We start from the raw sequence: 144,179 nt of genomic DNA on the forward strand, positions 1-144,179 counted from the left end.
AAAACCTAAAAAACCAAAAGATTACAACCCTAAATTGAAAGTCAACTAGTTATGACATTCTGGCTTGAGGGGTCCAAACAACCTCATATTTACCTGCAAAAATGGACATATAGTCCTGTGTGGAAGTGGTGTTCATACATTTATAAATCATCATATGAAAGTTATGCTCAAAGGATGCCAGGAAGTCATTTTTACATTCAAAGCGAAATCTCACAACTAATACAAGGCAGTTTCTTTATTAGGATCCTGTTGGCCTCATGTTCTGGATTACTAATCTCTAAGGTTAATTGTAACTTGCATATGGTCTTTTTAGACTGTGAATTTTGTCTCGAGTGGATCCTCTGATGTAATCTCAGGGCTGACGACTGCATAAATGCGTACCAAATTTTAAACAGTAGTGTAATTTCCATTAGTATGAACATATTGCTGAGTTATTCAACATGCAAAGAAAAATCAGAAATTTTTTATCAGACCTGCAGGTCAAGAGACTTGAATAATCTACTCGACCTAACTGTAATGCGCTTCACCCATAAATTTGTCTCACACTGTGTGAGCCTAGGCAAATATTTTATTTTACAGAGTTGGCTTTTTCTTCATTATGATATACAAGAGTGCCTTTAAATAAGCAAGTTCAGCATGTCTGCTGTACAAAAAAACCCTCTTGATTGATTTGATAAACTAACCTTTTGTTCAACGTATAATAAAATTCTTGCCCACATATAGGATACATATGATCCCTGACTTGACTCTTAGCTCACTAATAGCACTGTCATCAGGGCGGGAGCAGGAAACTCTTTCTGTTCATATTTAAAATCTCTCACTGTTCATAAATATATTACTAGAGTATGTGTTGGTAGCACACTGTGAGTTACAGACAGACATTTTCCATTGAAATTGCCACAAACCTTCCCACTGTCATAGTTTTACTGCTAAAATGATAGAGTACAAAGTATAATGTGTGGAAATCTGCTATCAATTTGTTTTATCGTTTACACATCATCAAGTATTCTGATTTGTTTTAATTCTATTGAAATCTGTTTCATCTCACTTGGGAATTAAGAAAGTGTTGTCCTAACTACTGAAATATATTTTGAAATATACAGTTCACTTACACGCTATTTAAATCTTGACACACAAACACCTAAGCAGCAGTCTGTCAGAAATTACATGCACATCCAAATTAATCTTTTTGTCAGTTGATAACTATCACAATGATTGATAGTATGTTTCTTATATAATTTACTTTCTACTTAACCTACAGTGCTCTCAAACCTAACTTCCTCCTCTGCTTGTCGAAGGAAAAACCAACCCGTAGAGAGACCCACAAGGATATCCCACTAAGGTCACACAGTAATCACACATCAGTTGAGGCACATTATAGGCGTTCGTCTTTTAAACATATCATATGGTATCAGAGTCATAGCAAATTTATAAGTCCACAAACAAGTCGAAAATATTTTTTAGTTAATTATCATTTGTTTATTATTCCTTTCTTGGATTGTCCAAATTTCAATATTGCACATAACAGCCGACACGTGTTTCGTCCATCCGGACTTTTTCAAGGCTCAATGGAGAGTAGAATCTCTCTCCATAAGTGAAAACAGATATGGACGACCACTTCTTGTTCACACTGGTCAGTAGTGGCATTAGACGATCATTATTTCAAGTCAGAATTCTCTTTATAATCCTCGAGCATTCAAAACTCGAGTGGACACGGTCTGGTAGACATCCCAGTCAACAGGTGCTATAATACCAGAGCTCCTGGTTAACTTTCCAATGGCTTGAGAAGGTCCCCTATCAACCTTGGTAATGTCGACCCCCAAGTATAATTTTAGAGTTGTCCCATCCTGGTCTTTTTTAGAAAGTAGTCCCCAAAACGAGGTTTGTCTTTCAAATCTTGATTTAAACCGAAGGTCGTGATAAACCTATTACCGGCATCCGTAGATTCGTCCTAACTTCCGTAGTGGCACCGACCAATGGTCGGTGCCACATTCGAGTTTTGAATGCTCGAGGATTATAAAGAGAATTCTGACTTGAAATAATGATCGTCTAATGCCACTACTGACCAGTGTGAACAAGAAGTGGTCGTCCATATCTGTTTTCACTTATGGAGAGAGATTCTACTCTCCATTGAGCCTTGAAAAAGTCCGGATGGACGAAACACGTGTCGGCTGTTATGTGCAATATTGAAATTTGGACAATCCAAGAAAGGAATAATAAACAAATGATAATTAACTAAAAAATATTTTCGACTTGTTTGTGGACTTATAAATTTGCTATGACTCTGATACCATATGATATGTTTAAAAGACGAACGCCTATAATGTGCCTCAACTGATGTGTGATTACGCTATTTAAATGTTGTGTGTCCAGCTAAACTGTTAGACGGCTAACTTTACAATATCGTTTAACTTTGCAGGTAGCTAGAGAAAGAAAAGTAAATACCAATCTCCAGGATAAAATAAGCAGCAATTTGTAAAAAGACATAAGCTGACATTTGACTTCTGTACACACTGCAAATGTAATAAGATAAAAACATGATTTAAATGGATCTTTATGGCTCATTCACTTTCTGAATGAACAGAACACCTGTTCTTTGCCAGACTAAGTTCTCTTGCCAGATCTAGTCAGTGGGCCCTAAAAATGTCCTGATAAAATCTGACTAGCCATAACAAGTAGATTTCAAGAGGCCTGATAAAGATATCCTCCTACTGAAGCTTCTCTTGCAATCTGTACACCAGAATGGTTTCTCTCCAGTATGAACATTCCAATGTCTGTAAAGCACCAGCAAACACTCTTCTTGCAATGAATGCACTGGTATTTTTTCCCCAGTATGTATTCTCAAATGTGTATAAAGACTTGAGCATCAACTGAAGCTCTTCTTGCTCAGCCAACACTGGTACGGTTTGTACCTTTATGGCTCAACGGATGCACGTACAGTTGTCAGCTTCTAATGGCATTTTTCTAGCACTCTGTACATTAGGAGATCGGACTGGAGCTTTTGTCACACTGGGTACACTTCATGGTTTATCCCCAGTGTGGACACTCTGATGTTTTAGTAGTGCTGACCTCCTGGTGAACCTTTTTTGGCACTCGGTACATGAATATGGTTTTTCCCCAGAATGAACCCTCAGATGTGAATATAGGTGACCCCATTGACTGAAGCTTTTCTTACACATTTTACATTGGTATGGCTTCTCTCCAGTATGGATCCTTTCATGCGTTAACAAATCCTGTCGACAAATAAAGCTTTTCTGGCACTCTGTGCATTGGTAATATTTCTCTCCAGTATGGATTCTCTGATGTTGTATCAGAGTTGACTTCCAAGTGAAGCATTTCTGGCACTCTGAACACGAATATAGTTTTTCCCCAGTATGGATCCTCTGATGTGAATATAGAGTATACCTATGACTAAAGCTTTTTTCACACATTTCGCATTGATATGGCTTCTCTCCAGTATGGATTCTTTCATGTTGTAACAAATTCCGTCGCCTACTGAAGCTTTTCTGACACTCGGTGCACTCATATAATCTCTTACAAGTATGGCTATCCTGATGCTTCAACAGATGTGAGTTTTTAGTAAAATTTTTCCCACAGTCTGTACACTGATACGGTTTCTTTCCAGTATGGATCATCTGATGCAAGTAGAGTTGCGAGTTTCGACAGAAGCTTTCCTGGCACTCTGTACATTGATATGGTTTCTCCCCAGTATGGATCATCTTATGCCTGTATAGTTGTGAGTTTCGACAGAAGCTTTTTGGGCACTCTGTACATTGGTACAGTTTCTCCCCAGTATGAATCTTCTGATGCGATTGGAGATTAGACCTACCACTGAAACTTTTGTCACACTCACTGCATTGGTATGGTTTCTCCCCAGAATGGATTCTCTGATGTTTTATTAGAGAGGACTTCCAAGTGAATCTTTTCTGGCACTCTCTACATTGGTACAGTTTCTCCCCAGTATGAACCTTCTGATGTGACTGGAGATTAGATTTCATACTGAAGCTTTTGTAACATTCACTACATTGGTATGGTTTCTCCCCAGTATGTATTCTCTGATGTGTTATCAGAGATGCCTTACAAGTGAAGTTTTTCTGGCACTGTGAACAAGAATATGGCTTTTCTCCAGTATGGCTCCTCTGATGCGTATATAGATTACCCCTTTCAGTGAAGCATTTCTCGCACACAGTACATTTGTATGGTTTCTCCCCAGTATGAATCTTCTGATGTGATTGGAGAATAGATTTCAGAATGAAGCTTTTGTCACACTCACTACATTTGTATGGTTTCTCCCCAGTATGGATTCTTTGATGTTTTATTAGAGATGACTTCCAAAGGAATCTTTTCTGGCACTGTGTACATGAATATGGCTTTTCTCCAGTATGGCTCCTCTGATGCGAGTACAGATAACCCCTTCGACTGAAGGTCTTCTCACACAATGTACATTGGTATGGTTTCTTCCCATCATGAATTATCTGATGCTTCACCAAATTGGAATTTTGAATGAAGCTATTCCCAAAGTCTGTGTATTGGTATGGAATCTCACCAGTGTGGAATATTTGAGGATTAAAGAAAAATGGTGTGTAAGCGAACATTTTCACACACTAAACACTAGCACAATCCCTTAAGGGCATGGAAACTTTTGTGCCTGAATATATTTAAACTGTGATTGAAATTCTCTGCAGCTCATAGGAATCTCCTAACCAGGCTAGATTTTCTGATATAATAAAACCATTATCAGCGATGGTTTTCCTCACACTTCATATACTGATACGAGTATCTAAAGATACTTCTTTAACATGTGAACTCATTCAAGCTGGCAGTAAAGGTTGTCTGGCACTCTGTGTACGGTCATGGGAGTTTTCCATAACAGAATCCATATTCAAGTGTTTCTTCACATTGCTTGCCGTGGTACGATTCATTTTTTACTACTGTTGCTGTTGAGGGCATGTTGCAGTATTAGCTGATCATATTGTGCTGGTGGTCTGTTCATCTGCACCCTTTGAGGCTATGAAAGAGAAGAAAAGTAATTGTGAAAAGGTCTGGTGTTCACTTATGCACAAAAATATTCAAGGCTGAAATTTCTTTAAAAGAGTGTATGAGTGCGCATATCTGTATAGTTCAGAAGTGCAGAGATTTGTGTTACTTTTTGCCTTCTGGTATGGAAAAAGATGAGTGCAATATGCATATCTTTTGATGTACCAGGTCACATATGTAGAATGCAAAAGGTGGAACTTCTATAGAATGCAAGGTCATTGTTTCAGGTTAGTTTGTTCAAGCTGTTTGTCGCCATTTTCCTGTATATGAATGGTAGATTATGGATGTGTTGGAACAAGGGAGACCAGCAGACTGAAGAGCAAGGCGGGGCGTGTACTGTATTGGATGTGGCTGTGAGTTCTAAATGCTTGCTTCAACTTTAATTCTTAAAACAACATTTTATCGTTTTCAAGTACAAAATACTGTCATCATAGATACAAAAAGAGTAGCATTATACTTCTGTCTCATACCTTCTTGCAAGCAAAAGACCTTAAATCGCAGTAGCATTCTAATTTCAATCTTTTTGTTGTTGTTACTTAAAACAAGAGCACAAAAAAAAGAACATTCAGTTGGGCATGCCGATGAAACTATTGCCCCAAAGTTCACACCCAAAGTCCCGTTACTAGCCTCGACCACTCATTTATAAAGTTCTAAGTTTGTCATACCTCAGTCTCCCGAGTTTTTAGCTATCCCAAATAAAAGTGTAGTTGACTGTGCCAACAGCTTTCATCCACTGAGGGCAGGTCATGCCTTTGTAGTCTTTGTTTACGTATGACAGAGTTGGGTTCCACAGAATTGCAGAGATTGGTCTACGAGGTGGTATGCAATTGTTTCATGCCCCAGTAGATCCCATAGCTTATGTGGCCGTAGCTTGTAAATTGGTGAGGTGGTCTTCCTCCGAAGGGATAAAATGGTATGTTTGGATGCCAACAGGAGATGGGAAGTTCGCTTGCCTGCTGTGGAGTGAAATGGGTATATTCCATCCCAAGGTCTGCTTAGTAGGCAAAACTGGGGTGGTCTAATTGTAGTCTGCACATGGATTTGTGACATTGCTAGAAAAATCCTGTTCTAATAATATCCCAGTCCGGGACAGGTCCACAAAATGTGTAATAGGAAACCCACATCACCACATTCCCTCCAGCAAGTGTTAGAGTGCACATGGCTGGCAGTATGGAGCCAAGCGAGAGTAAGAGACCATCAAACTGAATTTTATAGGCTCTCTCTCTTCCCTGAGCAAGCCTAGCAAAATTATTAGTATGTAGGAATATTTTGTGTCACTGTTTGGTGTCAAGAACTATACTGAGGTCTTTTTCCCCATTGTGGTCAAAAGGGGGAATTTGTGTGTGTGTGTGTTGTAAAGTTTATAAGCTAAGGGGCTTTCACCGCCAGAGTGTCACTTTTTCTTATGCTCCGGCAGCGCTAACTTCGCAACCATATCTATGAGGCCACACACGGCCACTTTGCGTGGCTTCGCATGAACACTTGGGTATGGAGAAACAAAAAGCAGGGCAAATCGCTGCCTAGCCTTACTCTGCGCCAGGGAGGAATTCCATGGACATTGCGGTGGGTTTTCCCACGCAAGACCCATGGATTTTGACGCTGCCCCAGATTTACTTTTTCACGTAAACCTAGGGTAGAGCCAAAACCTTACGCCCCCCCAAAGCAGGCGTAACGAGGAGAAAAATTTGTATTTCTACTTGTTTCCTCTTTCCATGTGTGCTGCATTCTGCAGTATACATGGAAAGAAGAAAACATCTCTCTGGATTGTTTTAGTGCAGGATGGTGCCACTTCCTACACAAAAACAATCCTGCATGCAATGCAGACATTCTTGCACCATAGTGCAATGTTGCTAGGCAGCAAACTGTGCACCAGTGTGGGAGAAAGGACAGGACTGAATCATATTTCATATATACGGTGCATCCCTGCCCTTTCACACTGGCGTAGGGCAGTGCAACAAGAAGAATAGGGCGCTGTCCTACGCCTATTCCACATAAATGAGGCCCTAAGTGTTTAGTAGACAAGAGATGTTGAAGAATTTTTTGGGTGGGCATGAGCAGCCTAATTCTACTTAACACCATTCTGGACCATCCACTGCAGGAAATATATGCTCCTCAGATGACCTCAGTGTGCCTATGAAGTGAAAATGTCAGAGCTAAAATGATCCCTTCGGCCTTGAAGTCTGAAAGGCATATAAGTATGGGTTACCAATTATGGTGGCTGGGACAGGGGAAGGTAGGTAGGCCCTTTCTATGCATGAGTCTCAAACTCTTAGGGTGCCACTAGTTACTGGAGAGACATGAAGGAGTGGGTCTCTCCTGCTTTTGGGAAAGCATGGTACCCTCCAGGGGTCTAGCGGCTAGGGCTGTACCACAAAATACTATTGTTTATCTGTTTCTCCGTTCAGCAGTTCAATCATGTAGCCTAACTGGGAGGCTCAGAAGTAAAATAGTAAGTAAGGAGCCCCCTGTCCTCTATCCTCCAGGTGCCTGATGCAGCTCTTGGTAGAGTTTCAACCTCCTAACCTCTGGCCCACTCAAACAGAGCTTGTGCAAGCTGACTTAGTTGTAAGGTATTTTCCATTCTTAGGGGGAAGAGCAAGACCTCAAAGACACAGCTTTTGCTACAGTAGCATCATCTTTCAAGCAACTTGATGTCCTACCCACAAAAGTTAGGGATTTGTACAGGCCCTCAGGGTGGATATGGTCTGGTGCAATGGTAGCCAGAAGTTAGTCTTAGCACCGAATAACATACTGGATCAACATCATTGTGTTTTGCACTTCAAGGTCTCGGCCAGGGTACTCTCCCAACCAGCACCAACTCTTAAGATGTGGTCATATTGATCAGTAAGGCCTGCCATAACATGGAATTCCTCAAGTAGGTGAATGTGGGCTTGAAGTGACTGCCGGAGTTCAGTAACAGTGAGTGTATCATATGCAAGGGCAGACCGGTTAAAGGTGTCTTGACCTAATGAGATGTTGCTGACTTGAAGATGTTCTCTGATATTCAGCAGGAGGAGCTCCACTGAGAGGTCAAAGAGACGAGAGAGAGATGGCACCCCCGGTGAGTGCCTTATTTATTTGTAGGTAGGCGGAGGATTGACCTTTTACCCCGAACGTTGGCCAGGAGTTGCAGTAGAGGTTATAATCCACCCTATCTCCCTACCGGTCACCTATTTATGTGATGCATGCCATAACTCCTATCGCGTGCGAGCTTGGAGAGAAGGATATTAGCCTGTGTACGGAGCCTAAAAGATATTGGATTCTTAATGGGGGGGGGGGGGGGGAGGAGGGTAACTACCCACCTCAAGAAATAATCACATGAGGAGGAGCCAAGATGGCGACCGGGACGGCAGCGTAGGCTCCCGGCTCCGTGAACCTCCGCATCCCGCACAGATATCCTGCATGAGATCCTTAGCCTGCGCTATATGCCCGTGTTGGTGAATGAGAGCGGCAACCGATCGTGTGACTCCGAAGTTTCTGGCGGCGGTATCGCCGGAGAAATGTCCATTTGAAGTTTGCGGCCTGTGCAACCCTGGAACCGGGACCTCGAGTGGATAACATGGCCGGGCGGCAGTTCAACAACAGCGGCCTTTGGTGACTGGGTGGAGTCGGACTAACCGGAGCGGTGCGAATATCGGCCTACATTTCGCCGTGGTCGTTCCTACCACTAAGCGTAGCGGAACGAGTGCATGCCCGAGGTGGCTAATCCAAGATTCCCCGGTGATTGCCTCAGCCTTCGCCGGTGAGCTGCCCGGCCGCCGCCCGTAACTCGCCCTGATTCTTGCGGCCTGCTCCCGGATTTTCGCGGGCGCAGGTCCGTGGTGGGGATGACTGTTGCCTGTGACCACACACCGGATATATTTTTTGCCTGCCCCCGAAACCCTGATTCCAGTGACATGGAACCTGAGGCGCTTGTCCCTGAGTCCTGGTCCCAATCTGGGTTGGACCTACCCGGCGGCCATCTTGACAGGACGAAGTCTACCATCCTGTACACTGGGTCGCAGCACGATTGGAAGTGTGCGACTATGAGGAGCGTAGCGGAGCGAGCGCCGAGAGCTGTGCTGGGGTATGGTGATCTTCTCGAGGCTCTCGGTGCCCTTCATTCCACCTTGGTTCACGGCGCCTGGGTATTGGGGAGTAAGCTTGATGGGGTGGCATCAGCATCGGAACAGTTGCTGCCTGCCTGTCCCCAGGTACACGGGGACTTCCTACACTGCACACAGGAGGACAGGGTCGTGGCCGCCCCTGTGGATAGTGACCAGCTGGAAACTCCGGACAGTATACTAACGTGTGATCGGTTGGCTGTGGGTCTGGTCTGTTCCGGAGGTCTTGGACCTGAGTGGGGGGTGGTGGCCTTGTCCCGTGCGCGGCCTCCGGCGACCCAGGCAATTTTCAAGCAACGGTCGCCTGCTCTGGCTGATTTCGCCTTCTTGGACCTTGTGTGCAGTGCAGATCCTGGGGCAGCACTGGGAAAGACGACTCTCCATACTACTGACTGTGTTGGTATTCAGAGACTTCCACCCTACCTGTGTGTGTCGCTTCCTGTTCTTTTTTGGACGCTCCTCTTCTTTGTAACATTGGACATGGCACTGGGTCGATGGGTATGCATGGGTAGATTCGCAAAGAGTGGCCAAGGATAAGGCTGATCCTTCAGAGGTGGTCATCTAATAGGCGGGCGGGCTCAGGGGTTGCGTGCTCTCACGGCATAACTGTTAGTGTAATAGGCGCATAATGCTCCCCATTCTTCTTTGACATGGTCGATTCTGTGTTGCTTATTGTTTGCTTTGGGGGAAAACATATTGTGCGGGAGGGAGAAGCCGGGGGCATGTTTTGAAGGCCCTCATCCAGTTTATTAATATTCTCTCTACCCCCCCCGTCTGGTGGGGTTTCTTTTCTTACTCCTCTTTCTCTGTTTCTTCTATATTTCGGGTCTGGTTCCGGGGCGACAGGCACACTGCTGGGGGGGGGGGCCGTACTCATCTGCAGAGGTGCAGGGTGGGGGCTTGGGGGAGGGGATCCTTTAGTCTTTAACCCTTTTTTTCCATGGCCTCCTTTTTCTTCTCTTATTCTTCTTTGTCTTTCTTTTCTGGGATCAGCATGGTAGAACTCCTTCGTTGTTAATCGCTGCGTTTTCATGTGTGCCACAATTTCCGTGGTGTTTTCTGGGTTTTAGGGCAGGGGACTGCAGGCGCAAATGGCCGTGATATTCCTCCACATCCTGACCTTCCTGTTTCAGCGCCATTGACTAGATAAATTGCTGTTTATTGTTGACGTTTATTATTCAGCCTGCCATTTCTTGCTGCTGGGAAACTGTTTGGCACCTGATCCTTCCATCCTCCCTTATTATAAAATGAAAACCTTTTGTATCCTGGTCTCCTACTTGGGCTGTTCAGTGGCCGAGAGTATAATAGCATGGAGATTCTGCTCCCCGAGGTGCTGCCTGTGATAAATATTGATTTCTGTTACTCTGACTGCTTAGCGGCCGGCCCCTGGGGTTGTAGGCCCATACTTGTTATTGGTTGAAATGTCAATAAAGGTTTTTCAAAAACAAAAAAAAAAAAAAAGAAATAATCACAACCCTTGTCAGGTGAAACTTAAAAGTCACCAAATTAACCCGAGCTCAAACGCCGAATAGTTCTGGCAGAGAGCAGACGGGCGCAACTTAGGGCAATGTGTAAAGTATTTATGAAGTATAAAAACAGTAACCACGTCAAATCTTCTAGCAAAGAAAATACCAAACAAACTTGGAAAAATAGTGTCACACTTAATAAACACAGTGAATACAAAATCCACTGAGGGAAGGCAGAGATATATATTTTTTTAATTTTAAGTAGAAAGACCACCAAGAAGCAAAAAACGCCAATGATTGTCAATGCCAGGTCCACTGGAATTATGCGATTATGTGGCTGTGGCAATTTTAGCATGGTTATAGATTAGCAACATTTGCCACATAATCCATCATACCCTCCATAAAACCTGCAGATTGAATTAGAAATGTTTTTGTTTTTGCTAAAAACAGTTGAAAAGTAACTAAAAACGCAAGGATGCATGTTGCTGCGCAGTGGAAGGCCTTTGCCATGCATGACTGGTCTCCTTTCTGATCCTTATTGCTATATTTGAGTGTTCAACTAGTACTAATGATGTGCAACCAATGCCCAGACAGCAAAGACAGTTTAAAAACGGCAAAAAAATAAAGTTATACTATCACAAAATGTGGCACATTATGCCGCATAATATACTCAACCATGCCGGCTAATTTGGTCCTCCCTACTGCACAATACCAGTGACTTTGGTCAATGGTCATGGCAGACCACGGACTACCATAGGACCGCTTTGAGGCTGATCACGAATGAGCTCGGCCAGATACACGAACCATGTTCATGCTGGTTAAAGATTTTACCTTTTGACTTAGTCTTTTAAGTGCCAACCAACCACAGGGGTACACTTCAAGGCCTCCAGGACATCAGCGGAGGCACTTAAAGGCTCTTGGGGTGTCAGGCAGAGGCCAACAGGAGGGTCCCATCCAGGTCCAGTTGCCACTGGTCAGTTGAGTACTTCCATGAAAAGGCTCTTTCAGCGTGTTATTCCCATGTACCTGTTATAACGTTTGTATGATTTAGAGACATTAGGTAAATGCCTTGATATATTGGATATGTTCACACCAACTGATGATAGCAGCCAAACGACTATCATCCTGGAAGCCTCCAGAACCACCATCCTAGGATGACAGATTTCCTCAAGGGACAGATGACATATCTGTATTCCAAACCCAACACAACACACATCTCTTCCCACGACAACATAGGGAAATTATTTTACAGCAAATGAATTACAAATCGAAAACAACACTACTGAAATACAAAAACATATCAAGTAAATTCACAAATATGATAGAACAATACATGTGTAACTGTCAAGAAATACAAAAATAATGAAATAAGAATTGTTAATAAAAAGGGAAAACAATGTAAATTGAAACAAAAACTCATATACTGTCATTACACCAATTAGCATAAAAATACTGCTATTATCACACTGAAATATAACTATGATACTATATAATCCTGCTACCACTAGGGTCTGGTAGTAGATCTCATGGTATGTCTGGGAATATAACATGCTGTGAAACTCCACTCTCATAAGTACAAGTACTAAGACTCTCCACCGAATTAGTTCTGGCATTGTGGCTGTCCGTATTTGCATCATTCCATTTCACCAGCCTAGACATACTCCACACATCACCATTGTCCAGCTTAACAACATTCTTCAAGACAGTCCTAATTCTGAAAGGACCCATGTAATTTGATTTACCCTTCCAAACAAATCCTGGCCTTTTCACAAGTACTTTTTCACCCACCAGCCACAGCTGAGATTTGGTGCAGTTTCTCTGATATTATTTTTTCTTGTAATTATTTTGATACCTACTTCTCAACAACACGCCCTCTCTTTTGAGTTCACTCATATCCACTTCTCCATCCAAACACTTCGACTTCCATACCAGATTCAATTTTGTGTTACCAACCCTACTCCTCATCAAAAAGGTGACTTAGACGTTACTAGACTGGGAGTGTTAAGATGAGCCCACCATACTTCATTCAAAACCTCAGACAAAGGCCTTCTCATTTATACTGCTTCCTGTAAACATGATTTCACCACTCGATTCATGAACTCAGCAAGATCGTTCACTTGTGGCGAATACAACGCTGTCTTAAGATGAACTACAGAGAAGTCTCTAAAAAATTCTTGCATTTACTGTGATGTTAACTGGTCACCATTGTGCATAACAATTTCTTGTGGCACACCTTCACGAACAAACTCCTCCTTCAAGAAGTTAATCACTACTCTGGTGTCAAGTGAACAGACACACTTGTTTCCTACCCATTTGGACACGTAATCTACCCACAATATTACATATCTTTCACTAGGAGGGAAAAGATGGAAATGACCAATAAAATCCAATTCTTCCTCCACGTTCCGCCGAAATCTCTACTCGAGACAACAGAGCACTACACTCTGTTTTACTTTTGTCACTCCTGGCACACGAAACACAATCTTCAACTACACCCTCAATGTGCTGATCTAGCCCTGGCCACTGATACAACTCGCTCACTCTTGCTGTGGTAAGATTCCTCCCCAAGTGTCCCTCATGCACCAAGTTCACTATTATTTTCCCTGGGTAGAATCAATCGTGTGCATCTGAAAAATTCACTTCCATTCCAACTCAACACTTTCCTTATATTCGTACACATAGCTCCCCTAGCTGCGGGGAGGGGAGTGCGGGCTTCCTACATATGGTGTGGCACTGCAGGGAGGTTTAGAGGTTCTGGAAGAAAGTGGTACTTAACCTACAGAGGACAAGGAATATAAATTTGACACTCAGACTGGCATGTTGCCTCCTCTGGAACATACGCCTCACGAAAAGGAGAAAGGTAGCATACAAGTTCCTGCAACTGGCGCCGGTTCTGGCCAAGTGCCGGGTTACCATTACGTGGGTGGGCCAAAGAGCCCCCGACCATTGGCATAGCTAATAGGGGAATGGGCATTAGCAGAAGAATTACTGTAGAAAAGTAGGATCAGCTTCTATGGTTATCCCCCCCCCCTTTTTTCCTGGTGCTAAGCTGTTACTGACTAGTCTGACTGGGATCTTGCTAATCAGGACTCCAGTCTATCTGCTTTCTCCCTTAAATTGTTATGACAGGTACTTATGTACATCCCAGATTGGATACGGGGGAACCCTCATAAGTCCCTAGTATACGGTACTAAGGGCATAGGTACCCCAGAGGTCCCCCATGGGCTGAAGCATGCATTATGCCACCCATGGGAGACCATTCAAAATGGAACTACAGGCCTGCTATTGCAGCCTGTGTAAGCTGGCGCAAGCACCACTTATTAAAGATATAGGTTTCCTATATCTGGGGTCACTGAACTTAAAACCTATACGTCACCCTTATAGCATGCCTTTGCAATCCTAAAGGCAGGGGGCTTGGTTCTAAGTGAGAGGGTGCCCCTGCATGAGCAGGACACCCCTACAGCCTACGGAGTCCATTCTCCTGGGTTGTCAGTGAAGCAGCCATATACCGTATTAAAGGGGCACCGCGTAATTACGCGATGACCATCTCGAAACTGGCTGCAACGAATCCTATCATGTTTGGTATCAAACATGTTGGAATCACCTCCCAGGCAGGATTTAGTGTATTGGGACCTGGTGGGTGCGCTTGCCAGCGGCACTAAGTCTGCATGAGCGGCACATTTGGTGTCCCTGTGCATAGCCCAGTTCAAACCAGGAGCTTTGGCGCGAAACTGGACAAAGAACATGGGAGTAACCTCCCCCCTGTGCAGACCCTGAATCTTCCCAACTCTTTCCCCAAGGTACTTAAGGTACCAGTGTAGCTCCCTAGACTCGGCGTGGGATAAGATTCAGATCAGACACCACTTCTTCTTCTTCTACCGTCTGGGCACTCTGGACTTCTCTAGACTTGTTTGGGCCTGACTTAGTCTCCCTTCCAGTCTGCTGCATCGTCTGTGCCTGTGCATCAAAAAGGAACCTTCCAAGGCCTGTGAAGCATCAAGGATCCTTCAAGGAATCTCCCTTGGAGTGAAGGGGTCACTTTCCTGCATTCGTGGGCACTGCAACTAGGTCGACCGGTCTGCTGATCCTGAGCTCCTCCGCACTCTGAAAGGTTCTGCAACACAGGTGGTGGTTTTCCACAGCTCCCAAGGCCTGCCCTGCCCTCTCACCACGTTTAAGACCAGTATCCCTCTTGGGGGTTGCAATAACCAAACCCCTGTGCACCGCGTCAACTTGCAGTTGCAAAATCTTGTTGACTTCCTTCCAAGAAGATCTTCGGGCTCCAAGTAGCCCCAACCTTGAGCATCTATTGTGACCAAAATCTTCGGCCACACCGGATCGTGTCCTGCTTCTTCTGGTGAGCTGCTTGAAGCCCTCTTGTGATGCCAGTGCCTCCAGCCTGTGGGTCCATTTGACAGTCACCTTTGCTTCTCTTGGGCTCCCCTGATTACTCGGGCCTGCCCTGACTCTCCTGCTTGTGGTGAGTCCCCTGGACCTTGTCGCCGATCACAGTTGAAGACACCACCTTAACCAGGAAAGGCCTCCACTCAGGGGCCCCCACCAACCCTTGCCCCCCACACATCTACCACAGAGCCGCCATCGCACCCGAACTACAATGCACCATCAACACCACCCTATAAACAGGCACCTTCCCAGACGACTGGATACGCGCAGAAGTCAGGCCCCTGATCAAGAAGCCGACAGCGGACCCCACCGAACTCAAGAACTACCGATCCATCTCGCTCCTCCCCTACGCAGCCAAAGTCACAGAGAAAACAGTCAATAAGGAAGGACACGATTCATCGAAGATAATGCCATCCTCAACCCGTCCCAATCTGGATTCCGAAGCAACCACAGCCCTGAAACCGCCCTACTCGCCCCCACAGATGACATCCGCACCCTCCTGGACCAAGGCCACTCTGCAGCCCTCATCCTACTCGACCTATCAGCAGCCTTCGACCCAGTCTCCTACCGCACATTCGTCGTCAGACTACACGATGCCGGCATACAAGGAACAGCCCTAGACTGGATCCGATCATTCCTCACGGAAAGAAGCCAAAGAATTAGACCGCCACCCTTCCACTCCGATCCCACGTAAATCACCTGCGGAGTACCACAGGGATCATCGCTGAGCCTGACGCTCTTCAACATCTACATGGCTCCCCTCACAGCCATCGTCCGACAACACGGCCTCAACATCATCTCCTACGCCGATGACACCCAGCTCATCCTCTCCCTCACAAAAGACCCCACCACACCTAGACTCAATTTCCAGAATTTAATGCAGGAAGTCGCCACCTGGATGACCAACAGTTGCCTCAAACTCAACACCAAAAAGACAGAAGTCCTCAAACTCGGAAGTTCCCCTTCAGCATGGGACAACACCTAGTGGCCGACAGCCCTCGGAAGCCCACCGACCCCCTCGGACTACGCCAAAATCCTCGGCATCGTACTCGACTCATCCCTCACCATGAACCGACAGATCAACGCTGTCACCTCCAGATGCTTCAACGCCCTCCGCATCCTCCGCAAGATCTTCAAATGGATCGCTCCGGAGTCACTCACACACTCATCACCAGCAGACTGGACTATGGAAACACACTATACGCCGGCATGAACAAGTCCCTACTCTGAAAACCCCAGACGTTACAGAATACCGCCGCCCGACTTGTCCTCGGCATCCCCCGGCACAAACACATCAGCCAACACCTCCAGACGCTTCACTGGCTCCCCGTGGAGAAAAGAGTCACCTTCAAGATCCACACCCACACCTACAAATGCCTGCACAACACCGGACCCAAATACCTCAACGACAGAATCAACTTCCATGTACCCAAAAGAAACCTCCGATCTTCCAACCCCGCATTGGCCGAAACCCCACGCATCCGCAGAGCCAGACAGGTGGAAGATCTTTCTCTCACATCACGGCCAAAACCTGGAATGAGCTCCCGGCAGACATCAGACTCGCCCCCTCCCTGAACTCCATCAGGAAGGCACTCAAGACCTGGCTCTTCGGCTAACGGAGCTGGGTGAGTAGCGCGCCTAATAAACACCTGATTAATTGATTGATTGCGTGGCTCCTTCTTCAGCTCATGCGTTGTTTGCATTTGCCAAGGCTTGTTGGTGCGCCCGTCAGATACCGATCCCTCAGCACTCAACATCCTTCGTGGGACAGCTCATGCATGGCTCCTGGTCTTCCTCAGCATCACCTGGTCCTCACAGCTGCAGAGTCAAGGCCCTTGTCAACTCTCCTGTAACACCCGACATCGGAGGGCTTTCGTCTTCCAAGTTTCCTGGTCACTCCTGAGTGACATAGACACTTTCCCCTCTGCTTGCAGGTACCTCTCATCTAGAATCCACCTTCGTATTCCACCAGACACTTTCTCCTTCTTCAGCAGCGGCACTTTCCTGAAGTCCTCCATTGGGTTCGATGGCAGGTTCCGACACCACATCACAAGTATGCACACAGCTTCCCTGGTGTAGGTAACATGGGTACTAGGGTATCCACGGGTGGGGTGGCTCTCCAACCTTCTGTCTTCCACAGGGTTTCTTCAGGATCCGTTGGGAAGGGTCCTTAATCTTTAAAAATCCAACGGTGACTTACACGTAGACGGGGTCGTATTCCAACACTGCACAGACTATCCATGGAGATCCTAGTCACTCACCTTGGGTGGTTCCTTGGGTCCCCAGCACTGCTAAGTCCTCTCGACATTGTCTTGATCTAAGTCGTGGTTCTTATACCACTTTCTTAGTATATGGTTTGGTCCCCAACTGGGGCCCATCGTGTATTTTGTGGTATTTACTGTGTTTCTTTGCTGAAGAATTGAGTGCATTGTGCATATCTCCGGGTAGGAGGAGAGTGTTATATAAGAAATACATATTTTTATAAATACTTTGTGTGGTTATTTTTCACTTAATCTATACTACAAGATTGCATTCTGGTAAAACAAGCTGCTTTACACTCCTTCTGGACTAAGCCTGAAGCCTGCTCTCCACAGCTACCACTTTGAGAGCTTTCTAAGGTTGTCTAAGACCTCTTAAATCACCATAAGGGTTGTCTGGACTAGTGCAGTGTGTCCACTTACATAAGTGTACATCATTTAACAGACCAGCTTCTCACATTGGTGTGCAGCGGTTGGGATTCAAGCCTACATTGTTTTACCAGATAAACCTTTGCGTTGATTAATTGAAAAACCATCACTAATACTAGGTACCTGTAATACAAGCTTAGAATAAGCTTAGGGTTGTGTAGTTAAGGGTATAGCACACCCTTTGTCCAACCTCAGAGAGTTTAGCTCCCACAAGGTTAGGTAGTTGCAACACCACACCACACTTAGGATGTCTTCCAAAGGAGATGCCAGAGGCTCTCTGACTACTAGATACAGTGAACTTTTGTTCCAAGAACTGAAAGCACGGTGTGCCTCTAGAAAGTTGAAGACAGGGAAAGGAGCCAACACTCCTAGAGGCGTTACTGTTAGATGACCTCAGGAAAACTAGAGAGTCAGATAAACAGGAAAGAGTGGACGGGGCAGGGAATGAAGATAGGCCAGGAGGGGAGCCCCTCTTTGACCTAGAATCTAACCCTGACCAGGTGGAGCCTGATGACTCCCACCCAGACAATTCAGACCATTCAGAGGAGAACACAGGTGCCTTTGATCCTCCTGGGAAGGTGCAGAGTAGACCAAGGTCTAGATCCTTCTCTGCAGAATCCAATTCCTCAGGGCAATCAGCAGGGACATCCATTTCTAGTAAGAGGAGGAACTCTTTACTTGATAGAGAGTATCAACTTCTTGAGCTTGAGAAATCTAGGCTTAGGCTCAGGCAAGAGCAGTTGGCCCTTGACAGAGTCCCTAGAAGTCCAGGGAGCAAGGAAGAAATTGGGACTAGGACTAGAGTCCCATGGTGGCAGCAACAGTGTCCCTAGAGTTAATGAACATTCCTTTAAACATAGGAACCTGAACAAGAGTGTCCCTCCGTACCATGTTGAGGAGGACATCCACAAATGGATAACAGCTTCAGAAAGGGCCTGTAAAGTTCAGAGGGTCCCTCAAGAGACGTGGGCAGCTATCTTGTGGCTCTCCGTTGCAGACAAAGGTAGACATAAGCTGTGTCACTGTTAGAGAAGAGGAAGCTGATAATTACATAGTTTTGAAAAGTGCTCTCATTGATGGGTTTGGCTTAACCACAGAACAATACAGGATTAAGTGCAGAGACACCCAGAAATCACAAATCCAGGACTGGGTAGATTTTGTGGATAGTGCTATTAAGGCTCTTAAAGGTTGGTTGCTTGGCAGAAAAGTGCATGACTACCAAGGATTGTATAGTTTGATTATGACGGAGCAGGTCCTCAATAATTGTGAGAACCAGCTTTTGCATCAGTACTTGGTGGACTCAGGTCTGACTTCTCCCCACAAATTGGGAAAGAAGGCAGATAATTGGGTCAGAACCAGGGTTAAGCAGAAAAATCAAATCAATAGTGGTGACCAGAAGAAACAGGATTCTTCAAAATCGCACGATAAGGATAATGACAAGAGCAAAGACAAGAAAGAGTCTTCTCGAGGGACCCAAAAACCTGCAGAAGAAACCTTGGTGTTACTTTTGTAAGGTGAAAACCCATTTGACAAAAGAAGCTGACTGTCCAAAAGCCAAGGAAACACTCCTACTACCACTGCGCCTAAGGCAACTGCGCCCCCTAGCACAGGTACAAGTGGTTGTACAGGAAACAAGGGATTAGCGGGGTTAACCTTGGGTTCTGAGATGGGTTCTGACTTAGTCAGATATCCAGCTCAGGCTGTGTTGGTCTGTGATGGTGGCATAGATAGATCTTACCACCTTACTTATCAGTCCCAGTAACTTGGGCAAGTATAGAAAACAGCATTTGATTCATGGAAAATAGGCTATGGCCTACAGGGACACAGGGGACAGTGTCACTATGGTGACAGAGAAACTTGTGTCTTTTGACCAAATCATACTTGGACAAATGTACTGTAGGAGAGTAGGATCTGCTTCACATGGGTACCCCCACTTTTTGCTGGTGTTTCATTGTTTTTCGACCTTAGTCTGGCTGTGGCCCTGCTAATCAGGACCTCAGCCTAGCTGCTTCCTCTCTAAAATGGTTTCCATGTACATTAGGTACATCTCTAATTGGATTCTGGAGTCCCTTATACGTCCCTAGTATATGGTATACTATGTACCCAGGGCATAGGTACCTCAGAGGCCTACCAGGGGCTGCAGCATGTATTATGCCACCCCTGGGAAGCACTCCAAAATGACACCACAGGTCTGCCACTGCAGCCTCGGTAGGGTGGTGCATGCACCCCTTACTGTGGTATAGGCTACCTATATCACTACCATTGCACACACATATAGAACCTATAAGTCACTCCTATGGCAGGTCTTAAAAATCCTAAAGGCAGAGTGCCTGGTTTTTATGTGAGAGGGTGCCCCTGCATGAACAAAGCCCCTCTGCAGCATTCGGAGTACCTCCTCTGATGCTGTTTGTGGTACAGCCTGACCATATACTCTTAAGTGCATTATAACCTCGCGGTAAATGATAACTTTGGGCTGGCTGCACGGAAACATGTCGTGTTTGGTGTCAAACACTTTGGAATACTACCCCCCCCCACCCCCGCCAGTCCTGGCAGCGGGGGTAGCATTCCACCCTTCTAGAGGGAGAGACATGTTCACACTGGTCTGCCCGGTAAAGCCTTTCGAAAGCCCTAGCATCACAAAATGGATGCCACTGCCATAGACACAGGTCTGCCCTCCTGCTGCTGGTCGAAACTCCAGCAGGGGAGGCCTGGATAATAGGTTTCCTGTCACAGGGAGGTGTAACCGCCTCCCCAGACAGGCAGATGTGTATTGGGGTTGGGCTGGAGCACTCTCTGGTGCTTTGAAGTCCTGCACTAGGGGCACATTTGGTGTCCCTGTGCATAGTCCAGTTCAAATCGGTTTCAGGGGCTACCTACCCCTGCTCTGGTGTGAAACTGGACAAAGGAAATGGGTGTAACCACCCCTCTTTCCAAACCCTCCCATAGGTGGGTCCCTAGAGTATGTCCAACTCCCAAACTTAGTATAAGTATGGGAACCCAGTCCTTGAGACTTTAGATTACCCTGGACGAAACTCTGCATCATATATCCTGGACCTTCGACTTTTTATTTCGACTAGAAGACTGAAGAAATCTTCCTTGGAGTCAAGGAGTGACTCCCCTGCTTGGCAGGCACCAAAGAAACAACTGTCCGGTCTGCAACTCTGAAGCTCCCGCCGAACGCCAAAGTCTTTGCATCACCAGAGGTGGATTTCCAGACTTCCCCGAGGCTACCCTGAGTCCACAGCAAAGCCGAGGGCCGCGGCTATCGTGAGTGACGTTGAACCGTGACCCCTGGACAGCACTAACTTTTGCCGGTACATCATCTTCCTGGTCTTCCTCGAAGTTGTGCTTTGGGCTCCGAGTAGCCCCGGTCTTGAGCACCAACTGCACCGAAGATCTCTGGCCTCCACTCCATGAGTGACCCGTGGGCCAGTTTCCAGTGCGACCGCTCGAGGCTCCTTCGCGATCGCTAGCCCATTGGCTAATGGGTCCCCACGAAGTTAACTTCTTTTCTGCTTGGGCTTCCCTGGTTGCTCCAGATGTGCCCTGACTTACCCTCGCTGGGTGAGTCCCCCAGAACTTGATGGTCTGCACCGACGTCTTTCTTCTATTTCCACTTGACTTGCCGTTGCCAAGGCTTGTTGGGTCCATTCTGGTCACCGACACAGCAGCACTCGACAGACTTCGTGGGACAGCTCCTGGTCATCGTCAACGCCTCCTAGACCTCGTGGCTGAAGAGTCAAGACACCCGTCTACTCACCTGAAGCACCCGATATCTGTGGGCATTGGACTATCATGCCCCTGGTCACTGGAAAGTGACCCTGACTCTCTCCCCTCTACTTTCAGGTTCCTTTCATCTTCGATCCAGAAATTGGATCTCTTTGGACACTTATCCTCTTCACGGCAGCAGCACTTCTTTGTCAGCTTCCATTGAAAACAACGCCGCGATCCGACACCAAAAGACACCTATGCACCCGGCTTCCCTGGGTGAGGTAACACGAGTACTCCGGTGCTCCTGTGGGTGTTGGCCCTAGACACCTCTAAGTCCAAAAGGGTTTGTTTGTAGTTGTCCTCTAAGCGTCCTTAACTTGTAATTTTCCAACCACGACTTTTTCCATAGAAGTCAACGGCGATTCGAGCCTGTGTTCTAACACTGCATGCGTCCCCCGTGGGTCCCTTACGTCACTACCTTGGGTGGTTCCTTGGGGCCCAAGCACTTCTAAAGGCTCTAGACCTTGTGTCTAGTTCAGTCGTGGTTCTTATACCACTTTATTGGTATATGGTTTGGTATGCCCCTAGGGCTCAAACGTGTATTTGTGCTTTTACTGTCGAATTCTGACTTGTAACTTTAGTACTTCGAACTCTAGCCTCATAAAGGGACCAGAGGGGTGTTTTATCTTTAATACATTTATTTTGAATATACCTGGTATGGTTGTCCTTTCATTTGGTCATTCAAGAGATTATAGACTGGTAAAACAAGCTGCTTTACATTCCTTCAAGACTTAGCCTGAAGGCTGCTCTCCATAGCTACCACTAGGATAGCTTTCAATAAAGGTTGTCTTTAACCTATCACCATAAGGGGTTGTTTGGACTGGTACAGGGTGCCCACTTTAATTAGTGGACAACATATACCAGGCCAACTTCTCACATTGGTGGCAGCGGTGGGATTCCATATTGCTATTGTTTTACCAGATAATCTCAATTGAATTGATCAACTGAAAACCACTAAGGGTACCTTGGGTACATATACTATCAAGCTTAGTATACAGTAAGTTCTCCTGAACTCAGAGTTGTGTGTAAAGGGCTTAGCACACACTTTCTACAACTCAAAAGAGTTTAGTAGGCCACACTAGTGTAGGTAGTGCAATACACCACACCACACTAGTAATGTCTAATCAGCCAGGAACCAGTGGGTCCCTGGCTGAAGCCAGTGGGCTTCTCCCCTATAAGTATGAGGATCTCACCTTTGTTCAGCTTAGGGTCTTATGTACTATTAGGAAGCTGAAGACAGGCAAAAGCCCAACCACCCAGCATCTCTTGGAGATACTCAGGCTGGATAATCTCTCAGGGCCTAGTGGGCCTGAAGGGGTAGGCAGAGTGGGTGGGGCAGCAGTTGAGGGTGGACCTAGGGGCGGAACTCCCCCTGGCCCAACCTCTGCTGCTGACCAGACTGATGACAATGATCAGGATCTGGACAACCCAGCTCCACTGGATGAGGATGATGAGGAAGAGCACAATGCTCCCCTCTTTGTCCCTCCAGGAAACGTTGAAAGTAGAGTTAGAAGGGATAGATCTCTCTCAAGGGAGTCTGTCCATGCTACCTCATCTATAGGGACCTTTATTTCTTCTCACAGAGGGAGTGAAACCTCCCAGGAGAGGAGAGAGAGAGACTGCTGAAGTATGAGCAAGCTCAGCTTCACCTCAGAAAGCAGCAGATGGCCCTAGATAAGGAAGCCCTAGAGCTCTACAGAGCTAGAAAAAAGGAGGGACTAGAGTCCCTTGGTGGCAGCAACTTACCGAGGGATAGGGAGAGGTTTTATGACCATAGAAACCTGAGTAAGATTGTCCCTCCCTACCAGAGTGGGGATGACATCCACTAGCGGATAACTGCCTTGGAGAGGGCCTGTAAAGTACAGAGGGTCCCCCAAGGGCAGTGGGCAGCAATCTTATGGCTCTCCTTTGCACACAAAGGTAGAGATAAGCTCCTCACTGTAAGAGAAGAGGATGCTGATGATTACCAGGTCTTGAAAAGTGCACTGATAGATGGGTTTGGCCTAACCACTGAACAATACAGGTTAAAGTTCAGGGATACCCAAAAAGCACAAAATCAAGACTGGGTGGGCTTTGTTGACTGTTGTGCTAAGGCTCTGGAAGGTTGGTTATTGGGCAGTAAGGTGTGTGACTTCACAGGATTGTACAATCTGATAATCAGGGAGCAGATTCTTAATAACTGTCAAAATCATCTGCTGCAACAGTACCTGGTAGACTCTGATCTGACCTCTCCCCAAGAATTGGGAAAGAAGGCAGACAAATGGGTCAGAACCAGGGTGAGGCAGAAGGTACAGAACCAAGGTGGTGACCCTAAGAAGCAAGATTCTAAGAACTCTGACAAGGGTGGGGAGAAGGGTAAAGACCAGAAGTCTTCACAAGGGCCCCAAAAATCTTCTTCAGGTGGGGATTCACAGTCTAACAAAGGGAAAGGCCAGGAGAAACCTTGGTGCAAAGCCGGTAAGCAAAAGACACACTGGACCAGTGATTGCACCAAGTCCAAAGAGAATACTCCAGCCACCACCAATGCCCCTAAGGCACCTGCTCCCCCTAGTGCAGTTACAAATGGTGGTGGGAATACACAATAATAATAATAATAATACTGATATTTGTAGAGCGCGAACAGCTACCTCACGAGGAGGTGTCCCGGCGCTAAGTAAGCAAGTCAGCGGAGCAGGAAACACGGGGAATTGCTTAGGTTTGCTGCAAGAAGAGCCAGGTCTTTAGAAGCTTCTTAAAGCTAGATTCTGTCGTAGCGGATTGAATGGCAGAGGGCCGGGCGTTCCAAAGTTTCGCCGTGCCGGCAGAAAAGGACCTGCCCCCAAGTCTAGCTTTTTTTGCTCGTGGAACCTGTAGCTGAAGCAGGGAGTTGGAACGCAAGCGCCTCTCCTGATGGTAGCGAGGGAGTCTAATTTTTAAGTAATTGGGGCACGTCCCTTTTAGTGCTCTAAACGCCAGGGTGAGAACTTTATATTTTATTCTGCTTGCCACTGGGAGCCAGTGCAGAGCGCGCAGATGCGGAGAGACATGCTGTCTAAAAGGAATATGCTTTATCAGTCTCGCAGCCGCATTCTGCACGATCTGAAGGCGTTGCACCAGATATTTAGGTAGGCCAAGATAAAGGCCATTTGCGTAGTCCAATCTGGATGTAATTGTCGCATGGACTACCATTTTGCGACACTCTTCTGGAAGAAAAGAAAGAAACCTACGCAGATTTCTGAGTTTATGGAGACATCCAGTAGTGACCTGCTGTATGTGAGAGGAAAAAGAGAGATTCTCATCCCATTTTACTCCCAGATTCTTTGCATAGGGTCCGGGGGAAGGTGGTGGGCCCATTTCAGGAGGCCACCACAGGTCCGAAGGAGGATGAGTATTTTTTCCAAAGAATATTACCTCCGTTTTACTTGCGTTCAGTTTTAGTTTATTTGCATTCATCCAGCAAGCCACATCTCGAAGGCAGCCCCTCATTTTGCTAAAGGCTGCTTCCGAGACCTCCAGGAAGGGGAAGACTAATTGTGTATCGTCTGCATACGAAATCGCCTTGAACCCCCAGTTGACAATCAGGGTGAAAAGTGGGGCTAGATAAACATTAAAGAGAAGAGGGCTGAGTGCCGACCCCTGAGGGACGCCGCACCAGAGACGTTTAGGCTTAGAGGAGAAGGTGCCCAATGCCTCTTTCTGAGAGCGATCTGTAAGATAGGAATGGAGCCAGCTCAGTGCCTTATCTTCCAGACCTATGTCCTCCAATCGTAGCAGCAGTCTACCGTGATCCACCGTATCAAATGCGGCTGATAGATCCAGGAGCACCAGCATAGCTGATGCTCCTGAGTCTAAGGACCACCTGATCGACTCGGCTACCTCAATAAGAGCGGTCTCGGTGCTAAAACCGGACCTGAAGCCTGACTGTGGTTCATGTAGAATGCCTTTATCCTCAATAAAGCTGTTCAGTTGTCGTTGTATCAGCTTTTCAAGCATTTTACCTGGGGCTGCTAGTAAGGAGATAGGGCGGAGATTGCTCAGATCATCTGGAGCACCATTGGGCTTCTTTTTCAGAGGAAGGAGTGTGGCATGTTTCCAGCACTCAGGAAACGTACCTGTTTCAATGGACGTATTCCATATATGTAGGAGTGGTACCGCAATAGCGTCTGACATCATTTTCCAGAGCTTAGGCAGGCAGGGGTCATTCGGGGCCCCAGATTTGCATTTTTGTAATTCCTTCAATACTTCATGAAGGGGAATAGGAAGAAATTGAGCTAAGGATAGGGAGGGCGTCACATTTTTAATCAAGTCTGCCATAATTGTGGGCTCAGGACTCGTGAAGGTGTTATAGACTTTCATAATTTTATTGTCAAAGAAGTCCGAGATGTCTTCACAAAGTCTTGCCGACGGGGTAACTTCAGTCTCAATGGCCCTAGGTTTAAAAAATGAATGAACAATCTTGAAGACTTCTTTGCTTGATTGCTCCGCTAGCTGAATGGAATTCACAATGAATAGTTTTTTTGCTTTTTTTATAGATTGATGGAGACCGTGTAGAGCTTTTTTATAGCGAGTTTTTGCTAAATCGCAATAATTTACTCGCCAAAGGCGCTCCAGCCTTTTGCAATTGCTTTTTTCCGCCATCAGCTCTGTGGAGAACCAAGGGGCGGAAGGGGATTCTCTGCGAGACATGGCAATTTGTGCAGGTGCAATGGATTCTACTGTATTTCATATCCAGCAATTCAATGCCACTGCATCAGAGTTCACATCTAAAGTCAGGGCTAATGGGACAGCTGCGAGGGCAGGGCAAAGGGTATCGACTGATATATTATCCCAGTTTCTACGCACGTAAGAGCGTTTTCCCCTTGTCTGGCAGTGAGATGGAAAGGAAATTGAAAAAGGAATGAGAAAGTGATCCGTCCATAACAATGGCTACGGAGTCTTAGTTGTTGTATCCAATATGTTGGAGAAAATTAAATCCAGCGTATGGCCTGTCCGGTGCGTAGGTCCAGAAACAATTTGAGTAAGGTTGGCAGCTTGCAACGTAGTGATAAGTAGATTGGCCTGGGAACAGTCCGGTCGATCCGCGTGGACATTGAAATCGCCTACTATAATATAGTGTGGGTGAGCGAGAGAGCTTTGGACTAACACATCCATAAGTTCACAAGTGTTTGTCGGGGAGCAATCCGGGGGTCTATAGATAATCAGGCCGGCTAACGATAGTTGAGGATTGAATTGAAGGCAGAAGTGTAGCCCCTCTATGCCAGAGATAGTGGTAGGTGTGGAGGACGCCAATATGTATTTTTCCTTAAAGATAATAGCCACTCCGTCACCCCTTCTGTCCTCCTCTCTGTTCGAGAAGCTAATTTTAAAACCCGGAGGGAAAGCAAGAGGAATAGTTGCCAAATTGTCTTCATTTAGCCATGTTTCTGTGAGGAATAAGGCGTCCCACTCAGAGTCTTCCATTAGCAGCCAGATATCATGAGCATGCTTAGGGAGGGATCTGCAATTCAATAGTCGAGCCCTAAAAAAGTAGTAGAGGGGTTGGCCACACATCTGCTATTTGTGGTTGGGTGAACATTTTTTATAGTCAAGCCATCATAGAAAGTTTTGCAACAGAGCAAACATGATGGCGGAAGGTCACAATTGGTTAAGTCAAACCTGGACGCCTGACAGGGTTTAACTGTGTTCAGTGCCATTAATTCTGACCTAGACCTGACTATCCTCTTAGTATCTAAACAATCACCGGCAGCGTGGCTGGCGCTGGTCGCAGTCTGGTCGCGGACGGGCGCAGACGGGCTTGCCTTAGGCGCGCAAACGGCGCACCCGCTGCGCGCGCCCGCTGCGCGTCCGGAAAAGGCACATTTATATAGTGTGAGGGGGGGTGTGGCCTGAGTGCGGTGGGCGTGGCCTAAGTGTTCTACGGTAATGGCGGCAAAGGAAAGTAGTTTCTCTCGTCAGCGCTAAGGTCCGCTGCGTAGGAGTACACGGGGCGAGTGGTAGGAAGGTTTAAGAATTTACACAATTATCACAGCAATAGTTTAAAAATAGTTTAAAACAACCAAACAGCGTTTCTCCCGGCTTCCGCCTCAGGAGGTTGACAGTGCTCTCTAATCGCGCCCGCAGTCAGCGCGCCTTAAAAGCTGGATGTGGGGAGCGTGGCCTGAGTGCGGTGGGCGTGGCCTAAGTGTTCTACGGTAATGGCGGCAAAGGAAAGTAGTTTCTCTCGTCAGCGCTAAGGTCTGCTGCGTAGGAGTACACGGGGCGAGTGGTAGATAGGTTTAAAAATTTACACAATAATCACAGCAATAGTTTAAAAATAGTTTAAAACAACCAAGCAGCGTTTCTCCCGGCTTCCGCATCAGGAGGTTGACAGTGCTCTCAGCCAAGCCAAGGGTTTAGTAGGGTTGACCCTGGGTACTGAATTGGGCTCTGGCCTAGTCAGAGAAACCACTCAAGCTGTTCTTGTCTGTGATGGGGGCATGGATATGACCCCCTCTGTGAGTCCCAGTAACTTGGGCAAGTAAAGGCAACAGCCTTTAATCAATAGAGTACAGGCTTTGGCATTCAGGGACACAGGAGCAAGTGTCACTATGGTGACAAAAGATCTTGTGGAACCTGGGCAGATTATACTTGGTGAAATGTACCAAGTGACCAATGCTAGCAACGTCAGAACAGACCATTCTCTGGCAGTTGTTAACTTCTCCCGGGGAGGGGTAACTGGCCTTAAGAAGGTTGTGGTAAGTGCAAACCTACCAGTCGAATGCTTGCTTGGCAATGATCTAGAGACTTCAGCTTGGGCAGAAGTAGAGCTCAGGACTCATGCAGAAATGCTGTGCATCCCTGCAGATGTGTTTGCTGTGACCAGGTCACAGGCCAAAATGTCTAAAACTGAACAGGCCTTGGATTCTGGAACAATGGACCATGTGCCACCCCAGAGGAGGAGCAGAAGTGTTAAGGCAGAGCCGTCCCCCCTGACACAGAAGGAGGATCAGTCTCTTGAGGGAGATGATCACAGTCCTGAAGAAGGAACTGTCCCAGAGGAGCTTGAGCCTGATCAAGTTGAGTTCTTGGGGACAGGGGGCCCTTCCAGGGCAGATCTTAGCCAGAAGCAGCATGGCTGCCCCTCTCTTGAACCCCTCAGACAGCAAGCTGCTGCTGAGGCTGCTGGGAATGCTAGTGGTCCCCATAAGGTGTATTGGAATGATGGACTCCTGTATTCAGAGTGTAGAGACCCAAAGCCTGGTGCCACCAGGAGGTTGGTTATACCTCTGAAGTTCAGGGGCTTCCTATTGACCCTAGCCCATGATATTCCTTTAGCAGGTCACCTGGGCCAGAACAAGACTTGGGACAGGCTTGTCCCTCACTTTCACTGGCCCCACATGTCTGAAGACACAAAGGAGTTTTGTCGCTCCTGTGAAACCTGCCAAGCCAGTGGCAAAGCAGGTGGCACTACAAAGGCCCCCCTGATACCACTACCTGTGGTGGGGGTGCCCTTTGAAAGGGTAGGGATTGACATTGTTGGTCCCATGGATCCATAAACAGCATCTGGACACAGATTTATCCTGGTGGTAGTGGATCATGCTACCAGGTACCCAGAAGCTATTCCACTTAGGACTATTACAGCATCTGTGGTGGCAAGAGCCCTGTTGGGAAATTTCTCAAGAGTGGGGTTTCCTAAGGAGGTAGTATCAGACAGAGGGAGAAATTTTATGTCTGGTTACTTAAGAGCCATGTGGAAGGAGTGTGGAGTGACTTACAAGTTCACCTCACCCTATAACCCACAATGCAATGGTTTGGTTGAAAGGTTCAACAAAACCTTAAAGGGCATGATTAAAGGGCTCCCAGAAAAGCTCAGGCGAAGATGGGACATTCTCTTGCCCTGCCTTTTGTTTGCATACAGGGAGGTGCCACAAAAGGGGGTTGGCTACAGCCCCTTTGAACTTTTGTTTGGTCACCCTATCAGGGGTCCATTGTGTTTGGTGAATGAAGGATAGGAGTTACCTCTCAAGCCCCCAAAGCAAGACATAGTGGACTACATACTTGGTCTCCGCTTCAGGATGGCTGAGTACATGAAAAGGCAACTAAAAACCTTGAGGCTAGCCAGGAACTGCAAAAAGCCTGGCATGACCAAAATGCTGTACTGACTGTTTACCAGCCAGGACAGAATGTGTGGGTGTTGGAGCCTGTGGCCCCAGCAGCTCTCCAAGACAAGTGGAGTGGACCCCACACTATTGTTGAACAGAAGGGAGAGGTTACTTACTTAGTAGAACTATGAACTCCCAGGAGTCCCCACAGGGTTCTCCATGTCAACAGGCTAAAGCCATATGTAGACAGGGCTGACATGGGCTTGCTCATGGCTACTGATGAGGGACAGGAGGAAGAGAGTGACCCACTCCCTGACCTCCTCTCACAGAACCCTGATGATGGATCACTTGATGGTGTGGCCTTGGCAGGCAGCCTCACTGCCCAGCAGCAAACTGATTGCAGACAGGTGCTCAATCAGTTTAGAAACATGTTTTCTCTGACTCCAAGTCATACTACCTGGTGAACTCATGAAGTGGACACCGGAGACAGTCTGCCTATTAAAAATAAGATTTATAGGCAACCTGACCATGTCAGGGACTGTATCAGGACAGAAGTCCAGAAAATGTTGGATCTGGGAATTATTGAACCCTCAGATAGCCCTTGAGCTAGTCCAGTGGTCCTTGTGCCAAATCCTCACTCCAGTGGTGGGAAAAGAGAGATGAGGTTTTGTGTGGACTACAGGGGTCTCAATGCAGTCACTAGGACTGATGCCCATCCAATTCCAAGGGCAGATGAGCTTATAGATACTTTGGCTTAAGCCAAGTACCTTAGCACATTTTACTTGACAGCTGGCTACTGGCAGATCAGACTAGCTGATGATGCAAAGCCAAAAACAGCATTTTCGACCCCAAATGGGCATTACCAATTTGTGGTGATGCCCTTTGGTTTGAAGAATGCACCTGCCACTTTCCAAAGGTTGGTGAATACAGTTCTCACAGGTCTGGAAGCCTACAGTGCAGCTTATCTAGACGATATAGCTGCCTTTAGCTCCACCTGGGAGGATCACCTGGTCCACCTAAGGAATGTTTTGGAGGCCCTGCAAAAGGCAGGCCTCTCTATCAAGGCCACCAAGTGCCAGATAGGGAAGAGTAAGGTTGTGTACCTGGGCCACCTTGTAGGTGGAGTCCAGGTTCAACCACTGCAGAGCAAAATCCAGACCACAATGGAATGGGTTGCTCCAACTACCCAGGCTCAGCTCTGATCTTTCTTGGGCCTGACTGGGTATTACAGAAGATTTGTAAAAGGATATGGGTCCATAGGGACTCCCTTGAATGATTTCACATCAAAGGAAATGCCCAAGAAAGTTCAGTGGACAGTTAGCTGTCAGGAGGCATTTGATGACCATGAGCAGGCCATGTGCACTGCTCCCATTCTGCAGAGTCCTGACTACTCTAAAACATTCATTGTCCAAACAGATGCATCTGAGTTGGGGGTAAGGGCTGTGTTGTTACAACTTAATGCAGAAGGCCAGTATCAACCAGTAGCTTTATCAGCAGAAGGTGGACCCCCAGAGAGAAACATAGGTCAGCTATAAAGAGGGAGGCCTTTGCTGTGATCTGGGCCCTGAAGAAGTTGAGGCAATACTTGTTTGGCACTCACTTCGTGAAGGAATCTCCCTTGGAGTGAAGGAGTCACTCCCCTGCATTCGCAGGCACCGCAACTAAGTCGATTGGTCTGCTGATCCTGAGCTCCTCCGGACTCCGAAAGGTTCTGCAACACAGATGGGGGTTTTCACAGCTCCCTAGGCCTGACCTGCTCTCTCACCAAGTTTGAGGCCAGTATATCTTTTATACGCTTTGTGTGCATCCTTTAGATTAGCTCTCACTATTTCAGGTGACCATTTACTTTGCAATTGTTGAAACATCCATGCACAGTTGTCCTTCACAAACGGTTCTCGCCCCTTTAAGATTTTAAAAGGCATATATCTTGTTATAGCGGGTGTTATTCTATACGTCTTGACCAGCTTACAAAGCAATTTTCCCACTTCTTGCCAGCATTAGTGGCAGCATGGATACTGCCCATAACCACCCAGTTAAATCGTTCCGAGGGGGATGGTACACTACTGTTTTTTTCTTTTCTTTAACACCATTTCTTCAATGGAAGTTTGTCAACTTTTCCACTATAAATTGTGGCTTGGCACTCAAAAGTTACTTGGGAATTCCTTCCTTTAAGGTCTTCCCAAGGAAGGAAACTATACATACTGCATCGACCATTCGCATACTTCTATCTCAGGCTATTTCGCACAAGTGGTCTGAACACTACCCAGGACTTATCAGCACTGGCACAATGTTCAAATTTCCTCACATATTTCTCCATTTCTGAGTCATCATCATAGGCTTTATTTCGATATAAAAAATATCTTAAAAAGCAGTACATTTGGCACAGAACAATAGAACAATAAAAATCGCCAATACATTACCATACAATTCATTATAAAAATATTCCCAATAAATTAGATAAAATCATTTAAGAACAAATTAAACAAGATAGGAACGCCTAGATGATCTTATGCGCCAGGCCCAACCCAGGAACTTGGCTATGCCACAGGCATAAAGTGGGCGTGGATCATTTTTTAAGACGCGTAAGGCCTCCTTAAAATGCCTTGTCCCAAGATCTCTGCATAGTGGTTTTAACCATCTACTACGGGGAAGAGCGTAGGCCGGACATTCAAAAAACAGGTGCGGGATTGACTCTATCCTGTGCTCACAAAATGGGCACATGGAGGTAGTATGGGTCAAGTGCTTCCACCTAGAGGTAAGATCCCCGACAGGGAGTAGGCCTATCCTAAACTGAAAATACAGTGCCCTATCACAACGTTTTGTAACGATGTCCAGGTATGATTCACAAAAGGGTATATCTTTTATTCATAGGAAGTCCAAGGAGGTTCTACACAATTTAGAGTTACTAGATCTGCTATCATTTCTGAGTCTATTCCTGGCCACCAACAAGAAGTTTTAACTCTCTGTTTGCATTTTACTATACTTAAGTGTCCTTCATACATTACTCCTAGAATTCTTTGTCAGAGCCTGTGAGGTGGTACTACTATGTCACCTCCGAACAGTAAGTTCCCAAAATCTCTTTCACTCATCACTTTAAATGCATTTTTTGGGGAAACCATGCAAAACATATTCCATCACCATTCCCAGATCATGGTCTTCTTAAGTCTGACTCCCATTCATTCTCTGATATGGCATTGGTTTAATAATTAACACTAGCCACACTATATTCATCTTATTCATTAGTTGCCCCTTCCTTCCTTTGTAACGGGAATCTACTTGGATAATCTGCTACTTTGTTCTTCCTGCTAGGCTAATATTCTACCGCATACACATAGTCAAGAAGTTGCAGTGACATTCAGGCTATGCGAGGGGTAACTTTGGCAGAACCATCTGTGGTTAGGACTTAAGGGTTTGAGATCAGTGCGTAAGTTACATTTCGCACCACAGAGAAACTGCCAACATTTCTCTTCTGCCCACACACAAGCTAACATCTCCCTTTCTATGACAGAATACTTTTCTTCAAGCACTTTCAGAGAACGAGATGCAAAACCCACTGTTCTTTCTGCCCCACTACTGGTAATTTCAGAAAGAAGAGTACCAAGCCCCTTTCCACTGGCATCAGTGGTCAGTACAGTACAGCCATTAGGATCATACTCTTGCAAGGGAATGGCTGTGCAAATACACCTTCTCAATTTTCATGCATTCATTTTGCAACACTTCATGCCACTCAAAACATTGACGGGTTTTTAAAGATTTGCCTCAAACTGCAGTTTTTTTCCAGCAAAATTCTTCACAAACTTTTGAGTAAAATTTTGACAGTCATAGAAATTACCTTACTTCCTCTTTGCACATTGGAGGAGGTGCATCTTTCATGGATTCTAAAATCTTACTTTTGGGAAAGATCCCCCTTTCGCTAACTTCATGACCCAAGTAGGTCACACACTGTCTGCAAAATTTGCATTTCTCTGATTCAGCAGTCAACCCATAGGTTTTCAATTTCTCCAGGACTTTTGAGAAAATTTCTATCATGTCCTCTCCTGCTCTTTCCCATAATTAAGATGTCGTCCTGAAAGTAGGCAACTTCAGAAATGTCCCTCAACAGTTTGTGCATCAGTGGCTGAAATACAGTAGCGGCTGATGCCAGCCCAAGGGCATTCAGACAAACCTTTAGCACTCAAAATGATTAATATAAGTGGTACGGTTCCTACTCTCTGGGTGAAGAATTGAATGGTCTGGCAGCACACTGTAGTACTGTGTCTCAATGTAGAATTTGTCAAAAGTCTCCTGATGTAAAGGTCTGTGTGTTAATTTCCTCAGCTGGTTTCTGCTTAGTAATGCACTGCGGAAAGGTGTATGCGCATTGTACATAGAGGGCGCGTATGTACACAGCCGGTCAATAGATTGCGCATCACTTCTTAACAAGTCAGTCTCTGCCACTTGACACGCCGTGAACAGTGTGCACGTTACCGTTATCTTCTGCAGAACGTGACATGCTGTGAATTGTGTGCACGCCACCTCTTACTGAACTGCACAAATATTTCTCCCCCAAAGATGGCTGTAGTATATTGCGTAGCTGCTTGACGCTGCATTGAAAGCTATATTAGCAAGGCCACACCATTTTTCTGCTTCTTCCAAGATGGCTGCCTGGAATGATGTCAGCGCAAACTATACATGAGTGGAGGTCGTACTGACATGCCACACGTAACTTCAGGCTAGCGCAAATAGGGGTCTCACATGCCTCACATGATGCTACATCTCGTGCACTATCCAACTGCCACTTGCTCTCCTCAATGCTTCTAAAACTCCAAAATTACCGGGTTAAGCACCGAAAGACTTGCTACGCCACTCAACCTAGAGGAATACCACACTCAAGTAGAAGCACCCAGAAGACTACCATCCATGCGATGGTCGCAAAAATGGCACAGGCAGGGTCTCCTGTACTTGTCCACTACAAGTTGCCAATTTGTAATCTAGACAACTCAAGGCAGGAGAGGTTAAATTGACATTTATTGGGAGAGCATGCATGGTGCCTTCCTTGCTCAGCGCTCAGCTAACAGTTACCTGTAACTAGGATCAGTTGAAGAGCAAGGTTTTCAATAAGTGGCGCTGCTGTCCTGATATGCTGGGGAAGTCGTTCCTGGATTTGGCTGTCAAGCAAAAGAAAGCCCTACCTTCTGTCTTGCTTCTATGGATATGGGGGGTGTGGGTGAGCGCAGGTGATGCAGAGCGGAGCTTCCTGGTTGGTTGGTAGTAGTGTAGACGGGGATTGAGGTACGTAGGACCCTGGTTGTGAATTGCCTTGTAGGCATGGGTAAGCATCCTGAACTAGCAGTGTTTCTGAATAGGGAGTCCGCGTAGGTTTTGAAGGTGAGGAATGATGTGCCTGCAGCGAGGAAGGTTGCGTACTAGGATGGCAGTGGTGTTTTCTGGTGTCAGGAGGGAACCATTTGATGATTTTTCTGAGCATGTGTAGAATGTGAAAGCGGGCGGATGTGACTGCATTGATTTGATGTCTCATTGTGAGGTTGGTGTCCAGGGTGATGCCCGGGTTTCTGGTGTTGTCAGAGGGGGTGAGACCTAGTTCTGTGGGCCACCAGGTGGAGTCCCACCAGGAGTTGTTGCCGAATATCAGCACTTCCGTATTGGCAGCGTTGAGTTTGAGGTAGTTATCTCTCATCCAGTTGGCCACATTTGAGAGGCACATTTTGAAATTATTTTTGGTGGTGTTGGTGTTTTCTGAGAGAAATAGGATGAGTTGGGTGTCATCTGCGTAAAAGATGATGCGGAGTCGATAGGTCCGAATGATGCTTGTTAGAGGAGTCATGTATACGTTGGAGAGAGTGGGGCTGAGTAATGAACCTTGTGGGACTCCGCAGATGAGGTCCTCAGGTTCTGAGGTGAACAGATGGAGCTTGACCCATTGCATTCTTCCAATCAGGAAGGAGACCAACCCCCTTGAGAGCGTGTGCTTGGATTCCGGTTTCGTGAAGTCTGGAAATGAGTGTGCTGTGGGAGACAGTGTCAAAGGCAGCAGAGAGGTCCAGGAGGATAAGTGCAGCAGTGTTGCCACACTCTAGAATGCTGCAAATGTTGTCTGAAGCTACAATGAGGGCTGTATCGGTGCTGCAGAAACCAGACTGCAAGTTGTTGAGGATATTGTGGTGCTCAAGGTAGTTGGAGAGCTGATGGTTGATGGCCTTTTCTATAACTTTGGTTGGGAAAGGGGAACAGGGAGATGAATAAGTAGTTGCTGAGGACTTCGTGGTCTTTGGATGGATTCTTAAGTAGCGGGATTACTTTTTTGTGTTTCCAAACAACTGGGGAAGTGGCTTAAGCGATGGAGGTGTTGATGACTGTTTTGAGTGCTGTGCTTATCGTGGGCATACTAAAGTTGCAGAAGCGGTGAGGACATGGGTCCGTGGAGGCATCCGAAGGGATGGATGCCATCATAGCTACTGTGTTTTTGTTGGTCAGCGAGGCCCATTCCGTGAGTGGGGTGACCATTGTGGAAGAGGTCGGAGGTGGGATTGGGTGTGGTTGAGTGTCAAAGTTACTGGGGATTTTAAATATCTTGTTGTGGAAGAAGTCAGAGAATTGGTTGCAGAGTCCTTGTGAAGGGGTGGTGGAGGTGGAGGTGGCTGCCGGACGGGAATTCCTTAGGGATGGTGAAGATTTCTTTGTATTTGTTGTTGCTAGCTCCAATCCTCTAGGTCATAGCTTTCTTCTTGGTCTCTCAGTTTGTGGTATAGCCCTTGAGTGAAGTCTTGTAGGCCTTCCTGGAGGTGGGTTCATGTGAGGTTCTTCATTTTATTTTTAACTGTTTGCATCGCCTCTTGGACTCTAAGTGCACCGATGTACCAGCTCACTTGTTTGTTTGTCCTCTTTGGGTTGGTGTTATTGTGGGGTGTGAGGATGTTGGCGCTGTTGGAGATCCAGTTATTGAAACAGTCTTGTGTTTCTGTGGGTGTCCTCGGAGAAGAACGGGAAGTAGATCTAGAGAGTGTTGAGCCATGTGGTCACATTCTTCCAGCTGCTGCTAGGGTCTTCGTCGGTGTGGTCTTCATCGAGATGTGGAAGTGTATGATGAAGTGGTCCGACCAAGTGAACAGGGAGACGTGGCTGACCGTGATTTTGTCACTGGAGGTAAAGATGGGGTCAAGGGTGTGTCGGGCAATGTGCGTGGGCCCTTTCACAAGCTGAGTGAGTCCGATGTTTTGTAGGCTGTCTAGTAGGTCTGTGGTGTTTGAGTATGAGGGGTCATCAAGATGGAAGTTGAGGTTGCCTAGGAGTAAGATGCCTTTATAGTTTATGGCAAAGGTGGTGACTAGGTTGGTGAGGAGGTTGCTAAAGTTGCTCCGGGATCCCAGGGGTTGGTATGTTAGGATCCCCCTGATGGTGGATTTGCCATCTGTCTGCCATGCTATACTGAACAATACCACACAACATTGTTTTTAAACATATGCTAGAAGGCACCTAGTCTTCATCATGCTCACAAACCAAGGTAGTTGGCCAACAACAAATTTTCGTTCAAAACAAGAAAAACTATTTTTTTTAAAGCTATCTTGCAGGCTAAAGTAACATTCTTCTCAAACGAAATCATAAACTCTGGAAATAAGTCAAAAGTCATTTCTGAAACTGTCAGAGAGCTATCTAATCCAGATCGAGTAACATTATCGGCTACCAGCACACAAAAATTATGCGATGACCTAAATATATTCTTTATGGATAAAATAAGGAGATAAAAGATACTATCCCAGACAGAACGTTAGAGTTAATGACTACACCGGAAAATAGAAATCCTTTTTCTCTTATCAGTCAAGACGTTCTCATGGAATTAGTGACAAAATTCAAATCTGGATTTCCAAAAGATGCATGTCTGCAACGAGATCCAAAAATTCATTTTCTCCGCCTTTCCAAAAGTTGCCCTTTCCCTTCTGAGTCAATCCTAAACTCAGAGCTGTGTCCCCCAATCCTTTGAAGAAGCTGTGATAATCCCACTTCACAAAAACCTATGTGAGGACCCTCCGTTGCTAAAACTACAGACCCATCTCCATTTTTCCCTACCTATCAAAATTTCAAAAATCTTAGAGGCACATGTTGTGCATTGCTTATACTCCTTCTTGCAGGATTCTAAATTTCTGGAACCCCCCTCTTAGGAGGATTCCGCCCCATTCACTCTACTGTATCAGTCATTTTATTGGTGGTTGATGACTTGAGAGAACAAACGGATGGAGGAAGTATTCAGGCATTGGTACTACTTGCCCTCTACGAGGCCTTTGGCATGGTGGATCATGTAATTTTGGTCGACTGAATCGAGGCCACAGGCATACAAGGGGTCACCCTCGATTGGATGGAATCCTTTCTCAAAGATCGAACTCAGTCATTTCGCCTCTCCCCTTACTGCTGAGCTAAAGTTCATATGAGTTGTGTAGTACCACAGGGTTCATCCTTATCCCCACATTTATTCAATCTTTATATGCACCTGCTGGTATATACCCTCCAGCAAAAGAAGACAAAAATCTCCAACTACGCTGATGACATGCAGCTAACCTTGACCATCGACGATACGTCAGAATCAAGGGAAGCCTTCCAAAAGAGCATACTATGCATAAGAGACTGGCTGAATGATAATAAACTAAGGGCCTGATTCACAGAACTAACTTAAGACAAAATCCTAAACTTACTACTCATGGTATTCACAGAATGCACTTACGACTGTCCTAAGTTTACGTCCGCACTCAGGCTGGAATTTCCGCACCCGGAGAGTAAGTTCCGCACTCAACGGACTGTCTTCATATTATCTACAAATCTCTATATAACAAAAGCCTAAAGTTTATATCCTCAAGAATCCAGAGATATACCCCGAAACACAGTCTTAGTTCAGCACACGTGAACCTTTTAACAGTTCTGAGATTTAAGCAGAAAAGGTTGGGTGAAGCAAGATTCTCAGTGCTAGGTCCCCATATTTTGAACTCACTCCCAGTTGAAATTAGATTAGAAGCTAAGTATATGAGCTTCAGGAAGCGGTTGAAAACCTGGCTGTTCACACAAGCCTACTGTTAATAATCTGAGCAGATGTTGCTTTCTTCATCTTAGCGCCAAGAAACCTATGGTGACCATGCGCACTATAAGTTTGTTACAACATAACATAACTGCCAAATCAACGGCACTACCACACGACTCACCAACATGCAACCTAGAACAACAATTTGCAATGCAATAGGTCTCGCATTTGCGAGAGCTTAAGCTATTGGCATTGTAAATGACAATGTCTTTTATTTATCTGTTTTGCTTATTAACACATAAATAAAAGGCATTGTCATTTACAATCTCTTGTAAATGCGAGACCTATTCAAAGAAGCGGCTGCCATTGTCCCAGCTGCTCGGAAAGTGAAAGCACGAATGGCGCGCTGAATGTTGTAGGAATGCAAAAAGAACAGATGATGGACGGAATGCTGTATCAATTGAACATTCACCCCCAGTCACAGATCTGGGTTAAATCCATCTTTTCTTTGCACGCCACGCCATTCCAGTTTAGACCTAGCCATGCGCAACCAGTCTTGATCCGGTTCCCCATGGGAACAGTCCAGCTCGAACTGCCAGGCCAGGTCCTCCCTGGACCAGAAGCAAGTATCCTAGGACCGGTTTCACCACTCATCAGCCAGGAGAGCTTGAATCTGGTGTTGTAGCGAGCACAGGACCCATGTCTGGGCATACCCTTCCCACTTAGGGTGACAAATGCAAAAAAAAACGGATGATGGACAGAATGCTGAATCAATCGAACATTCACCCCCAGTCACAGATCTGGGTTAAGTCCATCATTGTTTTTTGCACGCCACACTATTCCAGTTTAAACCTAGCCATTTCCATATCAGTCTGACACTGTTCCAGGAAAGCATGTTGTGCCTGCAGTAGGAGAAACTCATTAAAGAAAATAGTACTTACAGACTAAAAAAGACCAACTGTGTAACAGCTGAAGTAAAAGGGACAGTCCTCATGGGCGGTTACAAATGAAGACAAGACAGTACTAAGGAGGGACTAACAAGCCCATTAACGAATCAGAAGCCAGCATTTATGAAGGACAACGACACAAGAAAATGACAAACGTTGGCGGAGAGGGGGCAGGGCTTCTATTCAATACGCCAATACAGCATGCAGCAGTGCATGTGCTGCCCAGGCTCGCCCTAAAAATGTATGTAAATTTAGCCTAAACACAGCACACATTAACATGGACCATAAGACAATGACCTGTATTGCATATATAAACAAGCATTTGCAATGCAATAGGTCTCGCATTTACGCGAGTTTAAGCTATTGGCATTGTAAATGACAATGCCTTTTGTTTATGTTTTAAAAAACTAAATATAAATAAAAGGCATTGTCATTTACATTGCCAATAGCTCAAACTCGCGTAAATTCGAGACCTATTTCATTGCAAATGCTTGTGCCCTAAGCAGGCTGGTAATGCAGAGACATGCCCTGCAGGTCCAAGCAAATGCAAGACCTTTTGCATTGCAAATGCTTGTTTTGGAATTTTCTCGTTTTTTTTGCTTTCTCTGTAAACTGATGCCGTGACTTGGTACTCTTTACTTTTGGCCCTTATTTCAACCCTGCACAGGTAGTGGCATGGGCCCTCTTACACCTGTGTCAGGGAGAGAGAGAGCACGAAGTACCCTACTACTGCGGAGTCTGTCACACAGGGTAGTAACTGCAGAGAAGCAGTGCAAAGGAAAGTAACAGGGTGAGACAGTGAGGGAGATATGATGGAGGAATAGAAGGAGATGAAGACAGAGAGGGGGAGAGGTGTGCCAGGTGGTAATGGGAAATGATAGGTGGGATAAAGGAGAGAGTGGGCATAACAAAATGCAGGGTGTGCGAGACAGGAAGGATGAGGACAAAGAGAAGGGCTGAGTGAGACGTGGGTGCAACAGTAAGAGATATGGGAAGGGGATACACATCTGGGAGGGAGGGAAGATGAGGGGCAGGAATGTTAAGAGATTAAAGAAACGTTGATGGAGAAACAGGAGAAGAGTGAGAACGGTAGAATGGGAGGGGTCGAGGGAGACAGAAGGACCATAGAGAGGGGAGATGAGGGAGACGTGATTCATTCAACGTGACAGGGTTTTCGGTCATGAATATGTTTTACTTTGTCAGTTAATTGGCTCAGGCAAACATATGAAAACGTCACCAGGGAAGGTAAAATAGACAGAGAGAATTACTTATTAATATAATTCTCTGTGCCTATTTTTCCTTTCCTGGTGACGTTTTCATACTTTTTCTCCTGAACCAATTAACTAAGTAGGTAAAATACATCAAATAACAGATGAATGACTGTAGAATGGGGAAGTTACTGGTAGATTAATGCTCTTGACATGCTTTGCAAAGTTTTTATGTTGGGAGCAATTGTCTCCTAAAAGCCCGGACGGCCCCTTTGAAAAGAATCCTCTGAAGCCATCTGCTTAGTGTCATGAAAGCGCACTTCGTCAGTGAACTACCCGATGACTCTGCATGCATGGGGCAGGGAGCAAATGAAAACAAGCATTGGCCGTGAAAGTGACACGACCGCGCGAATAACAAGCCGAGGTGACAAGGGCTGGGCGAGAAGGGAGGGGGGAATGCCAGCATCAAAGGAGCCTGAAGCTGACGAAAAGGGAGGGGGAGAAGGGAGGAGGGAGTGCGAGCAGCAGCTGTGCACATGCACGCCATCGTGCACTCAAGCTTTAGGCCTGCCAAATCATGTGGGTAGCACTTTTGAAAGCCCACTTACAAAATGTCTCAAAGAGACAGCTTGCGCTGTCTCAGCGAGACCTAAAAAGCACTACTCTTTGGCCAAGCAGTGAACAACAGCAAAAAGCGTTCTTCGGCCAACCCACCCATGCAAAAAACACCACAAACATCTAATATCCAACTCAATATACTTTTACACTACCCACACAATTTCAACCCCTAACAGTGAAAAAACTATCTCCTCACCACAAACAGTCAACCACTAGCAAAACAAAACAGGTACTATCAAATAATGATTTATTTAATTCAATTTATGGCCTTCCCTGATATGTACAAAAGGGTACCAGGAGGGGCATGGCACTATTATGCCATAACAATGGCGTTTAGTGTTATACAAAAGTGAATATCATATTTGATAAAGCATACTGATGCCACTAGTGTGGCCCTGAAGCGCTATTGCCTTGCCCCCAGAAGAAGTACTTCTGAAGCATGCATTTGTAAATGGAAAGAATGTGGACAGTCATGATATGTATGTAGAGTTGGTTGACCAAAACTAAACTCTATGCTTTCTTTACACCAATAAGTGGACAAAAAGGTAAACCATATTACAAATACTAACAAGCATTTACAATGCAACGGTCTCGGCATTGTTAAAGTTAGAGCTATTGGCATTGCTCATGACATTATTTTTGTTTATGTTTTTGTTTTTAAAACATTTAACCTCTTCAGTGCCCCGCCCTTTCCACGCCCTGTGCCGGGCGTTTCATTAGCGGGCGGGGTTCATGACGAGATAGTCTCGTCATGGGCACAGCGCAACCGCGCTCCATGACGAGACTATCTCGTCATGGGCACTGAAGGGGTTAACCCCTTCGGTGCCACGCCCTTTCCCCCTCCTGTGCCGGGCGTTTCCTTAGTGGGTGGCGTCATGGGCACAGCGTGACCGTGCTCCATGACGAGACTATCTCGTCATGGGCACAGAAGAGGTTAAAGAAACGACATTGTTATTTACAATGTCAATAGCTTAATCACTCTCAAATTAGTATGGACACTCCCTTGAACTAAAAATGTGCAGAAAGAGCCCATTTTGGAACTGCCCAAGACCCGAATGTGTATTTGTCCGAAGACATATGGTTTGGATTTGGTAGCAAACATCTGATGCCAATATGCAGTCCGAGTTCAAAACGTACAACTGGCAGGCAGTGGCGGGCATTTGTGAAATCACTCTGCTTTTATGCGTCGGATTGAGCAGCCATGAATCCGATGACTACATCCGAATGCTTGATAATATGCCCCCTCTTTTTTTGGTAAAACGCGCGATAATTCTCTCTTTGCAGATTTTTCGTGTATACACAAACCTGCATATGCACAGACACGCACCCCAACGGTACGTACACGTCACATGTCACAAATGTCACAACCCGGGAGTGCTCCCAAACTGCTAACTGCAGGATTTGTGCACCTGCTCTCTGGGCATTTTGCGGTTTCTTTGCCCTCCACGGAAGACCCTAAGTGATGGCTGGTAGATTGTTCGACTTCCAAATTGATTTGAGACCTAAGGCGGTCTGACAGCCTTCACCAACTCACACGCAACTCACACACAACTCACACACAACTCACGTAACCAAGTACTTCAGCTATTGACGGACCATAGAAAACTAAAGTCATTGAGAAATCTAGCAGAACTCAGTAGGAAATGTCAGATTATGCAGTATAACCTGCAGTTCTAAGGACACTGAATAAGTAAATGCGAGAGGGAAGGAATATAAGAGAAAACACCCAATTTACTGGGAATTCTTGGGTGCGTAAATTTCATGTGCATTCGTGTGGGGATAACGGGACAGAAGGGCTTACTTAACATGTCAGCAGGGCCACTGAAGTACACAACATAGATGATCAAATTATGCTACAGGTTTGACTGACATGAAGCAAGAGAATGCACATTATGCTAAATTTCCTGTGACTGTATTTGGCAACTTTTTTTCCATTTTAACACAGAACAGGGCTGTCTAACCAAATGCTTGGCCCCCTTAGTAGCAGCTTAACACCCGAACACAACAATCCGCAATAGAAAGGTGAACACTTAACCTTCGCAAACACTCCCACTCCTCCACTGCATATAAATATATTTTTAGTAACTTGCCATCTACGAAATGCAGAAACAAATTTTTGATATAGAAACATTTTTTGTTAAAATCTGAAAGTTATGCTGCAGATGTGGCTAGTGTGATAAATCTTTAATCATGTGGAAAGCACTGCAGAATCACAACTTCTCCTGCATTACCCAATGCACACTTTCGAATGAGACATTAACCTGAAGCCTACCCAAGCATGGAATCGGCCCCACCATCGCCACAGCTCTCGTTTCCGAGTCTCCTGCGTGAGGTGGTCTTCCACAGGCCAGGTATTTCCTGTAAATCATGGCCATGAATTTATAATGGAAGAAAAAAGGACAAGCATAGAGAAGCACATCTAAAAACCTGAATGGAGACAGCAGGAGGTAGTCACACAAACCTAAGGAATGCAAGTCTTCTGAATTGTACTTTAGCAAACAAGACTTCAGGGTGTGAGGTGTATCGCTCTCAGCCTTCATCTGGAACCTTTAGAAATGTCTCTAGGAGAGGGCAAGGGGTACATTTACCCCATTTCACCCATCCAGTGAGTGGAGCTTTGGAAAGGCTTAAAAAGTGAAGGGGGGTTCTAGAAGGGGCATCACCTAACAAATATATCTTAGGAATGCTTTCCAAGAGGAAAGCATATGTAATAAAGAGTGTGGCCTTAAAGGAATACAATTCATCCTATCAGCATTTTGGTGCCGCTCAGAGGGCCCTGACTCGGAGCCTCTGCAGCCCTTGCAGGATACCCGCACTGGTGATTCTCATGATGGAGATCCCGCCACTAGGTCGGAGATCCTGCTATGACTGCGGAAGCTTTGTGAATTGGACTCCCGATTTTTCCGATACTGTAACAAAATATATATCACAATAATACACGCATCTAAAATAAGTCAGACCTATTGGTTTTGCCAATGCTTGTTCACAGAATCAGTCAAATGAACAATTTACTTTGCTGTAAATAATTCGAGTTGAAAAGGTTTCAATTCTAAAAGTATGAATTAAAGATGACTAAGGTCTGTTCAGGGCAGAGACCGGAGGAATATTGAAATCTCTCCTGTTTTTGCCTCTGTAGCCTCTCCGAGATGCATTCCTTTTCTCCCCATATCTTTCTGAAATCCTCCATCTGCACATTTCACACCTCCTCTTTCCTCTTCATCATTTTCGTTCATTCCTGCATGCACTTCCTTGCATCGCCTCTTCACCCTCCCAACACACACACTAAGCACCCATTTGGCTGTAAGCAGTACGTTTCCATTTACTTATCCACTGTAAATGGATAGACAGCTGTGTACCTCCTTTACCCACTTCGGCTTACAATCTCATTTCCAATTGGCACTTGATGACCATTGCACTGTGCGAGCTGCAGAGTGGCCTAGGACCAAGAGCTTGTATTCTGAACACCGTTAGGCCCCACTGACCGGCATTGAGAGAAAATCGAACTTCGCTTTGCTTCAGAGATCTCAAACGAGGCATTACACACCCATCAACAACCTGGGTCACAGTAGTATATAGCCTATACGACTGACACCTAAAGCCCACCCAGTTAGCATTATATAGCGCTGTAAAGCGCTCTGACACCTTCGGGTAATGTTCGCGCTATATAAAATCTCATTAAATAAAATGAATAAAAAGTATACTAAATACTATTAGAGTGTAATTGCTGCGTGAAAAGAAAAATACAAAAAAAAACGTGAAAAAGCAACACTTGGGGAAAGTAAATTAAGTTAAACAAAATATAAATATGAGCTCTCACTGACATGGGTTGTCTTAGTGGACTGTACAGCCATTTTTCAGAAACTGATACAGGTTTTCTCTGTAAAGCTAAAGGCAGAACATAGGCCACGTTTCGCGCCAGCTTTGAACTACTGCTGGTCCAGGACACGAAGGGACCCGCCCCTCTTGAAGACTTGGGGCTGAAAACTATGTGTGGCTTGCAAAGTCGTGTTTTACTCCTGGACAGAGCTATAGGAAGGCAATTCATGTGACGGAGCAGTGGGCTTCACTCGAAAGGTGTCCGACAAGCGACAACAACCTGTGACATGTACTACAACATCATTAGTCCCCAACCTTCCCCGCGCTCTAACCCATAAACCGTCTGGGGTTCTCGTTTACAGCATCCCCTGGACAGCAAATATTGTAATGCCAGTACCCTGCACCCTATCACACGGGACTGGCTTTAGGTCGTAAAACTGACCCCCCAAATCCGCGGCCCCTGAATTCATTCACCTATGTTACCCCCTCAACACCTGTTAGCCCCGCCCACAATGGTTACCCGCTTCCTTACAGCGTTAAGGTCCTCCGCGTTTATTGGTCGGTCAAACAGACAGAATATGCCACCCTTGCGGATTTTCACGCCGTTCTTTTTGTAGCCTTCGGTACGTCTGCATCGGCCAATCGCGGCGCTGAGTATTAGCGCTGATTCCCATTGGACGGCCGACCGGAGCAGTAAGCGTCTCTGGAAAATATCGTTTTCCGAACATTTTCTTCTAGGAAGAGAGATGTGCCAGAGGTCCAGCAAAGCTAATGACTGACAGAGCCACTCGGGCGCCTCTTGGGGTGAAAAAGTTGTTGCCGTGTTTCACGAATGGACAGCGGTAGTTTAAGCATCCACAGCACTGCTACCAGACAGTTGAAGGAGGGACAGTTCAAGGTTAGTTCCCCAAAATGAATAGGTGCAGAAAATGTCACGGGGGTTCACTCCAGCAATCCAGGTAGCAAGAACATACGGAGACACCACCGCCTTTCTCTGAGGTCAAGCAGAAATGCCTCGGAGAAACGCAGCGGCGTTTTCGGATTCGGGGGCGTGTTTTTCTTTCTCTCCTCTTGCCATTGGCTGGAATGTTTACATTCCAGAGGAGAGAAAGAATCGAAAAAACACGCCCATGAATCCGAAAGAGACGGGGCTTGTTTGGAGAGACAAAGCTCTTCTCCAATGGCTGCCCAGCATTTAAGAGGCCAGCCAATGGAGAAGAGGAGAGAAGAGGGGCGGGTTCAAGCCCCACTACTCCAAGTCTTTAAATCTCGCGAGCGAGACTGCGCAAGCGCAGCCTTCGCTAGCCGAGACCTAAAAAGAGCATCAGAGGAAGCCTTTCTTCAAAATATGATACCCATTTAAAACATCATCATTACAAATGTGATATTAGCTTTCTCTTTATGCAATAATATGTAAAACATATGTTAATGCATAATGAACAAATACCTTTACCGCCCCTTTCACCATACACCTCTGTAATCTCACTTTATAAACATTCACTCACATATCCCTCTTGTTCCCTCTGTTTATAATAACACTCAGGATCCTAAGGAATACTGGCATCATCATCATCAAAAACGTTATTACGATCACCAGGATCCTAAAAAGTACACAGCACAAGTAAAAAGAACACTAGCATAACCTACCAGTTCTATAACTTTTTACAAGTGATATTAGAACATATTACTACAGTACCAAACAATTTTATAGTCTACAGTGTATACTTGACATGTAAAGTCAACAAACAGATGCAGCATCTACAGAATTTTAAGAAATTCATCATACCTAAAGTTGTGACACCTAAATAAAAATTGATATATTATATCTAAAAAGACATAATATGTGATACCTATAATTTATTTGTGGACTAACTGATGAGTGGATATACACTGTAGGTTGTAATATTGTTAATTGCTGTAGTCTTTACAGAGATTCTTGATTATCAAAGACGACGGCTGTGCAGGTGAAAAAGGGAACAGTGTACAATCAGGATGTGGAATGACTTGGTAGTGAATAATGAGCGCAGTGGTTGACAGGCACTGGTGAATGAAGGACTTAGGAAAGAGGCTCAAGCCAGTTACAGGCAAAAAGAGCAAGGATATCTGTGAGGGAGCTGGCAACAGAGATGTTAACAATTCTCTTTTTACACTTGTGAGTAAATTAGAGCTATTCATGGGTAGCTGCTGGGTTCGTGTTAAATACCTTCAGAGATATGGGATGAGCTGCGTCGACGAGCTAAGTTGGACCATCTCTGTGCCAGATCGGTGCCACTGCGCGGGAACCCCATGTGGCCCCCGCTGCAGCACATGAAAACTGGGGAACCCGCGGCATCACGCGGCCTTCGGACGGGGGGGGGACCTCTTCCCGGGCGACACTTTCATCACGCTGGAACAATTGTGCGGTGCAGAGGCACCAACGATGCTTGATACACTGCTCTATTATCAGCTGCGACATACATGTCAGAAGCTATTTCCTACATTTCCGGCGCCGCCGCCGGACTTGCTGGCCTTAGAGAATGTGCTCAAGGTGGAGTCGGGGCGTAAACTTGTGTCCCGATTGTACAGCTGCATGCAAAGCACTTGTCCGGTTGTGGTTCCGGCGGCGCGCTGCATGTGGGATACGGAATTGGGCACCAAACTCACTGATGACCACTGGGATATGTGCTGTAGACTGCTTGAGACCCTTTTCCCTAATTATCGTCTCCGACTGATACATTTTAAATACATACACATGATCTACCGCACGCCTAGTCGGCTACATCGCATGGGCTTGCGGGATGCAGACAACTGCTGGCGCTGTGACGCACGCGGAGCTACGTTTTTACATATGGCATGGGAATGTCCCACATTGGCCTCATTCTGGGTAAGGGTGATGGAGCTGGTGAATGCAATTACCGACCTACAGATCCCCTGCACTCCACAGACTACATAAGTAGGGATTTTACACATGGTCAAGCCTAAACACCGTAAACTGCCGGCCATGCTAATCCTGCTCGCCAAACGACAGGTTGCGATGCACTGGGGAGTTGTCACATCGCCTCACATTAGGGAGTGGATTAAAAGCGTGGTGCACTGCCAGACGCAACTCGCACTATACGGGGAGCTCTTACCAGCGCGCTCGCGGCCGAAGGACATATGGGAACCATTCACACACTGGTTGACTCACACTACGGTTCAAGCGATATGAAACAGTGCTTCTTATTGATGGGGGCCGGAGGGGGCCGAGGACCAGTTACTTACTGAGGTGCTGAGGTCATCGACTGTGCTGTGGGAACAATGCGGGCTGGGTGTGGGCGGGGCTGGGAGGACCGTGCGGGACTTACTGTGAAATGACGAGTTGGCACCCTGGTGTGATATTGATACTGTTGTTTTGGTGGGGAGCTGTGCTGTCAATCTCATGTTATACTTACACTGCAGTGAGTTGTGTTTGTCTTGTTGTTGAAAATGCAAATAAAAAGAATATAAAAAAAAAAAAATACCTTCAGAGATATCACACAGATGAAGAAAGAGAACAAGTAATAGGAAACAGCATGTGGAGAGTAACACAAACAGAGGCAGCGCCCCATTGCACTCTTAAAGCAATTCAGAAGTACTGCTGAAGTAAAAAATAAAATCACAGGTAGCACAAGAAGCAGAATAAAGAGATACCAAGTAAAGAATCCAAATGTAGCACCCTGATGCAAAGTGGAGCATTTGATAGATAGTGACTATTTTCTGTATAATGTACATTGTGTGTCCTACCAGTGATACTAATCAGAGCACCGAGGATCAGAACACACCACTTGACCAAAAATCTGTCTAGAATAAGTTCATAATAGTTGGTGCAGATGTGCCAATTAGGAGTCTATAAGTTAAGTGTAGAGGAGCACTGTTGTGTGAGTGCCCATGTCATGCACGTAGAAGCAGAGAGTTAATTAATTTAATTATAACTCGTGCGCTACGGACCCAACTCATGGCCCATAAATTACCCAGAAAATGTGACCAGTAATGCTAAAAAGAACCTAAAGCACAGAACCTTAAAACAGCACCCAGAAACACTTATAGTAGACATCTACCACAGTGCGACTAATGGCGAGACAAAAACTAACTTCATCTTTTACACAAATCGCCCAACTAAGTGGAAAAACACCTTCCTTCTTCACTTTCAAGTCACCAAGTCAGTAAATATTCCCTATGGCAAAACAATCTCCACAACCGTCACCCCTACCTTTAAAGGGGAACTCACAATTTCCATCTTCAGAACAGGAAACATTCTCATACAGACCACGGACCCGCACCTCACCACTTTTGATCGGCACTTCCCAACATTACTGTCCTCTCTAACTCTTCAGGACCATCAAATCCAATCTCCCCTATACCCCCCACCCTGACAAAAAAACCTGAACAGACCCAATCTCCCTCCCCGGACGACCCACGCGACAACTCATGGACATCCACCATCACTAATTATAATCTCACTACTCCTATCATCACACTCCGCCGTCAAACACCCACTACAATGGCTCCAACCAATACCACCAGGTCCAACAAACGCACAGTTAAGAAACACCACAAGGTGGATCCGGAGCTAGGCAGATCAGACTCAAACGACAATCTTTCCGTTACCAAACTCACTACAGACATCCCCCCTTGACTTCAGGAGACCCGACACTACCCTCGCAAACTATCCTCAACTCCACTACTGCCCCTACTCCACCAGCCCAAACCATCTCCATATCCATACCCCTCAAACCACGGCACACTCGCCTTCCCCTGACCCACCGCCACATGCCCAAACAGCCCCCACTTCCAATCCCACCGACAATCCCCTGGACACGGACTTCCTCCTAACCATTGCTCACTCCCCTCCCTTGGACCCAAAACCCACACCTCCTCCTAACCTCTTGACCAGAAACAACGACCCGACTCCTCACGTCAAATCTATCCCCACTCTTAATCCCAATGATGCCACTCAATCCCACAACCCAATACCCTCTCATTCCACTGACCCTAGTCATACATTGCCCCAGATGAAGACATTATGCCCTTTCAGTGCACTTACCCAGCTACTGACCCGAATGGAGCAGAAAATAGACTCCCTAGGGGCAGATATCCTACACCTACAACAAGACCTCCCCAACCGGATTAAGCCACCTTGCTCACATACTCTGGGTAGCTACACACCTTCCCCCATACAGCCTCTTTCATGGCCCCACTTAGTACACCATGGCCCACCAACCCTAGGGGAATCAGGCTCATCGACCTAGCCGAACTCTCTGCCCTATCTCAGAACGAGAAGCAGAGATCAACGACTTGTACCTCGCAATAAGCCAGAACACGGCCCCTTTTGCAATCCCGGTTATAGTGAGCACAAATAGAATCCCTAGACCTGCCCTCGTGCCCAGACCCCCTGCTCTATACACTTCTATACATACCGCACACACCAACACTGAGGCCCCCGTCCTCTATCGTGCATGCTCCTCAACTGTAGATCAGCAGTATAACATGCCATAGATATTGCTGAAGTTATACTCGCGGAAGAAATAGACATCGCATTCCTCACAAAATCCTGGCTCAATGACCATTCTACCCCAATCCTAGACCTTCTCACCCCTCCAGGATACAACATCATCAGACACGACAGACCGATCAAAACAGGTGGCGGCCTAGCTATCATTCACAAAGAAGGAATACAGCTTACCAGATTAAAATCCACAGAATACCGGACTCTTGAGTACCTAGGTGTTGAACTTACAGTCAAAGGCACCACACCCATGAAATTACACACCATCTACAATCCTCCTGGTGAACGTACCATCTTCACTGAAGAACTAATTGACCTAATAACTCACTTCTCCCTAACAGACACGGAAGACGTGTTCCTGGGTGACTTCAATATCCACTGGAACAACCCAGAAGGCACCACAGCCCAGAACCTCTCCAACTTGCTTGAAATTACCAACCTCAAACAACTCTGCAATGAACAAACACACATCAAAGGAGCAACACTGGATGCGATCATCACCAAAAATGAGCTGGTCTCCCTGGGATCGATTTCTCTCATTGACTGGTCTGACCATCATCTCATACTGTTTAATATTGACTCACATGTCAGAAACCAACCAATACGATCTGACAAACCAAAGCACTGGACCAGGAACATCAAAGGAGTCCCTATAACCGAATTGGAATCTAGGATTCATGCCTACCTACAACCCCAGCATTCCACTATGACGGCCGATGACCTCACAGCCCACTTTAATTCCACAATGACAGAGTATGTTAGATCAAGTAGCGCCACTCAAACTCAAAAATTTGAGATCTACCAAATCTAAATCCTGGTTCAACGTAGATCCTGATAACGAAAGACGACAACTCAATCGGAAAGGGCTTGGAGACTAAACCCTTCGACTCTCCACCTAGCGCAACTTAGGTCAACCCGGCTGGCATATAAAAAACACATTTTTAGAGAAAAGGCCATGTTCTTCTGCAGCCAACTAGACCAGGCAAAGAAACATTGTTAAAAGGCAAACAAACGGCACACCCCCACAAGAAATAATAGCCACCAAGGATCGATGAGAAGAAAACGCGAGCTTCTTCACAGATAAAGTCACAAAAATTGAGCAATCCTTCATCCAAACCTCAAATCTTCCCTCCCTCGCAACCTGACCCCCTTTAACCACTCCTGACCAAACAGATCGAAATCATACCACGGACAACCAGGCCCGCTTCCAACTGAAAAATTGCGCTAATTGGTCGAACTTCGAACTCAAGTCAGAAATCGAAGTCTTCAATATAAGTGCCAGCTTAAAGCCTACTTCCCACACTATGGACCCCCTCCCATCCAAAATAGTAAAAAAAACTCAACCACATCATTGCCCCTTTCTGGACAAAAATCATCAATGCCTCTCTCACATCAGGTTGTGTCCCAGACTCCCTACAACTAGGACAAATCACCCCTATACTCAAGAAACCAGGAGCCGACCCCAACGAGCTCAACAACCTCAGACCTATCTCCAACCTTCAGTTCCTAACTAAATAGAGAAGTGATTTCTCCAACAACTCAACAAACATATTGATGACTTCAACCTCCTTGACTCCTTTCAATCGGGTTTCAGGAAAGGCTGTAGCACTGAAACTGCGATGCTCAATATTTCAGATGATATTCACAGAGCCTTAGATGAAGGTGAGGCCTGTCTCCTCATCCTTATTGACTTATCAGTGGCATTCGACACAACAAACCATCCAGCTCTACTTGAGACTCTGAAGAGGCGCTCAGGCATTAATGGCACAGTACTAGAATGGTTTGGTTTGGTTCACTTCCTTTCTTCAGCACCGCTCGCAACAAAAAAATCAACTCCTGCCTCTCAGTACCAACATGAGTCAAACTTGAAGTCCCGCAAGGATCGATCCTCTCACCTTCCCTCTTCAATCTCTTCATGGAACCCCTTGCAATTATTATGAAACAAGCAGGGGTTCAATACCACCTTTATGCAGATGACACACAAATATACTACAAAATCAAATCACCCAGTGATGTCCAACACCTCAATGTCCCGCTAACAAAGATCCAAACCTGGTTAAACGCAAACCACTTAAAGCTGAACCCGAACAAAACTGAACTAATACTGTTCTCTCCGAAAAATAACCACTGACCTATTCAAGACTGCCTTAAGAATCTTGATGCTCTAAACTGCTCCCTCGTCCTATCCGACTTGGTAAAGTCACTAGGCATTACCCTGGATAAGAACCTGTCTATGAAAGACCACATCAAGAACTCTGCAAAAGGTGCGCTTTACTCTCTAAAACACCTCAAGAAAATTAAACCTTTCATTCCCCAGGATGATCTCAAGACAATTGTACAATCCCTAGTCCTTTCTAAACTGGACTACGGGAACGCCATCGTAACAGGTTCACCAAAAACCTACCTAGCCCCACTAAGGTCAGTCCTTAACATGGCAGCTTGACTCATAACTGGTGTGAAAAGATTTGAACACATCACACCTACCCTCAACTCACTAAACTGGCTTCCCATGGAAAGGAAGATGTATTTACAAACTGGCTTGCATCACACACAAGGCCCTTCACGCCCAATCCCCCAACTACCTAAAGAGCAAACTGGTAAAAGCAGGAAAATCCAGAACTCTGTGAAGCACCAACTCACTTCTTCTCATCCCCCCGAACCTGAAAAGGAAAACGACCCAATGCCGATCCTTCTCTGGTAACGTTCCCAGGATGTGGAACGCACTCCCTATTGACATCAGATGCAACCCCTCCTCCTCTTGCTTCAACAAGCATTGGCATAGCCAATAGGTCTCGCCTTTGGGACCTTAAAAGTGTTTAGCCATGCAATAGTTGCATAACTAAATACTTATAAGGGACCAAAAGCGACACCTATTGGCTATGCCAAGCGGCCGTGCGGCCGCGAAAGTGATCGCGATCAAACATCAAAGCAGTCGTGCGGCCGCGAAAAAGTGAAAGTAATACCGGTCAAGCGCGGCGCACATGCACTGTAGCTCTAGGCTGGCCTGGTAGCACTTTTTGGAGCCCTCTCAAAAAGTCTCACCAGAATAGCGCATGCGCTGGGTCAGGCGGAACCTAAAAAGGACCTGTAACTCCAGCTTATTAACCAACACGTTACTGACCAAGTCAACCAACCTAGGCATCAATAACCTAATGGACTCCCCTCTCACTCTGACCTTCAAGGATGATGGTTATCTGACTGTTTCAACCAACTGCGTTTTCTCCCCTTCACTGTACACATACGTATGATGTCTTTGCTTATATCTTTATGCATCCTCATGTCCTGCGATGTAGTGCAATTTTTCTTTTCCTTTGTGTATGTGTTATGTATGTCCATTACCGTATGTAAAGCGCTCTGATACCCACGGGTCTAGCTAGCGATATGTAAAACTTTATAAATAAATAAATAAGAATTCAGAGGAGGAGTAAGGTTAAGTGTAAAAGGAAGACCGAGGCCACAGGGTTAAGGTAGGGGGTAGCAGGCTGCGGGGACATCGGGGGAGCACTGAGGCTGCAGGAGGTCTTATGAGCACTAAGGATGCAGGGGCTGAGAGGAGCAGGGGGGGGGGGGGTGCAGATGAGGACTAAGGCTGCAAGGAGCTCAGAGGGGTACGGCTCATGCGGGCACTAATAATTCAAAGGCCAAAAGGATCACAGGGTCTAAGGCTACTGGGAGTTCACAAGACCATTCAAGCTGGATTTATCAGTGCAGCTGGAGCACTCGAAAGCATGCTGCGGGGAGAGTGAGATTAACGGAGCATAGAGGCAGAATGGGAACAGGGAGGTAAAGGGGATTAAGAAACCTTGCTGATGTTTTATACGGAATGAAAGAGTACAACAGAAGCTGTTGGAAAGTGGTAAAGACAGGAGGGAGGTCAGAGGCTGAAAGACGAGACCGATACTTACAGAGCCAGCGGCTGCGAAGTTAGTCTTCAGCTTCGTCGTGTGTCTGAAGCAGCCGAAACGAAGCAGAGACGTGTATATACAAGGAGGATGCTTTTGTAAACAAATAAAAGTGACTGTTTTAAGATGGCAGCGTGCTCGGATAAAACTGACTTCTCTTCCAAGGCGGCCATCTTGGAAAGGTGTAGGTCACGCGAAAAGGAGAGGGCGACGCAGCAAACTGATCCATAATACTCCACTTTCTCGTGGCAATGTAGAGTCCTTGTATGATTCTAATCATTACTAAAATACTGTGATTTGCAGAAGGCAATACGGTCTTTAATCTCCAGTACCCGTTAATGGGATAGTTAATGAAGCCAGTTCATAATATTTACATACATGCCTAGATTTGGATAAAGAGGAGGCGATTTTGAAAACAATACAGGGATATGTATTTTCTCTATTGCTATGCACCGAAGTGGGTGCAATATTAGGCTGGGTTGAGGTCAAACAAATCAATTTCCGCTTAAAAAGCAGGAAACTGCTGCCTGTGGGTATTGGCAAGTATAGTTAGTTGCTTATTATGCATGAAGCAGTAAAAAGCAACCGCCTTGGTGACCTAGGTATATATTTAAACATTTTACTATGATTGGGATTGCAGAAATAGTCTTTTTTGATCAATAAACAGTCTATGATGACTTCTCATGCCGGTGTGCAGGGAAATCGGAAATGCTTCATTCTGTTATCTCATTTTAGAATTGCCGAACATAAGAGGGAGGAAATAGCAACAGGCACTTGTAGTGGCAAGAAAGAGGTGCGCGAGACGTAGTTGCTTGCTGGAACAAACTTTCTTTTGTAGTGCTCAATACGATGGCCCACGAGGAGCAGGCGGGGAGACAACCGCACGTCAGAATTGTCGCGCTCTTCTCCCCATCCGCCGCCCCCTGACGTCACGGCCGACCACGATGTCCGATTGGCCATGACGTCAGGAGGCAGGGCAAACAGGGAGGAAAGACTACGTGCTTCTCTCCAACACTAGTACGTTAACCTCACGTACGACATCTCCCTTCTTAACAAAATGAACAAGTAAAACACATTTTCATCTCATAACAAAATCATCCAATCTCTTGGGTGCTCTGATATGCCGTGTCGGCCTGCTAGGGGTAACATACAGGGTTTGTCCCACCCCGCCAGCACCAGTACCACTTTGGCCCGGGCTCCCCATACTGCGACTGTCACACCTCGCTTGTTTGGAGCTAGTACCAATCCGCCCCTCAGCACCTCCCGTGCCATGCCATGTGCTCCCACTCGTGTCTGCACTTCCGCGTCCGACCCAACCTTGTGCAGGGGAATTACCCCCATCCTCATCATCGCACACACTTCCGCCAGTGACCTCATTATCCTGCCATTCAAGCACACTGCCATCGCTCTCGGTCTCACGCATGTGACTACCTCTCATGATGATTTCCTCTTGCCCAGCTTTGAGCTTGACTATGTCGTCCTTGCTACGCCATCCCCCACCTTCCAGACACACTGCCCCTCTAGTCGCTCCGTGTACACGTACAGGGGTTTGAAATACAGATTCTCCCTTCATCACTTTGTTTGGCTTCTTCACCAGTACCCAATCTCCCTGCGCAATTTCCTTCGTTTTGGCTCTGTTAACCATGTCAGCATACAGTTTATTGCTCTCTTGCTTAGCCACTATTCGCTCCTTGACTCTCAACCCCTCTTCCTGTATATCCTCAGTTCCATCCCTCATGTCATACCACTTGTTGAATTTGGGGGTAAGCTCACTCATGCACCTTCTCCCTCTCATCAAATAGAACGGCGTGTGTCCTGTGACTTCATTAGGCGTGTTATGAAAAGTGTGCACCTTATCTGCCAAAAACGCCTTCACGTTCATGTGAGACGCGACAGCCTGTTGGACACCCTCTTTGAGGAACCTGCTCATCCGCTCGACCTGCCCGTTGCTCTTCGGACTGTACAGTGGAGTCTTCTCCTGCTTGATTCCCAACTTGGCCAGGAATTCCGTCATCTGCCTGGACACCAACTGGGTACCATTGTCGGAAACCATGATCTTCGGCTGCCCCTCCATCGCGAAGATTTTCTTCAGCACCTTGATCACCCATTCAGTGGTAACCTCCCTAACAAACTTGTAGTAGATCCACTTGGAGAAGTAGTCCGTGAGAACAATGAGATGTCTGCAGTAGTCCGGTAGTATGGTAAATGGGCCTGCGAAATCTATGGCAATCTTGCACCACGGGCCGACCGGAATGTCCACCATCTGCAGCTCCCCCTTTGCCGTTTTCCAATGTTTGCCGGCTCTCAAGCACGGCCCGCATCTATCAATGAAGCTGCAGACGTCGCTGCACATCCCCGGCCACCAGTAGTATTGTTTGAGGAGATTTTTGGTGGCAGTACTCCCCGGGTGGCCCCTGTGAGCTATCCTGATTAGCTTGTCCCTCAGACCTTCCGGGGGCACAAACAGTTCATGCCTCTTCAGGAAGCCATCTTCAATCGTAAGTTCAGCGCTTATCTGCTGGAAACATCTGAGTGCCCCGTGCAAGTTCCGGACCGGAGGCCAATGAGTCGTCATGTGGTTCACCACCCTTCGAATGGTCATGTCCTTCTCCTGGGCAGCCAGCCATTCTTCCTCAGAGATAGATCCCTCGCAAATGGCCGTCGCGTCCACCATTGCCACCACACACTCCGTGTCGTCCAGGGAACCATCTTCCTCGCCGGCCATTGGCAAGCGTGATAGGCAATCCGCCCTGCTGTTGAGGCCACCCTTGATGTGTCTGATTTTAAAGTGGTACTCTTGCAGTTTGGACAGTAAGCGCAGAAGTCTCGAGCTGGCTTTTCCATTACCGCGGCCTTCACCGTCCATCATATAAATCAACGGTTTGTGATCCGTGACTAGTTCGAACTCCTTGCCCCACAGATAGTTCTTCAGTTTTTCTACTGCCCAGACGCATGCAAGCGTTTCCCGCTCGATGGTGCTGTAATGTTTCTCGGCGTCGCTCAGCGACTGGGATATGAACGGTGTTCTCCTTCTTCCCTTGGAATTGGCAAAACACTGCGCCGATACCCTTGGCGCTGGCATCGACCGTGATGACGTTCCGGTGGTCCTTGTTGTAGGGTCGTAACACAGGAGCCGCAACAATGGCCTGCTTGACAGATTCGAAGGCAGCGCGTTGTTCCTGCGCCCATACATACTTCTCGTTCTTCCGCAGCAGTTTCTTTAGAGGCTCCACCGTGGTTGCATAACCCTGCATGAACTTCGAGTAATACTCACTGAGCCCCAGGAACGACCGTAAGGCGTCTTTATCTCCGGGACTGGGGGCATCTCGTATGGCCTTCACTAGGTCCTCCTTGGGCACAATACCATCCGGGGTCAGAACGTGCCCCAGGTAGTCTATCCTGCTCTCCATGAACTTGCACATGTCTTTGGAGACCGTCCTCCCTTTCTCCCGCAAAATCTCCAGCACCGTGCCCAGCAGCTCCAGGTGCCCCTTCTCATCCTCCGTGTGGATCAGGATGTCATCCTGGAATGCCTCGACACCCTCCATGTCGCAGAAGAGCAGGTCCATCAACTTCTGGAAGACACCCGACGCCGATGCAAGGCCGAAAGGGAGACGGACGTACCTGTACGCTACGAACGGGGTGATGAAGGTGGTCAGTCTCTTGGATTCCTCTGTGAGACACACCTGGTGGTATGCTGATTTCAAATCTATCAGAGTGAAGAACCTGGACCCTGACGTGGACGACAACATTTCTTGGATGTTGGGTAGCGGATGGCAGTTCACCAGGATATTTTTGTTCAAGGACCGCAGGTCCACACACAGCCGAATGTCCCCTGTCCTCTTCTTTTTGGACACCACAATCGCGGACACCCATTCTGATGCGCCTGCTTCCTCTATCACTCCTTCCTGTTTCAACTTATCGAGGACAACCTTCAGCTCCCCTCTGACGGAGAGAGGGACTGTTCTGACCTTATGCTTTATCGGCACTGCCCCTTCTTTCAACTATATGGCGTGTACAAATCCTCTCACACGCCCAACCTCATTTTAAAAAACGGACTCAAAATCGCCAATGACCTCAGCCAATCCCCCATGCACTTCGCCTGGCTGGATGTAGTTGACCCAGTCATCCCGCAGAACTATGGGATCGTCAGCCCCAGGGACTAGCATCACACCTAGCTTCGCCAGGTCCTTCCACCCCACAAGGCTCCTCCCTTTCTCAGCCACATAGATCTTCGTCATCACAGTGCGCCCTCGAAAGGTGAGTGTATCGCAGAAGAACCCTTTCATCACTATATCTTGTTCCCCAAAGGCCTTGGGATTCACATCCGTCTCACGCAATCGCACACCCTGCCATTTCACATCAAACGTGGTGTCACATATCAGGGTTATCGGGGAACCGGAATCAGCCGTAAACTGCAGCTCTACGGCACCAATCATGACGGAGCCAATAGGCCCCTTCACTCTGCCGTCCTCGGCATCAATGGACAACACTATGTCCGCACTCGCCTCCGCATCGCTATCGCTCACCGAGCTCACTTTCACCCCCCCCCCGTTCTCCTTGTTTTGCACACAGCTGCAAAGTGGCCTACCTTCCTGCACTTTGTGCAGCTCTTGGTCAGAGCCGGGCAAGCCCTGCTGTCCGCCAAGTGGTCCCGTGCCCCACATCTAAAGCAAGCGAACGGCTTCCTGCCTCCCCCTCTATCGCTCGCTGCCTTGTCAGGAGTCTTAGACGCACTTTTAAGTTTGTCCTGAACGTAGCACACGGTCGAAGCTTGGCTCGTGCAGGCAAGCTCCCTAGTGGACACCATGGATCGTTCTATGGCCTTCGCAATGGCCACCACATCCTTCAGGGAAGGGTTCCTACAGGACAGCAACCTCTCCTGCACCTTCTTAGAATGGCAGTAGAACACCACCTGATCTCTGATGTAAGTATCGGTCATCTCCGCAAATTCACAGTCTTGAGCCAAAACGCGTAAGCAGGCAATGTACTCCTCAATAGTCTCTCCTTCCTCCTGTCTCCGCAATGCAAACTTGTGGCGCCCCACCATGATGTTACCTTCCTCGGAATACTGCAGTTCAAGCCGCTTAACCGCCTCCTGATACACATTCAAAGGAGCGGGAGCCCCAGGGGGGTCCACGAACACTGGCAAGCTGTCGAAAACTTCTTGGCCGGCCTTCCCCAGCAGTCCGAATAAGAGTGCCTTCTTGCGCTCGGGGCTATACCCCTCACCGTCTATGGAAACAATATAGTTCTCAAACGCGCGTAGCCACCCCTTCCATTTCATGCACGGCTTACCAGGAGACTCGAGGAACAGGGGAGGCACGCAGATGTTAACAGGTTGCGCCATCGTTGGAGAACAGGCACTGCAGCAGGGGGGCTACGACGGCAAGGTCAGCCACTGTCCAGGCGTGTCCAGGCTGCGCAAACGGGAACCCCAGCACGAAGAACCGGGCCACGCCAGCAGATGCACCTGCAGGTAAGGCCCTACTCCCACCGGAGCACGCGCGCTGGGACAGGGATGTCCGGTCCTCACAGCACACCGCCTGGGCTCACGTGGTAGCAGGGTCCAGACACTCCAGACCCCTCAGCAAGCAGCAGACAGCAACGCAGGAGCTCGTCGATAGACCAACAGCACCCAGCATGCAGCAGGACGGAAGAACGACTTCAGCAGGAGTCCCCAAGGGAGTGCAAGGGGACGAGCAGGAGGTCGCACCGCAGTGACAGAGGAGCGCGAGGCGCTCAGAACACCGGAACTCACTCGTGGGCCGCACCGCAATGATTAACCCTCGTCACCATTTGTAGTGGCAAGAAAGAGGGGCGCGAGACGTAGTTGCTTGCTGGAACAAACTTTATTTTGTAGTGCTCAATACAATGGCCCACGAGGAGCAGGCGGGGAGACAACCGCCCGTCAGGATTGTCGCGCTCTTCTCCCGATCCGCCGCCCCCTGACGTCACGGCCGACCACGATGTCCGATTGGCCATGACGTCAGGAGGCAGGGCAAACAGGGAGGAAAGACTACGTGCTTCTCTCCAACACTAGTACGTTAACCTCACGTACGACAGCACTCCTCTTTAAAGAGTCGTTTAGTTGAATTGCTTCTAGTAAACAATGAGTTTAAATATAAGTGCTGATCGAATTGATAAATGATTTACTATAAAGCAATGAAACATCCAATAAACAGGTGACACACAACTATTTTTAAAAAAATATCTTTATTGCATTTTATCTTTTCTGATACATACAAAACAAATATTGATACATATATCACTTATAGCAAAAGTAATGTTGCTATGTTGCCGTGTACATAAAGCCGGGTATTTCCATCATACAGTCATAGCGAGTTCTGCATCTACAGCACAGGATTTGGTGTATATGTGTAAATTAACATTGGCATCGACTGCCTATGTACACTGCCATCTCTAATTGTAGAGCAAGATGTGTCTTCCATGTGCGCATTTCCCTAACAGTGGTCGTCAACGTGCAGAAACATCGATTTTCGTAGAGATACTCTGTACATACTCATCTCATCTGTGAAATTCAACTCACAATGTTTCATAGGCAAAACATGTATACATCATTACGAGTTGCTAGATATCCTCACTTTTAACATTTGAACCACAACTGGAAAAAACTAAGAGAAATCAAAAGAAAGAGAGATATCAAATATCAGAGAGGATATGAAGTCTTCTAATAAAGTGCAGTTCGAGTTTAGTTGTGACTAAGCTGGTGTGTTCGTAGTGAATGTGAGCCATTTTTCCTATTCTATATACGGTTATATGGATGCTAGGGCAACTTGTGACTTAGGTCGTGTCCATGAAATGTCACTAAGGCGTGTGGGGTCATTACCCAACCCGATAATTGTGACCGGGGCCTCCTGAGTTTGCAGCGTACCCGTTGCGCTGAGCGTCATTTTAGGCATTATCCCCTGTCTGTAGCGTAGAGGGTGCATGCAGTAAAGCATTTGGATGCGCAAGAGCTTTGAGGATATCATCCCAGAATTGTGCTCTGGGGTACTTTCGCAACCCTGCCGTTTCTTCCCTGTGAATGATAGTGCTTTCCGCCTGTGCCCACACCTCTAGGGATTTTATCCAGTTGAGCTCCTCCGGGGGATCCTTATGCTTCCACCTCTTAGTGATCAGTCTTTTTTGCGGTTATTAGGCCTAGATCGTGAAATCTAGAGCTTACTTTATTGGCTTTAGTTTGTTTATAAAACCCCAGGATACAGACCTCCCATGTGTTAGATACCTCAGTGTTGGTGCAATTCGTGAGTGTCTCTGTTATCGTGCGCCAGTAGGGCAGGAGCAGGGGGCAAGACCACAGCATGTGTAGGAAGTCAGCGCCTAGAAGCTGGCATCTCGGTCAATCAGAGGTGTTGATGTTAAAATATTTGTTCATCTTATCCGGTGAGAGGTACGCTCTATGTAATATGTACGTTTGTATAAGCTTAAATCGTGAATTGCGTGGTATGTGTGTGGCGCTGGCTAAGACATGTTCACACTCCTTGTCGGTCCAGGGTCAGCCTCTATCCTCAGCCCAACGTGCACGTAGTCCCTGTGGTGGTTGCGATACGTGGATAAGCAGGGCCTGTACTAGCCAGTGGATCACATGCGACCCCTCCCCCATGACATGCAAATACTGCAATATCTGATGTGTTGGCGGCTCATTCGTCAAATCTCCCCATACTAGCGTCAGCGTCCATATGATTGCTGCATGAAGAAGGAACTGACCCACCAGTATACCATTGTCTGCCGTCAGGGCCGCAAAAGGTTGAAGAGCACCGTCCCCGTATAGGTCTCCTAGTGTCTCCGCTCCTGCCTCAGTCCAGGAAGTCAGTGCTACGTCTGTCACAGTGTCCCTGCCTCTGGGCGTCCCGATAAGTGGCAGTATTGGGGCATAAGGGACCATATCTTTTGTAAGTTGTAGGCTCCTCCGGTAACATCTATGAGCCTGTTCAATATGTATCTGCGTCGGGCGGGGAAATTTCGCCAGCGGGTGAAACAAACCATAAATTTGAGTCTGCGTCCATGATGATGACTTGGTCACTGTGTCTGTCAGGTTCTTGCCACACAACCATTTTGTGACCCATTGTAGCTGTGCAGCTATGTAATAGAGTTCCAAATGAGGAACTGCCAAACCTCCACGTTCAGGTGGCGCATATAATTTCTACAATGCTATTCGGGCCGTCCCGCATTCCAGATTAGGCCTCAGGTTAATCCTTCCAGTTCCCGAAATAGAAGTACCGGAACATACACTGGAAGATTTGCAAAGTAATACAATAGCCTCGGCGTTACTATCATTTTGGTTAAGGTGATACGACTCATCACATTGAGCGGTAGGGTCTTCCAAAACTGCATCTGCGCCCTGACTGAGGAGATGGCGCATAGTAGGTTACCCTCCAGTATGTCTGCTGGGGACCTATAGATACATATGCCTAAGTATCTGAATGTGGTCGGATACCAGGGAAGCGCAGTCCCGTTTATAATTATATCAGTCTCTGCCACATCTTTGTGGAAAGAGTAGGCTCACGATTTAGCCCAATTTACCTTTAGGCCCAAAACTACCTCAAAGCTACGGAACAATGTGGATATCGCCGGTGGCATAGCATGCAGGTCTCTTATGTACAGCAACAGATCGTCCGCGTATAGGGACACTGTGTGGAGCCCATCATCCATAGGAATGCCCCAGTCCGTGCCACTCTCTCTGAGGAGAGCTGCTAATGGCTCCATGGCAAGGGAAAAGAGCAAAGGGGACAATGGGCACCCTTGCCTTGTTCCCCGCCGGACTCTGATTGTGTCAGAAATGAGCTTGCCCGTGCGAGACCGTACTGTAGGGCGCCGATACAGCAATTGCACCAGTTGCAAATATCCATCTCCCAACTTGTACTTACGCAGGACCGCTGCAAGATAGGGCCACTCAACGAGTCGAAGGCCTTTTCCAGATCCAGCACTTGACAGCCAGACCGTGGCCAGTTCTTCGTTGCGTACTTCTGGCCTACTACCTCGAAGACAACAGCATCCTGGACCCCTCCTAGTCAGGATTCCGCAGCAACCACAGCACCGAGACCACCCTCATCGCCGCCACAGACGACATCAGGACCCTACTGGACAGCGGCGAGACGGCGGCCCTCATCCTTCTGGACCTCTCCGCCGCCTTCGACACCGTCTGCCACCGCACACTACGCACACGACTCCACGATGCAGGGATCCGAGACAAGGCCCTGGACTGGACCTCCTCCTTCCTCTCCGGCAGAACCCAGAGAGTCCGCCTCCCCCGTTCCGATCCAAAGCCTCCGAGATCATCTGCGGCGTCCCGCAGGGATCCTCCCTCAGCCCCACGCTGTTCAACGTCTACATGGCACCCCTCGCACGCATCGCCCGACATCACAACCTCAACATAATTTCCTACGCCGACGACACGCAACTGATCCTCTCCCTCACCAAGGACCCCCTCACCGCCAAATCCAACCTCCACCAGGGAATGAAGGCTGTCGCCGACTGGATGGAGGATAGCCGCCTTAAGCTGAACACAGACAAGACGGAGATCCTCATCCTCGGGCCCAACCCCTCAGCATGGGACGACTCCTGGTGGCCCGCGTCGCTGGAGACTCCCCCCGCACCCACCAACCACGCACGCAACCTGGGAGTCATCCTCGACTCAAAACTCACCATGGCCAAACAAGTCAACGCTGTCTCCTCCACCTGCATCAACACCCTCCATATGCTCCGCAAGATCTACAGATGGATCCCGACAGACACAAGGAAAACAGTCACCCAGGCCCTAGTCAGCAGCAGACTCGACTACGGAAATGCCCTCTACGCCGGAGCCCCAACCAAGCTCATCAACAGACTGCAAAGAATCCAGAATGCCTCTGCACGCCTGATCCTCAACGTCCCGCATCGCGATCACATCACTCCCCACCTGAGGAACCTGCACTGGCACCCTGTCGTCAAAAGAATCTCCTTCAAGCTCCTAATCCATGCACAAAAGGCACTCCACAAGACCGGCCCAGCCTACCTCAACAGCCGACTTTCTTTCTACGTACCCAACAGGAAACTCCGCTCCGCAGACCTCTCCCTGGCTAATGTCCCACGCATCCGCAGAACCACAGCCGGAGGCAGATCCTTCTCTCACCGCGTCGCCAAGACCTGGAACACCCTCCCCCTCATCCTACGACAAACCGAAGACCTTCTAACCTTCAGGAGACAACTCAAGACATGGCTGTTCGACCAGTAGCTGTAGCTCCGCCCCTCTCCCCTCCCTCCGCGCCTTGGAACCCTTGCGGGTATGTAGTGCGCTTTACAAATTGCATGATTGATTGATTGATTGATTGATTGATTCTAAATAGTCTAAGTATATTAAGAGAGGTACTCCTGGTTGGGAAAAATCCGTTTTGATCAGTATGCACCAGAGACGGTACAAACAGGGCTATTCTTTTAGCTAGGATGGAGGCAAGTATTTTATAGTCTGTGTTTAACAGAGCCAGTGGACGGTAGGAGCCCAGGAGTTCAGGGTCTCTTTCTGGTTTTAAGAGGGAGATCAGCATTGCCTCATTTTGCGAGGGTGTGAGTGCTGAGTCTTCTAGTGCCGCTGCGTATACCCTCAACAGTTCTGGTATTAATATGTCTGAGTAGGCTTCATAAAATTCAACCGGTAGTCCGTCCGGACCCGGAGATTTGCCATTCGAAAGGGAGAGAATACTATCCCTTATTTCCTCCGGTAGCAGAGGAGCATCTAGTTCCTCTTGTTGATGCGGCGTCAGTTGCAGCAGTGTTAGGGCGGAAAGAAATTCCTGTATGTCTGCGTCCGTAGCTAGCAGATAAGACCTGTACATCGCAGAATAGTGTTCCACAAAGACGTTGTGGATGTCACGCTGCGCATGCACCGTGACACCTCGTGTATTTCTTATGGACGTCACAGGCATGGTGACTGCATCTTGGCGTATCAGCCACGACACCAGTTTGCCAGGTTTGTCCCCCATGTGATGGGTGCGCGCTGAGTGCGCTGCATAGTTCAAATGGCGGAACCTGTCTAGTAATCGGGAGTGTTCCTCTCTATCTCGCTCCAATGACATGGCGTTGCCCCCTAATGCCTCACTCTCCCCCCGGAGCAATTTATTTTCAAGTTGTGTCAGTTCAGCCTCCAGCTGCCTCCGCATACCCGCCTGTGCACAGAGGCAGTCACCTCTAATCACTACTTTAAACGCATCCCATTCTACCTGTGGCGTTGTGGCTGTATCAACATTTTCTTCAAAGTACTGGGTGATATTAGTGGCCAGCAGGTTTCGAAAGGGTGCATCCAAAAGAACATCTGGTTGCAACCGCCAGGTTGGGATTGGCGGTCGGGGTTGTTCCCACGACACCTCCAACACATGCGGATTGTGGTCCGAATGCGTCCTGCCTAGATAATAGACCGCAGATACATGTGGGAGCAGCTCCTCTGAGAGCATGTAGCAGTCTAACCGCACATGCAAGTCATGAGCAACTGAGTAATAGGGGTATACCCTGTCATGGGGATGGCAATGTCTCCAGATGTCCTTCAGCTGCCATTGTGATGCCCAGCAAGTTAGCGCCTTCATGGCATTGTGTGTGCTTGTGCCCGTAAAGGGCGGAAAGGAGCGGTCCAATGATACGTCCAGTACGCTATTGTAATCTCCCCCCAAGAACATAGGAATACCATGCCATGGTGCTAGGAAGCACGAAATAGTGTCAAAAAAGACAGCCTGCTCTGTATTGGGGGCATATAATGATGCTATGACAACCTGCCGGCCATCCAATGTGCCTTTAACCACAACATACCTGCCCTCCGTGTCTACCAATGAATTTGTGATTTTAAATGGGACACCCGGCCGTACCCATAAAAGCGTGCCTCGTGCAAAAGCCGAATACCCCGTTGCATACAGTTGGCCACGCCAGTGGCGGTGCAAGCATTGGATTTCCATTTTGGCCAGGTGTGTCTCTTGAAGAAGAGCTATTTGTATGTGATGTCGCTTAAGATACGAATATATCTGATACCTGCATGATGGTGAGTACATGCCCCTTACATTCCATGGACCAATTTTAAGTGAAGCCATGGCTCTTGCGAAGTATTAAAAGAAAATGTGCCCTTAGCAGCCCAACAAACACATGTGGTGCATGTGATCCGGCAATGCACGACTTTCCCAGCATTCTGATTTGTGGCATGTTACGCTGTATGAACCGACATACAATAAATTATATCTCACAGTAACACCATAACAATAACATAATCATAAGTAATTCCAAAAGGGCGCAAATGCAACCAGCAATCGTCCAAACTCTCAATAGAGATGACAGTCAAAAATGATCAGGGGGGTGCGCTACGTGCTGCGCACAAATAATTTACAACACGTGTGACCTGTGTCGCAGAGGCTCCCCATCTTCAGGCAGAATGCAGTGTAAAGAAGAAAGTCTGTTTGCACCAGCGCAATGTCACTTGCCAGTTGAACGGTATGAGCTGGAGCATAAGTGTCAGCAGCAAGGTGTGCGATTAAGTCCCACCTTCCCAGCCCAGAGCATGGTGTTACCCCCAGCCTCATGCTAATGCCCGAGATCCCAGCAGTATCCACCATATGTGACTATACTTTGAACGACTACATACCCCCACAGGCAAACCACAGTACCTCTAGTTGTAGTCCAATCAATGACATGGTCCCGCAATGCTCATACTATTATGTCAGCCGTCTGTGGGGTGACATCTGGTTGTTCACTTGAATCTTGCGATTTCTGCAGGCCATATACCCGTTCGTCATCGCTCGATAGGTCATGCTGGCTGGAGTTGGATGCGTCCTCGGTCACCAAAGAGCCGCTGATTTCTGCTACTGCCTGAAGGGCTTCCCGTTGTCTGCTGAGGATCAAATCTGAGTGTGCTCCCACAGCTGGCGAAGGCGTCGTCCGCGCCCCCACAGATCTGCGCTCCCTCCGGCGGCGATGAAATGGGCCCCTCAGCTTCGGCAGAGTCGCTGTTGTGGTAGGGTCTCGAGGTCCCGCGGCAGTGAAGGTGTCTAGCCAATCCTCCGCCTCTTCTGATGTGGTAAAGAAATGCGTTTTGTCATTTGCAACCACACGCAGGCGTGCCGGAAAGAGCAGAGAATATTTCAGGTGGCTTTGCCGAAGATGTTTTTTCACCGCCATGAATGAGAATCTCTATCTCTGCACCTGGATGGTATAGTCCGGAAAAAACATTATTTTATGATTGTCTATGCGGACATCTTGCAGCTTTCTGGTTTCTTGTAGGATTGAGTCCCTGTCTCGGTAGTTGAGAAGTCGGAGAAGTAGGGGCCGAGGATTCGAGCCTGTAGGAGGGGGCCTCGCCGGGACTCTATGTGCACGCTCTATGGCAAAGTGAGGCGAGAGGGTCCCCTCAGGTAGCAGGTCTCTGAGCCATTTTTCCATGTGAGATGCAGGCTTCCTTCCTTGCCAGCATTCCGGCACACCCACTATGCGCACATTGTTGCGCCGTGCTCGCCCTTCAGCATCCTCGGCTCTTTCCTCCAGGAACTCCACACGATTCAATAAGTTCTGCACATGTTTGTCCGTCTGAGCCACCTGTGGTTTGATGTCGGCGAGCGTGGTTTCCAATATGGTGGTGCGATCCTTTAGTTTCCAGTGATCGGCATGTAGATGAGTGAGATCAATGGCCACCTTGTCGATTTTAGACTCCAGGGAGGTGCGGGTCTGATTGATGGTTTCTTTCAGCCTCTCCATTGCAGCAAGCGCCGCGTCCAGTTTATTCGCAGTTTGGTCCGTAAGTCCCTGCTTCGCCATCTTGTCTGATCTAGTCTTGGACGGCAGCGGTGGGGCCTGTGTTCCTCCCGTTCCGGTCCGCGCATGGTTGCCACCCGACATGAGTCGCAGAATATGTACACCAATACTGTTCTGTGTGCAGAGTGACCTCAACACGATGTCCCCAAGGCGTGGGTCTCGCAGCGTGGCACGTGTCGACACTGATGGGTCGTGATCAACAACCGCTCCAAAGCTCGAGACCTCGGTAGCAGGTCTCTCTCGCTATGCGCGGCCACCCCCACCGCAGCACGGCTATCGTCTACACCATGCAAGGACACCTGTAGTTCAATCCCAGCACTGGTCGATTCGGCATGAGGCCTGCCCTGGCGATGGTCGTGCATTCAAAAGTGCAGAGTCTCTATCTAGCCAGCAGCGATCATGTCCTCAGGAAGAATTCACAGGGTATAGGTGGCGGTCTCCAAAGGTTGGAGATAGATCTGGAGTTGGGTGCCACATCCACATTACACAGGCCGCGCCGAGCGGCGGTGTATATCGGCTCCACAGCAAGAAGCCATTGATGTTTGGTGGCGCTTACCGCGTGTGTCCCGGCGGGTACCAACAAGGCCCATCCCAGGGGTCTGCCCGGGTATCTCGTGTCGGACTTTCTAGGTGGTGTGTTAGCTCTGAGGGTGCAGCGGCAGCCAGCGCAACAGTGCATGTCCCGGTTCTGCCATAAGTAGTGGTGGAATGCGTGTCAGGATGGCGTCAAGTTTTCCGTACGGCGCCCGCCCAGGGGATCACCAGCTCAAGTCACCACAGTCACCAGTTGGGGCAGGCTCAGAGTTTCCCCAGATGCCGTCTCGCAGCTCCCACAATGACGCCACCAGCTCCCCCGATAGTGCAAAGCCTCATGCACGTCCCAGCAGGACCCCACCGCCGCTAGTGATGTCCCAATCAGTGTAGCAGGAGAGCCTGATGTCCCAAAGGAGAGACCAGTGGGTCACAGCAGCAAATTTCCAAGCGGGGGCTCACATCCATTGATCGCGCCGTGAGGTCAGCGGCAGTGTAGGCGATCCGGGCAGCGTCGGCTCTGGCGATCCTTCTGCCCCCATCGCAGTGACGAGCGGCTGACCTGAGTAAGTTTAGGTGGCTGAGATGGGCAGGCGGCTCAGCAGGGGTCTTGGCATTGCTCCGCAGCTCATCAGTGATTGTTGAGTGAGGTGGCAGCAGAGAGGGCAACCGCAGTACGCCTCTGGTGATTCATTAGATCCGCGCCATCTTTCGTGGCCCTGTGGGCGGAGCCAAGCCACGGGCTTGCGTAGTCAGGTCCATCCGAATGGGAACCGTACGCTGGGCAGCCCACCTGGGCAGGAGCCGCAAAGCGGGGCTTGGGCAAGGCGGAAACAGCAGTGGCGCTCCGGACTGCTATCCGCACAAAGTTGCGCCTGGAGAGAGTTCCAGCAGGTGAATACATGTGAAGAGCAGGGCCTGTTTAGGGGAGCCTCCGATGGAGCTCTACCCAGACATGTCTGCCTCCATTGCAGCCATAGCTATGCCCCCAGGTGACACACAACTATATATCAGAATCTCTCAGAACTCAAAAGATGAAATCCTAATAAAGCACTTTCTAAAATCCTGCTGTGGATGATGGGGAACTAAATAACCCCCAAAATTAATTATCTTCCTCTCAGCTAACAAAAAATGCAATCTCAAAGATGTCTGGCTTAATGCTATACATCAAAATGGTTTTAATCTCAAAACATTTTCTAAATCTAAATTTGTTTTGGTGAATCGTAGGATTGATAGTTGGCAAATGTTTTAACCTTGAGTTTCGGTCAAATTCTGTCTAAAATTCCTTACTTCACTAAGCCTCCTCAGACAATGTATGCCATTCAAATGCATAAATCACCTTTTAAACACCAGTCCCGGTCACAGGTACTCTCAGGTACCTTGCATGGGAATCAACTCCTTACTAAGTTTCCCAAAAATTAACAACCTCCTAATGAGCGCTTCTATAATATGCATGGTCAAATACAAGAGAAAATTCTTCCAGAACACCCCCTATGCTCACTTCATTTACATACATGCCAATATTTGCAACCTAGTAAGAGGGAGATTTTGAAAAAAATTGGGGGAATTGATTTTCCTCATTGACTTACATTGAAGGAGATTGCAGGTGGGAGATAGCTAAAATGAAAAAGTGAGAGTATCCCACCTGACTCGGGTCTTTTGGCATTTATGCACGTAAATAGCACACACTCTATGATGCCACCACCATCAGAAGCACGTTGCTCCTTTAAAACAGCGGCCCTAACATACAAGGCTGCATCGCTTGCCAAGTCTTCTGCTTCAAGGGTGAAAAGACATGTGCCAGTACCTTCTCAGGAGCACCATAAAATAATGGATCACACATCTCCTGCTTTTCATCCTTCTCTTAAGCCTCATGAAAAATACCAGGTTAGCACTCCATCTGTGCTTGTTTCTGACAGATATTTACTTTTATTATTTTTCTTTCTGCACACCTCTTTTAAATCTCAAATTAATGCGCTATGTTATTTTCGCACTGTGCCTTTTTCTGACTTATTGCAATTTTGGTTTTAATCAGCCCTATTCATCAATCTTCCTACAAGGAGAAACACAAAGCTGCTGCCCTTTCTTTTCTGAGGTTAGTCTCTGCTGTATAACACTCTAAATAAATATAAATGTCTATAAATATGTGGGTACATAGAATATACCTTTGTAATCTTGCAAAGGATTTGTAGTCAAAATAAACTGTCAGACAATTAATTTATGCAGTTTTAAAAGTTTTTTTATTGTTCAGAGTTCATTACACAATTACTCGTATAAACATAAAGTGCTTACAGTACCCAATTTTGATTGACACGTCATCCACAAAGCATAAACATTCAGTGAAGTATGTATTCCAGATGTATCGCTGAGGGTAATACTTAAAAAACACATAAAAACACATATTTCACATTTTTCCCTTAATAACTTAACTTATCTAATCTACCGGCTACCTTCCTATGGGCTTCCAGCATTTCTCAATGTTTGTGTACAAACACGACCTTAGAGCATATTGTCTCTCCAGCTCTAACTTTATACAATTTAGCCTGCCAGCCATGAAAAGTAGGTATGATCTCACTTCGCCATTTCTGGAGAATTAGTGATCTCGCCACCAAGGCCAGCATATATAGCCCTTCCTCTTGTGTGTTGTTTACCGTTATGTTTGGGGAACATCCAAGAGTTGCAATATATCTATTAATAATTATTGGATAACCTAGCTTCAATCTGCAGTATTTCTCAATTTCTTCCCAAAATTACTTAATCTTTGGGCAGTCCCAAACAATGTGAGTCAATGTACCACCCCCTTCTGCTAAGCACCGAAAGCATCTTTCCTCTATCTGAGGATATACTCTATGCAGAAAGGATGGAGTCCTATATATCAGCCAATTAGTGTAGAATTGCATTCTCCTGAAATTGACGCCTCTTAATAATGAAGTGTTGAATTTGATAATTCTATTCCAGACCATCCTTGAAATCTGTAGGCCTTCTTTCTCATGCCATTTATCTCAAGCTTTTTCATACAACTTTATAGTCTTATATTTATTAAAAATGTTTTCCCAACTACTTATTGGTCTCCGTCTAGTTGTTTCTAGTCAAGCCTCACTAAGTTCTAATCTTGCACTTAGTGCAGAGGGATCAATTTTTTCTAAAATATGCCTTATTTGAATAAAAGACCATTTAAGTATATCGTTAGAATCACTCAGGCCACATTCTATCTCTGATCGTTTTTTCCAAATGTCAGAGCCAATGAAAATCTCCCACATAAATATATATCCGTTTATGCAGTTTTAATATTTTTGTTTTCCTATGATCCTGCAGATTATATTTACCATCTTCAAGACCCCATTATATTCTTAAGCTCCAGTGTAATGATTAATGGGACCTTTTGTTTAAAATTTAATTTTCAGGTTTGTATTATAGGCATCACGGCCAATGATTCTGGTACTATCTATAGGAAATACAGGAGCATGACAGCATTAGTGAGTTCAATGAAGTGAAGGATACAATACAGCACATTTGATATAATACATTGCATAACATGATTTTCTATTACAAGCTGTAGTGGGACAGAAGAGCCGGCCCCATCCACCATATTGCATGCGGAATTTACTAAGTGTGTTTTCTTGTGACCATATAGAAACCGACCCAGAACCAAGTTCCAGGTCAGTATGCCTTACTCAACAAGCAGTACCATGATCTATCTGGAAACCTCCTCCATTAAAGACATCCAACGACTCAACGCCACGCTTTGAGAGGTCCAACACTGGCTCTCTAGTAATTATCTAAAACTCAATCTAGAGAAAATGGAAATACTCCCCATCTCCAACAAAGAAGAGAACCCCCAAAATGCGGAATGGCTCAATGCTATAAATGCACTCAATGGCAACCTCACCCTGGCGAACTCTGTAAAATCTCTAGGTATCACCCTTGTCCCGAAACTAGATATGAACAAACACATTAAAAACTCTGCAAAAAGCACCTTCCTGCACAAAATAAAAACCTTCCTCTCATCCAGGGACCTTCAACAAGCACTGGTGCTGTCCGGACTAGACTACGGAAATGCAGTCCTCTCTGGTACAGCAAAATCCCACCTCGCCCCCTCAAAACAACCCTCAATGCAGCAGCAAGAATGGTCACTGGAATTAAGAAATTCGACAACATCTCACCTGCACTCAAAGAACTAAAATGGCTCCCAATTGAAATGCGGGCCAGCTTCAGAACAGCCTGCCTCACGCACAAAGCCCTACACACAGGCAAACCAGAATACCTGGCTTCCAAACTCATAAAGGCCGGCCAGACCAGGAACCTCAGGAGCTCCAACACTCTACTACTCATCCCGCTGAAAACACGCAAACAAAAAACCGCAGCCAGGTCGTTTGCTGGTAACGTGCCCAAAATCTGGAACTCCATTCCCCCCCACCACATCAGAACGATCGCCTCTTTTGCAAAATTCAAAAGACTGCTCAAAGTCCTCTTCCTCGATCACTCCCTAGCGAACCGATAAAATCCACTGAAGTGCCTTAGCCGGCACCCCACCTGACTTTGACTCCGTGTCCTGTGACTTCGACCTCCTTTACCCCCCGGACCCGTACCCCGTTCCACCCACCCCAAAGAAGATATCGTATGGGCTACTCGCTTTGTGTGACCTGTGCGCATCATGTTTTTTGTTTGTTTTTTCTCGTTCTATTTGCTACTCTTTATGTTTGAACTCTACTCGTCACAAATCTTTATGTCCTATTATGATCTCTGACTTGCTTGATTGCATATAAGATACTTGTTGTAAAGCGCTCTGATGCCCTTGGGTCCAGCTAGCGCTATATAAAACTCCTAAAATAAATAAATTAAAATACCATTCCTAATCTGCAGGTTACGCATCAGCTACTATTTCATCTCCATTAGCCGTATCTGCAGAGTGCAAAGTTAAATATATCTGGTACGGTCCCCAGATGTTTCAGGGTCCGACTTGAGAGGCATCAGTAAACTATAAAGTAGATTTTTCTAGCTTTAGTGAAGGAAAGTCTGGATTTCATTAAAGATGCAGAGACAAGTATTGTGCTGTTGTTACCTGCTTTAATTTCAACAGCAGCCAGGATACAACCAGAACACTACATTGCCTATGATACCCTGAAAAAAGAACCACAAAATGAAGTCATAAAAGATCAACTAATAGCCACTCTTTAGCATAATAATAATCTTAAATGTGAAAAATAAGCCCTCTTATCTTGCAGTTCAAGGATTTTGAAACAGAAATAATAAGTATGATAGTATCATCGTGGCTCTGCCACATCATTACTTTATAGCAAGAAAGGACCGCAAGGATACGAAAGACAGCGGCATCGCCATTATTTATAGAGACATCTTTCAGTGAAAAATGGAGAAGCTTCCTTCCCCAGCTTGTGAAGCTCTTCTCTTCTCCTTCAGTCTCACATCCAAATTCACGTTTTCTGGCATCCTAGTTTACTAGCCTCCAGGCCTCACCAGGAACTAGTGCTCCACAATACCAGACGCCATTTCTCCTTGCACACTGAAATACTCCAATTTGTCGCTTGTGGGAGATTTGAACATGTATTTAGAAGACACCACCTGCAAATTAAGTCAGCCCCTTACTGAGGATTTCAGCACCTTCAAACTTGATTTTCTCTAATATCACTGGTTTCACCTCGGATCCTCCCCTTCCATTACTCTTGTCAGACCATTTTTCAGTGCCCTTCTCCATACCCCCCTCTTCTTCACTCACTCCTGCAGTAAGCGGGCCTAAAGTCATGGCCAGAAGCTGGGCCAAACACAATACCACTGCCCTCAATATAAGTTTATCAGAAAACCACCCTCAATTAGTACATCAAGTCACCCTAGATCTCCCTGTGGTTGACAACTGGCTTCAAAGCCCTCTCGACCTTACCTTGCAAGCTAAATTCAAATATGTGTCCAGGCAGCACCTCTGTGCCCCCTGGTTTAGCGAGATCTTACAAGAAAAGTAACTCTATAAGAAACTTGAGCGAGTCTGACAGAAGCAATATGATAATAAGTCAAAATAAAATATAAGACAGCCCTGAATCACGGACACTGCAGAACCACCAGAGCTGCTTTCTAGTCTGAAAAGATTTCAAAAGCACACCACTATCACATAGCCCTTTTTAAAGTGCTCCAAGAGCTGTCTGACCCAGCCAATATCACTTCCTCTCCCTCACTTTCACAAGCTCAACATGAAGAGCTGGCAGATTTCTTTGTCGACAAAGTGACAAATATCCGCCTTACTTTGGCCACAGGCGTGAATAGTACTACTCTACCTGAAAATGCCAGCTCACACCTCAGCCCCATCCCTTCTCATCTCAAGGACACAATACCCACAGAGATGACTCTGTCATTGGCCCAACTCCAATCCTTTCATCTCTTGGACCTACTGTTGTCTATTAAATCAGGTCCCTCAGTTGACCCTCTCTCCTCATCTAAACTCATCCTCCTGAGCCTGTATCTCCTGCCCTCAATGGTGGAACTCTTGAATTCCTCTCAAAGTGAAGGTCATTTACACAAAGCCTGGAAGCATGTCATGGTGCTTCCCTTGCTGAAAGAACCCCACCTGGACCCCTCAAATTGGTCCAACTAAAGATCCATCTCCCTGCTGCCCATTCTCTTCAAGATCCTAGAAAAGCATGTCAGCACTCATCTGACCACCTATGTGGAAGCCCAGAAAGCCCTTCACCCTTCCTAGTCAGGATTCAGAGCCGAGTACTGCACAGAAGCCACCCTTATAGAAGTCACAGAACATCTATGTCGACTACTAGACAGGGGCAGCACAACTGTGCTGTTCCTCTAAGATCTAAGCACGACCTTTGACACTATATCATGACATTCTCCATGAAAGACTGGCTCAACTAGGCATTTGAAATATGGTGCTTGCCTGTTTAAATCCTTCTTGATGAACTGTAAATTCCAGGTCTTTTCCAAAAACACTGCCTAAGATTCCCACGTACACACCACGGGAGTCCCGCAGGGGCTACCCTCAGCCCAAGCTTTTCAATATTTGCGTCTGCCTTTTGGTGGACCGAGTGGAAAGCTGTGGCTTGGTCCTATTCTCATACCCCGACGACACTCAGATCACTTCCTGGATACTTTCTGAACCTGTCAACAAGGTAAAATATCTAGGCTTCGGGCTAGATTCCACAGTGTCCATGAAGCCACAAGTAGCCAAGTTTGCATCTTCCTGCTTCGCCATTATGAAATGGCTTAAAAAGATCCTTTGGATGCTTCCTTTCTCTGCTCAGAGAACCTTCATCAAGGCCATGATACTATCCAGGCTGGATTATGGTACCCTCTTATATCTGGGGGCCGCGGTTCCTACAAAATCTGGCTGTGCCCTACCACCCTCTCAGCATGCTGCGCTCAAGTAACCTGTCCCTCTTTGCAGTGCCCAAAGTCAGACGTTCCTGAGTGGGTAGCCACAGCTTTTACTTTCTGGGTCACAAGATGTGGATTACTCTTCCAGAGTCTACCAGAGGTTGAATCTCTCTACCCTCCTTTTGCAGGAAGTTAAAAACTTGGCTTTTCAGGTCATGTTCTTAGGCTGCTGTTACCTGTCCTCAAGTGCAGGGAAACCCGACTGGTAAAGTTCATTGGCGAAGTCCAACGTAGTAACTGATGAAGTATGAGATTGTTCTGATGAATACAGAACCCATGCGTATTCTATCTGAGGAACTCTTGGAGCTGAAGAGACATCCTGACGATTCAATTTTGGTGAATCTAGAAAAACCTGACTGTAGGTACAACTGGCACTGCAACAAAACACAACACAAGGGAGGGGCAATACCAGGGAGCAATGGGATAACACTTGCCTCAGTGTTGTCGTACTTTAATCTCTGTGACCGCGTAGGGGACAGGGCCCCACCCCTGTCTATCCTGGTATTAGCAAACCGCAAATGGTTAATACGGTATGTACGAGTGCTTTATATATCGTTCTAGCTATGAATGCACTGTGTACACGTTATTCTGCTTCACTACGCGGGTTCCATTTTGGAAGCGGTGGCCATCTTGTCATTGCCCTCACATAGGCTACAATGGAGCAAATACGGGCCTCACAGTACATGGGCTTTTCCTTTGACTTCTCTGTGACCTGGGCAGCTGGCTCTGCTGCCCCGGGTCAAACTGGTCTCACGAGCTCCCCTTCCTCCGTCCACCTGTGATTAGCATCAGGGCTTGACCCGTCGTAAAACCCTTTCATTCTACACGAGCCTCCGGCTAATCTCTTTCACACCTGACTGTTCCTGCTTTATGACTTGTTTCCCAAAACAGGAGATGCTCATGTTTATTGGGGGGCCTATTGATATCCGATGTGGGATCTGAACCTTACTGTGTAAATCATTGTGGGCTGGCCGAACTGGAATGTGGGATGGTCATCATGACTCTGCCTTTTCTTTTGAAATGTACACTTGTTTATTACCGTATTATAAAACCTAGGAATGTATGCCTGAGGCAGGGAAAACTGTATTTAAGGTGAAGTCCGTTTCTATGATTTTCAGCAGTCTCCTGAGAACATACACTCTGTTGTACTTCTAGGATACCTGTAATTGGTCTGCAGCCAATAAACGATTCTTTGACTTCACCCAGAAGACTCTGTGTTTCTGTAGGTCTGGAACAGGGTGAACCCAGAAGTCATAGGGTGTGTGTCCCTGCACCGCTGGGTCTAAAATACCCAGTACTTCAGTTTGGCGCCCAAGTGGGGCGATTTCAGCGGTACCAGTCCAAGCCAGAGGTTCGTGAGGAGCTTCGTGTGGAAATTCCAGAGGAAGGCCGCCACTTCATCGACCCCTGCATGTCGACGTGGTCCGAAAGTCTTTTCTGCGAGGTTCTCCGCGTCCCGACGGCTACGAAGGACTGCTGCCCTGATTAATCGACCTGTTTTGGACTCTTGACGAGTTTGAGAGAGCGAAACAATCGAGAGAGTCTTCTGGTGACGCCATCGATCAGCAATATTCAGTTAAGTATAAGTGGAGCGTCTCCCATTTGTTTGGTATCCCTCGGGATCGTTTGATTTGGTAATTTGGAGTTTGCAAACGCCAAAGCCAGAGGACTCGTGTATTCACGAGACTATCGTAATCGATAATCCTTTGACGTTTGGATCTAGACTAGTGAGCAAAAATGCCTGGTTCTAGAATATTTGGTAGATTATTCTGTTTGGGTTGTGGAAAAGATTTCCAGCTGGAGGAATCATGCCCGGTTCCTCCGGTTGGAACTCCAACTTATGAGCTCTATGTAAAACATGGTGTAGGCCCCATTGCATATAACGAAGTATGGATCCACTACACCAGGAAAGACGGTGTTTTAAAATGGCCCCAAAATGGTAGTTTCGATACCGATATTTTAGATAATTTGGAAATTAGATTGTTCAAAAAGAAAGCCCGGCCGCCGATGTTTGACTCTTTCCGCTTGTGGCGAAAGGAAGCCAAACAAAAGGAAATTAAGCTAGCGAAAAAGAATAAAAGGGAGAGAGGTATGACAGTAATGCAAGCAGCTGTACAATTTAAAGACAATGAGGAGGAGCAAATGAATGAGCAATTGAACAGACAGCGTAAGTTAGGGATTGACAAATGTTACCCAGCTTTACCACACTCTAAGCAGAATGAGTTAGAAGAAAAGGAGAAAGATCCCCTGATGTCGCATTTGTTGAGTTTGCCACCCCCGTATGCTCAAAATGCCACGACGCCTCCCCAGCTTGTGAATATGCCACCTCCAGTTAATATACTGCAAGCCTTGCCGCTACCGCCAGCTGCTGCGCAGCCGGCTCTTATCCATATAGCGCAGCCCTCTCAAGGGCCGCCAGTTGTGTTCCCGACTGCCCCCGCGCTTCCTGCGACTTTGCCTGATTCAGCAGCTGCCTCCCCTGACACTCTTCTTTGCACCACTCCAGTACCTGTTTCTGCATCCTCTTTTCTCCCCTCTGTTTTTCCCCCTGTTTTCGCCTCAGCTTCTCCTTCAGCGCGACAGCGCTTAGCTAATGTGGTTACTACGTTAATGTCGCCTCTCTTTGAGTCATCTGGTGTGACTCCTGGTTTACAGCGTAAGCAATTGCGCAGTCAATTGCCTAACCCTGATGAGAAAAAGGTAATAGATAGCATGGCGCGTAGATGGATTGTTTTCCCTTCACTGTATGATGTGGAATCAGTTGTCAACGTTTTCCATCAATGGGATGCCCCAAAACAGAGATATGTCTTTGAGAAAATGTGCGAAATTCTCTGTGAGGAATTGGAGGATAGTGGTAAAAACCCGAGCCCGCAGGAGTTGTGTAGAGTGAGGTTTGATTTTGGAACTGGTACAATTGTGGATCGCGAGGTAGATAAAGCAGTTGCGGTTGTATTGTCTTTCAGGAATGATGATTGTCAACAGTCATTGTTTGAACAAGATGTCCTTGTGGGGAAAAAGGTAAAAGCGCGACAATACCCCATGAGAGAAGTTCCCCCGGTATGGAAGGAAGCAGTTGCAGCTGATGCCGGTGCCGGTATCGCTGCTGTGCCAGCGCATTTCCAGCGTGTTTGGGTACATGTTCCATGGAAGCGTTCTGAGGTGTTAGCGCTTAAGCAGACATTGCCTGATCCCCGTAAAAACCCTGCAGGATATTATAAAGAGTTGTCACAGACGGCAGGATCATGCGTTATGAATCTGGCCGACATAGACATGTTGTTTGGTAATGTTGTTCCACAGCCCCTATGGGGATCAATTCGTAATGCAGATCACGATGCAGAACTAGGTGCCACATGGGCTGACATCATTGCCGCTGACGCTAGACAGACTGGTGGCGCGAAACCTGAGCCTTTAATAGCAGAACTCCCTGGTAGAATCATCACATATATAAAGACAATAATGCCTGCGATGCGCGTAAATTGGGACAAGCTATCTGCATGTAAGCAGAAGAAAGATGAGACAGTGTCAGACTTCTTTACCAGGTTTGAAGAAACGTTTATTGACCATAGTGGGCAAGATATGAGTACTGAGGGTGGCCAACGGTTATTTGTGGATAAGTTTGTGCAGAATTTACTTCCTGACCTGTGTAAAAAGTTAAACGATTCAGAAAGTTCTTGGGCTGTTTCCTCTTCAGCGCAAATACTGGCTACTGCACAGTATTATGAAAATAGAGATAAAGACGAAAAAGATAGAACAGATAAGAAAACGAAAGAACTAAAGACAAAGGTCCTTTTACAGCAGGCTTACCCACCACGTGGAGGTCAGAATAATTATAGGCAAACCCAAGGTGTCTATCACCAACCCCAACATTTTCAGAACAATCAGCAAATGAACGGGTATTATCAACCACGTGTCCCTGTAGGTCCCAACCAATGTTCATACTGCAAAGAGGAAGGTCATTTTAAATATAGTTGCCCTAAATTAATGCAGCGGAACGGTAATGCCTATGGCGCAAGAGGTAGGGGTGGTCAGCAAGCTCCTAGAGGCAGAGGGCGTGGAAGTGTTCCCCAGAACGCGCGTCCTCTTCCGCCCCAAAGCGCCATTAATAGCTTTGATCAGCAAGCTAACGCGACTAGTAATACAGCCCTGTATTACAATAATGATTATTATGCAGAGGACGGCGATGCAGGAAATAATGATTACTAGGACAGCCGTAGGCAGAGAGAGGGAGTTGTTTCAGTGCCAGTGGATCAGAGCGGACCGTATGTTAAGGTGACTACAGCAAATGTAACGGAGCCCTTTCTGCTAGACACTGGTGCTGCAAAGAGTTCAATCATGCATTCAAAACTCCCTGGCGCACCTTTGTCTGGCGAGATAAATGTTTCAGTAGGTTTTTCTGGCGCCCCGGTTAGGAACCCGATTTCTAGTCCCATGTCACTTTCTATTGGACCTTGCGAGCTGAAAGCACCCCTGATTCTGACAACAGGTTGTGGCGAGAATTTGCTAGGGTTAGATTTGTTGAAAAGATTGCATGCTACATTGTATTGTTCACCGACAGGGGTACAACTTACATTAGGCAGGAAAGTGATTTCCCCAATGTACTTGTCTAAAAATACAATGCCGCCTGAATTGTCATCCCTTCCGGATGTCCTTTGGGCTACTGGTCCTAATGATGTGGGCCTCTTGGAGATACCGCCATACGTGGTGACTTTAAAGGCTAATGTCAGACTGCCACGTATTCCCCAGTACAAGATCTCTAATGAAGGCCAGAAAGCATTGTTAGACATTGTCGGCGACTTGATTAATAAGGGTGTGATTGAAGAGACGAGAGGCAACATTTGCAATAGTCCAATTTTACCTGTCTTAAAACGAACGGACCCTTCACAGCCACCTGTTTACAGATTTGTGATTGATCTTAGAGAGGTTAATAAGATTGTTGTGCCACAGTTTCCAGTTGTCCCTGATATAACTGCCTTGTTAACGATGATTCCAGCCTCTGCTGGATGGTTTTCAGTGATCGACTTAAAGAATGCTTTCTTTAGCATCCCAATTGCAAAGGAGAGCAGAGACATTTTTGGTTTTAGTCTGGGAGGCCGAAGCTTCCGCTTCAAACGCGCTCCCCAGGGCTACTGTGAGAGTCCATCAATATACAGTTAAGCTTTGAAAGCGCAGCTTGATGCACTTGTTTTACCTAGTGGCGCTATTCTGATTCAATACGTGGACGATTTACTAATCGCCGCGGATACTGAAAAGATTTGCAAAGAAGCTACATTGTCATTGTTGCGCCATTTATCTGCTTTCCATCACAAAGTGTCTCTCTCTAAGCTGCAATATTGTCGACAAGAAGTGACCTACATAGGTCATCTCTTATCGAAGGAGGGAAGGAAACTGACCCCAGAAAGAATTCAAGCCATTGCACAGTTGGGTGTGCCAAAAACACAGAGAGAAGTGCGTGCTTTCTTGGGCATCACCTCATACTGTAGGCATTGGATTCCTAACTTTTCCTTGTTGGCAAAACCTTTGTTAGCCTTAACATGCAAAGACACACCGAATCCTATCCCATGGTCTGAAGAGTGCCAGAAAAGTTTTGTGGAATTGCGTGATGCATTGTGTTCAGCACCTGTGTTGGGCACTCCTGACTACAGCAAGCCTTTTACATTGTATGTTCACGAGAAAGATGGTTGTGCGTTGTCAGTGTTAACACAGCCTTTTGGCGACAGACCGCGCCCATGCGCATATTTTTCATCAACCTTGGACCCTGTAGCGAGGGCATTGCCAAGCTGTCTAAGAGCGACAGCTGCTGCAGCAATGTCTATCCGACAATCTGCTGGTCTGGTAATGGACAACACATTGATCGTTATGGTTCCACATGCTGTAGACACATTATTAAATAGGACCAAGACACAACACTTGACTAGTGCGCGATTATCAGGATATGAGCTCACACTGTTAGCAAATCACATACACATAAAGAGATGCAACACGCTGAATCCAGCTACGTTATTGCCAATTCCAGCAGACTCAAATGAGATTGAGCAACATGACTGCCTGTTCAGAACAGAAGAAGAGACGAAAGGGAGAGTAGATCTAAAAGATACTCCCCTGACTGAGTGTGATGGTACTTTATGGGTGGATGGTTCGTGTTTTAAGCTCCCTAATGGTGACACGACTGCTGCATATGCTATCACGACTTTACACACGGTCGTGGAAACTGCACGAGTGCCACATAATTCGGCCCAAGCAGCAGAATTAATTGCCCTCACAAGAGCATGCGTGTTGTCTGAAGGAATGAGAGTGAATATTTACACAGATAGCCAGTACGCCTTTGGCGTGGCTCATAATTTTGGGCGATTGTGGAAAGAGCGTGGGTTCCTGACGTCGCATGGAGCTAAAATTCAGAATGGCAAGTTGGTGAATGATCTCCTTGAGTCACTGACCCTACCGTTGCAAGTTGCGATCATGAAATGCAGTGCGCACAGGAAAGTCACAGATGATGTTGGACGTGGGAATGCGTTTGCTGATGAGATCGCGAAAGAAACAGCACAGAATGTGAAGACTAGAATGTATGTTGCAGGCCCCGCAAGATGGGTAGATGATGTTGGAATGTGTGAGAACACAATAGAGAGTGTGAAGTCCCTTCAAGCTGAAGCCACAGAGAAAGAATTAAGCAAGTGGAGAGAAAGTATGGGTAAGTTGGATGAGAATGGTTGTTGGATTGATCTGACAGAACATAGGCGATGGTTGTTGCCTGACGCATATGTGCTCCCAGTGGTTACTATGGCACATGGAATGGCACATATCAGTACGAAAGGAATTTGTAAGTTGTTGGCTCCAGTATGGCAGAATGCTGGAATTCCCAAGTGTGCAGAGAATGTGGTCAAGAATTGCATGGTATGCTTGAAGTACAACCCTGGTAGGGGAGCGCCAACTCCAGCTGGTCATTTTGCACCCCCATCATGTCCATTCGAAGTTTTGCAGCTGGACTTTATTCACATGGAAAGATGCAACAACCTGAAATATGTACTGGTGGTTGTTTGTGCTTTCTCGAAATGGATAGAGGCTTATCCTCTGAAAGATAACACTGCCCTATCGACAGCCAAAGCCCTTGTGAAAGAATTTTTCCCTAGGTTTGGGATGCCAAGAATGGTGTGGTGTGATAATGGAAGTGAGTTTGTGGGTAAAGTGATGAAGAATGTATGTGAAGGTTTAGGCATAAAGCAAAAGTTCCACGCTGCAAATCACCCCCAATCAGCTGGATTAGTAGAACGCTACAACGGCGCTCTAAAACTTAAATTGGCCAAGATCCAGGCGAGCACCGGTCTTAAATGGCCTGACGCTCTGCCTCTAGCACTCCTGTCCACCAGAATGACCGTACACTCACGAGTGGGACTTAGTCCTTATGAAGTTGTTTTTGGCCGCCCGGCCAACGTATGGGGTGTACCGAGGCCTACGAAGTTTAGTGAGATCGAGCATCCAGTACTACTCGATTACCTGTATGATTTGACTGTTAAACTGCGTGTTATGCACCAACAGGTACATGACACTCTTCCCCAAGCTTCTGAAGCTCCTGGACACCCTATCAACCCTGGCTCGTGGGTCCTGGTCCGAAATTTCCAGCGCAAGAGCAACGACGAGCCTCGCTGGATCGGCCCCCACCTTGTGCTTTTATCAACAAGATCAGCGGTACGAGTAAAAGGGAAGAAACACTGGATCCATGGTACCCACTGCAAAGTAGTCCCCTTGCCTCTGCCATATGACCAGTGGGTCCAGGAGGGTATTGCCGACTCTGAAGCAGACACTGTACCTCGTTTTGTACCATTCAGTGACGCACGCATAAGAGGCACAGTTTCAGACCAAGAGAGTGACAATATTTTGCAAGAAGCTGTGCCACTGTCAAATCGACTGGACACCACAGAGCCTGAACTTTTGTTCCAAGACCAAACAGCACCTGACCGTCTCCGTTATAATTTGAGACCAAGGCCCATGGACAAATAAAGATTTCCTTACTATTTCCTTTTTGGCATTTTCAGCTCTCCCATCTGAAGGACTTTCTTGATTTTTTGTTTTTCGAACCACCATCCGGGTTCTGCCGCAGGGTCGCGGTGCCAAGACTTTGGGGTACAGGCCGAAGACGTTAGGTCAACGGTTCTGGTTGGTCTAGGGCGTTTCCCTGGACTGACAGGCGTACTCCTTAGCAGAAGAAACTCATCCGCCGCGAGCGGCCCGATTAGAGGATGGAGTTTTTTAAGATGGAGAGACCGATTGAGGAAATGAACTTTAAAGCAAGGATGTGTAGAATTGTAAAAAGTAAATGTTTTGTATTTTTGTGCCTATTTACACTGTGTAGTATAATAATGTTCATCGTAGGATTTGTGTTTTTCTCCGCTCAAAAGCCCATTGCACCCACTGAACAGCCTATACCTCTTTCTACCGCCTCCTCTCACTCTTTTCACCCTTTGCCTGAGCACGAACAGACCAGACGATCAGAGTTCGTAAATAACTCGTTTATCCAGCTCTTGCACCAGCACCAACTAGTAATGAATACGACCAATTGCTGTGTGTGTGGGTTAATGCCACATACCATTAACAAGGGTATTCCCTATCTGGTGCTACCATTTAGTTACAATGGATCGTCATGGGCATTCCAAACTATGTTCCTCTATGCTCTAGATGCCTACTCCCCGCGACAACCGCGTTCCATCAGACCTGGTACAAATAATAAAACCTTAGTGAGAGGAATTGCCGATATGAGTAGGGATATTGATGCATACTCATCCATTCCCAAAGAAGAGCTGATACCTTATGTAGGATGGAACGCGACGGGGTATAGTATTAGTCTGGGTGAAAGACAGCGAAAAATCTCATCTCCAATCTGGGTCGTACCCCACATGGGCCGGTTCTGCTTACAGGGTAATGGTCAGAACCCTAGAGCTCAGCTGGGAAGAAGTGACTGTACTGAAACGTACACTTTCCCGTCACAGTTTTCCCCTGCGTTTTTGGCTGCCAAGGGTACATATTTCATCTGCAATGACCGAGCATATACATGGTTGCCCCCTGATTTCTCGGGCACATGTTATATTGCAAATCTGCTACCGCCTACATTTACTGCCGCCTCCGACTATCACAAGACCAGAGTTGTGAGAGGCGTGATTAGTAAGGATGATACTGCCGGTCAAGAAGCAGGAGACTTCTTCTTGGGTTTCCTGCCGTTTTGGGGACCTATGGTCAATAGTAGGAACCTGAGACAGCTGACTCGTGTGGTTGAATCCACTGTCAATGTAACGGCTGGTGCCCTTGGTAATCTGACAGCTGAGCTCCAAGCGGATCGCCTTATGACTTTGCAGAACCGCATGGTTCTAGACGTTATTCTTGCAGACCGCGGTGGGGTATGCAAGGTCATCCAATCCAGTTGTTGCATTTTCATACCAGACAACGCTCCAACAGTGTATCAAGCCATCTCCAAACTCCATAAAATATCTGAATCCATACACGTGGATAAAGGAGATTGGTCACTGGTGGGGTGGTTCTGGGAACTGATATCTGCCTGGGGTTGGAAAGTTCTAATGGTCATTGGAATGATCTTAGCCATTCTTTTCCTGTTCTGTCTGTGTATACAGTGTGCTCCTGCGATATGTGGCCTCTGTGCTACCTTAGGTGTAAGGAAACCTGTATCGAGGGACGAGCTAAGTAATAGGATGATGCTACAGCAACATCTCCATGACTTCGTGAACATTGACCTAGACTCGGATTAAGATGAGTATAGTGATTGCCTATGTAAGGGCAAAAGGAGGGTCTGTCGTACTTTAATCTCTGTGACCGCGTAGGGGACAGGGCCCCACCCCTGTCTATCCTGGTATTAGCAAACCGCAAATGGTTAATACGGTATGTACGAGTGCTTTATATATCGTTCTAGCTATGAATGCACTGTGTACACGTTATTCTGCTTCACTACGCGGGTTCCATTTTGGAAGCGGTGGCCATCTTGTCATTGCCCTCACATAGGCTACAATGGAGCAAATACGGGCCTCACAGTACATGGGCTTTTCCTTTGACTTCTCTGTGACCTGGGCAGCTGGCTCTGCTGCCCCGGGTCAAACTGGTCTCACGAGCTCCCCTTCCTCCGTCCACCTGTGATTAGCATCAGGGCTTGACCCGTCGTAAAACCCTTTCATTCTACACGAGCCTCCGGCTAATCTCTTTCACACCTGACTGTTCCTGCTTTATGACTTGTTTCCCAAAACAGGAGATGCTCATGTTTATTGGGGGGCCTATTGATATCCGATGTGGGATCTGAACCTTACTGTGTAAATCATTGTGGGCTGGCCGAACTGGAATGTGGGATGGTCATCATGACTCTGCCTTTTCTTTTGAAATGTACACTTGTTTATTACCGTATTATAAAACCTAGGAATGTATGCCTGAGGCAGGGAAAACTGTATTTAAGGTGAAGTCCGTTTCTATGATTTTCAGCAGTCTCCTGAGAACATACACGCTGTTGTACTTCTAGGATACCTGTAATTGGTCTGCAGCCAATAAACGATTCTTTGACTTCACCCAGAAGACTCTGTGTTTCTGTAGGTCTGGAACAGGGTGAACCCAGAAGTCATAGGGTGTGTGCCCCTGCACCGCTGGGTCTAAAATACCCAGTACTTCAGTGTCTTTAATAAAATCTAGACTTTCCTTCACTAAAGCTAGGAAAATCTGCATTTTAATACAAGAGCGGAGACTCCTATTATGCTTGTTTAAAGCATATCAACAACAGTATTTGCCGGGGCGTGGTCTGCCGTGCAGCGGAATGGCCGCTCTCTGAGTGAGCTCCGCCGGCCGGGAAATTAATCCTTTTATACTCCTTACATATGGAGGAGTGTTAAGCTTGTGACGAGTACCTACAGACTGCGGAACACTCGTAGATCCCGGCGCTGCCATTTCTGGGACCCGCGGGTACACTGCGGCTGTACGGTGTGGAGTTCTGTTGAGCCGCCAGCTGCCTGCGACGATCCGAACCCCTGGAAGTGCTGAGAGCGAGCAGCCTGAAACTCGAGCCCGCGGCTGCTGGTGGGCCGCGGGCCGTGGACCGGGGGAGAAGACGAGATTCCCCTCACTGAGGCTCCTCTGCGCTCCGAGGTATGTGCGCCGCCTGAGGGGACGGAGATACGGCGGAAAGTTTAGCTGCAGCCGCCCCTGCTGGTTGATGCTCGAGGCTGCGTGTGTGGTGAAGAGCGGCGCCTCCCAGGAACCCCGCGACGCCATTTTGTAGGCGCGCTACACTGAGGCTGAGATCTGAGGCAAAGGAGGCGGTCGGCAGCCTGAATGTGCAGCTTGGTTTAGGATTACTGCCGCCACCGAGCCCGCACTGCGGGGAGCTGCGGATTTCAAGTGTATGCCGGTCTTGGAGAGTAGCGCTTGCGCTGGTGCACTGCTTTAGGCAACGAGTTGGCCGTTTTTGGATTAGACCGGATCGCATATTGAAGGACCACTCAAAGGGAGGCATTGTCATTCTGCGGAGACCGTGTGGTGTGTCTTTGACGTACCCTGCATAGGAAGCCAGTGGATGTGTGTCCAAAGGGGCACAGTCACCCTGTTGCCCTCCTAGGAGGCCGCAATTACTGTCACACAACAGCCTGACTGTGCCCCTTTGGACCCTTGGGCGTTTGAGTTCATCTATCACTCGTATAGCCGTGCATGGTGTTCTAACCCTGTGGCACTGCCGGCTGTGGAGTGAATCTCTGGGGGTGGCCAACATCTGAGGCGAGGCCCTGCCAGGGACCCCTGAGGAAGCACGGAAGACCCGCGTGAGTACTGGTGGGCCGAGAAGGGCCGATGTGTGGCATGAAGCGTTGGGTGAATTAAGAGGCGCTTGAAGGAAAGAGAGACACGGATAAGGCCAAAGACGCTCATGCTGGCATTGAGTGGCAACTGGCCGCGCTGGGTGCGGGCTGACCCTCCTTGCAATCTGCGCCTCCTAACTGCCTCTACACCATGGGTAAACAGGACGCTAAGCAACCAAAGCTTACATTTGACAACAAACGTGCTATGCGCCATACTGAATCAAACCCAGATGCACAGGCGGACGGATAACACGCCCTGCTCATGGAAGACCAAGGTGAAGACCTGCACACCCTCATGTTGGAGATGCTCTACAGCCTGAGAAACATAGACTCGAAGCTGGACACTCTGACTACGCAACTGGATTCAGTCAAGACCCAGGTGTCTGTGCACAAGACCCACCTTGATTCCCTGGAAAACCGTCATACTGCATTTCACGAGTTTCAGGTGGAAACTAAGGAACAGTTATTGCATATGGACAAGTTATTAGGAATTATCCGGGCTAAGAATGATGATTTGGAGGCGAGGTCGCGTAGAAACAACCTACGCATTACTGGTATCCTGGAAACTACTGCCATATCCAAAATGGAGACCTTTGTAACGGACCTACCTCACAAACTTTTCGATCCCCACCTATCCCCGGTCTTCGTGGTGGAGAGAGCACATTGATCCTTAGGACCGAAACCCCCACTTGGGGCAATGCCTCGGCCAATCCTGGCCAAGCTATTGAACTATCAGGACATGGATACTATCCTGCGGCTGGCTAGAGAAAAGGGTCAAGTATCACACAAAGGATATACTATTTTGTTCTACCCGGACTTTACCCTGCAGGCACAGGTCCCCTATTCCTTATTATATCCTGCCAAGCTGAAAGTTTCGTATGATGGCACAGCCCACTTTTTCACAGATGCAAAGTCCGCTTTGAAGTTTGCCAAACATATTGGTGGGAAGCGAAACAAAGAAGCCCGGAGAGCCGAGACGTCTGCAACTGGCCAACTAAGTGACAATGACTGACATGGGTATAGTATAGCTCACAAGCCTGAGTGACTGTACCGCTATGATATTGGCCTGGGGAGGAGCTATCTGCTTCGCTGCTGTGGGTTCCGCGCTGCACAATGAATCGTTGGTCTGTATGATTTAGTATTAGTGGTATGGACCTGTGCCATTCTCTGCAGTACTCCCGGCCACCCTGTGCGAACAGGGAGGTTTGCCGGTGCCGCTGCGCCCCCATGGGAAGGTTCCCTGTACCACTGTGTGGCTTTTTGAGTTTTAGTTTGTTCTGGGGGTGTATTCTACAACCTGATTGGGGGGTTGGAGAGGGAGGTGGGTTGTGGGTAGGGAATGTTTTTGTGCTCATTGCCAGGATGTTTGCATACTGTTGGTCAGTATACATAGTCTGTAATTAGGAGCTGACACGCCTCCAGTGCTCACACCACTTCAGTCAGGGTACTGTATACGTAATCACGCTGCAACGCTACATTTTCTTACGTGGAACATCAGAGGGCTGAATGATAGTAGGAAATCTAGACCCTGTACATGCTTATTTATCCAGACATAATATAGACGTGTGTTTATTGCAAGAGACACACTTAAATGTAACACCATTGCAGAGGCTGAGGCACAATAGGTGGGGGAATGTGTACTCTTCTATTTACTCTAACTATGCCAGCGGAGTGGCTGTGCTGATCAGAAAAGGGGTGGATGGACGGGAAGGTGAAGTACATGGAGATCCTGAGGGGAGGTAGAGTGCTCTGAGGGGTTTCCCTGGTTGCTGTAGCAGTTTACGGCCCAAATGTAGACTCCCCCAATTTCTTTCAGGATATTTGGACTAAAGTCAGAGCGACAGGTTGCAGTACAATATTGTGGGGAGGGGATTTTAATGCTATCCTGGATGATGACATGGACAGGAAAGGTGCGGCTCGCCCCCTGCATCCGGCTGCCAGTGCCGCCTTCAATGCTATAGTCTTGGATGGGGATTTACTTGACATATGGCGTAGTAGACACCCCTTAGTGAAGGAAGGCACATGTATTTCTGACCATCACAGTGCTTGTTCCCGCCGGGACTTCTGGTTAGTCTCCCGGGATGTTGCTGCTTTGGACCACTGACATCTTACATTTGCCGCGCTCCTTATCGGACCACGCCCCATGCTTAATAAAGCTGTCGCTCCCGGGTTCACTTCCCTGCGCTTTTTCCTGGCGCCTCCCGCCGCATGCCCTACTTGACGAAGCATTTAAGGATGAAATAGGGACGGACATTACGGATTACTTTGCCCTCAATATGGGCCTCTCTTTGGGAGGCATTCAAGGTAGTTATCAGAGGTCAGTGTATTGCCAGGCAGGCGGGAGTGTTAAAGGCTATCTGTGGCACAATTGCATCTCTGGAAACACAGATAAAGGAGCTTGAGGAGCAATTCTATTCGACAAATGAGCCCCATACCATGGCTCTCCTGAAATACAAATTGTTAGACTTCGCCGAAGAGGCTCAACGTGAAGTTAAGTTCTTGGGGAAACATGCTGAGGCGCAGAGGTATGGGGAAGGCGATAGACCAGGCCGCACATTAGCTGTTCTGATCCAACCCTCTCGGTCTACTGCATTCATTCACGAAATACAGAGTACACAAGGTGCCACTATCAGGGGCCAGGTAGGAATTCTAGATGAGTTCTCTACATTTTATTCTCACTTATACACTACTACCCAGGAGATGTGCCCCGAGGGGCTGCAAAATATTCTTGATTCACTAGCACTGGTCTGGTTCAACAACAATTATAGAGAGTATATGGATCTCCCGTTCACAGTGGAGGATGTAGTCCAGGTTATAAAAAGTTTACCGCTAGATAAGGCCCCTGGGCCTGATGGCCTGACTACGTCCTTTTATAAAACCTATGTAGAGGAACTAGCACCCCGGCCGTTGGCAGTATACGAAGAAGCGCTGGAGGATGGAGTGCTACCTCAGTCCATGAGGGAAGCGATCATCATCACGCTCCTAAAACGTGGGAAGCCAGAAGCGGAGATGGATTCCTATCGGCCAATGTCAATGATAAATGTGGACGTTAAAATACTAGCCAAGCTGATTGCTAACAGTTTGCAGCCCCTGCTTCCCATCATTGCACTCCCCGACCAGTCGGGGTTCATTCACGGGAGGTCGACCTCTCATAATTTGAGGACAATCTTCTCGGTGCTCCATTATTTACACTCGGACGTGCGAGCCGCGGTTGTGTTTTTGGACGCCACCAAGGTGTTTGACACGCTCGAATGGCCATATCTGTTTACAATTTTAGGCTGCATGGGATTTAGTCCGCTCTTCATTAACCGAATTAGGATGTTGTATACTCTACCCAGCGCTCGGTTTAAGGTGAATGGCTTACTTTACGACTCCTTTCTTATTTCGCGAGGTACCAGGCAGGGGTGCCCCCTATCTCCTTTGCTCTTCGCGATCGCGATGGAGCCCTTGGCTGCCCGCATCCGACAACATCACACAGCCCGAGGTATAAGGTTCAGTTCCCAGAGCCTTCTTATTTCCCTATACGCAGATGATGTGACTCTATACATTATCAATCCAGAGGAGAACCTAGATCCCGTTTTGAGGGAATTTATCCGATTCGGAGGTCTGGCTGGTATCTTCATCAACTGGGCCAAGTTGGTGTTATTCCCGCTGACTGATGGTACGCCCCCAGTGACGTCTGTGTTCCCCCTGAGATGGGAGGCTGAGGCGGTTAAATATTTGGGGGTTTGGATAAGTCGAGATACACGGGAGGTGTGGAATTTAAATTACGGACGGCTATCACGTGGTTGGAGGAGAAGGTTAGGATATGGTCTGGACTACCATTGTCTCTAGCTGGAATGATAGCACTGACTAAAATGGTTATTTTACCAAAACTTTTGTACTTATTTGTTAACATACCGATCCCTCTTACGCGGCACTTCTTTATACCCTGAAGTCGCAATAGGTCTCCTTGGCGTGGGCGGGTGGACAGGCCAGAACCTCCTGGGACCTGCTGACACTCCCGCTGAAACAGGGTGGCTTAGATGCCCCAGACATACACCTGTATGCACCATGTGCCCAAGCTCAATTCTTGCACTATTGGGACCATCCAACGCCCTTCCAGCCCCATGTAGCAGTAGAGACTGATGCGATGGCTCCTGTCCCGCTCAAGGTGGCACTTTACCAAAAGTCACGTCGCCCACGCGGAGATGTGGACTCCTCTGGGACACTATGTTGGGCATGGGATGAGTTGCGTAAGAGAGCGGGTATCCCGGTGTCATATGCCCCCTCCATTCCTCTAGTGCAGAACCCAATGCTGCCTTGCATTCAGGATGGTGTCAGTAAGACGCTTGCACAAAAGATGAAACTTCAAACTTTCGCTGACCTATACCCGGGAGACACGTTCAGGCCCCCCTGCCCCCCCCAGAAGTGGATGAGGGACAAGCGGTGCCATTTGCTGAGCTCTTTTTATATCATGAGCTGCGTACGGCGTGCCGTGCCCTTTGGGAGGGGTTCCCGCTGGCTCCTCCGCCTCTGCCCGCACTGGAGAACTTGTTGAGATCCCCATCTCCTCGTAAATTCATTACACGATTGTACACACACATGCAAAATACTGCCCCGTTGGTGACACCTAAATCCCTGCAACACTGGAACAGCAAACTCTCAACTCCGTTGACTGAAGCCCAGTGGGATTTCTGCTGTGGACAGCTCACTGAACTCTCTCCTAACTATAATCTGCGATTGATTCACTTTAAATATTTGCATAGATTTTATAGAACACCGTGAGTCTTTATCGTATGGGAATTAGATAAGATGATAGCTGCTGGCGCTACAGGTACACTCCTGCCATGTTTTTGCATGTAGCATGGGATTGCCCCAAAATTGCCGAATACTGGTCCCTGATTTTTACCTCAGTGAATCAAATCCTTAGCATGTCAGTTGTCCCATCCCCTACCCTTGGCTTATTAGGCTATGTTAAGGACACACCGCCCAAGCTGCGTAAGTTACATGCACTCCTTTTGCTGTTCGCTTAATGGCAGGTTGCAGTCCACTGGGGCAGGAGAAGGGTGCCCTCCATTATGGGGTGGATTAATGATGTTACATACGGTCACACACAGTTGAGCACATTTTGGGAGCTTATGCCACCTACTTCAAGACCTCGAGACATCTGGGAACCATTCCTTACCTGGGCTCAGAGTCAGCAAGAATCTATCGCAGAGACAAATGCGGGCGAAACTCAGATTGAGACATTGATATGATGGGGTCTTACTTTCCACTTGTTTTAGGGTCTGTTCCCCCTCCTTACCTTCTGGATAATGTGGGTTTAATAGATTTAGACGGAGACGTCTTAGGCCCTCTATATGGTACTATGCTATGTAATTTTATTTTATTGTTGTTCTTTGCTGATTCTTACAACTATCTAGATCTCTGATAAATATGCATTCCTGTATTGGTGGCGAGCTACAGGAGCGTGTATTATTACGGAGGTATTGTGTATTGTATAGACTGTGAATATTTAAACTCCTGTACAGATTTGATAACATGCTGGCCTGTTGTATTGTAAAGCAACTTAGTTGTTGGAAAAATGTCAATTAAAAAAACAACAACAGTATTTGCCACATGAGTAACTGGTTTACAATAAGACGTTCTAAAAGTAGAAGCATTTGACCAGTCCACTGATCTGAGAATCTCCTCTAACGCAGCACTGGCCCAGGAGGCTTTGGAAGCCATTCCCCCCGAGTGGAGTGAGCTCCGACAGCACTGGTGTCAATGCCCGCTAAACACATAATCCATTTAAAATATATAGCTGGAATAGTGGACCGCACTAGTTTGCGTGGTTTATGAAAAGAAATTAGTATCTGTATAGAAGGGGACATTCTCAGATTTGCAGTTTTCGAAATATATGTATTCAAACCATTTTTAGGTTTAGGTTTAGGTTAGGTTTTGAAGGAAAATAAGGATAATGTATTGACAGTAAAACTGCTTTGGTATTCTGTGAATTTGGAAACAAACACCTGTGGGATTGCACTGTACTGAAGATACATTTAAAGCGTTGACATGAGAAATTTGTTTTAAAGAAATTAAACGTATTAGAATCGTCAATTTTGCAGACTAGTATTTTAAAGATAGATGAACATCATTTTACTAAGAAATTAGTAACCTCAAAATCTGATTGACATCCCACATTTCGTCACACTTAGGAATAGGGGTTTCCAAAAATCTTACTCCCATCAAAAGATGGCAAGTCAAAGGGTGTTCACCAACAGGTTTTTCATCCATTCGTACATGTTCTGCAAAAATGGCTGATCTAGAAGTATTTACCATTCTGTAAGCCTTTCCTTGGGAAGCCATAGAGGCAAATACATTGACTATCAAAGTTATATCTGCTGAAAAGAGTTCTGAATCCCTGTCCAAACACCAGATACACCACAGCTTCCAGGCGGATTTGTAAATGTCCGTTGTTCCTGGTACCCAAGAGTGGCAGTTGAATTGAACAGCTTCTGCTGAAATTCCTGGTTTTGATCATAGATTTTGTTCCCCCTAGGTGATTGATATTCTTCACCGCCAATAGATTGTCACTCTTGTGAAGAATTGAACAACTGATCTTGTGTTTTGTAAAGGTTCAAATTGCAAAGGGCCCTGCAAGCATCTTTAAACAATGTATATGCAGTGAGGACTCCTCTAATCATGTGCCACCAATTGAGAGATTGCCACATCTTGCGCCCTAACCTGTTCAACTTGCATCGGATTCTAAGACAAGATCTGGGTCCTCCTCCCCAAGCATATGAAGTGATCCTTGATCCCTTCACTTTGTCCCCGACACATGCTCAGCTTTCATACTGCAATCGGGGACAGGCAGTATTTATACGCTGTTCTGTTGAAATAGTTGCACAAAGCACATTTTATTCTCTCTCTCCTCTGAGTAGTCAGATTCAGAGGCCTCACTCAGCCAGAGAAGATAAACTCCACATACAATCCGGGATCGATTACCTTGGGCTTTCGAGATACGCCGGCCATTTTAGCTCACAGATAGAGAACTTGTTTTTAAATAGTGGTTTCCTCAGTAACAGGCTCAGTGTTCTCAGGCTACTGAGGTCTTTTAAGCCCGTTTTACTCGGTTTTACATCTCAAACACTAAATCAGGATATCCCAGTGCACAGGTATTCCCCTGTCAGGATATGTTTCAGGTGATACTAGTCAGTCAGGCTACTCTAACCCTCCTACCATGTGGGTTGTAGTTAGATAGGTCTGTCATACAGCATTTTGTTTGTGAAGGAAGGCATGGTTATATAAGGCAAGAGGTGGTGGGCCAATCCCGATTTTGACCCAGAGCTGGTCGAGATGTTGGATTTGGCAGTGTCAATATCAGTGGAGACAGCAATGTTGCAGAGGTGCACCATATCCGTGCAGTTGAGGCCTTCATTGGGGTACTGGAATTAACTCAGTCCAAAGAACTACAGAACCATTTGGGAAACTGCAAAACTTGCTACAGACAACCCAGATTAACTTCTCCCAGGAAAGGGAGGGCCCCAGTGAGGTTTCCTCAATGGAAGACACTCTTTTGAGGGTTCCGTGGTCCAACCAGGATCATACAGATAGGGACATCCCCTTCCTCCAGACACTAGGACAAACATTCCAGGCGAACTGAAAACAGGCGTCCCTCAGGGAGAGGCAAAAAGAAACTGAAAGCCCATACAGCAATAAATCCCACCGACCGAGACCAGTGCAAATATCTATTTGATCTTGAGGACATCAGGCACCCCTGCTCATCGGAGTGGGAGCCATTATCCAAGGTGGGATACTGTCTCGGGAAGAGGCTGACACAACCCTTCGATGAGCAAGTATGCAATCACTTGCAAGCAGAATGCCTGAGGCCCTCATTGAGGGCAAGGTCACAGCCATACCCGAGTTGGATACCACTATGGCTACCTTTATGGATAAGCTAATCAAAGACACCAAAAAGGGGATCAATGGATCTTGGGGTTCTTGTCAAGGTAACCTTTGTGACATCTCTGGCCCGATAACATAGATCAATGATATGGCGGAAGATGCCAAGTGGACTGGCACAACTATAGAACCTGTAATCCTGTCAGGTTGGGACCATAGGGTGATAGGTCAATTAGGTAATGCCAACTGTGTTCTTTGCACTGAGAAAGAAGGCATTCTCTCCTGTTTTTATTGGACCCTAAGATTGGGGAATTGGCTTTGACTGAAGCCAGTCTGGATGTAAAGGTCGTCTTGTTTGGGGAGGCATTTTTGAAAGATCTGGAATAATTCTTATAAGCTTTCACAGCCCTGGATAAAGAGCAATCTTCGCTTAAAAAGGTTTTCAGCCCCAGAGGTTTTGGCTGAGACGGGTGTGGATGGGGCCATTTATCTGGCCTCCTTTTCAAGGTACCAGCAGGAACCAAGATCCCATGCGTGCTGACTGGAATGAGCAAAAGGGTTATTCACTCATCTTTCTCTACAGAAACAAATTCAATCAAGGACGCACCGGAAGAGGTGGTAGCAGAAGTGGCAGAGGAGCCAACAACCCCGCAAGCAAGGACAAGATACTCCTCCCTCGTAAATCTGGGGGCAGGATAGTGGCATGCCTGAGCAAATGGGAGGAGATCTTCTCAGATTGATGGGCAATTAAAGATGGGGCAGAGGTTCCAGATAGAAATCTGGTGCACCCTGAGGCAACAGGTATTGCCACAATCTCTCTCCTTCTCAGAAAAGGCATATGACACCATAGATTATACAGTGCAGGCCCTAGAGAGCAACGGTGCTATCAAGACATCTTTTCTTTACCCAAGGGGAATGTTAAGCAATATCTTTGTGGTAAACAAGAAGGAAAAAGAGGTTTGTCTAGTTATCAACTTGCGAGAATTCAACAGTTGGTTGATATACAGACAATTCAAGATGGAGGGCCTTCAGCTTTTGAATGGCCTTCTCAGGCAAGGGGATTGGTTAATTAGATTGTATCTGAAGGATACTTACTTGTCGATTCCAATTTTCCCTCCTCACTGGAGGGTCCTTCAGTTTCTGGGAAGGAGCCAGGTTTAGGAGTTCAAGATGCTTGCCTTCTGACTGTCATCCACTCTGTGGTGCTTCTTGAAGCTGCTGAAACCTGTGGGACAAGCTCAACTGGCAATTCAACTTCTGAAAGACTTCGGTTTCATCAACAATCTATCCAAGTCAGACTTGATCCCCGAAGCACAGGATGTAATTTATCGGATTTACAAAAGACCCTCTGAAGGCAACCCTGGAGTTACCTCCCCAGAAAGGTCAAAGTGATCAAAAAGGAAATAAATATCTCTGAGGGCAGGGTGGATTCTTTCTTATAGAAAAATGTCCAAAGTTGAGAGGTCACCCCACTCTTTGAGTTGGTCAAGAATGATAAAGTTAGAGTATAAAAATCGAGCTCATCGTGGTCACTTTTAGCCCTTGCAACTGTTCTCGAGCCCCATTCTCCAGGCAGACTGAAAGCCATGCCCACCGTGGACAATCATGGCGGCAAAGTACATCATGATTCCCTGTACATGTTTGTGTAACCATTGCCAAGCTTGCATCGTACATACAATTGGGTCGATGGATGTGTGTATTCGGTGGGGAACTGAACAGCACAACCACAAGTGCCTGCGGTGATCCCTCTCCAGTCACAAATGTGGTAAGCATGAGTGGCCATGGAGCCCATAATCATCAAACTGGCCAAATCTTCCCAATGTGCATGGTAGCGTAAGTGTCCATCTTACACGAAGCTGATTGCCAGGCCATGATAATCTAGCTAATAATGTTTGTAATTTGCGGAAGAATGCTTTGGGGAGTGCTATGGATGTGTTTAAGAACAGAAATAGTTCGCAGGGAAGTTCCACCATTTTAATTATTGCGATCCTCCCTGTCAGCAACAGTAGTAAGTTCATACACTTATCGGTATCAACTGTAAGTTTATACAGTGTCTTAATTGTTGAACATAATTTTAGCAGGCTCCGTGTGTACTTGGACTCCTAAGTAGCACACTGGCTCCTCCGTCCATTCCAAGAGAAATTACCCCGTACATTGCTTGGTGGCAGAGGTGAGGGGGAACATCAGTGATTTGTTCCAATTTACACTGAGACCGGCATGTCTGCCAAAGCCAATTATCTCAGTTAATATTGGTGCTTAGTAGAGTGTGGGGTCTCAGACATACAATAATATATCATCCATATATGTGGATAATTTTAAGTTTATAGCCTCGGAATCTAATGCCCCTGTCCTCATGGTGATCCCACAATGTGCAAGCGAGTGGCTCTGCTACTAGTGCGTAGAGCAGCAGGGACAGTGAACCTCCTTGTTGTGTGCCCCTGTCGACCGGTATGGGTTCTGTTTTTGCACCATTGATTCGAGCGCAGGCTACACAGTGGGTGTGTAACAATCGCACCAGTTTTAGATAGCTATCTCCAACCCCAATACAGGCCTAAACTGAGTGCATGAATTCCCACTCTACTGAGTCAAATGCTTTTTCTGCATTGAGAAACAAGATGACCACGTCTACATTCAAGAAGAATATTTGGGGAGCAGCACCAAAGAAGGTTCTGTGGTTGAGCACAGTGGATCTCCCCGGTAGGACACCGTCCTGCTCCGGCAGGCCCAGACGGTACATCATTGGGCTGATATGGTTTGCAAATATCTTTGCTAAGAATTTGTTGAGTTATTTAAAAATGACAGTGGTTGATACAATGAGCACTGATCCACCATTTTGCCAGGCTTTAGTATTACGACTATTAGTGCCTCATGCATTGTAGGTGGTAGACAGCCATTCAGAGGCACTTCGAACAATGTTTTGATATGAAAGGTCAGTTCAGTTAGGAATTCTTTATAGAAAGCAGCAGTTAAGCCATCTGTGTCAGATGCCTTCCTGCTTGGCACGCTATGAATTGCTGCTGCAGTGTTCTCCACTGTGAGGGGGGCTTTCAGAACCTCTGTTTTCTAGCCAATCCATGGTAAGGTTATTTCAGTATTCTTATGTTTCTTGTGCAGTAGTGGCAGCTCAATGGGTCTAAAAGTCCATACAATATTGACAGAACTTGTATGTTTTATGCTGTGATACAGAAAGGATCTCACGTGTGTACACACGGATACAAATAAGCATGCGGTCTGCCTGTATAGGGTGCATTATGTGAATCAAAGTTTTACCCATCCTCTCTTCCTTTCCATGTACTCTAGCGACTGCATATTTGCCCATTTGACTCACCTCTCTATCTGCCAGCTACTCATATTCCCTACATTTGGTTAGTAAATCACTTTAAGTGCCTTCTTTAGTTTTTTCTTGTTGTATTTCCAGTCCTATTTTCTTGTTGTAGTTTCCAGTTAATTAAGCTTCCAGTCTAGATCGGTATTTAGATACGCACCCCTCAGATATAAACCTTAAAGGCTTCCCAAATCATTAGAAACCGTAATACCGATAATATATTATGCTTAAAGTATTCCACAATGGCCATACAAAGGTTGTGTGTCGTTTGCTAGTTATTACATGCTCCATGGACAGAGGGGAATTATGAGAATGTGTTTCATGAGATGCTCACATGCCTGCTCCCAGGGCACCATGTCTTTTGATACCGACCAATAATCTATATAGGATGGCTGAATAATATCTATATTTGGCCTCATCAGGGTTTGGGTGTAGCTGTTACCAGAGGTCCTTTAGACCCTGCTACTGAGTTATATCTTTCAATGTGCAGGACCTGGCACACAAGTGCATAGGGGAGCCTTCGGAATGGTCATGGTCTGGATCTAAGGTACAATTCAGACCCTCTCCCCATATTTGTGTATTACACTGTTACTGCTGAACCATCGGTGCAGATCATGGTAAGCTTGAAGGTTTTCAAAGCTTAGGCTGTAGAAACACACCAGCATCACACTCTGCTGTTCTAGGGTTTCCCGTGCTATCCTAGATCTACCTGCTGGGTACTAGACTGTATCCCGCAACCACACCCCTGCCACACCCACACGTCTCTGCATAGTGTGTTCTAAATGAAGCAGCATAATATCCACCATTTAACTCGCACCATGTATCTAAAGTGGAATTGGGGGTCATTTGTGTCTTCTGCTGAATCCACTGTATGTCTCTTCAGGTATGCTACGTAACAGACACCCCCACAGGGCTGTGGAGCCCTCCTAATCCAGATGGGACCCTTCCAGACCCAAGTGGGATTTTAACACTTCCTCTTTATTATCTGTAACTGGCACGCTGGTGCAGACCTCCTCTGAGCGTGAAAGTAAAATAAACTTCTGTATGTATGTGCTCTTCACATTTACTGGCAGTCCAAAATGGGGGTGAAGCACAATAACCCTCAGCTTGGAGAGTTTCCATCAGAATAGCTTTTGCTGTTGGCATGCCTTTGCACCAATAGAGGTTCTCCTACTGCCTGTGGTTGGAGGTCCTGCAGCATGGTGTCTCTTGCTGACCTCTTTTCTCAGCTAACAATGGCTCCGGCCAACTGTGACTTGTATTTCCTCTGCTAAACGTATGGCCACTAAAATTATGTGGCAGGAAAGGGTCAAATTGTGTGACAGTGTTGAGTAAATTATGCGGTGAGAAAAGCGAAATCATGCTTCACATTTTAAAATAATATTACTTCATTATTTTGTAATTTTTAGGTCTCACATAGGCAGTACACGCGCTGTCTCCTTGAGACGTTTGTTTACTGTTAGTGGGCTTGGAACTCTCCCATTACTTACAATTGGTGGGTTTCAAAGCCACTCTCAGTTGCTTGATTCCTGCTAGTTCCCTCTTCTTGCATGTGACCCTCCCCTAGAGCATGGCCCAAGTACCTGTGTCCTTACACTGCCCGCATTTTTGGGACTTATTGTTTTCTTTTTGTTGAGCCTCTGTACAGAGTGTATCTTTCCTAGCTGGCTCTGTCATTTGCTTGTTGTTTTAGGCTGTCCAGCTTGACTTCGTCTCTCCCTTGAGAATTTCTTGTTTACTGTATCCTCCTGAGTACCTGCTATCTCTAAACAGGCCTTTAACTCTTGTTCTCATCTTATCTCATTGGCTGCGCATTCAAAGACAGAGGTCAGATGTCAAACTTTGTATTCCGAGAGAACTGAATGTTTACTTTTCTTTTGCTGGCTTCAAAGTGAGAATTTATGTGACAATCCATCCTGCTGAGTATCCATTACGGGAGGACAGGCTGTAGGATTTTATCTTTTCTAGCACACAAAAAATAACTGTGCTGATATTTCAGAATACATCAGAATGAGAACAGTATAAATTAAGCACTTTTTTTGCAATACTGAGGTGTGGTGGAAACAAATATTTTAATACGATCAAAACAAATTAATACACTAGGTGATGACAATTCCACTCTTTATCATTTGTGTGCAGTAAAATTGTATGCCTGTACAAATGTAATGGCCATTTTCAATTGGAAAAATGGTGGCTGTAATGACAGTGCACTATCACACCATGCATACTCTACTCTACCCCACTCTACACTACTCCTCTCTACAACACTCTACTCCACTTCACTCTACAACACCCGCTCCATTCTATGCCATGCCACTCCACTCCACTGATAGACACTCTATGACACGGCTCGCCACTCTACTCCATGCTCCTCCACTCTACACCCCTCCACTCCTCTCCACACCAGTCCATTCTAGCCCACTCCACTCTAGTCTAATCTACCCCACTCCACTCCAATGTACCATACCTGAAACCACCCCATCAACTCCACTCCAATCTACCCCACTCTACTCCAATCTACCCCACTCTACTCTACTCCAATATAGCCTACTCCACTCTACCCTACTCCAATCCACACCCACTCTACTCCACTCCACTCTATCCTATTTCAATACACCCAATCGACCCCACTCTACTCTACCCAAATGTACCCTACTCCACTTCACTCCAATCTGTTCCACTCCAATCTACCACACTTCACCCCAATCTACTCCACTCCAAACAACTTCACTCCAATCTAATCTACTTCACTCCACTCTACCCCACTCCACTTCAATCTATTGAACTCCACTCTACCCCAATCTACTCCAATCCAATCTACTTCACTCCAATCTACCCTACTCCACTCCACTCTACCCCACTCCACTCCAGTCTATTGAACTCCAATCTACCCCACTCCACCTTACTTCACTCTACCCCAATCTACCCCAGTCCATTCCAATCAACTTCACTCCAATCTACTATATTCCACTCCACTCTACCCAGCTCTACTCAACTCAACTCCAACCTACCACACTCCACTCCACTCCATTCAACTCCAATCTACCCCACTTCATTCTACCCCAATCTGCTCCACTCCATTCCAATCTACCATACTCTAATCCACCAAATCTACTCCGCTCCTAGTACTCCACTCCACCCCACTCCACTCCAACCTACCCTACTCCAAGTACCCCATTCCAATCCACCCCACTCCACTTCAATCTACCCCAATCCAACCCCCCTCTGATCTTCTCCAATCTACTCCAATCTACCTCACTACCCAAATCTACACCGATCTACTGCACTCCTATCTACTGCAATCCACCCAAATCTTATCCTATGAACCCCAATCCACCTAAATCAACCCCACTCCAACCCAATTTACCCCATTCCAACTTTTCCCACTCTACTACAATCTACCTCACCCCATTCAAATCTAACCCACCCCACTCAAATTTACCCCATTCTTCTCCACTCAATCTACCCCAAACTCCAACTTTACAATCTACCCCACTCCAGTCTACCTCACTCTATCCCTATATACTGCGCTCGAATCTACCACACTCCACTCTAAACCTATCTATCCCACTCCACACTACCCCATTCTACCCCAATCTAGTCTAAACCAATCTACCCCAATCTACCTCACTCCATGCTAGTCTTAACCAAATTACCCTCTCCACGATACCCCAATCTACCCCACTCTACTCTAACCCAATCTAACCTGATACATGCTATCCCAATCTACCCCACTCCATGCTAGTCTAAACCAACCTACCCCACTCCATCCTACTCTAATCTACCCCATTCTACTCTATCCCAAATAACGCCACCCCACCCCACCCCACACCACACTAATAACGTTTAGCCATGCTGAACAGCAGCCACACTGGTGTACAACATGGCTAAAACACATTGCCAAAGCTAATAGCTCCTGCATAGGTGAGACCTATTGGCTTTGCCATTGCTTGTTAAACTTGGTAACACTGTCTGGGCATTGGTTGCAGCTCATTAGTACCATTTAATACCCAAGTATAGCAATAAACATCAAAAACGTGACAAGTCCAGCTTTGCAATGGGCCTTCCACTGCGCTGCAACACATGTTGCTGCATTTTGAGTAACTTTTGAACCGTTTGAGCTAGAATTATTTTTTAAAATAAAATCTGCAGATTATGCAGCTGATGATGGACTATGGGGCAAATACAGCAAATCTATAATCATGTGATAATCCTCACGGGTGCAGAATCGCATAATTCAAGTGGCCCTATCTAAACGTCATGTATGATGAAGCAAAAGGTACTAAAACAACTTTTCTCCTGTATAGATCCAGCTTGCCATACCATGTGCTTTGCAAACACCCATAACACATTCATTTGGAAGCTTAAAAAATCAGCTTGCAGGGAAATCTATTTGTAGGCTGTCAGAACCCCATTGTCGAGGTCTTAAACATGCATTATAATAATTGCGGTCGGACAGCATCTGATGAGAAACGAGTAACTGTACTCGGCTGGGTGTTGCAGTCTACTGTATTTTGTGGGGAAGTCTTAGTTTCTGTGCTGTACCTCTTTGGTAAAGGCTTTGGGTCGCACCTTTCTCCTAGAAAAATACCAGACATTTGTTTATGTTTTAAGATTCTGCTAAGGTGCGAATGGAACTTTTGAGAACATGCCTACATTCATTTTTAACAAGGCATTTTTGTTTCTTTAATTATCAGTCAGGGATCATTAAAGTAGCTCTAAAACACATTTTAATATGAGTAAGTAAATGTTTATTCATGCATGGTTATTTAAAACCATGGCATTATGTTTGCAAAAAAGAAAAAAACGTTATTACTATACAATTATAAACTTTTAAACAATAAAAATATATATCACCATCTATTTAATTCCTCTGGTCTTTCTATACACAAGTTAAAAAAACATTAAGGGGCAGATTTACAAGGAACTGACGCATGCCATTGTTTAATTTGGCGTTACACTCCTCGCTTGTGTGTGGACTTTTGGTGAGGAGGAAATCTGTTTTCTCGGGGATAAACTTCAAGAGATCAGGAGATATCAACTTCTTTATTTGTTGCAGACAAGATTTCAGTCACATTGAATTGTTGAAATCATCAGCTAGATTTGTTTTCACATCTACTTAGAATGATTGTCCAAGCTGATCAAAGTGTTGGTAGCCTCCCTCTGACTTTCTTTTTGCTGTGTTTATTTCCAGTTTTCTGCCCTTTCTCTTTGATTCTGTGCTTTCTTTGTGCAAATGCCCGCTGTCTGCTTTTTCTCTTTTCAGGTGCTGGTGGAGCTGTTCTATCTCTCTACATGCATTTGTACACATGGCCTCTCTCTTTACTGTCCCTTTGAGGATAGCCTTACCCTGTACTTATTTTTAAAATAACTTAACCTCTCCTCCTCAATGTTTGGTCCTGGAGTATCCTGCTTTTGCCAAAAAGCATTTCAACCCCTCATCAGGGGTAGCAGGCGCTAAATAAATGCAAACCCTCCCATCTTCTATCCCCCCGCTATCCTTTTCAATTCAAATAACAGACTAACATGTCCACCGCTCAAATTAATTTCATATTTCACTATACTAATTTACCACTAATCGTTTTTTGGGTTCCGGAGTAGCACGCTACTCACTGAAAAAGCGCTTCAACACCTCGTCAGGGGGTAGTTAGCGCTATATAAATGCAATTACAATCACAATCTGCATATATACAGTTTCCTTGCGCCAGCCCAAATGTCCTTGCGCCACCATGGATGCGCTGTATTTACAATACAGTGCTCCATGGTGCAAGGATTAACAGATGCGTCAGAAATTCTGACGCATCTGTTGGCCCAAAAGTGATGCATTGCTGGAGTTGCTCACGAAAGTGACGCAACTCCAGCAATGCACCACAGCAGATAGGTGAGTCCTGCATCATTCATTACGCCTGGTCTGAGCAGGCGTAGGGATTTTGACACAGTGAAGGCGTAGAGTGACGCAGTGAAATGTTGTAAATTTCACTGCGTCAGTTCTACATGGCTTTTTGCATGGGAACGCCCACCCTGCACCCTGACGCAGGTATCAAACAATCAATCAGGGGTTTATAAAGCGTGCTACTCACCTGCGAGGGTCTCAAAGCGCAGGGGGGGAGGGGGAGAGGAGGGAGCAGCTTCGGATCAGTCAAAGAGCCAGGTCTTGGAGGTTCTTCCTGAAAATGTGCTGGGTCGGGGAGTGTCTGATGTTCACGGGGAGCTCGTTCCAGGTCTTGGCTGCGATGTAGGAGAAGGCTCTCTCGCCTGATTTGTTTCTGCGGATGCGGGGACCTCCACCAGGGAAAGGTGAGCGGAGGTCTCTCTTGGGTACGTGGAAGGATACTCTCTCGTTGAGGTATTTGGGTCCGATGCTGTTGAGGGATTTGTAGGCGTGGTTGAGGAGTTTCAAGGTGACCCTCTTCTCGCCAGTGGAGGTCTCGCAGGTGTTGGGTCATGTGTTCGTGACGCCGTGTCCCAAGGATGAGTCTGGCTGCGGTGTTCTGGATGATTTGGAGTTTGTGTAGAAGGGTTCTGTTGATTCCGGCATATAGGGTGTTTCCGTAGTCCAGTCTGCTGGTTATGAGCGCGTGTGTGAAGGTCCTTCAGCAGTTGGGTGGGATCCATTTGAAGGTCTTGCGGAGGATGCGCAGGCAGTTGATACTGGTGGAGGCGACGGCATTGATCTGGCGGTTCATGAAGAGGGAGGAGTCGAGCATGATGCTGAGGTTTTGTGCGTGGTCTGTAGGGGTGGGTGGGTTCCCGAGGGTGGAGGGCCACCAGCTATTGTACCAGGCGGAGGTGCAGGGTCTGAGGTGCAGGGTCTGAGGATGAGGACCTCGGTCTTCTCTGAGTTGAGCTTCAAACAGCTGTCTTTCATCCAGGCTGCAACTTTCTTCATCCCTTCCTGGAAGCAGAGTCTGGTGTCTTCGGGAATTTTCATGAGTGAGAGGATGAGCTAGGTGTCGTCGGCGTAGGATACAATGCTGAGCCCATGCTGTCAGACGATGGCGGCGAGGGGGGCCATGTAGACATTGAAGAGCGTGGGGCTGAGCGATGATCCTTGGGGCACTCCGCAGTTGATGTCGGTGGGTTCAGAGAGGAAGGGAGGGAGTCTGATACTCTGGGTTCGGCCAGAAAGAAAGGATTGGATCCATTCGAGGGCGGCTCCTTGTATCCCCACCTCATGAAGTCTGGCTGCGAGCGTGTGATGTGAGACGTGTCGAAGGCTGCGGAGAGGTCTAGAAGGATGAGGGCCGCAGTGCGTCTATGGTCGAGTAGCATGCGGATGTCATCAGTGGCGGCGAGGAGGGCGGTCTAGGTGCTGTGATTGCTGCGGAATCCAGACTGGGAGGCGTCCAAGAGGGACTTCTCTTCGATGAAGGCAGTGAGCTGGGCATTTACGAGTCTCTCTGTGACTTTGGCCGTCAAGGGGAGGAGAGAGGTGGGCCGGTCGTTTTTCAGGCCGATGGCTTCTTGAGGAGGGGTTCAACCTCCGCTAGCTTCCAGTCGTCTGGGAAGATGCCGGACATGAAGGAGGTGTCGATGGTCTGTCCTAGTTCGGGTGCGATGGCGGCGGAGGCCCTGTGGAATATGTGCAGTGGGCAGGGGTCCGTTGGGGCTCCGTAGTGGGTTTTCTTCATGGTCGCGGTGATGTGTTCTATGGTGGCGGGAATCCAGGTCATGATGGATGGCTTATCGGTGGTGTATGGGGGGGGGGGTTGAGGAAATTCAAATACGGCCCCATCTTCCCTTGTAACACCATTATGCTGTTGCCCTCACTCAGGCCCCTTGCACCGCTCATAGCGTTTCTTTCACGTTCTATACTGTTGCACATATTACACGACCTTTCCTGTTTCCCTGAGCTAAGTCCATTCTGAGACCCGGCTCGAAGCAACTAATTCCCCAGATAACCATCTATTGACCCTTGGTGACCGTTCTCGGCCTCTCCAGTTGTTTTACGAATCACCATCTTCAACACGCAAACACGTCCTGTCGTAAATTAATTTACCCAAGGAATGGCTATGCCACCTGACCTATATGGACGGGTAGAGAACACGACCTTAAGGAAGGAATTTCTATTACCCATTATCCTGTATCTTGTAAAAAGAATGTTTTCTTGTGGAGGATTTGTATTTTTACTGCACATTGTGGGGGTTGTTGCTTTAGGGGATTCAAGCGCTACAAAAGACTGTGAGCCACGGATTGAAGTGGCAGTCTCCTGAGAACCTACCACTGATGTACTTCTAGGACAACTGTACCTAGCTGCAGCTATTAAATTGAAGTTCCTATGCCAGACAGAGTGTTCCGTGTCTCTGTAATTTGGAAGGCGAACTCAGAAGATTTCAGGCGTACCCTGCGCCGCCAGGCTTAAATAGCCCGGTTCTTCAATTTGGTGCCCTCTCTGAGGACGCTTCAGAGGTCGTGGGTCCAGCCCGAGGATCGTGAGGAGCCCCGCAAGGAAATTCCGGAGGACACGCACCACGTGATCGACCCCTGCATGTCGTAAGTGGCCGAAGGTTTTTTACCGTGTGGCTTCTCCCTTCCAACGGCTGCAAAGACCTGCTGCCCTGACTGCGGCCACGCTTTGGCTCCCTTTGGTAATTTGCATCGCAAGACATCAGACGGACCTCTGTTAGCGTACGGAAACATCTGGTTAAGTTAAGTATAGTGGCCACTCCTTTGTCTTTGTTTTATCTTTGTTCGACTTTTGCAAAAGCCGAAACCGAGGGTTGAGTGCAGTTTTTGTACTATAAAGTGACTAATTAACCCCTTAAAGTTTGTAAAGAAACTATTGTAGTAGCGATGCCTAGTTTCAGTAAATTTGTAAAATGGTTTTGTTATAATCGCGATAGGGCTTCCCGACTGGAGGACTCTTGTCCAATTCCTCCGGCCGGAACTCCCACTTATGAAGTATATTCTAAACACGGTATTGGCCCCATAGCTTTTAATGAGGCATGGGTTCGCTATACTAGAAAAGATGGTGTTTTACGATGGCCACAGAACGGCAGTTTTGAGCTCAATATTTTAGATAATTTGGAGAACACTTTGTTTAAACGAAAAGCCCGGCCAGCTATGTTTGACTCTTTTCACCTATGGCGTAAGGAGGCCAAACAGAAAGAAATAAAACAAGCTAAAAGGGATAGGAGGGATATGTCTATTTTGCAAGCTGCGCAACAGTTTAAAAATAATGAAACCGATCATGCGATTGAGGTCTCAGATAGGCAACATCGTATGGCGGTAGATCAATGTTATCCAGTGTTGCCAACTTCCCCTGCAGAGAAAAATGTGGACCCTGAGAAGGATCCTTTAATGTCCCATCTGTTGAGATTACCCCCGCCCTATGCGCAGGGAGCTAATGTACCTTTTGGATTACCGCCTGTCCCCGGAGCGAATGCACCTTTATTGTTAGCACCTGCCCCGCCTGTTCCGCCTGTTGTCCCGCCTGTCGCTCCCCAACTAGTTCCTGCACCCCCACCACACTTCCTCCGGCATTGCCGAGCTCTCCCTTACCTTCGGCTTCCTCCGTAAATGTTACTTCCTCTTCTGCCCCGCCTAATATTCTGTCTCCTGTCCTAATGAAGAATACTCCCTCCGCTCGGAGGCGAATGATCGATACCGTTTCTGGCTTTTTGTCCTCTCTCTTTGGGACATTTCAAATGACCCCTGTTCCTCCTCGTAGAAAAACTCGTAGTCAGCTACCAGGTCCGGAGGAACGGGAAGTGCTAGATCTTCAAGCCCGAAGGTGGATCACGAATGGCCCCCAGTATAGTGTGCAAGATATTATGGTCACCTTTCAGCAGTGGGAGGCACCGACGCAGAGATAGGTTTTTGATACTATGTGTAACATTTTAAGTCAAGAGTGGGAGGATATGGGATTGGGACGAGCCCCTCAGGGCCTGCTCGATGTACAGGCCGAGTTTGATAAAGGGCTGATTGTGGGTGCGGAGGTCGAGGACGCGGTAGGAACGCTTGTCCCTTTTAGAATGATGCTTGCCTGCCGGTCCTTGCCAAAACGCGATTCCTCCGTCAGGTGAAAATTAAAACACTATCCCATGTGAGAGGTTCCCCCAGTGTGGAGAGAGGAGGTTGCAGCTCAGGGTGCTAATCCTATTATACCTGCTCACTTTCAATGCGTGTGGGTACACGTTCCGTGGAAACGATCTGAGGTATTGGCCCTTAAACAGTCGTTACCGGACCCCTGTAAAAATCCTGCTGGGTACTACAAAGAGTTGTCCCAAACTGTCGATGCATGTATTATGAATTTGGCCGATATAGACATGCTAATGGGTAATGTGGTCCCACAACCCTTATGGGCTAGGATTCGGAAGGAGGACCATGTGGGGGAACTGGGGGGTGATTGGGCCGCCATACTCGCCGCGGACAGACTCCAAGTTGGTGGTGCCAAACCTGAGGCTCTAATTACAGAACTCCCAGCTAGAATCATTACCTTACTGAAAACTATGATGCCCCCTCTGCGAGTTAATTGGGATAAGTTAGCAGCTTGTAAGCAGAAAGCGGATGAAAACGTCTCTGATTTCTTCACTCGATTCGAGGAGACGTTCATCGATCATAGTGGTCAGGGTATGAGCACAGAAGGTGGCCAACGATTGTTTGTAGACAAATTTGTGTCAAATTTGGTTCCGGAAATATCGAATAAATTAAAAAATTCCGAAAGTGCGTGGGCGGTGTCCTCTTCGCCCCAGATATTGGCTACTGCCCAGTATTATGAAAATAGGGATAAAGAGGAAAGAGAGAAACTTGATAAAAAGACCAAAGAGTTGAAAACAAAAGTTCTTTTGCAACAGGCTTATCCTCCTCGCCCTGCCCAACGTGAATATCAGCCGTCTCCACAATTCCAGAGACCGTTGCAGAGGTCTGGGCCTTTCGTTCCCCGACACCCGCTGGGCCAAAATCAATGCGCTTACTGTAAAGAAGAAGGCCATTTAAAGTATAATTGCCCGGTTTTGTTACAGTGCACGAGCGGTATTCCCGTGTCATAGGCCAGGGTGGTTATCAGTCAGCACCAAGAGGTAGAGGACAGGGTACGCCGCCTAATAACCAACGTTCCATGCCCCCTGGAAACTCCACGAATTATTTTGATCAGCAGAATGTTCAGTCTACCAACTATTACAACAGTGATTACTATACTGAGGATGAGAGCCAGAATTCCCAATCTAGCTAGAACAGCCATGGACAAAGTACGGGAGTAGTATCAGTTCCTGTGGACCAAAGTGGGCCTTATGTTGACGTGGAAGCACTAGGTGTTACAGAGCCATTCCTATTAGACACTGGTGCAACAAAGAGCTCTATGATTCACTCTAAACTCCCTGGGGCACCTTTGTCTGGCTGTACAAATGTTTCTGTAGGTTTTTCTGGCGCCCCAGTTCAGAACCCCGTTTCATGCCCTTTGCCCATTTCAATAGGTCCTTACAAATTGGAGGCCCCGCTCCTTTTAACAACTGGTTGTGGTGAAAATTTGTTGGGCTTGGGTTTATTGAAGAGATTGTATGCAACATTACACTGTTCCCCTTCTGGTGTACGTCTTGCCTTAGGTAAGAAATTGACCTCACCGATGTATTTGTCTAAAGATCAGCTTCCCCCTGAATTACAATCTTTTCCAGCCACCCTCTGGGCCACTGGCCCCAATGATGTGGTCCTCCTGCGGATTCCTCCCTACATTGTAACGCTCAAGCCTAATACTAAATTTCCTCGCATTCCACAGTATAAAATTTCCAGTGACGGCGAAAAAGCTCTTTTGACTATAGTTCATGATTTTTTTTTATTTTTTTTTTTAAATTATTTTTATTGCAGGAATTAGTAAATCTTTACATAATCGGCCAGCATTACATCTCAAGCCGGAGCGTTGGAACCCAACCCTCCGACCCCCTCCGGAAGTTGCTTACACAGCCGTTCAGCCCACAACCCTGGGGTCGGGCGGCGAAAGTCCATGGGGGCTCAGGAGGTTGTCGAGGTCGGCCCGGAGGATTCGTTGTCCTTCAACTGCTTTTCTAAACAACCCTATAACTCCAAAAACACCCCCCCACCCTTGAAACCCCCCTATCCCAGAAAGCCCTCCCCCCCCCCGCCATCAGCGCGCGGCATCAACCGCAACCGGATCTTCTAGGGGACCCATGGGGAAAGCAATAAAGCTGAGAAGTGCAACCGTCTAACGGGACTCAGGGCGCGCCGCTTCCTCACGTTCGGCATCGCCGGGGGCGCAATACTCCCTAAGGGCCTGCACGAGCATCTCCCACTCCAGCGCTGTCTCCTCGGCCTTCTCGTTACGCTGCCTCCAAGCTAGCTGGTATCTAAGCGTACTCTCCCCCGCCGCCCACTTCAAAAATTCGCTGTGCCACCGGCTCCCTGTCGGGCCGGTCCGTGCCTTCCAATTTCTGGTCACCTCCCGCTTAGCAAGGAGCAGCCCCAAATCGATGAATTTACTAGATATTTTATTCTTGGGGGTATGAGGGAACCAATGCAGGAGACCCACCGCCGCATCCAACGAAAGGGATCTCCCCGTCGTCTCCTCCAGGGTCTTCCCCACTTCCTCCCAATAGGCCGACAATCCCGGGCAGGCCCACAGCATGTGGAGAAGGTCCGCCTCCTGGGCCGGGCACCTGGGGCACTCCGCCGAGGCCGCCGCAAAATATCGCCTGATTTTCACCGGGGTCAAATATGCTCTATGGAGCACATAATAGTGGACTAATTGAAAGCGGGCGTGGCGCGTGCCCTTCCAGGCTCGCCGCACCAGCTGAGCCCAGGTCGTCTCTGGGATCTCCTTGCCAATGTCCTCCTCCCATCGGTTTCTCAGGGTGGTGAGGGGAGCCACCCCTCCTTGAGCAGTCTACCGTAAAGGCATGTGACCGCCCTTACCGTGCCCGCAGACATCATCACGTATTGGCACACTGGGGATAAAAGGGGTTCTGCCTGCCCGGACCTCCAGTGCGCCTGGATCGCTCGAACAAGGGCCGAGTGCAGCAAAAAGTCGCTGCGGGGAATCCCGAAGCGATCAATGAGGTCCTGGAATGGCAAGATCGTCCCGTCCTCGTAGAGATCACCGATGAGCTGCAGACCGGCGTCCTCCCAGGTCGCCAGCCGCGACCAATCACCCCCATGGGGTAAAGCCGTTAGCATCCCCAGCGGTATTTCGGGTGCATACGGTGTTCGCTGGTGGCCCCGGGCGTGAGCCCGGTTCCAGCACAGGCGAGCAGTCCGCTCCTCCATGGACAAGTCCTGCAAGGCCAATCGTTGCCTCATCACTATGAAGGAGAGAACATGCCTGGCCATACCCGTTCCCCTCCTGTCCTCGGGGCCCCGGAACTCCCAAACGATCTCCTGGGTGAAGGTCTGGAGCTGCGCCGCTAAGTAATACTTTTCGAAGTCCGGCGCCGCAAGCCCACCCTCCTCCTTCGGCCTCATCAGGGTCTTGAGGGCCACCCGCCGGCGGCCCGAGCCCCAAAGGAATCCGACTATCATTGACCGTAATAGTCGAAACGTGGTCGGTGGGATCCAGATCGGTAGTGTCCGGAAATAATATAACAGCCGGGGGAGCGCGACCATTTTAAGCAGAGCGATCCGCCCTGCCACCGAGAGCGGCAGCGTGGCCCAAAAGCCCATACTGCCTCGAAGAGCCCGGATGCCCCGGGCAATGTTCCCATCAAGGAGGCCAGAAGGTTCGTGGTAGACATACACCCCTAGATATTTGAAGCAGTTGGGTTCCCATCTAATCTCCCTACTTAAGGCAGGTGTAGGGGTGCCCCTGCGAATCGGGAAAAGACAAGTCTTAGTCCAATTCACTCGAAGGCCCGAGACTTCCCCAAACTCCGTGAGCGCCGTCGCAGCTCCACGTAGGGCAGCAAGCGGGTCTTCTAGGAAGAGCAACAGGTCGTCTGCGTATAGCGAGACGTAGTGCGGGCCCGACAGGGTCCACAGGCCCGCGTAATGGGCTCCCGACCGGAGATGCAACGCAAGAGGCTCCACCGCCAGCGCAAAGAGCAGTGGGGAGAGCGAGCAGCCCTGCCTCGTGCCCCGTTCCACCGGGTATCGTGAGGAGATCAGCGGTCCCGCCCGAACCCTGGCTGACGCCGAGGCGTACAGCACCCTGGTCCAGCTGACGAAACCCTCCCCGAGGCCGAACCTCCGCAGCACAGTGCAGAGGTAGTCCCATTCCAGGCTATCAAAAGCCTTCTCTAAGTCCACTGATAGGACAACCGGGCATGGGGCGTCCACAAGCGGTTCCCCAAGCAAGCGGCACAACCTGCGAATGTTCATGGTCGTGTTACGCCTGGGGATAAAGCCAGCCTGGTCCTCATGCACTAAGGAACTCATGTGCCCAAGCAGCCTCGTGGCCAAGATGCTGCTCAGTATTTTATAATCCACCGTCAGCATCGATAAGGGACGGTAGGAGCCCGGATCGGATGAGTCCCTGCCGGGCTTGAGGAGCGGGACCACCAATGCCTCACACATCGAGCCTGGAAGGCGCCCCAGCCTCCTCGCCTCTCTATATACCACCATCAACCTAGGGGCTAGGAGATCGGCATAAGCCGCATAGAACTCTACAGGAAGCCCGTCCAGGCCCGGGGTCTTATTTCTCGCCATCTTTTTAATGGCGCTACGGATCTCTCCCAGTTCTATGTCGGCCCCCAAGGTTTTAGCCACCTCCTGCTCCATTGTTGGAATCTCTAGGGGCCGCAAATAATTATCTAGCAGGGCAGGGTCTCGGACAGAGCGACTGCGGTACAAGCGCTCATAGTATTGCCGGTAGCAGCTCAGAATCGCAGGCTGAGTATACACTTGGGTTCCGTCTGCCCTACGCATGGACGTCGTCAGTGAAGTCTGCCGCGTAGGGTTGGCCAGCCATGCTAACAGCGCGCTCGACCTATCCCCCTCCGCGATGGACCGAACCGTATAGGCTTTATAGTCAAAACAGCGGAGCCGTTCGACCTCTGCTGCCACCGCCTCCCTCGCCTCCGCCGTGCGCGCCTGTAAGTCTGGGTGCCCTGGGCGGCGTAATTCCAACTCGCGGAGTTTCCGATCCGCTGTCTCCAGGTCTGCGAGGATAACTCGCCGCACACCGACCTGTTTAGATATGCAGTACCCCCTCACCACCACCTTAAAAGCGTCCCACTCTAGCGCTCTCGTGCTCGCGGTGCCACCGTTGGACGCGAAGTACTCCGAGATCGTGTCACCCAGGTCCGCCTTGAAGACACTGTCCTCAAGGGTCTCGGGACGCAATTTCCAGGTGGGCACCGCCGGCACCCCAGGAAACCAGCGAAGGTCCAACAGGAGGGGGTTATGATCAGAAATGGTTCTGGTCAAATATTCAGACCGGACCGCCGCCGAAACCAATTCGGGCGAACCAAGAAAGCCGTCCAATCGAACGTGCAATTCATGGAGGCTCGAGAAGTAGGAGTAGTCCCTAGTTGTGGGGTGTTGCGCCCTCCAAATGTCCGTTAGACCCCAGTGAGTCTGCCAGTCTCGACGGTCCCTAGCCAAACGACGAACCGGAGAATCAGGGAGGGGTGGGTGCGAACGGTCGTTGTCTACATCCACTACGGAATTGAAATCTCCACCCAGCAGGATGGGCCCGGAGAGGCAGTGGGCCAGCGAGCCCGATAACCTGGAAAGGAAGGCAGTCTGGTCGACATTAGGAGCATACACACAGCAAACGTTTAGGTCTCTCCCTCCCAAAGTCCCCGAAATGGCCACATAGCGCCCCTCTGGATCTATCACTGTGTTCGTGACCTGGAAGGGGACTCCAGCTCTAACCCAGATCAGCGCCCCTCTGGCATACGCGGAGTACGAGGTGCAAAAGACCTGCCCTCTCCATCTACGCTGTAGCGCCGCCCCTTCCGCCTTGTTCAGATGGGTTTCCTGCAGCAGCGCCATTTGTATCCCCCTACGCACTAAATAAGCGTGGACCTTGTGACGCCTGGACATTGTATGAAGCCCCCGTACGTTCCAAGTAACACATTTCAGATTGGCAATCTCAGCCATTGTCCCATATCAGTCTCGCAAAGTCTCCCCAGCTGGGTCCCAACCATAAAAGGACATCGATCCTCATAGCACTGATGGCGGCCAATGTCCCCAAACAAAACTGAACAACCCAAATATTAATCAACTCCCCATCCACCCTCCCCAGAACAGGACCCAAATAGCACCATCTAGTTCCCATCCAAACCACACTCACCAACAACCCACTACACCCTACTAATCCTGCAGTCGCCACCACAGGAAGGCCTTAAGGGCCAGGTGCGGGCCGGACGGAGGCAATGGGCCCTCGTCGCCCGGGCCACCAGGACTAGAGCAAGCCCACAACAGTGTCACGAAAAGACCCCCTGGGGGCCAGTCCAGGGCACCCCGCCCATCCTACCCCGGTAGACAACAACTCTTACCGTCACCCGCCATCCCCCCGCCGGGCCCCCACCCAAACTGAAGAAGCACACCCAGTTACCCCTGTCCATCCAGTATGTCCTCCACCGATTGTGGTGTGATCTCCGGCGTATGGCCACTGTCCGGTACAGATCCCTCGGGGGCCGTTGAACCCCCCTCGTCACCCGGGATCCCCTCCTCCGTCGTGGCATCGTCCCGTGACCCAGACAGCGCCGTCAGCACCTCCAGCACTCCCCTCCGCTCCGTCGATGTCTCCACAGTTGAGGGACCCCCCGCTCGGCCTCCGCGACCTCGAGTCCTCCTGGATCTCCGCCTCTGTCCCGGCTCTGCCATCCGTCTAGGCGAAGAGCCGGATCCACCTTTCCCCGCTCTATAGAGTTCGAGCCAGTGACAAGCGTCCTCTGGGGTGTCGAAGAACTGGGTTTTGTCATCGACAATTACGCGGAGCCTCGCCGGGTAGAAGAGCGAGTACTGGATACCCTCACTCCGGAGCTCGCGCTTGACCGCCAGGAAGGAAAACCGTCTGCGTTGGGTTTCATAGGTGTAATCCGGGAAGATGTTCACCTGACTGTTCGCCACTTTGAATGGTCCATTATGTCTGGCGGCATTGAGGATCACGTCCCTGTCCCTGAAGTGCAGCAACCGCGCCACCACCGGCCGCGGGGCACGGCCCTGCTGCGGTGGCCTCGCCGGGACTCTATGGGCACGCTCCAGAGTGTAGAAGGAGGACAAACCCTCCGGGGCCACCGTGTCTCGGAGCCAGGCCTCCAGATACGCCACCATGTCGCCATCCTCGACCTTTTCCGGCAGGCCAACCACCCGAATGTTGTTCCTCCTGTTGCGGCCTTCTGCATCCTCCGCTCTCTGCTCGAGGACCATGATCCGGGATAAAGCCTCCTTCATTTCCGCGGCCAGGGTGCGCTGAGCCGGCTCCAAGGTTTTCACCGAGCCCTCCGCTTCCTTGACCCGGTCCGACAGTTTGCCGTGATCCGCTCTGAGGAGACCCAGGCTCGTCGCCACCTGGGCAATGTCCTGCTGGAGGGCCGAGCGCGTGGTCTCTATTGCCTCCAAAACGCGGTCGAATTGCTGCTGCAGAGGTGCACCCCCGGCCTCCTCTGGACCTCCGCGTTCCTCCTTGTCCTGAGTCTCCAAGTCCGAGACGACCGGGGCAGTCCCCTTGGCACCTCTAGGTTTCCCCATGTCGCCGGCCGTTCTCCGCCCGGGTCCCGGAGCAGGCGTCCCCGAGTGTCGGCACCGGCTACGACTCCCTCGGGTGCTAGGCCTCAGGTCAAGTGCCGGAGACCTTCGTCTCCAAGGCCCGTTGGATCGTCCCAGCCGCGGCCCGTGCCACCACCTTGCTGTCCGGGGGCACCGTGGAGGAGGCGGGGACAATCGTCGCCGGGCCGGGCAGGCCCACACGGCCGACCGAGTGTCACCAGCTCTACCGGACGACTCGCGGCTCCAAAGGGTTGCGCCTCCCATGGGAGTGGGTTAGCCAGGAGAAAGTAGCCAAGTACGATGCAGGGAGTGGGGCCACCGTCGGGATCTCCAGTTGTCCCAGCGTGGGATCCGCTATGGTGTGGGCATCCGTTCATCCGAGTGCAATCCCCAGTAGAAGAGACCACTCTGACCGATGTCCAGTTTCAATCCCCACCTGGAGACCACCGAGCAGGGGGCGCCTCGTCGTCAGCGACGATCCTCCAGTCTATCGGATCCGGCCACGGGGACAAAGAAGTCCGGGCGCCATGTTGGGTCACACTCCGCAGTTCCCTCAACTGCGATTTGCACCGGGTCACCGCTCGTGCCGATCACGCCGGGGGCCCCGGCAGGTCTCCGTTGGGCCGGTCACCAAAATACGGGGGTCGGGGTGCCCCGTAGCCGCCGATTTACAGGATAATCACGGGCTCAGTCCCGGAGCCGAGCTCTCAGGCGACCATCGCCATCGGCGCCCAAGCCACGCCCCCCTTGACTATAGTTCATGATTTGGTACAAAACGATGTGGTCGAAGAGACTAGGGGAAATGTATGCAATAGCCCTGTTCTGCCTGTTTTTAAACGAACCAACACTTCCCAGCCACCTGTCTATCGTTTTGTGATTGATCTCAGAGAGGTCAACAAGATTGTGATACCTCAATTCCCTGTTGTCCCAGATATTAATGCCCTTCTGACAATGATACCAGCCTCAGCTTCCTGGTTTTCTGTCATTGACCTCAAAAATGCTTTCTTCAGCATTTCCATTGCTGTGGAAAGTAGGGATATTTTTGGCTTCTCCTTAGCAGGCCGAACCTTTCGGTTCAAGCGAGCTCCTCAAGGCTATTGCGAGAGCCCCTCCATTTATAGTCAAGCATTGAAATCACAGCTCGATACTTTGTGTTTACCACAAGGGGCCACTCTCATTCAATATGTGGATGACCTGTTGGTTGCAGCAGATTCTGAAGACACTTGCAAAAAGGCTACCATTTCACTGTTACGCCATTTATCTGACCACAACCACAAGGTTTCACCATCAAAATTGCAATATTGCTGCCAAGAGGTTACCTACCTAGGTCATCTCTTGTCAAAGGAGGGACGGCGATTGACCCCAGAACGTATCCAAGCAATTGCCCAAATGCCTATTCCATGTACGCAAAAAGAGGTGCGTGCCTTTTTGGGTATTACCTCTTATTGTAGACAATGGATCCCCATTTTTTCCCTCCTGGCAAAACCCTTGTTGGCACTCACTCTTAAAGATACACCACACCCGCTTCCATGGACTGCGGTATGTCAGAAAAGTTTCACTGATTTACGCACTGCCTTGTGCTCTGCCCCTGTGTTAGGTACTCCTGATTACAGTAAGCCTTTCACACTCTATGTTCATGAGAAAGAAGGTTGCACGTTATCAGTTTTAACGCAACGACTTGGGGACAAGCAACGCCCCTGTGCCTATTTTTCGGCCACGTTAGATCCAGTGGCCAAGGCGTTACCTAGCTGTTTGAGGGCTACAGCAGCAGCGGCAGTTTCCATTCGCCAGTCTGCTGGATTGGTATTAGATAATACCCTTATGGTCATGGTACCGCATGCAGTAGACACCCTCCTAAACAGAACAAAGACCCAACACCTCACAAGTGCACGCCTTTCGGGGTACGAATTAACGCTCTTGGCTAGCCACATACACATTGAACGATGTAATACCTTGAACCCGGCAACATTGCTGCCAATTCCAGTAGAAAATGACACTCAGGAGCAACACGACTGCTTCCTCCGCACGGAGGAAGAGACAAAAGGCAGAGTTGATTTAAAGGATACTCCACTCCCGGACCCGGATGGGACCTTATGGGTGGATGGTTCTTGTTTTAAGCTTCCCAATGGTGAAACAACCTCAGCCTATGCAGTCACTACCTTATACACTGTTGTAGAAACAGCGCGTATTATACATAACTCAGCCCAGGCAGCTGAATTGATAGCACTGACTAGAGCTTGTGTGTTGGCTGAAGGAAAAAGGGTGAATGTGTATACTGATAGTAAGTATGCGTTTGGAATGGCCCATAGTTTTGGCCGCCTGTGGAAGGAAAGAGGGTTTCTCACATCCCATGGCACTAAGATACAGCATGGCCAATTGGTAAATGACCTCCTTGAATCACTCACCTTGCCCACTCAGATAGCGATTATGAAGTGTAGTGCACATAAGAAGATCACTGATGATGTAGGTCAAGGAAATGCTTTCGCAGACCACATAGCGAAAGAGACAGCTAGAGACACTACAAGCCGCATGTATGTTGTGGGCTCTGCTAGGTGGGTTGCACAAGGAGGGATGTGTGAGAATACTGTGGACAGTGTGAAAATGATCCAGGCAGAGGCCACAGAGAAAGAATTGAATACGTGGAAAGAAAGTATAGGAAGATTGGATGTGACAGGGTGCTGGACAGACTTGTCAGAACATCAACGCTGGTTGTTACCAGATGCTTATGTACTCCCAGTAGTTACCATGGCACATGGTCCAGCCCATATTAGCGCTAAAGGTATATGCAAGCTTCTGGCTCCGGTATGGAAGAATGTGGGGATCCCTAAATGTGCAGACAATCTGGTTAAGCATTGTATTGTATGCTTAATGCATAACCCGGGGAAGGGAACACCAACACCAGCAGGACACTTTGCTCCCCCAACTTACCCTTTTGAGGTTATACAAATAGATTACATCCACATGGAACGATGTAACAATCTGAAGTACGTTCTTGTTGTGGTATGTGCCTTCTCCCGATGGGTAGAGGCCTATCCCCTGAAAGATAATACTGCTCTATCCACGGCAAAAGTCCTTTTGAAGGAGTTTCTGCCAAGATTTGGGTTACCGAGAATTATTTGGAGTGACAACGGAAGTGAGTTTGTGGGTCAGATCATGCAGAAAGTATGTACAGGCCTTGGCATTCAGCAAAAATTCCACGCAGCAAATCATCCTCCGTCAGCAGGTTTGGTGGAATGCTATAATGGCACCCTTAAGCTTAAGCTGGTGAAAATACAAGCCAGCACGGGTCTTGCCTGGCCTGATGTCTTGCCCTTGGCTCTCTTATCCACCAGAACAACCACCCATTCCCTTATGGGGCTTAGTCCTTATGAGGTTGTTTTTGGACGCCCTGCAAATGTTTGGGGAGTCCAAAGGCCAAAGAAATACTCAGAGATAGAGCATCCATTGTTGATTGACTATTTACATGATCTAACCACTAAGTAACGTGTCCTTCACCAACAGGTACAAGATACTTTGCCCCAGGCTTCAACGAATCCTGGTCACACCATACGGCCGGGAGACTGGGTCTGTGTTGAAAACTTCCAGAGGTCAAAGAACTTGGAACCTCGCTGGAGAGAACCTCGTCAGGTACTACTGACGACGCGTACTGCAGTAAAGGTGGTCGGCAAAAAGAACTGGGTACATGGGGTACATTGCAAGAAAGTGCCCCTACCATTGCCTTATGATCAATGGGTTCATAAACGAATTAGTGACTCTGAAACCGGAAGAATACCAAGATTTGGACTATTCAGCGATGCCGGAGCAGGACAAGACGACGACAAGGTCCTCCAGACAGCTATACCACCGGCAGTGAAATTGGACACTACTAAACCACATCTCCTTTTTCAAGAGCAAACTGTACCTGGTTCCCGGAGGTACGATTTGAGGCCCAGACTGAACAAAATACCTCAATAGTGCTTCTTTGACTTTGTTTTTATCCCGATTTCCACATGATTGCAGGGCCGTGAACGTAAGTCTCATAATTGTGACCCAAGATGTGGCTCTAGGCCTGTGGGACTTGTAGGAAAGTATAAAGAACTACAGACAATCACAGCTGAGTGAAGTAACCTCCCGTCACGGGCAATATTTAGAGCTGGAAATGACTGTTAACAAGGGAATGGACAAAATACAAACAAGGAGCACAAAGCATTGTAAATTATTGCATAATCGTTTTATAGTGGTTTTCATAATATTGATTTTGATATGTATTATATTGTCTTGTATAGGATAGGGACTACACGTAGTTTTTACACAACCTACTCCCAAAGTTACGGTTGAAATGCATACACATGGCACTCTACCACCTCATGTTGAGTCAAGAAGGAGTGAATTCCGCAACAACACATTTGTTTCCATGCTACACCAACATCAATTGGCCACTAATGCGACGAACTGTTGGGTTTGTGGTCTTTTGCCAAGTTCGGTGAATACTGGAATGCCATACATTACCCTTGCTTTTTCATTTAATGGCTCTTGTAGTGCATGGTGGGAATTGAGCGCCAGTTGGGTATTTTCTGGAGATGGGGATACTCGAGAAGTAAGGAGCTTGGGAGTACATCTATACCATTTATGTTGACGGGACAGAAAAAGGATATATGGGACGGATAGTGAGAAGTCAGAATATGCTGATCGCCAAACCAAATCTACGGATTTGTATTTTCTGCCCTCTAATAGAACCTCTCGAAAAGGACAAACTTTTCTAGTGGTACCTGGACAAGCACCATTCTGTATTAGGAAAGGAGGGTTAGAATATAAAGGTACAAGCAATTGCCAACATATTGTGACATTGAATGGGACAGATTAGCCTTGCATGGTTCCCTCACGTAATACATACTTCGTGTGTGGAAATAAGGCTTACACTTCTCTACCTGGTAATTGGAGAGGCACTTGATATATCGCTTGGTTGTTGCCCCCTACATATATAGCAGATGCCAAGCATCATTTACAGAAAAGAGGGGTTGCGTCTGGGCAGGATACGTCAGGACAAGAAGTCGGGGATGTCTTGAAAGGACTCCTTCCATTCTGGGGCTCAATAGCCAATAGTAGAGACATAAGACAACTAATTCGAGTTGTAGAAGCCACTGTCAATGAAACAGCTGGAGCTTTGAGTGACATCACTGCAGAACTCGCTGCTGACTGCCTTGTCACGCTTCAGAACAGGATGGTATTAGATATCATCCTTGCTGACCGTAGGGGCTTATGCAGATTGATCGGATCTAGCTGCTGCATTTTTATTCCAGACAACGCCCCTACGGTATACCAAGCCATCTCTAAGCTACATAAGATCGCTGAGTCCGTTCACCAGGATGAAGGGAATTGGTCTCTGATGGGATGGTTTGGGGGACTACTGTCTACATGGGGATGGAAGATTCTTACCTTTGTTGGAGCGACTTTGGCTATTCTCTTCTCATGTTGCCTTTGCCTACAATGTGGTCCAGCTATATGCGGGCTCTGCGCCACCCTGTGTGTTCCAAATCCGGTGGCACAGAAAGCAGCGGATACAAAGGTAATGCTGCAACAACAGCTTGTAGATTTCATGGCTATTGAAGTCGATTCAGATTAACAACAGCCTCTGGCTTCTTTGCCTGAGTAATGGCAAAAGGAGGGTCTGAGGAAATTCAAATACGGCCCCATCTTCCCTTGTAACACCATTATGCTGTTGCCCTCACTCAGGCCCCTTGCACCGCTCATTGCGTTTCTTTCACGTTCTATACTGTTGCACATATTACACGACCTTTCCTGTTTCCCTGAGCTAAGTCCATTCTGAGACCCGGCTCGAAGCAACTAATTCCCCAGATAACCATCTATTGACCCTTGGTGACCGTTCTCAGCCTCTCCAATTGTTTTACGAATCACCATCTTCAACACGCAAACACGTCCTGTCGTAAATTAATTTACCCAAGGAATGGCTATGCCACCTGACCTATAGGGTCGGGTAGAGAACACGACCGTAGGGAAGGAATTTCTATTACCCATTATCCTGTATCTTGTACAAAGAATGTTTTCTTGTTGATGATTTGTATTTTTACTGCACATTGTGGGGGTTGTTGATTTAGGGGATTCAAGCGCTACAAAAGACTGTGAGCCACGGATTGAAGTGGCAGTCTCCTGAGAACCTACCACTGATGTACTTCTAGGACAACTGTACCTAGCTGCAGCTAATAAATTGAAGTTCCTATGCCAGACAGAGTGTTCTGTGTCTCTGTAATTTGGAAGGCGAACTCAGAAGATTTCAGGCGTACCCTGCGCCGCCAGGCTTAAATAGACCGGTTCTTCAGGGTGGTGTCCGGCGTTAGTTTGTTGAAGTTGTCGTAGAGGGCCTTGATCTTCAGATGGAAGTAGGATCTGAGCTTGTCGCAGAGTTCCTGGGAAGGTGTGACGTCCGTGGCTTCGCTGGGGGGGGGGGTTGCGAACTGCTTTATGATGTTGAACAGTTCCTTGGTGTTGGTCGCATTGGTCTAGACTTTGTCCCTTATGAAGGTCCTTTTGGTGACTCTTATGCGCTGGTGGTAGTCCTTCAGGGCGTCCCTGTGGTTGTTTCTTGATTCTGTTGTTTTCTGGTTTCGCCAGGTTTTTTCTAGGCGTCTGCAGGAGCGTCTGGTTTCTAGAAGTTCTGTGGTGAACCAAGCGGCCTTTAGAGGGCGTTGTTTGGCGGGGTGGCGGAGGGGTGCTAGCTTGTCGGCGCAGCAAGAGATCCAGTGGTGAAATTCCATGGCTGCGGAGTTGGTGTCGGTCGTGGCGTTGGGGGGGGTCTTGGAGGAGGGTGGTGTTGAGGTGTTCCTCTGTGCCTTTGCTCCAGTTCCTTCGTGGCGGGTGCTGGAGGGGGGCTTGGGTGCAGTGGTGGTGTTGAAGGTGAATTGGACACAGTGGTGGTCACTCCAGAGGGGCTGGGTGGTGTGGCTGAAGCGGGTGTTAGTGGCTCCCGCGAAGATTGGGTAGAGGGTGTGTCCAGCATTGTGAGTGGGCGTGTTGACCAGCTGCTTCAGTCCGAGGTTGTTGAGGTTGTCGAGGAGAGTGGTGGAGTCGGGGTCATCGCAGTTGTCGAGGTGGAAATTCAGGTCCCTGAGTAATATGTAGTCAGTGGAGGTGATGGTGTGTGGTGCGGTGAGCTCAGTGATGGTTGTTGCGGACTGGGTATGAGGTCCCGGCAGTCTGTAGATGAGGATGCCACGTAGCGTGGTCCTGGGGCTGGGCTGGATCTGGAAGAGGAGGTGTTCTGTGTTGGAGTGGGGGTCGTTCGTGCTGGATGTGGAGAGTCGGAGGGGGGTCTTGTGTGCGATGGCGAGTCCTCCTCCTGGGCGGTTGGGGCAGTCCTTTCTCTGGATCTTGTATCCGTCAGGGATGGCAGTGGCGGTGTCGGGCCGGAGGTGGCGTTGGTCCAGGATTCTGTAAAAAACACGATGTCGGGTGAGAGGGTGTCGATCAGGTCCCAGATCTCTACGGCGTGTCGGTGCAGGGAGCGCACGTTGAGGAGAATGCATGTCAGTGTTTCGGCGGTGCGTGCATCAGGCGGGCCTTCAGTGGTAGTGGTGGTATTGTCGATGGTGAAGGATCTCCGGCAGAGTCTGCACAATAACTTTCCATGGGTGGTGTTAGGCGAGGATCTTTTGCAGCCGGTGTGTCTTTTTCGGGGTTGAGTACGTGGAGTGCTGTGGGGTTGTATCGGCAGGGGTCCGGAGATCCTGGGTTTCTGGCGCTGGCCGCGGTCGGGTTGCGGACGGGCTTGCCTTAGGCACGCCTTCGGTGCGCCAGCGGCACGCCCGCTGCTCGCAACCGTGCAGCGGTCGGCATACGTAGGGGAGGGGGTGGGGAGCGGGGCTGAGTTGGGGGCGGGGCCGCAGGGGCAGCAGTGGCGGGAAAGAGTTGAGCTAATACAGCGGGTGAAAAAAATACACAGTAATACAGGACACAAACAACAAGTACAAAAAAAGGTATGGGACTATGGGAAATGCAACAAGTACAATAAATGAACGGAGCAAAAGGGCAAAAGCACGAGGAATGGACAGCAGGCAAAAGGAGAACCTGAGGTGCAGGGACGGGCTGCCGGCTCGAACCCTGCTTGAAGACGGGCTCTGCACTGGTGCAGTCAGCTGTGAGGCGGAGTTGCTGGGGAGAGTGCTGGCCTTGCCCCAGGGGTCAAGGTTTCACGCGCGCTCCCCCACAGCGGTCGACATAAGTAGGGGAGGGGGCGGGAGCAGAGGCGGGAGCGGGGGGCTGGGCCACAGGGGCAGCAGCGGCGGGAAAAAGTTGAGCTAATACAGCGGGGGAAAAAATACAGTAATACAGGACACAAGCAACAAATACAAATAAAGGTACGGGACTATGGGAAATGCAACAAGTACAATAAATGAACGGGGGGAAAGCACGAGGAAAGGACGGCAGGCAAAAGGAGAACCTGAGGCGCAGGGACGGGCTGCCGGCTCGAACCCTGCTTGAAGACAGGTTCTGCACCGGCACGGTCAGCTGTGAGGCGGAGATGCTGGGGAGAGTGCTGGCCTTGGCCCAGGGGTCAAGGTTTCACCCCCATGGGTCAAGGTTTCATGTGACGCAAGGTTTTACAACATGACGCATCTCTCTAGATGCGTCGTGTAAATTGGCCGCATTGTTTGCACTGCCTTGCGCTAAAAAAGTATCAAAATGGCGGTGCAAGGTACTTGTAAATCTGCCCCTAAATGTGTGTAAAATATAACCTGAAATCTGAAACCACTGCTACCATTCTGAAACCCTAGAATCCTACACGTTAGCCTAAAGTGAGAATATGTCACGCTATATTTCTTCATAAAGTGCATAGATTTAGGCATAAAATGAGCAAAAACAAAGTTATAATAAAACAAGTCATATGTAAGTTGTTTTGACTTTCTAAAATTTCTCGTTTGACAAATAATGTTCGAGAGGCTTTAGCTGCTTTTTCCTGCAATTTGTAAAAATGTAGTAAATTGAAAAGTCATCCTAGAATTAGTAGATCTAAAACTTGCAATGACAGCCTGCCTACAGGTACGCATTCCCACTCATTAAATGGAACTTCAGACAAAGTCTTCTTTCTTGTAAACGTCCTGGGCATACACATGTGATGTGCATTATATTTTCTTCCCCTTTATTTCACAACCTACAAGGCACTTTAGTTAATTCCTTATTCCATTCTGTTCCTTTTATTTCTCCAGGGATACTGCAGAAATGGAGATGCATAAAATCAATTTTCAAGTTTGTTGACCATCTCGCATCAAGATATGTTTGATACTTCAGTATTTTAGATTCATTGATCACGGTCCAGGCATGCGATCTACTGGCCAGCTTCTCTTTGTCTTTAAGTAGTGATGGTTTATTTGCTGTAGCATTAACAATTTTTTTTAAACGCAGCTGAAGAAGGGGAATTTACCTGTATTGTTTGGATTTCTAGTTCTTTGATTGCTGAATTCAAATAAAGGCGGGCTAGTGCTTATTCATTCCTCTGAATCTTCTGCCAGAAAGCATAATTGACTTCCGAAGACTGACCTTATTTGGTTTTAGGCTCCAAATCTGGCTATTAATAGGTTTTTGAGCCCAAAGTCCAGTCTTATCTGGGCCGGCGATGCTTTCGTGAAAGGTAAAACAGTGATCTAAATACTTTCGAAGAAATTAGATTTAAAAGTGCTGCGTCTCTCACTATCATATGTAACGGTCAGTAGAAGTCTTGCTTCAATTACTTTCAATAGCGGTGCATAACTTGGACCCTCTAAAGTTCTTTATAATGCCTGGGTCAAGGTAACAGCTTTTCTCTTCAAGTCCTTCCTGCGCTGTTTGAAAGCAGCCCCCTCGTCAAACAGAACCCCCAGGTATCTGTACGCTGTTGTCTGCTCAAGTAGGTCACCAACCAGATACCATTTATGCCTTTTGTTTGTTCTGCCACTTACTTCCACGATCTTTGTTTTCTTTAAGTTAACTGTCATGCCATTCGTTACCGATATATATAGAGCTGGTCTATGGGACGTTTCAGACCGATTTTTGTTTGGCTGATCAATATAAGTAGTCTGCATATAATAAGTTCGATGTGACCATAGATCCTAATTTTGGTGCGTGAGAATTTACTCCATCCAGTTTAATCGAAAGGTCTGCTAAAAACAAGTTAAATAAATATGGTGCAAGAACACAACCCTGCTTTAGGCCCTGATTTGTCATTATTTTCCTTGATAACCTGGATCCATCACCAATTCGCACCCTCGCCCAAGTGTTCGTATATATAACAATTAGATTGCCTTTAAGAGTGGTTCTGGGATGCCCCAGCAAGATAGCTTTTGCCACAAAAGGATACGACTTACACAATCAAAAGCAGATTTATAATCAACATAACACACATATAGAGCTGTTTCTTGTGTTTAGGTTTATCAATTAGCAATGATCCCGCCAGTAAGTTGGTTTTTGTGCCAGTTCCTTGAGAGAATCCTGTTTGGTTTGGGGCTATACTATTTTTCTTTGCCCATTCCAGCAGCTCACTAAGAATAAAATATTTAGCCTCAATGTCTTGGAGGGTAATTAGGAGACAATGTTCAGGTTGTTGCCTATTTCTATCCTTAAAAATTGGGTTGATTATTGATCCCCTCCATGAGTTGGGTATCATCTGTTGCTGGAGTGCGCTTTTGTACACAGGTCTTAATATACTTGCCCAACACACTGTATTTCATTTAAAAAGAGCTTGCGGAAGTCCATTCGGACTGAGAGCCCCATCCTTCCTTCCTCTTTGTTTGGTGTTCTGAGAACTGATAGGGGGCCTGCTCCTGTGAGCATTGCTCATTTCTTGTTGGATAACTCTGAGGTTGGATGCAATATGGTTACGTTGCTGGAGGGTTTAAAGTGTTCCATCAAGAACTTTACTCAAATCGCTTCCATCAGATTGAAGCTTGTTACTCGGACTAGTGCACGATGTAAACAAACTGCCAGAACTCTCTTGAGTTTTTCTTCTTGGAGAGAAATAGGACCTTAGCCCAGAAATTTTGTTTAACTTCTCTTTTTTCTTTCCACATTGCATTTCTGTATTGTTTGTTAATACTATTGAGAATTCTTCGAAACTCTATCTTATCTGGAAATCTCTTGGCCTGCCTCCGAACGCGATTCCGCTCTGTTCACAATGCGCGACAGTGTGCCCGAATTATAATTTTCCTTTGTTCACCTGAGCTAGATTTGTTTCCGATTGACCTTGCACATCTGAAAATTTGATGATTGTCCATTATTTCCCCAAGAAAGAGGGACCATTTTGCAGCAGTTAATGTGCTTTCATCTTATATTTACTGGTTAAAACGTAAAGTGTTAACTAGTTTTCCTCCTTTCTGTACTGGCAGCAACATTAAAATACTGGTCATGCCTGTGATAGAACCAGCCAGGTGACAACCCTAGCTGCTGCCCAAGGTTTCTGTGCTTGGAGTGAGAGAGGCTTGCACCTTCCTGTCCCTGGGGTACCTGTGTTGCTAGGCAACCTTCCATTCCTGTATCTATTTTGTGTACAAAGCCATGCCCAGCTGCCCCTAGTGCTGTACATGTGCTGCGCAACATTGTTTTTTACGGTTGTGAGGGAAGCTTGCCCTGCTGATGTCTGGTGTGCAGGCACTGCTGCTCCCACGCTGTCTCTGTTTTATGGCATGGAAGCTTGCAGGGCTACTGTTCGCTGTTACTGCTCTGCATGAAGAAAAGATGCACTGCTTGTGCCCATGCTGGACCTATACTGTTTGGGGTATGAGTGCACTGAGGCTGCCTGCAATGTAACACTCTAACTACTCTTTGGGGGAGATTGACATTTGTTCACGTAGCCCACAGCAGCAGCCACAAACGCTGCACTGCGTGGGAAGGAGCCAGGAGGAGAGCCCGTAATTTACTAAAATAATGCATTCTCCTCCCCACATCCCTCGCGCCAGTGCAGAAATCAGCTGCCGTGCACCACGCAGACACTTTGCGCCAGGGTGCATAGGTGTCTCCGTGAGTCTAGCATGCAGGGCCGGCTCTAGGGCGGTGCGACCAGTGCCACCGCACCGGGTGCTGACTTCGCACGGGGGCGCCTGTTTGCTTAAAAGCACCTGCTGCCGCGTTCCTGGCCTCTAGCAATGTTCAGGCAGCAATGAAAATGTCAAGAAAACTCCGGTGATTAATGTACTTCCAGGTGAGATCGGAGTTTTGTCTAATAGACGTTTTGACTCCTGGAAGTTTTGATTCATGGTAAGGTAGCGCGGAGGGTTAATATGCCTGCTGCACAGAACATGTACCATGCATATAACAAAGTGAATGTAATGTAAACAGGTCAGTGGGTACTGCTTTTGTCAGAGACTTCCTTTTGTTTGTTGCAGTTTACAGTGAGCTATTAACTGTCATCAAAGAACTGCCTGCAGACTTCAAGGTATAGATTAGTGAGTATGGATTTTTTCTCCAGACTTTCATTATTCTAATCTTGCAAAAAGGGTTCACTTGGGTACAAATCAGTTCTTGTTATTGAAGAGAACCCCAATCCATTGTGTTACATTTTAAATTCAGAGTTTGTGCTTCTCCAGACCAAGTACTCTTCGACTATACTGCCTACCTGTATGGATGACATGTGAATCCACCCCTTCTTGTCCTTTGTCTTATATAACATGTCCCATACACTGTTTTACACACCTATGATTGATAGTCTTTGTGTAATGTGTGCGTTATGTACAGTGCTCTCACACCCTTCACTTTTATGAGTGATGCAATAAAATGTATTAAATGCATCTGAGAGAGAGTGGTTATGGGGACTGTTAAAGGGTGGTAGGGAGGGAATCCGTGGCGGAGGTGGTCATTTGGGGGGAGCACCAATAAACATTGTCGCACTGGGCGCCGCCAGTGCTAAAGCCGGCCCTGATAGCATGGGTTTTGTACTGGAATTAACACATTTCTCTTCCTTGCGCCTACTTTAAAAGGGCGCAGCTTCCGCATGCCAAACCCTATTTACTTTGTTTAGTAAATTGGGTTTCGTGTCAGAAACATTGGGTGGTTGCATGGGAACGCCCATGCTCCATCCGTGGAACGCCCCTTGGTGCGAAGTAATGCAAAGGAGCACTATGCGCTGCGCATTACTTTCTCTGTTATTTCCAGCGCTAAACAAGTTTAGCACTGGAAAGTAAATCATGAAAAAAAGTTTTTGCGCTGATTTGCGTCACTTTTGTGATACAAAAAGGGCATAAAATCTCCCCTTCGTGTGAAGGAACCTTGCACTCATGCCCATAGTGAACCTCTGGTGTGTGAAGCTAGTAATGCTTGTGCAGCACCTTTGGCTTGTGTGAGAGAGTTGCTTGCTGTACTTCCACTGTCGCAATGGTTCTCGCTCCCGAGAGGTGTGGTGCAGCGGCCAAGGCAGCTGACTTCGGAGCACAGGGTTCACAGTTCGATCCCTGGCTCCGGCGGCAGCTCAGCTCAGCACCATGTGACTCTGGGCAATAACTCACTTAATTTCCACGATGGCCCCCAGCGCCTTGAGACCCATAAGGGTGAGTAGTTTGCGCTTTACAAATACGGATTTTATTTGTTCTCGTTCCCTGAGAGATTTACGATATTGCTGCATTTGCTATTGCATCCCATTGCACAAGTGGACATGAAATCTATGAACACCCCCCATCGACTCAACTTTGATCTCAGCAATAAAGTCCATAAATAACCCGAGGAAGAGAGCGGAGAAGCGGGCAACGGGGCTTCGGGCATAAGAGGGGAAAGAACTCTACATGGTGACGGGAAAGGCAAAAAATAGAGATAATGTAATAAGTGAAAATGAGCCAAAGGAAGATAAAAAGAGATGGAAACATAAAAAAAAGTAATAGCAAGAGCAAAAGAAAGAAGAGGAAAAAGTAAATGCAAGATGTGGAGACGGTAGAAAAAAAGACACACAAGGATATGAAAATACATACATAGAAAAGAGCCCCAGCCGTGGGATATGGCATGAGTCCAATGTATGGCAATACGACGCTTAGCCAGGACAAGGCCCAGAGGAGCAAATGTACATCAGAGGGTTCGCTTTTTAGGGCCGGGAGCACACCGAATAAACGCTGCTTAAGGGATGCCTCGATTCGTACACCTGTGCTTGTTCTTAGCATATGGGTCGCTCCTCAGTATAACTGTGGAAAGGCGCAGGTCCAGCTCATGTGTATGAATGCTGCTGGGGCCGTGACGCACCGTGGGCACGCCCAGGGATGCCCTGGATTGAAGCACTACAACAAAGACATGGCTTGGCAGTTCGGGCTGGACTGTTCCCATGAGGCACAGGGTCAAGACTGATTTGCCTATGGCCATGTCTGAACTGGGGTGGTGTAGTGGGCAAAAGAACGATGGATTTAACCCAGATCTCTTGACTGGGGGAGAATGTCTGCATTGTCAGCATTCCATCCATCATTTGTTTGTTGTAACGCTGGATTGAAGCACGGCAATCTCTGGGGTGTTACGTACGTGCGATGCAGGAAGTAACATTGAGTGAGCTTAAACCTTGCGTTGCTAGCCACCTCACGGCCCTGTGCGGACCTCCTCTCACACCCGCACTCGGTGAGTGGGCACAGCGGGTCTGCCATGCCTCTGTCCTGTATTTTGGACACCTCGTCTGTCCGATCCTCTTTCAAAGCTCTATATATGCGGGAGATTAGGCCGCTTGTGGAATCCGGGTCCAGCAGCAACGCCACAGTCCGTGACTCCTCCGGTTCATCCAGAAACGGGGTCCATATTTCGCAAACTGGGCGTGATATTTTCGCATAAAGTATGAAATGCCCGTCTGGCACTCGGAACCACTCCTTCGCCTGGCCGAAGGATACCAATGTCAAGTAATTTGGATAATGATTTGACAGGGGGTGGCAGAGGCATAACAGGAGTAATGGAGAGATGAGATGGCAAGGAGTGATGGCAGAGTGGTGAGGGATATGTGAAATACACGGAAAAAAGGGAGAAGAACTGAGGGAAGAAACAGAGGCTAGAGTGAGATGAAAGGAAACTTGGAAGTTAGATCAGTAAGAGAAAAATGTGGAGATATCGCAATACCAGTCTGGTAAAAGCTGGAAAATCCATATGAGAATGAGAAAGGGAGGAGATGATGAAACCAAAGTGGGAGAAGTTGTAGCATGAGAGGAGTCTCACAAAACAAGTAAAGAAGAGATGCGGGAAACCAAAGTGGTAGGGGCCAAATCCAGTATCGGCAAAGCCCTCAGTATCACAGGCAATGATTGATTGTGGTACGGATGCTGCCGGTCCCTTCGTCCGCCTGTCTACACCGACCTGCCCTGACCTAGTGCACCTCCACATCTCATTCAGTGCAACTGGCTGTCTCTTGGCTTCTTTCTACCCACTGAAAGATCCTGACGCGCTGATCTGCAACACTGTCCGACAGGTGCCTCGTACCTGGTTAGATCAGTAACACTGTCCGACAGGTGCCTCGTACCTGGTTAGATCAGCAACACTGTCCGACAGGTGCCTCGTACCTGGTTAGATCAGCAACACTGTCCAACAGGTGCCTCGTACCTGGTTAGATCAGCAACACTGTCCAACAGGTGCCTCGTACCTGGTTAGATCAGCAACACTGTCCAACAGGTGCCTCGTACCTGATTAGATCAGCAACACTGTCCAACAGGTGCCTCGTACCTGGTTAGATCAGCAACACTGTCCAACAGGTGCCTCGTACCTGGTTAGGTCAGCAACACTGTCCGACAGGTGCCTCGTACCTGGTTAGATCAGTAACACTGTCCAACAGGTGCCTCGTACCTGGTTAGATCAGTAACACTGTCCAACAGGTGCCTCGTACCTGGTTAGGTCAGCAACACCGTCCGACAGGTGCCTCGTACCGGGTTAGATCAGCAACACTGTCCGACAGGTGCCTCGAACCTGGTTAGGTCCAGTGGTTGTCGGATGAGTCCACCCAACATTCCCCAGGCAGCCCCATCAGGTCAACGACAGATGCAGGATGTTACTTGTGACAGGGCTTGGTGCACAATGGTGCAGCGCCTTGAAGTGTGTGTAGTGGTGTAAGTTGTGGTTCTGCAGATTTCCTCCACCAATAAAGCTTGTGATGCCTCCTATAGTTCCAAACTGTTTGTTGTCTATTATTGTGCATTTCAGTAATTGAAACTAAAATTAAAATCCAATAATTTAAACCTAAACATCTCTCATATTACTTATAACTCAGAAAATACTTTCAGGATTTCTTTCCCTGGCACTCAACGGGCCGAGTTCTTAGATGAAGCTCAGCCAGAATGGCGACTGTTCCCAGAATGAATAAAGCAGGATGGGGTGGCGGGAGCGTCTCCTTTTGTGCCAGCAGACTCTGGAACGCTCTGTCTCTGAACCTGCGCTCCCAATCCAATCTGTTGCAATTTAGGAAATAGCTCAAAACGTGGCTTTTTTTAGAGACCCATTACTAATTTTATCTAGTCTGTCCTAGCTTTTGGTCGTTCATCTGGGTTTAATGCGAGCGCCATGACACCTCTGGGTAATAACGCCCAATATAAAATCTAATTACATTACATTACAATAACCAAAGGGATTTACATTTTCAGTCGTGGACACCCTGTCTTGGGAACCACTGTGAAGACTGTGAACTCATTATGAAAATGAGAATATTAAACTGAAGAAATTCACAAGAAAGAGACGAAGATTTACTTATTGTGCTACATGCTTATTTGTATTATTATCTTTGTTAACTTTATTTCTGCGTGTGCTTGGGTACCCTCATGCTGGAAGTGCGATAGCACTCTATGGCCATCAGAGTGGCATCCAACGTATCCGCAGCCTTTGTTGCCATTAGCGATGCTCCCAGTGTGGCAGCTGCAGGCTTATTTGTGCGGCTCGTGGAGGCGGATGCCTGTGTCACCCCTGAAGTACGAGGTCTACCCATGACTGTGGTTTTGTAGCAGTGTCCGGGTAAGCAGCAATCCTCTGAGTTCGATAGACTAGGGTGTATAGGCCAGGGTTTCCAGCCGGAACCCTCAAGTGGGTGAGGAGCACGAGCAACCTGTTACCCAGTCAAGCACAACAGACACTTAGTCTGTCTCCAGTGACAGGCCGTGGGTCGACCAAAACATACCCGCAATCTCAATGGGAACTGTGTCTGGTCCACTCCACGAGGAGGGTAGACCTCTCTCAGCCGATGCTTCCCAAAATAACCACCACTGTGTACCAGATCTCTCTCCACCGCCCCACCAATAGGCAGAGCGGTCCATCTAATAATATGGGGGTAACGGCTCGCAATGTGCAAACGCAACTGTGTTATGAATAAATCCGCCATGCTGGTTCAGTTGCTACGAAGAATTATCCAAATAAGGAGAAGACAGGTACAACATCCACCAAGTACTGTGTGTGTCTCCTACACCATTCCCCCGAGATTCCATCCACTTGTCATACCATTCTACCATCCATCATCACTCATTCCACATTCCACCCTACCACAGTATCCCATTACAGGATATACATGACATAACACCCCCTTCCTTTTTTCTTTTTTAAAATAAATAGGAACAAAAGTGAAAAGAACCAGGAAAAATCCAACATGCATATGAGGATTCTCACCAATATTTGGTATCTGTGCGCGTTATAAATACATATAACATAACATAACATTTATATATCCCAATCAGTTACCTTAAATATAATATTAATGCATTTGACACTCTACAAAATATACAAATTAATACACGTCATCATAATGGAAAACTATCCGAGATAGAAAACTTCAACCACACCAGTGGTTTTGAACTCTCTTTTAGAGTCATTGGCCCCTAAACGTCCCTTAGAAGGGTTACACTCCTGAGAAGATTCATTGTCTCTGCCCACTAAGGGTCACTTACTCGAGAAGAGGAATGTTTGTTACTAACTTCCTTATCTGTAATGATAGGTGCTCCTACTACATCTGCATTATTATGCTCACGTAAGGTATCTCCGACAACATTTCTGTCAATTTTGTTTTCATCAATCCATTATAAATTCATTATCCAAAGGATGATTTATTATGAATGAAGGAATGCACTGTTTCGCATTACAAAAGTCCAATTCACAATCAGGTGACCACTCAAATTTGTTCTTATTTTTTCAGCAGTTGCCTAATGTTATAAGTTCCTGCTGTGAAGTTTGGAATATACTTCGAGCAGCATTCTGCCGAACCTATAAATGATCTGACCTCATCCTTGCAACTAGGAGCGGTACCTTCTGAATGGCATCAGTTAGAGAGGGCTTAAGTTTAATTCCATCACAATTGATCACGTGCCCTTAATACTACTCTCAGCAAATGTACATTTAGAATACTCGATGATTAAGTCACGTTCCCCCAATATGTTCAATACCTCTTCCAAAGTTTTGTCATGCTCTAAGCTATTTTTCCCAAAATCGAGTATTTCATCTGGAAAAGATTTTGCACCCTTGATCTTCCCCAATAAGTGATGCATTAACCGTTGAAAAACAGCAGCTGACAAAGCCAAACATAATGGCAGTCTGCTGAATTGATAACATCCTTGCGGCGTGACAAATGCAGTATACTCTATACTATCACCTGACAATGGTATCTGGTGATATGCTGCAGATAAATCAATCTTCGAAAATCATTTGGCTCCATTCAACAGCAACAGCATTTCGCTTATCTTTGGCAATGGAACTTGATCAACCATGATATTGTTGTTCACATTGCGCAAGTCAACATGCAACCTTAGTTTACTGCTGCTCTATGTCACTAATAATAAATAAACACACACTATGTGTGTGGGTGGGGAGAAAAGGAACTGGGAGAGCACTACTGTTAGGACGAGAGCCCTCACTCACCCAAGGGTGACATGCTTCATCATTGGGTCCCCTCCTCACATTGGGACCGCAAGTCACCCAATGAGGGCTACGACCCTCACGCAGAAGAGTAGCAAGGGTATTCTAATCACAATAAATACTACCTCCTATGTGGGGAGAGAAGGGCAGAGTGCAAATGTAAATAAGGAATAAAACCGTCTCCTCGTGGGCGAAAAAATCTTTATTCCGCTGCCCCCAGTGGATAGGATTAAAAATGAGCTAAGTGAAATAGGGATTATGGATATTACCCTATTATGTGGCCAACATGTTTCTGCCATATGGGACTCAAAAAAGTTCTTGGCATTCCTCTGGACCAAAATGTATATGGCATTCTGCTATATTTAGAATATGTAGAATAAATTAACAAAAAGGCGATCCAGTCAGATTATTGGCTGTTCTTGTGGCACTATCATCTGATGAAGTCCACAGACGCATCACATGTGTTTAAGGATCTGCTGTACCATCAACAGTCCATTCAAAGCGTTTCAGAGCTTGGGCTCTGTCCTTGTCCTCTTCGAGGTGTGGCTCCTTTCCACAGGTTCCCTGCTCTGTGAGGGGTTCCTCCAAGGTGCGCGGTGGAATATGTCACTACCAGAGGTGAAACCCATGCAGATGCCTCTATTGGTTCTATCATTCCAGCAGCCACCAGTTTATCTAGTTTTCTCGCCACATCCTCCCTTAATGATATGGGAACGTTTCTAACTTTATGTATTTTTGGAACAGCACCTTACCGGAGTCTGATTTGATGCTCAAATCCACGTCGTTTGCCATTTTCTTTTCAAATATAGGAGGATTTTTTTTTTAACAATCCATCATCCACTCTCACACCTTCATCCATAACCAAAACTTGTTCTTTACCATTAGGCTTGAGGATAATGTGTAATTCCTTTTGATCCTTCCAACCAAGAAGGGACGGACCCTTCTTAGAAACATACAGTTTTTCATAAGAGCTACGATTCTTGAATTTAAACTCAGTGGCGGCTGATGACATTCAAAAGTGGTGAGGCGTAAAAGTTGGGTATGAGTTTCATGTAGCAACTTAACAAGCAACCTTAGCAAGCTTAATGGATGAACATTTCCGAGAAAAAAATGAAAAAAGATTGACAACTGGTGCATTTTAAAACAAATTAATTTAGTGATAAAACAAAGCTTATAAAGCAGTGGCTATGTATAGCCTTGAAATATTAAACACATTAAAACAGCCCCTTATCTTATTACATTATATATTCAACAGTTAATAAATGTGCAATGCTCGTTAAGTCACAATCTAAGAACAGGAGGGAAGCAAAACCAACTCACCTCACACTGAAGGCGTATGGAGTATACCATGCGGTATAAGCAGATTTGACAGTAGAATACCAGATACTGTATGACAGTGCCACATTTATTAATGCATTATTTTCATACCTGGACTTACAAGAGGCAGAGTGTAGTTGCTTCAGCTAAATATTAAACCAAATAGTCCAGTGTCAGCAGTGCAATCGTGCATCAGCCTTTCCAGATTAGATCAATTTCCCTCGTGTCATTGAGATTTTACGCTGATATTTCCAGATTATGTAAACTGCGCTGGTGCTGGGGCAACTTAATACTGGGATTATCCTGCCTGGCAAGTTGACTGATACAAAAGCAATGTTTGCATTAGTTGGCCTGCCCTAATGTCAGTGGGAATTTACCCAAGCTTGCACCAGTGAAATATGTGTTCTTGCCCAATTCTGGTAAAATAGTGGGCAAGCCACTCCCCCCCTACCCTCGAGCAGGAACGCCCACCCCCAACCAGACACTTCTGCTTTCTCGCAGTGCGAGAAGGCAGAAACATAAATGGTAGTTATTACCATTTATGTTTGTGCCTTCTTGCACTGCGAGAAAGCAGGGGGGCGGCGCCCAAACGCCCCTATAGAGGAGCCGCCACTGTTTAAACTTGAACCAATGGAAACCTGTCATTTAAATTTTTATCCTGCATAATATTCTGGCTCAATGTGAGGATGAAATAGTTTCGTACCCACTTTATTCACAAAGTGTTTCCTCCATGTCTCTTTATAATAGTATAAGGTGAGTCTGAATCTGCAAAACGTTTTATACCGACTTCCCCAATCTTCATCCAACTATCAGGCTTGTTTTGTACAAGCAAACATCCATCTGTAACATTCAAAATCAGTTTTGTCTTGCAATCAGAAAAGTATTCTGTCTTGTTTACATTATTACAAGTTGAGTCACCTTCAGATTTTTCGTACTGCCTTGCGCACTCACCAGATTTTATTCTCCTCTTGCATACCTTCACATAATGCCCCATTTCTTGCTTGCATCTGTTTTTAAGTTTTATTGAATAAGATAAGCCAAGTAAAACATCATTACAAAAAAAATATAATGCAGTGAAATAAGGTAACAGGATATTAAAATTTAACAATATACAATGAAATCCCGAAGGGGATATAGAAACTGTACTTAGGAAAAAAGCTTTTAAAGGTATTTTGTTTTGTGGGGGGGGGGAGGGGGGGGGGGGGAAAGAGAAGAAGAGAGGGGGGAGGGGAGGAGAAGGAGAAAGGCAACCTAAAATACAAATTTAAGGTCATAAATTAACATAGGCGAATAAATGCGAAAAACTAAGTAATAAACAAAATTGAGAAAGGAGAAGGATAACAAGTAAAATTCAAGGAACATGTCTGGAAAGGAAGTTAGTCAAGGGCAACCATAACAAGTCTTTTTTGATCAATAGAGGTACAGTGGTAGCAAAGGCACGATCAAGCCTATGGTGATGACATAACAGGTTCCACCAGGCACTATATGAAATCTTCGAAGTATCTTTCCAGTTGGTTGTGATTATCTGCAAGGAAATGGCTATATATAGATCTATAAATTTACGTACATTACATTGGACATCCCATATAGGTGAGGAACCACCCAGAAAAATATGAACTAACTCAAAAGGATGGTCTGTAGCTAAAATATTGTTTAATTTTGACCAAATGTGACACCAAAGGGATTTAACCTACGGGCAGTGAAAAAACATATGAAGAAAAAAGACCAACATTTTTTGGAGTCTAGTAACTTGAATTTATATAAATCAGAAGGAGTAAAAAAAAGCCTGTTATGTATAAAGTCTGTGTGGTGCTGGCAGAGCGGGAAACGGCATGTATTTTAGGCCATACAGAGTCCCAAACCTGAAGGGAAAATTCCTGAGCTAGATGCCTTTCCCATGAGAGTTCAAGTTTAGACTTAAACCTATCAGCAGTGGGACGGGAAAGTAATTTATAAATGGCAGCAGCCTTGAGAGGAGTAGAAAAGTCTGGTGGAGGGGAAAGGGTTGGGACGGTAGTGGTCAGGTAACTATTGTGAGAGATAATAGAGGCTAGGGCATTTTTGAGCAAGGGATACTGGGAAGAGTATGTGTTGGAAAGATGAAAAGAGTCACGAATGTCTGAGGAATCCCTCAAGGAGTTATCTTTAAGTAAATTTTCGTAAGTGATGATGCCTTTGTCAATCCATTCTTTCCCAAAAAGCGCTCTGTTATTAATCTTTAAAAATGTATTGTACCAAATAGGAGTTAGTGAGTGAAAATCTGCCTGTGAGAGAGAGGAGCGAAACATTGAAAGAGAAAGTGCTTTGGAATGTTTAAATATGGGAGTGAGAAATCGCTTCGGAGGTTGAGATAAGCGAGTAGCTGTAAGAAATGAAAAAGGTGAGAGTTGCGCAAGTTCTAGTGAACTCCAGGCTGTTAAGGGAGGGCAAAGCGAATCTGTTAAAAAAGGCCAAATTTGTTTTAAAGTGAAGGCTGAGTGAAACCGAGTAAGGTTGGGAAAGTTGACTCCTCCTAATTCTTTGGATTGCTGGAGACGAGATAAAGAGATCCTAGCTTTGCGATTGTTCCATAGGAATTTTGTTAGGATGCGGGTTTTGGTTTTAAAGAAATAGAGTGGGAGAGAAATAGGGAGCATTGAGAGATAAAAATTAACTATAGGAAGAAACATCATTTTGATAGTTGCTAACCTCCCCCACCAGGATAAGAAAACGGGGATCCAACTGTCTATAAGTGAAGAGAGCTTTTTAAGTATATCTTTATGGTTGAGTTTGATAGTTTCTCTAATAGTGTTAGTATAAAGAATGCCTAAGCATTTAACATATCCAGGATTCCATTCAAAGCCACAACCATGGAACATATGGGGAAGGCAAAATTTGTTAAGAGGTAGAACTTCAGATTTATCTATATTCAATTTGTATCCAGAGACTAGGGAGTATTCTTGTAGTAGAGAGAAGAATGAAGGTAAAGAAGTGGTCGGATTAGAAATATAAAGTAAGATGTCATCTGCATAAGCAGTAAACTTAATATCAATGTTCTGAAATGTGAGGCCGGTATAGGAAGGCTAACGCCGAATTGTTTTTAAGAAGGGTTCTAAAGCGAGAATGAAAAGAAGAGGGGAAAGGGGACAACCTTGTCTGGTGCCTCTATGGAGAGAAAAATAATTAGATTGAGAGCCATTGACCCAGATATCAGTAGAGGGGGCAGAATATAACAGTTGAATATATTGAATTATGGGAGGGCTAAAACCATGCCACCTCAGCGCTCCAAATATAAAGTCCCAGCTGACCCTATCGAACACTTTTTCAGCATCTAATGTAATAGCTGCGACTGGGGAATCCATCTTTGAAGCAAGGTGGATGATGTTGAGGAAGGTTCTCGATTTATCTGTAATGGATCTACCTTTAACAAACCCAGACTGATAGATATTAGTAAGGTCGGGAATTACTTTGTTGATGCGAATGGCAAAAATCTTTGCATACATTTTACAATCAGTATTGATTAAAGAAATGGGTCGATAATTTTTGCAAAGGGAGGGGTCCTTATCTTTTTTAGGGATTAAACATAACATTGCCTGCGAAAAGGAACCTTTAGATTCTCCTTTGACAAGAAAATGGTTGCTCAATGAAAGTAGGTGTGGTATTAGAATGTTCTTAAAGTGGAGATAAAATCGAACAGTGAAGCCATCCAGACCGGGTGTTTTGTCCTTGGGTAGAAGAGTAATGGCGTTGAGTATTTCCTTTTCAGAGATAGGGATGTCTAGGGAAGAAAGATCCGTAAAATTATCAGGGGATTTGGGATTAGATTGAAAGAAAGAGTCAATTTGTGCGGAAGAAGGAACAGATTCTGGAGTGTAAAGGGAAGAGTAATATTGGACAAAGCAGTCAAGGATTTTATCATCCTATACCGGTCTCCATTGATATTAGTAATAGCTATGATTTTGGATTTTTGCTTTATAATTTTGAGATAGTTAGCAAGGGATTTGCCTGCTTTGTTACGCCCTCCATACATTTTAGCATTAAATTTGAGAAGATTGTTACATGCAGAGTCCCAAGAGTGTTTGTTATATTGCATTTTCGCTTTAATGAGAGAAGAGAGTGTGTCTGAGGAGTTCGTGGTGAAATAAAGATGTTCAAGTTCTTTAATTTGTTTAAGAATATGAGATGACTGTGAAAGGGCTATTTTCCTCTTTCGGGATACAAAGTCAATAATAAATCCTCTAGCGGCAGCCTTGAAAGCATCCCAAATAAAGTGAATTTGAGAAGGAGAGTGAAGATTATTTTGGAAGAATTCCTCCATGAAAAGCGTAAAGTGTTCAGAAAGCTGGGAATCTAGGAGAAGAGAGTTATTAAAGTGCCAGCGCCGAGAGGTGGGAGTAGGTGAGGGGTAATCCATGTCCAATATTATGGGGGCGTGGTCTGAAATAAGAATAGAGCCTATTTCTGAGTTAGTCATAAATTGGAAAGCGTGTTGAGTGAGAAAAATGTAGTCTATATGGGAGTGTGATGCATGTCCTGGAGAGAAGAAAGAGAATTCTAGTGTGTCAGGGTGAGATGTTCTCCAGGAATCTATGAGGCCTCTGGAAGAGAGGGTTTTACAAAAGGAGTTTTGCATCTTATTGGGAACATATCTGGTTTGTGATTTTCGATCTAAAAAGGGATCCATGAGTTGGTTACAGTCACCACCCACAATTAAATCATCAGTCGCATGGGAAGAAAGGAGTGTGGAAAGATCATTCCAAAAGGTTAAATCTACCCCATTAGGGCCATAGACATTACAAAAGGAAAGTTTTGTATTATTAACAGTAATATCTAAAAACAACCATCTACCATTAGTATCATGAAACTCATTTTGTAACTGAACAGTCAATGATTTATGAAACAAAATAAAAACACCATTTTTGTTGTTCACTGCCGGGGAACAAAAGGCTTCTCCTACCCATTGTTTACGCAGTGAAGACAAATCTTGTAAGTTGAGGTGTGTTTCTTGCAACAATGCAACTTGACAATTCAATCTCGCTAAATGAGAAAAAAACACGTTGCTTAAGCGGAAGAATATAGAGAAATCAACGAAGGGTAGGAGAAGAGAAAAAAATGGTAAAAAGAGGTTGGAAAGGTGTAGATAGCAAGGAGGAGCAAAAAGAGAAGAATTTGAACCATATGACCACCACAGAAATAGAAACTGGAGCAGGTTTGGAGAACAGTAGAGAACCATAGGCTGAGATAAAGAAGAGGAAAATGCAAAATGGGGTAAATAGTAAAAATGTTGCCAGAAAGAGGCAGGAAAAAGGGATAAAAAAAAAGGGAGTCGGGAAAAGAAGAGAAGGAAAGAGGGAGAAAAAGGAGAAGAAAGAAAATAGAATAGAGAAGAAGAATAAAGGGGGCATAATCCCCCAGAAGAAGACATCAAAAAGAGGATGACAGAAAGCCATATGGCTTTAGCCATAAAGGACAACTGACCAAAAAACATTAGTGTGGGAGGGGGGCGGCGAAGAACAAGACAACCGCACGAATAAGAGACATCAAAAAAAGACACGTCACCGTACAATAATAAAAACAAATTGAAAGGGGAGGCCGAAGACTGAAGGTAACATAAGAGACAAATGAAGGAAACTTGCCAAACACTTAGGGGAAACAGAAGCGGAATGGATTGCACATTACAGACGTCAGGAAAACACGGATGGAAAATTTCTTCAACAACACTGCAAAGGGGAGACCTGCGAAACAAGGGAGAGGATGAACAAAGGAACCATTATAGCTTACGCACTACATACTAATATAAAATTAAACAAGATACCAAAGTGAATCATTAACAGAACAATTAGGGTTTGCTCAGTTCCATTAGTTTTCCCTTGTGAGTATGAATGAACTTCCGTAGGTCAGCAGGATCTTCAAAACTAAAAGTTCTGTCTTTATAGGTTACTTTGAAAAAACATGGATGGATTAAGCCGTAACGTGCATTCATGGATCTCAACGCAGGTCTGAGGTCTAGGAATTCCTTCCGACGAGTAGCAGTTGGTTTAGAAACATCTTGAGTGAAGAAAACTTTATGGCCAGACCAAAACATCTTCTTGTGCTGTTTAGCAGCATTGAGAATCGTTATAAGGTCTGAATATAGGAGAAAGTAAGCAATTATACCTCTAGGTTTAGATGTAGAAGATGTAGTCTTTGGCCCCAGGTGATGAGCTCTTTGTATGTTGAACTCCGTGGATTTTGGGAGGCCAACAACTTGAAGGACTTGGGTTTTAAAAAATTGAATCATGTCTGACCCTTCAGAAACTTCCGGAATACCATATATGCGAAGGTTGTTGCGCCTGTTACGATTTTCCAAATCCTCCGTGGTCTTTTTAAGCTGGCTGACCTCTTTGATGAGGCTATCAACTCTGGCAACAACATCCTGAGCATCACTAATCTTTTGTTCTACATCATTAAATCTCGTATCGAGGGTAGACCGTTTGTCGTCCAACCTTTGAAGAGTAGCGGCAGTGTCTATAATGAAAGGACGAATGAGGCGCAATTCCTCCATAATATCCTCGAGTGTGAGGAAGCGGTGATTTCGATGGGGAAGGTGGATGCTTTTTGGTACGTTTACTAGAAGACGGAATTGGCTCTTTACGACCTCCTGAAGAAGTCCCATGAGATTTGTTTGAATGTGTGGAACCCATATTGAAGATGTTACCACAGAAGAATTGCAGACAAGAGCAAAATTGGAGGCAGAAGGAGAAACAATATTGATATTAATGAAGAGGAGGTGTTAAAAAAAGAGTTTGAAAGAAACCAGCACTCCGTTTGACAAGAAAATGTCAATTAGTCAGCACAATGCAGCGATAAAAGGCGTTGGAACACTGGAGGAGCGCACTAAAAGTACAGCAAGATGTCAGTGAGAAAACAGCTGCAATAAGAGGACCAAATAACAAAATATTGGACAGTGTAGCCTGTGCAAACTGTGTATGTTATGTGAGGAGCGGAATCACACCTCTCTTCACCATGTTTATTTGTTTTTTTGTTGTAGTTAATTGTAGACGAGGTACTGAGGGAAATTATACAGCAAAAAACAGAGGTATTTTTACAAAAAAACACTGTTACAGCATAGCATGTGCCAAAGAAACAAGCCTCCTCACTGCCAGAGATAAACTGCAGTTATAAATGCCCGGAAAATGTCATTGTAGCAAGAAGAAAAAGAAACGTTGCATAAGGGAGTAAAGAAAATGGCGGCTGCTGTCTG

The 144,179-nt window shown here is 47.0% G+C and overlaps 1 protein-coding gene across 1 annotated transcript; it reads right to left on the minus strand.

Annotated features, from left to right (window-relative positions):
• Positions 1-2,285: 2,285 nt before the first annotated feature.
• Positions 2,286-54,667, minus strand: LOC146830298 (uncharacterized). Its single transcript, XM_085604491.1, has 2 exons — positions 54,530-54,667; positions 2,286-5,008 (listed from the first exon to the last, which is right to left on the minus strand). Exon 2 carries the CDS (start codon positions 4,593-4,595, stop codon positions 3,021-3,023), a length of 1,575 nt encoding a protein of 524 aa, XP_085460617.1. The 5' UTR covers positions 4,596-5,008; positions 54,530-54,667; the 3' UTR covers positions 2,286-3,020.
• Between the last annotated feature and the right edge of the window lie 89,512 nt (positions 54,668-144,179).

Source organism: Triturus cristatus, chromosome 5_1, assembly GCF_964204655.1.
Source record: "Triturus cristatus chromosome 5_1, aTriCri1.1, whole genome shotgun sequence".
Taxonomy (NCBI): Eukaryota; Metazoa; Chordata; class Amphibia; order Caudata; family Salamandridae; genus Triturus; species Triturus cristatus.

What these genes read in the sequence shown, in the direction of transcription:
- LOC146830298 (XM_085604491.1), bottom strand. Translation starts at nt 4,595, where the DNA reads ATGTTCGCTTACACACCATTTTTCTTTAATCCTCAAATATTCCACACT.